Source organism: Eumetopias jubatus, unplaced genomic scaffold (assembly GCF_037043125.1).
Source record: "Eumetopias jubatus isolate StellerSeaLion01/CBP00866 unplaced genomic scaffold, mEumJub1_p1.0 scaffold_12, whole genome shotgun sequence".
NCBI lineage: Eukaryota > Metazoa > Chordata > Mammalia > Carnivora > Otariidae > Eumetopias > Eumetopias jubatus.
This window is the reverse complement of record NW_028274818.1, coordinates 92,358,589-92,477,295: the sequence shown is the minus strand read 5'-3', so window position 1 is coordinate 92,477,295 and position 118,707 is coordinate 92,358,589. Positions and strand designations below refer to the sequence as shown.

General features: G+C 48.4%; 2 protein-coding genes across 8 annotated transcripts; one reads left to right on the top strand and one right to left on the bottom strand.

Annotated features, from left to right (window-relative positions):
- The first annotated feature begins 29,262 nt into the window (after positions 1–29,262).
- NSMCE1 (NSE1 component of SMC5/6 complex) lies at positions 29,263–68,568 on the top strand. The gene is made up of 8 exons (XM_028110036.2): positions 29,263–29,404; positions 41,482–41,628; positions 61,850–61,971; positions 62,858–62,935; positions 64,019–64,165; positions 66,658–66,774; positions 67,788–67,908; positions 68,352–68,568. Exons 1-8 carry the CDS (start codon positions 29,365–29,367, stop codon positions 68,429–68,431), a joined length of 852 nt encoding a protein of 283 aa, XP_027965837.2. The 5' UTR covers positions 29,263–29,364; the 3' UTR covers positions 68,432–68,568.
- KDM8 (lysine demethylase 8 (putative)) lies at positions 56,570–100,636 on the bottom strand. 7 transcript variants are annotated; one of them, XR_015769544.1, is made up of 10 exons: positions 99,852–100,122; positions 84,635–85,147; positions 82,644–82,810; positions 81,419–81,551; positions 79,090–79,134; positions 73,916–74,065; positions 73,003–73,095; positions 58,760–58,919; positions 58,076–58,215; positions 56,576–56,830 (listed from the first exon to the last, which is right to left on the bottom strand). XR_015769544.1 is itself a non-coding variant. In XM_088029056.1 (8 exons), the coding sequence occupies exons 2-8, from the start codon at positions 85,124–85,126 to the stop codon at positions 58,902–58,904; spliced, it is 1,098 nt and encodes a 365-aa protein (XP_087885182.1). In that variant the 5' UTR covers positions 85,127–85,147; positions 99,852–100,122; the 3' UTR covers positions 56,570–58,901. The 7 variants fall into 7 exon arrangements, 3 of the variants coding, with proteins under 3 accessions (XP_087885182.1, XP_027966000.1, XP_027965999.1); XR_015769543.1 differs by having other exon boundaries at positions 58,076–58,203; XR_015769542.1 differs by having other exon boundaries at positions 56,575–56,830; positions 58,076–58,919.
- Positions 100,637–118,707: the final 18,071 nt, after the last annotated feature.

The following is a 118,707-nucleotide window of genomic DNA, read 5'->3' as shown; positions in this document are numbered from 1 at the left end:
AAGTTTTATCTTAATCTGTCTAGGAGCTGGGCTGTTTAATAATTTGCAGTAGCTGTAGATGCCAGAGGCTTTAGTTTTCTCTAGTTTACTTTTTTTTTTTAACCCTCTGCAGTCTTTGGGTTTTCCTAAGAGTTCCTTCTTAAATAAAATGTCTTTTATTTATTTATTGTCTTTTATTTATTTTATATATTTATTGTCCTTCAGTTCTCTCAGTTGTGTTCCACTGTTACTATATGGGAGCCCTGTTGATGTGGTGGGGAGGTGTTGGAGAGGGTTTCTAGTGGGCCTGAGTTCCTGGTCTGTGACCTTCAGAAGCATTTCCTAGACTTTTTTTTTTTTTTTGCCTTACCAGAGACAGGAAGGTTAGATGGAGCTGGAGTCCACCTAACTTTCCTTCCCTCAGCTCCCAAGTGGCTCTGGTGAAGTAGCCTCCCTTAGACGGCAGGCCTTTGTTATGGAGAATGGTCTCTGTGCCTGTCAGAAAGGTTACTTCCCTCCCGCTCCCTACCCCAAAACATGAGGGGATTTTTTTTTCCTCTGATATTAACTGGGAGAATGTGGTAGGCTCCCCGAGGTACAATCTATGAAAGTATGGGCCCCTAAGACTAGCCCCCCAGTTTTCATCTCCCACAATTTATCAAAAGTATCACTTAAGTGTTACTACCAATTATTAGCCATAGTGGTTTCTGCATCCAGTAAGCTGATCTTAGCTGTGAAATTCTGTGTTCAACTTGTCTCCCCAGATTTCAGGGTGGCAGCATGCCCTGTGACCTCTGTTCCCTGAAGGGTCTAGGAAAAGTCCTCGGATCTTCACTTTGTTCAGCTTTTCTCTTGTGATGATGGCACTGATGACTTCCAAGCTCTTTCCATGTTGGAGCTGAGACTCCAAGTCCTGTCTCTCAAGTTTTAAACCTAGTTGTCTTAGTTTGTTTTCCCCAGAAGCAGACTCTGAGATTAGGATTCTAACACAAGGAGCTTACCTGGTCAGTGGTCCCAGGAAAACCAAGAGAGGTATGGGAACTATGACTGGGAAGGGAAGGCATGAACACAGTTTGCATCACCAAGCAGGCAATCTCTGTGGTCAACTAAGGCTCAGCTCTGCTGCAGAACTCTGGGAGACAGTGCAGAACATGCACTGGAAAGTCATCTCACTAAGGGGGAGAGAGCTGGGGTATTTATACACCTACTCCTCTCAGCCAATGGCTCAGAGCTGCTGGGGTGGAAGTGGGACAGGGATTGGGAAGGGGAGCAGAGAAGGGTCCAGGAACCAGGAGACAAGCCCTCAGGCAAAGAGCTGCTTGTACTGGAGGTTGGGAGTCAGGAGATGGCAAAGCTGATGGGACACGGGAAGGAGGGAACTGCAACAGGGTTGTCTGCCTCTAAAATGAGGAATGCCTTCCTTTTCTGAGCAAAAGCCACCCTGATTCTTCCAGAAGCAGCATGATGTATAAGTTTTAGGATCTGAAGAGAAAAAAGCATTTCAAAGAATTTGTCAGCTGTCCTCTTAATTCTCCACCCAACACAATACTTTATGGTCTGTTTTATTTTTAGGTCTCTGTCATTGGTAGGCAGATGTGGCATTAGAACATGACCAATTATTTATCCTCCCACCAAAAGAAGGAGTCCTAAGTTCCTTTTCCTACACGATGACCAGGTCTCAGTGGGTCTCTTCTAATGAATAAGATCTGGTAGAAATGATGCAGTGAATACTAAGGTTAGGTTTAACAAGGACAAACAGCTTCAGTTGGTATTCTCTCTCTCTCTCTCCCCCCTCCCTCGTTCCCTCCTACCTCCCCTTCCTCCATCCCTTTTTCTCTCTCCCCCCAACTTTCTCTCAACTCACACCTTGGGATCCCTGAGCTGACATGTGGGAAAGTCCAGCTATGGTGGAGAGAGCACATGGAGAGTCCACACAGAGTTGTAGAGAGAAGCCCAAGGAGCCCCAGCTGTTTGGACCTTTCCAGCCCAGGTCCAGATGTGAGTGAGTGAGTCATTAGATGGTCAGCTCCAGAGTCATCCCAGCCTGCAGCTCCAGAGTCATCCCAGCTGACACCAAAGGGAACAGAGATGAGCTAAGCTTGCTTAACTCCAACAAAATTGCAAAATCATGTGCAAAATAAATGTTGCTGTTGTTTTAACCTGTCACCAAGTAGAGCAGAGACAAGCTGTCTCCACCGAGCCCTGCCAAATTACAGATTCATGGGCAAAATAAATACCACTAAGTTTGGGGATAGTTTGTTATGCAGCCATAGTAGCTTGAATTGCTGTATAACCATGATACTCACCCCCCACATTCTTCCTTGCCAACAGAACCCATACTTTATCTGGAGGCAGTGAGAAACCCTGCTTGAGGCAATGGATAATGATTTGTTTGGGCCAATCATGGCGATCCTATTCCAGCTTTCTCAACCTCCTTTGTCCTGGGTGAGTGACCCAGTTCTGCCAATGAAATGCAAATGGAAGTCTGTGGATGGGGGAGCCTCTGGAAAAGTGTTAGCATTCCTGATAGACGTGGTCTTCCAGCTGTGACCACAGAACATCTTGCCTCCATGAGAGAAGGCCGAGACAACTGCATTGTGGGAGCACTGACATCTATGAACAACTGGGCTCCAGCAACAGCCAGGATCTGGAATTCTTGTAAGGCAAGAGATATTTCCCTGACATCTTTGAGCAGCTGAATCACACCAGTTGTGGCCAGCCTCCAGATTCCATTTAATAGGAGAAACTTGAACCTCTGTTTATGCTTCTGTTGCTTGGTTTTGTGTGTGTGTGGAGGGGGTTGTTTTGTTTTGTAGCAGTTTAATAGAACAGACCCAGTGGGATTATCTTAGGAGTTAGAGCCATCTGAAACCTCCAAGCTGGTGTGGCTCCCTTGGTTTTGGCAGGTGAAGACAGAGGGATAGCCAACAACCCTGAGCCGAGCTCTGTGGACAAAGTCAGGAGACTGTGTCAGAGAGGCTAAGAGTAGATCCTTTCTGCTGCCACCCTTGGGGCAGAATGATATTCAATCATGCCCCAGGTAAGGCAGTCTCCATAAGCAGGAGACTGTTTAGAGAAAAAACAATGATGATGGTGATGGTGATGATGGTGATGATGGTGATGGTGGTGATGATGACGATGGTGATGGTGATGATGGTGATGATGATGGTGATGATGATGGTGATGATGGTGATGGTGATGATGGTGATGATGGTGATGATGATGGTGATGATGGTGATGATAATGGTGATGGTGATGATGGTGATGGTGATGCTGATGGGTGTGGGGAGGATGTCGATGATGATGGTGCTGGTGCTAATGACAAGATGGTGCTAAGAACTAACACTTATATAAGTAGTGTGGTACTGTGTGCCAGACCCTGTTGTAGGCTAATACGCTAATTACAAAAATTCTAGGAGTTAGGTGCTATTATTAGCTCCTCTTTACAGATCAGAAAATAGGCACAGCGAGGCTAAGTAACTTGCTCAGATCCTGTAAGTGGGTGGTGAGTGCTGAGCCAGCATGCACTTTCTCAGAAGAGAGAAACTTTTCCCAGGAACCTGATAGACATTACATACTCACTTTGCTTGTTGCAATGTTTTACAATGGTTTACCATCTGGAAGGAATGTACATGAGGCTTAGTGTTTCTGGCTGAAGAACAATAGACCCCTTCTTACTTACCTCACTGATTTCCTGGGGGAAAGGGAAAAAGTCCTGAATTACCCTGATCTCAGGCTGTCTTCCTCCGGACCTCCAGACCACCACTGACTCAGCTGTTGGAGTTCACAAAGTTGAATCTCTCTCTCTCTCTCTCTCTCTCTCTCTCTCTCGGTTAAGAATCCCTCTGTAGCTCCCCATTGCTTAAGGGTTAAACCGGACTTTCTCAATCTCGGCACTACTGACATTTTGAGCTGGATAATCCCTTGCCGTGGGAGGCTGCCTTGTGCATTGTAGGATGTTTAGCAGCATCCTTGGCCTCTACTCACTGGATTCCAGAAACATCTTCCCAGTCGTGACAATCATAATGTCCCCAAATGTTGCCAAATGCCCCCTTGTTGGGGGAGGGGGAGTAAAATGGCCCCCACTTTAGAACCAGCAGGTTAAAGGAAACAGGCTTCTGACCTAGAGAAAGTGATTTCACCACAGGTCTCAGAAGGTCCTCCTGCCAGATGGTGGGCTCCCCAAAGGGTGGGTTCCCAGCCTTATTCCCATTTCTCTTCCCCCGAGGTTGATTTGTAGCTCATAGCAATGATGACTCAAGAAATAGTGGTCAAATCAGACGTAACCAGACTGTGGTCAGGAAGAAAAGCACACAAACAGAAAGCATGGAATGTACCAAGGATGTGGCTGGGGGGGTGGTCTCTGAAAGAGTTCCTGAGGGCATCTCTGAAGAGGAGAGAGCTGCAGTTGAAGGCAGAGGAGCATTCTGATGGAGGTGGAAGGGAAGACTGGCTTCTGACTCACAAAGGGCAGTGTGAGCAAGGGTTGGAGGCCTATAGGTACACCCTGGGAGCCGGGGTGGGGTAAGCAATGCAGCTTGGGCCCTATTACTAAAGGTCTTCAACACCAGCCTCGGGTGATACGGAGCATCAGTGAGTTCCAAACCAAGGCATGAGAGGCCCAGATTTGACTTTTAGAATAACCTCTCTTGGGTGCCTGGGTGGCTTAAGCTTCTGCCTTCGGCTGAGATCATGATCCTAGGGTCCTGGGATCGAGTCCCGCATTGGGCTCCCTGCTCAGTGAGCCTGCTTCTCCCTCGGCCCCTCCCCCGGCTTGTGCTCTCTCTCTCCCTCTCTCTCACAAAATAAATAAACAAACAAACAAATAAATAATAAGTCTTTAGAATAACCTCTCTCTCTGGCAGCTGTGTGGATGGTGAACCTGAGGAAGATACAGCGGGCTGTCACAATAATCCAAGTGAGACCCAGGGCCCAGCAGAGGGGAGAGCGAGGGGCAGCATCCTCCTATTTCATTGTGGATAAATGCTAATCCTTTCCAAGAGTGTAAAGGTGAATATAAAATTTCCAGCCCCTAATAAGTGATATATAATATGACTTTCTTCCCCACCAGCTCTGCACCACTGTCTATGCAGTTCCTGGGCTAGCTATGCGCTTCCTTGTTTCCTCAAGCTGGGAAAGCATCCTCTTCCTTAAAGGCCTGATGCCTCCTCGGTGGAGAATTCTTGAGCCCCGGACAGAGGGCGTGTTATGATTTCATTTGTTTTCTCTATGAGACGGTGAGCATGTGGAGGCGATGACTTTGTCTTGTCCATTTATTCCTTGAACCAATATTGAATGAGCACCTACTATGTGGCAGGCACTGTGCTAGGTACTGGGATACAGCTATGTACAACTGTCTTATATCCCAGGCAGCCACAGAGGGCCCGGTGAGTGAATGAACGCATGAATGCATGAACCATGGGGTGGTTGAGGGGGGCTGAGACCAGAAGAGGCTCACTGAGTTAATCATGATGGCCTGGCAGGAAGTGGCCGGGGAGGGGCTGAAGCTCCAGACAGGGAAGGAACATGGAAATGGGTGTTTGGCGCAATGGGACTCTACATTGCGTGCTTTTCTGTGAGGTTTTCTGTGTTCCCAGACCTGTCAGTTGGCATGGCTCTGCTTCTTCAGCTAGTTGGCCAAAGATATAGGAACTATGGATATGTTTGTAGTGGACGTGAGTGGCTTGTATTCCATACACACTTGTCCCCTTGCTGTGAGGCAACAGCATGTTTTGCCTCTGGGGATCTACCCATCCTCAACTTTTCATCCATATACATGCACGGGGCTCCACACCCAGCCTAGGATGGGAGCATGTGGTCCAGACCTACATCATTCAGTGTACCTGAAGGCCACAAAGCTTGGTCAAGGGCAGACATGTGACCTGAGTGCCCTCAGCTAGTGTCCAATCAGGGTGAACTTCAAGGCTTTGGTGGGCTGCTGGGACAAGAGCACTAATACCCTTTTGCCCTGGATGTGAGTGTGGAAGGTGTGGATTTTAACTTCATTGCTGTTGGGTGCCATCTTATAACCACCAGGAGAGGTCCTTTCTATGCATGGAAACCCACAGCAGGGAGTCATGGGGTGGAGAAACAGAGAGTGAAATTAGGTCCCAGTGTCACTGTCTGAGCTCCTGGATCCAGCCAGGTCTGAAGCCAGCAAAATCTTACCTCACCTACATTTTGGTTATTTTCTCAAGCCAGTCTGTTGGATTTTCAATGTTAACTCTTACAGTGTTCTACTGGGTGCTCAACCTATGGCGAGGAAATCTTGGTACTGGCTAGACTCCAGTGGCAGGATGTGGGAATGCACCATGGCAAAGCTGTCAACAGTGTGGCACCCCGCTCCTGCCCTCTGGCTGTTTTGCAAGAAGAAGGCAGTGGAGCACCAGATCCTTTAAACAAGGGACAAGCCAATGTGTGCACTGCATTCCTAGAGTATATTTCCTAAAAGGAGTGGCCTCCTGGTTCCAGACTTTCTTCTTGGGTCTTCTCACAGACTCTGGCACAATCAATGCTTCTTGACCTTGGTGACATCCTCTGCTGGTCCTTTAGTGCCATCCATGTCTTTAACTCAGCTTACCTCTGGCTGGTTCTTGTACCTTCTCCTTGTCTCAGGACACTCAGAGATACTTCTGGAAATGTCATTCCTCCAGACTGGACTCAGCCTTGTAGAGCTCTCATTTCTTAGAAATTTACCATGTGCCCAGTGCCATGTAATCATTTGTCTCAATCTTCAAACAACCTTGTATATTACCATTTTATAGATGAGGAAATCGAGGCCCAGAGAGGTTAAGTAACTTGCCCAAGATCACACAGCTAGCAAGTGGGGAAAGTGGACCATACTCCACAGCCTATGCCTTTAACCACTCTGCCATATTTCCTCTCTGGCTTCCTTGCCTTGAGGGCAGGACCCAGACCAAAATGAGCCAATGTCCTAACCTGTGACCTGTCTTTCCCACCGTAGTAGATGCTGTCGATGCCCCACCTATACCCCCTAGCACTCACCAGTCCAACTTCTGGCTGCAAGCACCAGCAACTCTGCCCAAGGACATTCTCTGGCCTCAGGAGACAGCTTAGCCTGTGAAGAGGGCAAGCAGCAGTGTCAGAGAGTTAGCACTCACAGGGCAGGTCTCAGCCAACAGTGATTGGAATTGGCAGGTAAGTTGCTCAGTTTCCTTGCTTCTCAGAGCACGTGGCAAGGACAACTTAGAGGCATGCTCTGCAGTCTCTCAGAGGCTCCAGGGAGATGGAGCTCTGGTCTCCCGGCATTAACCTGCTCATCAGCAGTACTGCACTGGCTCCGTTCCCTCCCCGTTCACTGCCCCACTCCCTCCCAGTGCTTTCTGGGATCACTTCACATGTAAATTGTGCTCCAGTCCTCAACTGAGGGAATTCTGGGGCAACCTAACCTAAGTCAGACACCTCCTGTAGCATCCTCGATATTTCTCTGGTGAACCACCTTCCCTGGATCTCAGTCCATATAAATTAGGGAGAATTGACTCTACCCTGGCTCAGGAGTGAGCAGGTGACTCATGAGTGGCCAATCAGAACACTGTGGTCCCTTACTCTTAGTGATTTGGTAAGAGATGGGCATGTGACTCCCTGGAGCCAATAGACCCCGGGATTCTTCTGTCCTTTCTGTCCACAGGTGTCTCACCTGTTCCACTTGGAAGATGTGGGGATGGAGCTCTGGCAGCCATCTTGCTTGAAACCAGCTTTACTACTTCTGAATATAAAGACGGAACGTGTGTTGCAGGAGATGGCCTCTCTTTAACCCTCCCTGTATCCCCCTGCCGTGTAACTTATGGGTGCCTCTAACGTGGATTCTGAGTTCTTCCGCATGACTTGTTGTGGCCAATGGGATTTTAGCAGTTGTGATGGGAGGCAGAAGCTTGACATTCGCTTCCATGATTGGACTTATTTGCATTTCCACCACTGCCATAAGGATGCCTCACGGCGCCAACCCACAGGGTAAGAGATAATGTGGAGCAGAGTTGCCTCAACTGCCAAGCCGAGGTCAGTCTAGATCATCCAACAGCTAGCCTATGCCCAGACATGAAAGAGCCCAGCCAAGATCAGCAGAGCCGCCTGGCCAACCATTGCAACATGAGCAATAAATGCTTCTGTCGCAGGCCATGGAGGGCTTTTGGCAGCTTTCCTACAGCTGTAGGTAATTGATGCAATTCTCAATTAGAAAGTTGGAGCCATATAGAAAAGCTTAAAAAATTTAAGTGAAAATCACCTGAAATCTCAGAGATAGCCCATGGTGACATTTTGGTGAACATTTCTCCACGTGCACGGGTGCACACACCATACACACCTCCAGGCACATCCCCAGTCAAAGAATTGATATAATTTTGGCAAGATGCGGGAGGCTTCTGGGGCAAAGCCCACAAAGATAAGGATAGGACGTCATCCTCGGAAAGGGCATTGTTGTCTCAGCACATCTGGGAGGAAGTAACAATGATGAAAGGATTAGTGTTGGGTGTGTAGAGAGGAAGACAGAAAGGCTAAGGTCTCAGGGAAGTTGAAGGAGGTTATAAAAACATGATGGTTAAGAAATCAGAGATACACAGGACAATAAAATAAGCAGGAATGGGAAGATTCTTGGGAAAGAATCAGGCTGGTTTATTTAAAACTCTGTCACCCCGAACCCCGGGGTTTATTCATTCATTCATTCAGTGAACGTTTATTGATACCTGCTATGTATCATCACATCCTAGGAGCTAAGGACTGCAAAGGTGAATGAGATATGGTCCCTGAACCCCAGGGAGTTTGTGGTCAGCTGAAGGAAAGAGTCACCAGGTAATTAGGGTACAACATGCCAGTTCTAAGAGGAAGGCATGCAAACAGAGAAAATTTTCTAGAGAAGGGCCAACAAGGTGGGCATCTGCTGGATGAATAGGAGTTCTCCAGTTTGGGGTGAGTGGGATGAGGTGGGGAGAGTGACCCAAGGGAAGGAACAAAATTTGCAAAGGTATGAAGGTGAGATCAATTGCTGGGGTAATTGATATGAGATCAGGGAATGTGAGGGGGCAGGGAGAGTAACAAAGACAGGTAGAAAAGAAACAAGGTTCTGATCCAGGAGAACAGTAGCTTAAAGTTTTTTATTGTAAGCCACAGTAAGAACTGCATTTCCTATTTTGGCCCTGTGCAATCACATACACATACACATGCATGTGTGAGTGTGTGTGCGTGCGTGCATGTGCGCACACATGTATGTGTATGTTTGTGTGTTTAAAGCAAAAGTCAGCAAAACAATATTTCACTCTGCAACATGACATTATTTGTTTTAAAATGTTGGCCAGGGGGTGCCTGGGTGGCTCAGCTGATTAAGCGGCTGCCTTCGGCTCAGGTCATGATCCCGGGGTTCTGGGATGGAGCCCCACATTGGGTTCCCTGCTCAGTAGAGAGCCTGCTTCTCCCTTTCCCTCTGCCTGCCTCTCTGCCTACTTGTGTTCTCTCTCTCTATCTCTCTGTCAAATAAATAAATAAAATCTTAAAAAAATAAAATGTTGGTCAGGGGTGAAATAAGCCGATCACAAAATAGTTCACATCATAGATTTCATTCCTATAAAAGTCTATAATAGGCAAAACTAATTTATAGTGGTATAAATGACATCAGTGGCTGCCTGGGGTGTGGACTGGGTGGGGGCAAGATCAACTGCAAAGAAGTGAAAGAGAACTTTCTCAAGAGATGGAAATTTTTTATATCTTGATTGGGGTGGTGGTTACATGGGCACATGCATTTGTCAAAAACAAATACATAAAAATAAATGTATGTGAGGGAACTTTCTCAGGTGGTGTTGATGTTCTATATCTTGATAAAGGATTTGCATTGCACAAGTGAATGCATTTGTCAAAACTCATCAAACGGTACACTTATGATCTGTGTACTTCATTATATGCAAATTTTACATCAGAAAGAAAAAAAGACTGTGGACAAAAATGGAACTGTAGTTGATGAGATGCATGCTGAAGTGTTAGGAGAAAGTATTGTGGTGTCTGCAACTCACCACTTCGAAATGGTTAGAGCAATGGAAAGTTTGACAGACATATGATGAAGAAAATATAATACAAATGCTAATGCATGTCAAGATAACTCAATGAAGAAAGACTAGTCTTTTTAATACATGATGCTGGATATCCACCTACAAAAGAATGAAGCTGGGTCCCTACCTCACATCATATACAAAAAATAATTCAAACTGATCAAGGACCTAAATACAAGAGCTAAACTATAAAACTCTTAGGAGAAGGCATAGATATAAATCTTCCTGACCTTGGACTAGGCAATGGTTTCTTAGCTGTGACACAAAAAAGTACAATCAACAAAAGAAAAAAAAATAAGGAAACTTGACATCATCAAATAGAAAAGCTTTTGTGGTTTAGAGGATTCTATCAGGAAAGTGGAAAGATGATCCACAGAATCGAAGAATATTTTTGCCAATCATTTATCTGATAACAGACTTGTCCCTAGACTATGTAAACAACAATTACACTTCAGTAATAACAATACAGATGACCCAATTTTAAAATGATAAAGAATCTGAACAGATAGTTCTCCAAAAAAGATATACAAGTGGCCAACAAGCACATGAAAAAATAGTCAACAGCATCAGGGAGATGCAAATAAAAACCACCATGAGATACTGTTTTGTAGCCACCAGGACAGCAATTATCAAACAGACAATTGCAAGTGTTGGTGAAGAGGTAGAGAAATTGTAACCCTGTATGCAGCTGGTAGGGATGTAAAATGGTGCAGCCACTTTGGAAAACAGCCTGGCAGTTTTTGACCCAGCAATTTCACTCCTGGGCATATAACCCAAGAGAAATTAAAACATGTGTCCATATAAAAACGTGTACACAAATGTTCATAGCAGCATATGTGTAATAGCCAAAGGATGGAAATGACCCAGATGTTCATCAACTGACAGTGGATAAGTAAAATGTGGCATATCCATACAGGAGAGTATTATTTGGAAATAAAAAGGAATGTGTATTGGTACCTGCCACAACATGGATGAACCTGGAAAACATGATGCTAAGTGAAAGACGCCAGTTGCAAGGGCTTACATATTGTGTGTTCTATTTATATGAAATGTCCACAGTAGGCAAATCCATTGAGAAAGAAAGCAGACTAGTGTTGCCCAGGGCTGGAGGTGGGAAGGGCAGAGTAGGAGATTGATGGTTAAAGGGTGCAGGGTTTCTCTGGGAGGATGAAAATGTTCTAAAATTGATTGTGGTGAAATCTGTGAATACACTAAAGCAATTGAATTGTACATTTTTAATGAGTGAATTATATGATTTATTTTTATTTTTTAAAGATTTATTTATTTGAGAGAGAGAGAGCATGCATGCGTGTGAGAGCATGGTGGGAGAGGCAAAGGGAGAAGGAGAGAGAGAATCTCAAGCAGACTCCCCACTGAGTGCAGAGCCCCATGCAGGGCTCAATCTCATGGCCCCAAGATCATGACCTGAGCCAAAATCAAGAATTGGACACCTAACTGACTGAGACACCCAGGTGCCCTGAGTGCAGTATTATTTATGGATTGCATCTCAATAAGTCTGTTTAAAAATGTTTATGTAGATATAAATGAAAAATTTGATAAATTGCACTTCATCCAAATTAAACACTTGTTTTTTTAAAAGATTTTATTTATTTATTTATTTATTTGACAGAGAGAGAGAGACAGCGAGAGAGGGAACACAAGCAGGCAGAGGGAGAAGGAGAAGCAGGCTTCCCGCGGAGCAGGGAGCCCGAGGCAGGGCTCGATCCCAGGACCCTGGGATCATGACCTGAGCCAAAGGCAGACGCTTAACCGACTAAGCCACCCAGGCGCCCCCAAATTAAACACTTCTGCTCTTCAAAAGACTCTACCAAGGGAATAAAAAGATAAGCCACAGAATGTGAGAAAATATTTGCAAATTATATATCTAATAAAGGCCTTGTATCCATAATCTATAAAGAACTCTCAAAACTCAATAAGAAAATGACTCAACTTTTTTAAATGGGCAAAAGAATAGGCATTTCACCAATAAATATAGACATGTGGCAAATGAGCAGATGAAAAGATGCTCAACATCATTAGTCATCTGGGAATTACAAGTTAAAACCACAATGAGATACCTCATCACACATTAGAATGGCTCAAATTTTTTCAGTGTACCGATAATACCAAGTGATCATGAGAGTCAAAACGACTGGAACTCTCATACCTTGCAGGTGGGAATGCAAAATGACACAGTCATTTGGAAAACAGCTTGGTAGTTTCTTATAAAGTAAAACATATTTTACCATACAACCTACTGTCCTCCTTGTGGGTATTTACTCTAGAGAATGAAAACACATTTACAGAAAAACCTGTCCGCAAATGTTTCCATACTGTGACTCTATTTATAATTGCCAAGAAAATAGAAACAACCCAAATGTACCCCAGCTGGTGGTGAATGGATAACCAAACCTTGGTACATCCACACGATGGACTACTGCTCAGCAGTAAAAAGGAACAATCCTCTGATACGCACAACACTATGGAAAAATCTCCAATGCACTATGCGTTATGAAAGAAGCCAGACTCAAAATGGTACATATTGTATAACTCTCTTTCTATGACAAACTTCAGGGAGAGAAACAGTGGTTGCCGGGGCCAGGGGTGGGAAGAAGGGTTACTGGAAAGACAGGGGAGAATTTTTTGGATTAAAGGAACCATTCTGTATCATGATTGGGGTGGTGCCTATTCAACTGTATTTGTCAAAATTCATAGAAGTGTACTCTAAAATGCGTGAATCTCACGGTATGTAAATTATACCTTAATCTAAAAAAATTAAAAATATATATTAATGGTAGAATCTGGATGGTGGGAATATGGGTATTCATCATACATTTCTTACAACCCTTTGGTAGGTTTGAACGTGTCCCCAAACAGATGCTTGGCAAAAAACATCAAAAAGATGTTAGGTGGTTGATAAAAATAAATAAATGTGTGCATGACCAAAACAAACTAATACACAATTAACTAAATTTTTAAAAAGTGACTCATTTCACCCTTCAAGTCTTAAATAATAATAAATAATAAATATAGTAATTAAAGCATGGTCCACACTGCATTGATTTTGTAAGCCATTGATGGGCCAAGACCTTCAGTTAGGAGAACACTCCTTTAGACCTGGTTAAGGCCCTTGAACTTTAATCTGAGAGAGCCTGGGGAGATTGAGGTCCCCAGATGTGGACTGAGCTGGGCCGACTCCCCACTCTAGGACGAGGACTACTTGGAGGTTCCTAGGGAGTAGCTGGGGTTCGTGCCCAGCTGAGAGGGTAATGGCTGTCTGGTGTCCCCTGGGAAACTGGACCAGGGAAAGAATCCTGTGTCCTGCATCAGGGGGCCAGCATCGGGATGACAGCAGAGGGCAGTGGGCATTCTGAAAGTTGTCACCTGTGTGGATGAAAATCAAAGCCTTCCTCAACCATCTGGACTGGATCAGACCTTAAGTTTTCACATGACTCTGGACGGAAGAGGGCTCTCCCATTACGACAGAGAGTAGCTTTCTCACCAGCCTGTCACTGGGCACACAGGGTCAGGCTCAATTTATTAGTAAAATCATACTTCCTGCATTTAATAAGACAACTGCAGTCCGGGAAAAATTGATCCCTATTATATTTGACGTATATATTGGAGTTACATTTAATTTCAACTTTTGTAAAGGGGTTCACAAATAAGAAAATAGTCTGCTACTTGAAACTGCAAGTTCGGAAACCTCTCATTCAGACTAATTTTAAGAGTTTCACCTACCCATGGTCTTGAAGCTCAGATAATAACCCAGTGTCTTCTTTACCGGCCCCATTTCCTGACTTCTGTGCCATTACCCAATGTTCAGAATACTCAGTTTTGCGAGGGAACAAGTCTTTCATACTTCTTTGCCTTTGCATAGACCCTTTCCCTCTCTTGTCCCCCTGGTGAACTCCTATTCAGCCTTCAGGACCCCGCTTAAGCTGCCCCTTTTCTGTGGAGACTTACCTGGATTCTTTCTCCTTATGACAGTGTCAGTGATTCCTTTTTTCTGCATTTCTACCTATCTGTGCATGCAGCCGTAACATCAGGCTGGCTTTCTCTCTGGACGTACAAAATGCCATAGGAATTTGTTGTTCCAAATAAAACTAAGCCCGATGCCAATCCCTCATGCTCCAGTGTATAATAGATGACTCTCAGTGGTTGCTGGAGTCTCTCCCTGTTTCCAGGGTGACACGAGGGTAGAGGTGTCATACACAGGGCAAATGCTTATGGAGAGTCCTCTGGGCTCTGATCTGCAAAAGGCACAATTGAGTGGCTGTTGTCTGATTCTGCCTGCCCCCAGAAGGAGGGTAGTTGTCCTCAGTGCTCCTTCCCAGCTTGGGCACCCCCTCTTCTCACATCATGCAGTCCCACTGGGGTCCTGTCACCTCCCTGCACACTGCAAGGCAGCACGGCATTGTCACGCAACCCCCAAATGCCTCCACCCCCTCCCCCAGGTTTGGGGAACTCTCCCCCTCCTGAGACTCCCTGCTTCTTCCATCCAACCCCCCCCGCCCTCCCCCTTGTCCACACACATGCCAGCACTTCTGTTCCCTCCCTCCCTGGGAGATTTCATTAGGAACAAATTATGGTCTGGTTTGCCTAGGGAAGGGGGCGAGGGATGCTGATGCCAGACAGTATCTTGCCTACTCACACCCTGTTACACATGGATTAGCATTTACCTCACCACATTACAGTGATTTATTTCCCCCACCTGGACCTTCCTCTGAACTGTGAGTCTTTGGAAATCGAGTACTATCTCATTGAACTTGCTCTCCAAAAAGACAAGAGTGGGCTTTCCGATTGTGATGATGGCAATTTTTCTAACCTCTCTGAGCCTCAGTTTCCCTGCCTATAAAATGGGGGCAGCAATAATACAATCTCGTGGTCATGTGGTTGGGATGAACCAAAGTAATGCATGTTGATCCCTTTAAACAGTGCCTGACACGTACTAATGACTCAGTTGATATTAGCTGCTATGATTACTTTTTATTCTCATTGTTGTTACTTGCAGTGGTTGTTTGGTTGCCTACCTAACAGTCATTCCCAGCTCTTTTCTCCCACTACAGAAACTGAAAATGTAAAGTACTCATCTCCCAGCCTTGCGTACCAGCTGGCCATGAACATGTGACCCAATCTTGAGCAACAGGACTAGAACGGGAGTGTGCCAGAGGCTTCTGGGAAAGAGTTTCCCCTCTGATAAAGACAGGAAAATGGAAAGAGATGTTGGACATTTGACATGGAGAGAGGCAATGCTTGGAGCTGTGGCAGCCCATCTTGTGACATGAGGGCAGAGCTCACTAGAAAATTCAGCATGTGGAAGATGTCCTAGTGGAAAGATGGAAGAGTCAGGGTCCTTTATGACATTGTTGAGTTGCTGCCCCAACCCTGGGACCTCCTACCTTAGAACACTTTGGCAAATTAGATCTGAAATGTCCTTACTATGAAAGCCACTTTTAGTTGGTAGGAGCAGCTGAAACTATTCCATTGCATACATTATTACAGACATTTATGCTCCCTGACTATTGAAAGAAAGTAGCAACGCCAGGGTGGAAATCCTGGGCTTCTGGAGGCTCAGGTAAATGGGTTTTTGATAAGCACCTTCTACTCTCCAGCCCCCACTCCCACCCAGGTTCACATTAGCATGAGAGCTGGCTGCCAACTGAAGTTATAGATGGGTAATGCTTCTTGGCCCTGTAATATGTGTTGCCCTCATGGGTTGTTCTGCAGTGTGTTCATAGGAAAGCCAGTAAACACAAAGCAAATAAAAATACCAAAGAGAGGGGGAGAAGAATCACTCACAAGTGAATAATCCAAATTCCTCTGGCTTTGTTTTTGCTCAGTCTTATCACACAGTCTTGCTCATTTAATATGGGGTATCAAGTAATCTCAATTGGAACATCAGGTCCGTCGGCTTTCGACAAAGAAACACTTCCCTGCTAACCTTTTTCAGTGGTCTTTCTAACTTAGTTGTGGTACATTATTCATTCTGTTGTATCGAAGACTCTGTCTCTCTGTTGTTGAGAAAAGGAGGGGCAGAGGTTATGCTTCTCTTGTTTCTGGTTAATTCTGTGGCTAGAAAAAAAATCGTGGGAAAGACAAATGCACAACCTATTTTTACCACAACAACTACCGGTCCCATGGTGGTGCAGGATGTTGCAAGGATAACTGGTGTGCACCTTGTTCAAGCTCACGTGATACTTCTTGGTTTGGGTGGTCCTATGGTGGGTCAAAAACAATCTAAAAAGAGAGGGGTGGTGGATGAGACATTGGAAGCACCTGGCTAGTCTTTTAAGGATATGTAGCCAAGAAATATCGTTTCTCTGCTTTCTCAAGCTCCCGTGTTCTCACATGTGCTCACATTTCTGCACGTAGGGGAGGAAAATCTTTTCCCTTCTTTGTTTCTCGGTTCTTTGGCTGGGCCTAATAATTAAATTGACATAAGACAGATGAACAGGAGAAAGGCAACCTTAATTTCATATGCATAGGGGCTTATAAAAATCTAAGACTCCAAGAAGTGACCAAAGCAGGCAGATTTTTATACTATTTAGACAAAGACATGATACATTTGTGAAGAAATGATGACACAAAGCACTTTGGGCTTGGAGGTAAGTGAATTAATGAGGAAGTAACGAGGGTTGTTTCTATAGCTTTCTCCGCCCTGAGTTCCCCATCTCTGGCAATAAGGAAGCCTCTCCCTTCTAGGTGCAGGGAGGGAGCTCTCCCCATGGGGGGGACAGGGGAGGGACAGGGGGACAGAGGAGGGTCCGAGTGTCCTTCTGGCACTGGCTATTTCTTAAATAACTTGAATTCAAAATAATCAGTATGCCAAAGTGGCATATTTTGGGGCGGCCTGCCCTGAACCCCATCACAAGTATATGACTATATTTCCTCTGCACTCTACCGGAACTGTCTATGGTCAGTGATGAGGTTTCATGAAACACAAAGCCCGTCTTTTTCAGGCTCTCCTTCAGTCCTCCTCCACTTCTGCATCCACTCATTGCTCTCCCAGGGTTCAATCCCAATCCTCTAATTCTTTAAACACCTTCTACTCTTCCTTCTCATCCTCCTTTAGATGGAAGCATTCGCCACACCCTCGTCTTGTTCCTCTACCATTCTCTTCTTGTTTGGCTCATTTCTAACTGTGCTTTCCCTTCATCGGATATGTGCCCATTATCAAAGCTTCAGCAATGCAGAGGTATACAATGTCAATGAACATTTTCCCTGGACCTCCCCCCTCCCCTGTGCCCATCCCTCTTCCCAGAAGGAGCCTCTGTGAGTATATGGATGTATAATCTTTTGGACCTTGCAGAAGAAGAGACATAATTTCATAGCATGGTTTTGACTACAGTAGTCCTCCCCTTATCCAAGGCAGGGTCTATTCTAAGACACCCAGTGGACACCTGAAACTCCGGGTAGTATGGAACCTTATATATACCTTATATATACACCACGTTTTTTTCCAATACATACATACCTGTGATAAAGTTTAATTTAAACTTCAAATTAGGCACAGTAAAAGGTTAATAGCATAACTACTAATAAAATAGAACAATTGTAACAATGTACTGTAATAAAAGTTATGTGAATGTGGTCTCTCTCTCTCTCAAAATATCTCATTATCATATACTTATTTTCCTATCCTTCTTCTTGTGAGGATGTGAGATGATAAAATCTCTATGTGATGAGACCAAGTCAGGGGAATAACTAAGCACTGTGATGCAGCACGAGGTGACTATCGACCTTCTGATGATACCTGGAAGATTGTCTGCTTCTGGACTGAGTTTGACCGAGAGTAACCAAAACTGCAGATAAGGGGTCATCACTCTCCAGCTTCAGGCTGATAACCCCCAATCTCTCCATCTGACCTTGTCCATCCTCCCATGTCCTAGTGCTTCACGGCCCACACTTTGTGGGCATTTGCCCCAAGCTAACTCTCAGATCCCTCAAACTCCAAATGCCTAAGAACTAAGTCATCTTTCTCCAACCTCACTTCTCTGTGTTCTCAGCCTGGGTTCATGGCCTCACCATCGAATTAAGCAAGCTGGAAACCATGTCCTCATCATTGACTTCCCTCTTTCTGTCTCTGTCTCTGTCTCTCTCTTTCTCCTTCCCCTTCTCTCTCATGAAAGATATGCCTGAGCTGCCATAATCGGTCCACTCCACTTGTGTATCCATGCTCACATCCGGCCTGTTTTCCTCTTCCTGTTGCCTCCACCCTGGTCCAGGCCCTAACTCCCTCTTGCATGACCTAAAGTGACATCCTTCCCTGCTTTGTGTTGCTGCTGGCTACCTCTGTATATTGCTCCCCACCCCCCAGTACCATTGTTCCCCTTCTTTCCTCCCACTTCACTCAGCCTGCAATGGCCCACACCTAGAGAGTGTATCGTGAGCAATCCCATTTCCCCAGAACAGATTCTCACTTTCCCAGACTCGTTTGCAGCAAGGGGTAGCAATGTGATCCCATTCTGGCCAATAAGAAAAAAGGGGCAAATCTGGAAAGAGGTGCATGAAGAGAAAGACTTCTGTGCCCCTCCCCAGCTGCCATCATTTTCATTTAGGTTTTAGAAGTTCAAGCTCTCTGGGCTGGCATAAACTCTTTAGACTCCACGACCCAGCCCCCAACTTCTCTTTCCTCCAACACTACCCACTTCCCACTGCGTACCTCATGCTGGAGCTTGGGGGTGGGATGCCTAAGCACAGGGACATCCTCCTTGGCAGCTGGTCTCCAGAGATGGCCCCAAGGCCGCCCTGTCTCCCAGCAGTCACAATCTTGTGCGGCCCCCTCCCCTGAATCTACACTGGTCCCATTAAATAGCTTAACTCCTAGATCCTAGCAGAGGATCTGATGCTCTGCCAGCTTGCACCAAGACAAACCAGCAGATTCCACCTTTATGCCCTCAGTTGCCCTAAGAAGCACTCCACCTGTGTCGAGACCATCATGCTATGAGGCAGTGTCAGCTAACCACAGGGGAGGTCATGTGGGGGAGAGCTGAGAATCTCAACCAACACAGAAGACCACGGCCCCAAGTTCGTGATGGAGGTTGAACCATTCCAACCAGTCCCCACCCACTTGTGTCCAAGTGGAGCAAAGACAAGCCAGGTCAGTTGTGGTGAACCAGTAACTGAAAATCACTGTTTCTGATCACACTCAACTCCTTTTTTCTTTCTTGCAGATGACTGCCACTCTTCTGCATTCACACTTTGCTTATATTGCCCTCGGCCTGGGTTCTCGTTCCTCCTCATCAAACGTACCCCTTCCTTCAAGGCTCATCTTGAATGCCACCTTTCCTGTTAAACTGCTATTACATCAAGCCCGCATAGTTGGGTAAGTTGGCCTGCCTGCATTCACCTCACTTTCTGTCCTAACAGCTCACCAATTTTGTTTGGACGCATGATCCCCCCTTTTTGTTGGAACCGCCAATCAACTTGTCCATTTACCTCTGTCCTGGGTGGAACATAAAGCCCAACTGGACTAATCAGCTGCTTCCTTCCTCCAGGGCAAATCCTGAGTTGGGAGACAGAAAGATCTGCAAATGGGTGATGGCCCGATTGCATCTCCTGCTGGCCGGGCCTCCCAGGGTGCTCAGATCCCTGTTCAGTGCAAGAGGTGATGCTTCAGCTTTTCCTGGGAGTGTGAACCTCCCTGTACCAGAGAGAGTGAGCTCACCAGTCATTCCAAATGTCCCCTTAAGTTTCACAGCGCCCTGCAGTGAGGGCAGACCATGTGACTAGTTCTGACTGATGACAATAGATAGAAATGACACATGTCACTTTCAAGCTGAGGCAGTAAAAAGCCCCTGTGCCAAACTCCAGGCTCTAGAGACCCCTTCCTGGTCCCTGAAGCTTCATGTTTAAGTGATGTGGCTGCAAGGTTGGGGAGCCTCTGTTCGTCTGAGTCCCTGGATGAGTGCAAAGCAGAGCCTCTGCTGACCCGCACAGGATGTGTGGCGTGCCCTGGAAGTGACACGTGGGGGATGTTTGTTACAGCACCATGACCTTGACTACCCCGAATAATAAACATATGCCCAATATCCTTCCAATAAACCTTTTTTTTTTTTTTTTTTTTTTTTTTTGCTTAAGTTATCCAGAGTCAGTTTCTGGCACCTAAAATAGCTTAACTGGTAAATCAGAGACCACTTAGCAGTTTTTCATTGACTACACTTACTAACATGTTATCTATCTTATTTTTTTATCAGCTACTTTTTAAATCAACCTGACTGTAGGGCCTAAGACTCATCTTTGCATCTACTGCACTGCTGTATACCTTCTAAGTCTCTTGATCATTCATTAGTAGGAAGGCAAAAAATTAAATGAAAATGAAAAATTTGGTGAGTCAACTAGGTGCTTTCTTTTTAACCTTGGTTTCCAAAACCATTTACAGGTGAGGTTTTTTGGGGGTTTTGGTTGTTTCTTTTTTTTTCCATGCAAAAAAGGGTGTTTTTATTAAAGCCCGGGGACAGGACCCATGGGCAGAAAGAGCCACACTGGGATTGTGAGGAGTAAGTGATTATAGACTTTTTAGTTAGTGGGGATACAAATGAGTTTTAATTAAGAGATTTGAAAATATGATAACACTTCTATTTTATGATGATAGTGCTATATATATATCACGATATCCCTATATATCGTATGTAGCATACTATCATTATATCATATATGTCATATAAATCTCTATATATCATTTTTATATATCTCTATATATCAGAGTTCATATATATTTCTCATATTACCACTGGTCATAACATCAAGAAAACTTTATTAAATGCCAAAGAATAAAAATACTTTTGAAACATCACAACAACAATAATATTCACTTGGGCTCTTACTTCATGACAGACCCTTGATTGATGTAGGGCTGTTAGTTTTGTGTCCCTATTTCACCTACCCCCAATCCTGATGTGTAACATCATATTGTACACAAGGGGAGAAGCAGCGATCTGGAAATGTTTGTTGTTCCTAAAGGAATTCATAATTTTCAAATCAGAAAAAAAAAAAAAGCAGAGAGCTTGGGTGGCTCAGTGGGTTAAGTGTCTGACTCATGATCTCAGCTCATGTCTTGATCTCGGTGTGGTGGGTTTGAGCCCTGTGTTGAACTCCATGCTGAGCATGGGAGCCTACTTAAAAAATTTTAAAAAATTAAAAAATTAAAAATGTCCTGGGAAGCTGCTGAACCCATGGAGAACCACGGAGAAGAGGGTATTCTCTGCTTTTGTCCATATTAAAAGAAATGCATGTGCAGCAAAAACAATTTACAACCTGCTTCCAATGAGAGAATCAGAGAGAGAGAGAGAGAGAGAAAATGCTTTCGTTGGAGTAAGCTTTAAGAGCATGGGAAGTGGGAGAGGTGAATAAATAAGTGTGTTCGAAATCAGCATTTCTCAAGCTTTCACATGCATGTCATTCACCTGCGGATCTTGTTGAAATGCAGATTCTGCTCCAATAGCTCAGGGCGGCGCCTCAGACTCATCTTACTAGAGGTCTCTCAAACTCCTGGGGGATGCGATGCTTCTAGTTCACTGACCACACTTGGAGGAGCAAGTGTGGGATGCCCCTGTGTGATATGAACAGGTCACTGCAGTTTCTAGAGCTCTTAAAAGGTCTATGTGGGATGACACCAGATTTGGGGTTTTGATCAGCTTGCTGTGAATTCAACCTTTGATTCACTTTCTTTGTCAGTCCGTTAGGAGATCACTATGACCTTGCATCTTGTCTGGAAACCTCCCCTGGCAGCTTCTCTATCTCTTTAGAAAATTGCTGAGAACAAAACAGGTCCCAAAAAGGAAAAACAAATCCTACATACTAAAACTTGTGCACTTTACTGATATTTATCTTTATTTATTTATTTATGGCCACTTTTCTAACAACAGTGGGCATTTGTTTGCTTAGGCTAAGGGGCATTATAAGAAGAGAGTAGGGCTGTTGGTGGCTTGACAGAGGGAAGCAGGTGGAAAAGCATGAGTTTTTTTGTTTGTTTGTTTGTTTTGTTTAGATTTCATTTATTTATTTGAGAGAGAGAGAGAGCAGGGGGAGGAGCAGAGAGAAAAGGACAAGCAGATTCCCTGCTGAGCAGGGAGCCTGATGCGGGGCTCCATCCCAGGACCCTGAAATCATGACCTGAGCCAAAGGCAGACGCCTAACCGACTGAGCCACCCAGGTGCCCAAGCATGAGCTTTTCATTTTTACAACTAACAACCCTCATTAGTCGGGGTACTTTGTGTAAAGGCATAAAAGCGTAGTAATTGTCCTCAAAGATGTCCCTGTACTCATCACAAAAAGTCATTGTTTGCTCACGGTGGCAGATAAGTGTGTATTTTAGAACTATTGGTACAGAAAATAGAAAAAGTTTTTTAAATGCTCATGCTCAAAGGGATAATCTAGTTATACAGAACATTCACTCACATAAAACAATCTCAGACGCTGGATATATATGACTAACGATCTCCTAACTGTACATAGTATCAATATTATTATACCAAAAATCTTTATGATCACAGACTTCATTTAGGATTATGAAATAAAAAAATGCTTTTGGAGAAATTTGAAAAATATAAGAAAGCGACAAGAAAAAAATTTACCTATAATCCCCCCAATCAGGGATAGTCACTGATAATATTTTCGTACATGTATTCTTCTAGTTTTCTCTCTCTCTTAAAATACTCTGCATTACGGCTTTTTTTCCTGACCTCAACTATGTTTTGAAAACATGATTTTTAGGCTACATAACATTCTGTAGCATTTTTATTTATTCTGATCATTCCTTTCTTTAGCTCCTCTGAGACATTCAAGTTGTTGCCATTTTTCCCTGATAAAATTAAGGCTCTGACGCACTTTTTTTTTTTTGTCCATTAACCTTTGTGTGTGTTTCTCATTATTTCCTCAGATGGATTCCCAGAAGTGGAATTACAAGGCCAAAGAACATGATATGGGTTCACTCTGGATGAGCACAGCCAAATTGCCCTTTAGAAAGATTGAACAGTCTACACCGCCTCTGGCAGTGGGCATATTTCTCAGTCCCGTGTCTGGGTCTTCCTGGACTTTAAGCAGGAATCGTTTTTAAAATTGACCTTTGGGGCCTGTCACCAACCCTCCAAGATGAAGGATGAATGGAGGGGAATCACTTTCCCTTTCAGCCCCACTAGCTCATACTCATCACCTCCATGGGATCCATCCTAAAAGGTAATGAATCCAAAAGATATGTGAGTATATAGATGAGAAAAAGGACCATCGTGGAAAAGTGGAAAGGGTGTGACCTGGGCTCTGGTGAAACCCAATCTCGCCTCTCCCCCTTTCCATTGATGGCTGGGTACTTCTAGAAAAACCAAAAATATATTCTTCATTCCTTTTCATATGTTCACTCTTCCTATTAGAAATTGTTTTTAAATACAGAATAGTGAAAGTGAACAGTGACAGCCATCCATTTTCCCAGCGTTCAGCATTAGCCACTGTTAGCATTTAGGCATATTTGCCTGTATTGGAAAATTAGACAAACACTGTATTAATATATACTTTTGTTATTTTGTTTTAAAATTCACACATTGCAGATAAGCCTCAAGACTTCTTTTTTTTTTTTAAAGATTTTATTTATTTATTCATGAGAGACAGAGGGAGAGAGAGAGGGAGAGAGAGAGAGATCAAGACTTCTTTATGCCCATCCCACCCCCTTTTCCCTTTCCTAGAGGTCTCCTAGTGTCAGTTTTGTGATAGTGTTTCCAATCCTTAATAAGAAGATACTTTTATGTGCATAGATTCATCTACTGGAAATATACAATTTGCCGTTTTGCATTTCGCCAATTTTACACACAGAGTAACCGGAAGATGAATCATCTTTGCCTCTTGTTTTTTTTCCCCACTTCACTCTATGCTTTTAAGACTCATCCATATAGATACCTGTGAGTGAATTCATCCCTCTTAATGCTACATGATCATCCATCCCTCATGAACATTTTGCCTTTTCATTTCCTTGTTAATGGGTAGTTAGGATGTTCTCATTGTTTCCTCTGTTGGCAACCCTGTTGAGCAAACCTCTCAAGAGCACAAGGGAGATTTTCTCTAGTTAAAGTCCTAGAAGTGGAATTGCCAGATGAGCTTTTTCAATTGCCATGACACCAAATTGCTCTCCAGAGCAGCTGTAATATTTACAACTCCACCAGATATGCATAGGGGTGCATTATCTTTTTTATGGGGGAAAATTGGCATCTTTTTGTTGTTTGTATTTCCAACTAATAGTAAGGTTGGGCATCTTTCCACACTTTTTTTTAGTCGTTCGAATTTCCTCTTCTGGAAGAGACAGTCTATTTTTTTTAACTTTTTTTTTTTTAATTAGAGTATTGTTGACACACAATGTTACATTAGTTTCAGGTGTAGAACATTGTGATTTAACATCTCTGTATGTTACGTTGTGCTCACAAGTGTGGCTACCATTGGTCACTATGCAGCATTATTTATATTCCCTATGCTGTGCCTTTTCTTCCCGTGACTTATTCATTCCATTACTGGAAGCCTGTGTTTCCCACTTCCTTTCACATACTTTGCCCCTCCCCTTTCCCTCCGGCAACCATCAGTTTGTTCTCTATATTTATAGGTCTGATTCTGCTTTTCATTTTGTTCATTTATTCATTTGTTTATTTAGATTCCACATATGAGTGAGATCATATGGTATTTGTCTTCCTCAGTCAGACTTATTTCACTTAGAATAATAGCCTCTAGGTCTATCCATGTTGTTGCAAATGGCAAGAGCTCATCTTTTTTTATGGCTGCATAATATTCATATTCATATATACATATACATTATGGCTTCTTTATCCATTTGTCTATTGATAAATGTTTAGGTTGCTTCCATATCTTGGCTATTGCAAATAATATTGCAATAAACATAGGGATGCATATATCTTTTTGAATTAGTGCTTTTGTTTTCTTTGGGTAAATACCCAGTAATGGAATTATTGGATCATATGCTATTTCTATTTTTAATTTTTTTAGGAATCTCCACACTGTTTTCCATAGTGGCTGCACCAGTTTGCATTCCCACCAACAGTGCACAAGGGTTCCTTTTTCTCCACATCCTCGCCAACACTTGTTATTTCTTGTCTTTTTAATTTTAGCCATACTGACAGGTGTAAGGTGATACCTAGTGGTTTTTGATTTGCATTCTCCCTGATTAGTATCCAAAATATATGATGAACTTATACAATTCAACACCAAACAAGACAAATAATCCAAAATCCAATTAAAAATGGGCAGAGGACCTGAACAGACATTTTTCTAAAGAAGGCTTCCAGATGGCCAACAGATACATGAAAAGATGCTCAACATCACTCATCATAAAGAGATTGTCTTTTGAGATACTAAGAGACTCAATTTTTGCATACATTGTTATAATATACATGGACCTGACATTTTCTTTAATTCTGCTGTTCTTGTTTTGGTATCAAGATTAGACTAGCCTCACAGAATATTTGGATAGATTTCTCCATCTTGTCCATATTCTGGTGCAGTTTGCATAATATAGTTTGTTTTTTTGTTTTTTGTTTTTTTGCATTTGTGTGCATGTGTATCACTCTAGTAAAACTATCTTAGCCTGGGCATTTTATGAGTTGGAACAGATCCATTGCCTTTTCAAGTTCAATGATGATTATTGGTCTACTTCTCTTCTAGGGCAAAATTTTGTAATTTGTATTTTTGTCAAAAATTGCCCCTTTTATCTAGATTTTCAAATGTGTTGGCATAAAGTTGTTCATAGTATACCCATGCTTTCTAAATTTTTACACTCTCTTTAGCCATTTATAATATTGCTTCGATAACTCTTACAAGAAGCTTGTCTGTTGTATTAGTCTTTAATAGAACAGCAGTTTCTCGTTTCCACAATCAATTTAATTTTCTTTTTTGTTTTACTCACATCTGCCTCTTGCTTTATTATTTCCTTCTTTCTGTTTTCTCTGGGTTATTTAGTTATTTATCTAACTCTTACATTGAACACTTAAATTTTTTTCTTGTTTTGTATTAAGTACACTTAAGGCTATAAATCCTCCTCTAATTATTGTTTTAGTTGGATCCCACGTTTCATTATATTGGGGTTTTTTTGGTCATTCATTTCTAAATATTTTGTAATTTCCATATTAGTTTTCTTTTTAACATGTATGTATTTTTCAGTTTCCAAATATATGTTCTTTTTCTCTTAAAAATGTTATAAAATCTTTCAACATACACTCAGGTATAAAAACTAATATAAATGAATTCCCGGCTAAAGAAATAAAATTCAAATATGCTTATCATGTTTAATTTTATTTTTTCATAAGTAATAGTAGTACATGATAAAAAAAAGATCATCCTGTCTTCAGGACCCTCTCCTCAGAAGCATTTTCAGTTACTAGTTTAAGGTCTAGAAGTGGTTTGGGTTTCTTTCTGGTTGTGTTTTTGAGTCTTCATTTTACTTCACTGGTTCGTGAATGTGGTCTATAGATTCTTTGGAATTTATTGAGACTTCCTTTGTGGCCGGTACACAGTCAATTTCTGTAAATGTTCCAAAGTATGTTTTGAAAAGATCAGATGTGCTGATGTTCTTTTTCTAAAATACAAACCTGATCTCATCACTTCCTCCCCAATAGCTTCTATGGTCTTCAGGTAAAAAGACTGACCCCCTTAGCCTATGATTTGGCCCCCAAGCTTCCTCTCTAGCCAGAGTCTCAGCCACCTGCCTTATGGAAAGTGAATTTATGTCCACGGAGCTTCTGTACCTTTCACGGCCAACTTTCAGAATATTTGAACTGGCAGAGTTGTCCTGTAGCAAACCACTCAATGTCTGGCACACTGAAGGTCCTCATAAATACTCACTGAGCCAACTAGAGAATGGGCTGTCTTCTGAGGGTGGAGGCATGTTGAGGCAGGACTGTCACCTGGTAATCTACCTCACTGGGACCTCTGGTTGCTGTCCCCCTCCATGCTAACTTCTCAGCACTCTTCCTTCCTCCTGTGTCTACCTGCCCATACTGCAGTGGATGACTTCAAAGACCCTCCCACCAACACTCTCCAGTTGCTTTGACTTCTAGGGCCAGCTGCATTTGTTTAGCTAAGACCCACCCCAGTATGAGTCCACACAGAGCTTCTTCTCTGAGGCCCCTGGTATGGGGATGGGAGATTGCCCAGGGATCAGGAGTGACTATCCTCTCTGCACATTTATGGTTTCAACCTTAGCTGGAACCTCACTTTTGCATTCCCTTTGGCATCTGTTCCAAACCTTTGATTCTCCTCAAATCCCCAAGCATCTCCCAGCTCCTTTGCTTAGCAGAATCAGAGTTTGCTACTTTATGGAGAAAGCAGAAAACATCAGAGGTGAAATTTATCCATCCATTTTTACCTCTTTTCCTCCTGTTTCAGAAATGTCTTTCTTCCTTTCTAGGGTAAGAGTAATTCTGTCTCTGTGTGCCCTTGAACCCATTCTCTCCTGTCTTTATTCTATTGATTATTCCCTCTGCTCTTGTCTTCATGTCTCCCCTTCCCAAAACACCGTTCCTAGAAGTAGTCAGCATCCCCTCTCCATTCCTTCAGCTTCCATACATTCACTTCTCTTGGAGACAGATCTAGCTTCCTCCTGTTTCTATGGGCTCTTAATGGCCATCACATTCTAAATCAGCGCACGTTTTTCTTGACCTCTCCAGAGCACTGACAATTCAGACCACACCCTACCACCCAATAGTCTCTCCCTCCTCTTTGCCTCTGGTACCACTTGGTCTTGAATCTCTTTCTTTCTACCTCCTTTCTTGGCCATTTGATCATGAAATGTCAGTGTTCCCAGTATTTTCCATTCATGGGCCCCTGTTTTTATTTCTCTACACCCCCAGAAAGCACACATCATCACAAAGCGGCATAATCTCTATGAAGCTTTAAACAGGGGCTGCCATAGGGGAATGCTGGTCTATTGTGGCCAGACTGCCCCATATTTCAAGAGCTGCCAGATACCCTAGGGTTTTATGTGAAATGCCTCAGCTTTAAATATTGATAATAAATTCAAAATTTTACAAAACTATGCAGGACAAACAAAACATAGATGGTCTCCTTAGAGCTGTTCTTCTCTTTGACTGCCCCCAAGCCATTTTATAAAGTACTTTATTAGTAAAGATAACTCACACTTATTGAGACCTTACTATGTGCCAGATACTCTAAGAGCTTTGCATGTATTAACTCATTTGATCTCACAGCAATCCTATCAACAATGTGCTAGTATTATCCCTGCCTTATGGATGAGCAAACTGAGGTGGAGACCTTCAGGATTTTGTCCTGGGTCTCAGACATACTGAGTTTAAGAACCAGCATTCAAATCCAGAGGGTCCAGCTCCCAAGCTCAAGCTCTTAACTACCACATGCTACTGCTTTTTTCACTCAGCCCACCGGGAAACTGATATCCAGAGAGGTTGAGAAGTTGTCCAAGATCACAGGAGTGTAACCGGCCAAGTAGGGATTTGAAGCTATCATCACAGAGATATAGATACTTGCACTTTCTGCTGTACTAGAATTAGCTACCTGTTTCCCTGCTAGACTGCATCCCCAGCTCCCAGATCAGGCACTGGGATGCAAGCGTTTGTCAAAGGATGTCCTCCAACAGTCCATTCACTTCTATTAATAACTTCATTTGCTTCTCCTAGCAATCCCTAGGTAAGGCAGTAGCTGACATTTAATCAGCACTTCCAAGTGTGCGTTTTTTCTTTTAAACCTCATGACCACCCTATTCCACGAGGACTATTATCATTCCCATGTAAGAGATGAAGAAACTGAGGCTCAGCGCAGCTCAATGACTCACCCAAGATCTGGCAACTAGTAAGTCGCAGAGCCAAGATTCTCCGCAAGCTATATGACAACAAGAGCCCTCATCGCTGACCTCGAGGCCACAGTGTCTGTTGTACAGATGGGGAAACTGAGGCCCGGGATAGGGCACTGGCTTGTGTCCGCGGAGCCGCGGCTACTGGGGGGGTAGGGTCCCGCTGCATGCCTGCCCTTCCACCTCTTTGGTCGCGGGGCGCCACTGCGGTGGACGGCGACAAGCCGCAGATCCTCCCCGTAAGGTACGGAAAGCGGCGGGAGAAGCGCGTAACTCCCCACCTACCCCACGGGCTCCTTGGCACTACGGCAGCTGAAAGGGGGAACGGGAGGGCAGGAAGTGCGTTACCCTGTAGGAGGGACGAATGGGCGACATCCACCAATTGGAACGACGAGCCCGCGTTCGTCCCGCCCCGAAGGAGGAGCCGCGCTCGCCTTTCTGTCTTGGCCAGCCGCAGTGGGGGCTGCACCTGGGTACCGCGGTGGGAAATCCGGGCGCCGGGCCGCGAGGCTGCGGGGGATGGAAGAGGGCCGTGCAGAGAGGCGACGGAGGACGGAAGGTGGGGGTCAGGCCCCGGGGTCGGCCCGTGTCTGTGCCGGAGTGTGGCGCTGGGGGCCCGGGGGCTTGGGGCTCCTCATTTCCTGATGAGGAAACGGGCCCAGAGAGGGCCTGGAAGGCCAGTAGGCTGGAACCTAGTGCCCCCGACACACAGACGTTGTTAAATCGTAGTAATAGGTGCAAAAGTCGGTTTGATCCTAATATTAGGTGACAAAAGCAAAATACAGAATTCTGCCTGAACCGAATACGGAAAATAAGGCCTTCGCGGACCTCCTCTCGGTTACCCGCCGCGTTCTGTGCTTGTGCTGCCGTGTTACAGGAATCCTTACTTTATACAAGTCCACAGCCTCGTATTTTAAAGCCCCGAGGCGAGGCGTGCTCAGAATTCCCATTTTTTCGGATTTTCGAAAGGAATATGATGCATATATTCGATGTTATGTCATACCTTCATTGGGGTCTGGGGCAGCTTTTTGTAATCAAATACATGAGTATTTTCACAGCTAAATATGTGCATATTTACACCAAAAGAGCTAAAGAACGGCCAGAAATAGCCTCAGCTTAGGTCAGATCAGGTTTTCAAGCTTAAAAGATTGGGTTTTAAGACCTTTTTTAGATTTGAGAATTGTAGGTAAGGGATCCCTGCAGGCAAGGGATCGTGATTGAATTGTTGCCTCCTGTATCTCGCTTACCTGGACAGGGGGTGCTACAGTTCCTGAACTCTGCATTTGTTTTGCCACCTCCGTGTCCATCACTAATTCTGTACATCGCCTTGTGCCTTCGGTCTCTGTTTCCTCATCTGTAAAATGGGGTCAGTAATGCTTCCGTCCTCGGGTGAGGATGGATTGAGACCATAGGAAAGCACTCAACTTATGCCTCGCACATGGCTCAAATGGTGACGGTTGAGATCTGCTTATTGCACAGACATTTCCGTTTTTTAATTATTTGGGTAGGCAGTTAACCATGATTAACCTCTGCTACCCAGTCCCTCTTCAGACAACTGCCTTCTGTGTATAAACAGGCCTATCTGCATCTATTTTCTTCTCCTTTCCCCCAAATTGTATAGCCTTCTATGCTGTTATAGTTGGTCCTTCTTACTAACATTTATTTTGGCTGTTGTGTAACATATTTACATTATTTCCTCTTTTTAATCATGATAGGTAACATTTCTGTAAAAATGTTTGCAATGTAAGTTGGAAGGATAAAAATAAAACACCCATATACTCACCATCAAGTTAAGAAATAGAACATTATCATATCCTGAAAGCCCCTGCTAAATCCTTTCTTCCCCTCACCAAAGATGACCACTGCCCCGAGTATTGTGTTCCGTTCCCTATTTTTCTTTGTGGTTTACTGTGTATCTGTAACGACTGCCATGTATGGTTTCGCTAGGTTTTGAATTTTATATAGGATCCTCATATATATATTTATGTGCCTTTATTTTTGCATAACATTACATATATGATGTGAGTAGCTCTACATCACCTTCATTGCTTCCTTGCTATTTCAAATTCCACGGTTTGATTATAAATGCTTTATGCAGGCATTCCTCAACTGATTGTCATGGATACTTGCCAGATTTTTGCTACCACATGGTGCATTTATAAACATATTTCCTGGGGCAGATGTAGAAAAGTTTCTCTAAATTGTATACTGAAGAGTGGCTTTCTGGGGATACCCAAATTTGCCAGTAATATCGAACTGTCTGAGGTGGTTCATAAGAGTTTACACTCCACCAGCAGTGGATGAGTTTTAGCCTAGGCCATTATTCAGAACTTTTGCCTATCTGGTGATGAATAAGACATTGGTCACTGTGGTTTGAATACTCATTTGCCTGATGACATCAAGACTGAGCAGCTTTTAATATATTTATTAATCATTTGTGCATCCTCTTTGAAAATTTCTGTTGCTCATTTTTCTCACGCACTTGTCTTCCCCTTACTGATTTGTAGGACTTCATCACATATTCTGAGTATGAATCTTCCGTGGCTTCAGTGTGTTTCAGATGCTTTCCAGTTTGTAGCTTGTCTCCTCTCTCTCTCTCTCCCACTCTCAAGTATTTTGGGTGAACAGAGGTTCTTAATTTTAACAAAGTTGGATTTATTGGTGTATTCCTTTATGGTTTGTACTTTTTGTATCTATTATTATTATTGTTATTATCGTATCTTTTAAAGAAATCCTTCCCTGCCTTTGGCTCATAAAGAATGTTCTGTATTGTTGCCCAAAGTTTTATAGTGTTTTCTTTCTTATGACCTTACTCCTCAAAAAGATTTTCTGTGCATAGTGTGAGGTGAAGGTTGAGTTCTCTGTTTTTTTCACATAAGGGTAATCCATTGTTCTGGCACCTTTTATTGAAAAGCTTGCTTTGATCTGGTGTTCTGTTTCTCCAACATGTCATGTATCCATATCTGTGTGCGTTTCTGTGTCTGGGTTCTCTGTTCTGTACTGCTGGTCTTAATTGGTCCATGTTATAATATTTTCATACATTATTCATTACTGTAGCTTTAAAATAAGTCGCTACCTGGTAGGACGAGTCCTCCTGTCTTCATCTTTTCCCAGAATAGCTTTGCTGTTTTGCCTTTATGTGTTCCATGTAAATTTTTGAATCATGTCAAAACACATGCAGACACACACAGCCTGTTGGGATTTTGATCGGAATCACGTGGGTTCAGTTGCACTGGATCAATGTGGATTTGAAAGTGATTGCTTTCAGTATTCCTTCCTTAAGTATTATGTTTTTGTAGATAACATTAGTAGATAAAGGAAGTTTCTTTTAACTCCCAAGTATTTAGTATGAGTGACTGTTGAATTTAGATATTTTTTATTGTTATCTTAATCACCATACATTACATCATTAGTTTTTGGTGTAGTGTTCCATGATTCATTGTTTGTGCATAATACCCAGTGCTCCACACAGAACGTGCCCTCTTTATACCCATCACCAGGCTAACCCATCCTCCTACCCACCTCCCCTCTAGAACCCTCAGTTTGTTTTTCAGAGTCCATCGTCTCTCATGGTTCATCTCCCCCTCCGATTTACTCCCCTTCATTCTTCCCCTCCTGCTATCTTCTTCTTTTTTTTTTTACTTAACATATTGCATTATTTGTTTCAGAGGTACAGATCTGTGATTCAACAGTCTTGCACAATTCACAGCGCTCACCATAGCACATACCCTCCCCAATGTCTATCACCCAGCCACCCCATTCCTCCCACCCCCCACCACTCCAGCAACACTCAGTTTATTTCCTGAGATTAAGAATTCCTCATATCAGTGAGGTCATATGATACATGTCTTTCTCTGATTGACTTATTTCGCTCAGCGTAACACCCTCCAGTTCCATCCATGTCATTGCAAATGGCAAGATCTCATTCCTTTGGATGGCTGCATAATATTCCATTGTGTATATATACCACTTCTTCTTTATCCGTTCATCTGTAGATGGACATCTTGGCTCTTTTCAGAGGTTGGCTATTGTGGACATTGCTGCTATAAGCATTGGGGTGCACGTACCCCTTCGGGTCCCTACATTTGTGGTAAATACCCAGTAGTGCAATTGCTGGATCGTATGGTAGCTCTATTTTCAACTTTTTGAGGAACCTCCATACTGTTTTCCAGAGTGGCTGCACCAGCTTGCATTCCCACCAACAGTGTAAGAGGGTTCCCCTTTCTCCACATCCCCGCCAACATCTGTCGTTTCCTGACTTGTTAATTGTAGCCATTCTGACTGGTGTGAGATGGTATCTCATTGAGGTTTTGATTCGGATTTCCCTGATGCCAAGTGATGTCGAGCCCTTTGTCATGTGTCTGTTGGCCATTTGGATGTCTTCTTTGGAAAAATATCTGTTCATGTCTTCTGCCCATTTCTTGATTGGATCATTTGTTCTTTGGGTGTTGAGTTTGGTAAGTTCTTTATAGATTTTGGATACTAGGCCTTTCTCTGATATGTCATTTGCAAATATTTTCTCCCATTCTGTCGGTTGTCTTTTGGTTTTGTGGACTGTTTCTTTTGCTGTGTGAAAACTTTTTATCTTGATGAAATCCCAATAGTTCATTTTTGCCCTTGCTTCCCTTGCCTTTGGCGATGTTTCTGGGAAGAAGTTGCTGCGGCTGAGGAAGAGGTTGCTGCCTGTGTTCTCCTTTAGGATTGTGATGCACTCCTGTCTCACATTTAGGTCTTTCAACCATTTGGGAGTCTACTTTTGTGTGTGGTGTAAGGAAATGGTCCAGTTTCATTCTTCTGCATGTGGCTGTCCAATTTTCCCAACACCATTTGTTGAAGAGACTGTCTTTTTTCCATTGGACATTCTTTCCTGCTTTGTCAAAGAACAGTTGACCATAGAGTTGAGGGTCCATTTCTGGGCTCTCGATTCTGTTCCATTGATTGATGTGTCTGTTTTTATGCCAATACCATACTGTCTTGATGATGACAGCTTTGTAATAGAGCTGGAAGTCTGGAATTGTGATGCCGCCAGCTTTGCTTTTCCTTTTCAACATTCCTCTGGCTATTCGGGGTCTCTTCTGGTTCCATACGAATTTTAGGATTATTTGTTCCATTTCTTTGAAAAAAGTGGATGGTATTTTGATGGGGATTGCATTGAATGGTGTAGATCGCTCTAGGTAGCATTGACATCTTCACAATGTTTGTTCCAATCCATGAGCATGGAACGTTTTTCCATTTCTTTGTGTCTTCTTCAATTTCTTTCATGAGTATTTTATAGTTTTCTGAGTACAGATCCTTTGCCTCTGGATTTTATATCCTGCCACTTGACTGAATTCCTGTATGAGTTCTAGCAGTTTTGGGGTGGAGTCTTTTGGGTTTTCCACATAAAGTATCATATCATCTGCAAAGAGTGAGAATTTGACTTCCTCTTTGCCGATTTGGATGCCTTTGATTTCTTTTTGTTGTCTGATTGCTGTGGCAAGGACTTCTAATACTATGTTGAATAGCAGTGGTGATAGTGGACATCCCTGCCGCGTTCCTGACCTTAGGGGGAAAGCTCTCAGCTTTTCCCCATCAAGAATGATACTTGCTGTAGGTTTTTCATAGATGGCTTTTATGATATTGAGGTATGTACCCTCTATCCCTATACTCTGAAGAGTTTTGATTAAGAAAGGATGCTGTACTTTGTCAAATGCTTTTTCTGCATCTACTGAGAGGATCATATGATTCTGGTTCTTTCTTTTGTTTATATATTGTATCACGTTGATTGATTTGCAGATGTTGAACCAAACTTGCAGCCCAGGGATAAATCCCACTTGGTCATGGTGAATAATCCCTTTTAATGTACTGTTGGATCCTATTGGCTAGTATTTTGGTGAGAATTTTTGCATCCATGTTCATCAAGGATATTGGTCTGTAATTCTCCTTTTTGATGGGGTCCTTGTCTGGTTTTGGGATCAAGGTAATGGTGGCCTCATAAAATGAGTTTGGAAGTTTTCCTTCCATTTCTATTTTTTGGAACAGTTTCAGGAGAATAGGTATTAATTCTTCTTGAAATGTTTGGTACAATACCCCTGGGAAGCCATCTGGCCCTGGGCTTTTGTTTGTGGGGAGATTTTTGATGACTGCTTCCATTTCCTTAGTGGTTATAGGTCTGTTCAGGTTTCCTATTTCTTCCTGGTTCAATTTTGGTAGTTGATACAGCTCTAGAAATGTATCCATTTCTTCCAGGTTATCTACTTTGCTGGCATACAGTTCCTCATAATATGTTCTTATAATTGTTTGTATTTCTTTGGTGTTGGTTGTGATCTCTCCCCTTTCATTCATGATTATGTTGATTTGGGTCATTTTTCTTTTGGATAAGTCTGGCCAGGGGTTTATCAATCTTGTTAATTCTTTCAAAGAACCAGCTCCTAGTTTCGTTGATCTGTTCTACTGTTCTTTTGGTTTCTGCTCTGATCTTTATTATTTCTCTTCTCCTGCTGAGTTTAGGCTTTATTTGCTGTATTTTCTCTAGCTCCTTTAGGTGTAGAGTTAGGTTGTGTATTTGAGACCTTTCTTGTTTCTTGAGAAAGGCTTGTATTGCTATATACTTTCCTCTCAGGACTGCCTTTGCTGTATCCCAAAGATTTTGAACAGTTGTGTTTTCATTTTCATTGGTTTCCATGAATTTTTTTTAATTCTTCTTTAATTTCCTGGTTGACGCATTCATTCTTTAGTAGGATGCTCTTTAGCCTCCATGTATTTGAGTTCTTTCTGACTTTCCTCTTGTGATTGAGTCTTAGTTTCAAAGCACTGTGGTCTGAAATATGCAGGGAATAATCCCAGTCTTTTGGTACTGGTTGAGGCCTGTTTTGTGACCTAGCATGTGATCAATTCTGGAGAATGTTCCATGGGCACTAGAGAAGAATGTGTATTCTGTTGCTTTGGGATGGAATGTTCTGAATATGTCTGTGAAGTCCATTTGGTCCAGTGTGTCATTGAAAGTCTTTATTTCCTTGTTGACCTTTTGCTTAGATGATCTGTGCATTTCAGTCAGGGGGGTGTTAAAGTCCCCCACTCTTACTGTATTGTCAATGTGTTTCTTTGCTTTTGTTATTAATTGCCTTATATAATTGGCTGCTCCCAAGTTCGGGGCATAGATATTTACAATTGTTAGATCTTCTTGTTGGATAGACCCTTTAAGTAGGATATAGTGTCCTTCCTCATCTCTTATTACAGGCTTTGTTTTAAAATCTAATCTGTTTGATATAAGGATTGCCACCCCAGCTTTCTTTTGGTGTCCATGAGCATGGTAAATGGTTCTCCACCCCCTCACTTTCAATCTGGGGGTGTCTTTGGGTCTAAAATGAGTCTCTTGCAGACAGCCTATGGATGGGTCTTGTTTTTTAATCCAATCTGATAGCCTGTGTCTTTTTATTGGGGCATTTAGCCCATTTACATTCAGGGTAACTATTGAAAGATACGAATTTTGTGCCATTGTATTGCCTGTAAGGTGACTGTTACTGTATATTGTCTGTGTTCCTTTCTGGTCTATGCTGCTTTTAGGCTCTCTCTTTGCTTAGAGGACCCCTTTCAATATTTCTTGGAGGGCTGGTTTCGTGTTTGCAAATTCCTTTAGTTTTTGTTTGTCCTGGAAGCTTTTTATCTCTCCATTTTCAATGACAGCCTAGCTGGATATAGTATTCTTGGCTGCATATTTTTCTCGTTTAGTGCTCTGAAGATATCTTGCCAGTCCTTTCTGGCCTGCCAGGTCTCTGTGGATAGGTCTGTTGCCAGTCTAATGTTTCTACCATTATAGGTTACATATCTCTTCTCCCGAGCTGCTTTCAAGATTTTCTCTTTGTCTCTGAGACTCGTGAGTTTTACTATTAGATGTCGGGGTGTTGACGTATTTTTACTGATTTTGAGAGGGGTTCTCTGTGCCTCCTGGATTTTGATGCCTGTTTCCTTCCCCACATTAGGGAAGTTCTCTGCTATAATTTGCTCCAATATACCTTCTGCCCCTCTCTCTCTTTCTTCTTCTTCTGGGCTCCCAATTATTCTAATGTTGTTTCGTCTTACTGTATCGCTTATCTCTCGAATTCTGCCCTCGTGATCCAGTAGTTGTTTATCTCTCTTTTTCTCAGCTTCTTTATTTTCCATCATTTGGTCTTCTATATTGCTGATTCTCTCTTCTGTCTCATTTATCCTAGCAGTTAGTGTCCCCAGTTTTGATTGCACCTCATTAATAGCCTTTTTGATTTCGATTTGGTTAGATTTTAGTTTTTATTTCTCCAGGAACGGTTTCTCTAATAACTTCCATGCTTTTTTCAAGCCCAGCTAGTATCTTTAAAGTCATGATTCTGAACTCTAGGTCCGACATCGCACTCATGTCTGTATTGAGTAGGTCCCTGGCAGACGGTACTATTTCTTGTTCTTTTTGTTGAGGTGATTTTTTTCGTCTTGTCACTTTGTCCAGAGGAGAATAGATGAATGAGAGAACAAAATGCTAACAGGTTAGCAACGTCCCCAGCAAATATACTCTAAACCAATCAGAAAAGACCAGAAACCAGGGGAAAAGAAAGGGAATGAAAGAAAAAAGAAAGAGGAAAAAAAAAGAAAAAGAAAAAGATCAATGCAAACAAAAACAGAACAAAAGAAAAGAAAACAGAATATGATCAAATATGATCAGGCTGGTGCATGGATCAGTGCCACACACTAGATTTTGGGTGTATTTTGGCCAGTTAGAAGAAAGTGCCTCCTAAAATTTAAGAAAGAAAGACATATATGTACAAAATAAGGGTTGATACATTGAAGGGATGGAAGATGACTGTAAAGATGAAAATTATAAAAGATTTTTAAAAGGAATTGATAAGTTGTTTGAAAAAAGAAGATTTAAAAAAAAAGGGAGAGAATGTGATCAGGCAGGAGACTAGAACAAAGCCATACACTAGTGATTTAGGGTATATTTTGATCTGTTAGAAAAAATTGTCAAAATTTTAAAGCGAGAACAACATATACATATGCCAAAAATAAGGGTAACTACTATGAAGGGATAGAATATGACTCTAAAAATGAAAAATAAATTTTTTTTATAAAAGGGATTGATAAGATCTTATTTGTAAAAGGGCAAAAGAAAAATTAAAGAAAAACAGTTAAAATAATTAACTTTGAAAAACTAATGAATCATGGTAAAAAAGCCATGAATTCTCTGTGCAGTATTCCCCTAGCGCTGGAGTTCTCCCATTCTCCTTGATCAGTAAACTTGGTCTTGGCTTGCTGGCTGTTCGTGCTGATCTTCTGGGGGAGGGGCTTGTTGCCGTGGTTCCCAAATGTCTTTGCCGGAGGCGGAATTGCCCCGCCCTTGCCAGTCTGGACTAAGCAATCTGCTCGGGTTTGCTCAGGTTTGCCCTCAGCAGCTTTTGTTCCCTGCAAGCTGTCGGTACAGCTTTGGAGGATGAGAGTGAAAATGGTGGCCTCCCAATCTCTGTCCGGAGGAGCCGAGAACTCGGGGCCCCATTCCTCAGCGCGCCCCCAGAGAAAAGCAGTCAATCACTCCCGTGTGCCCGGTGTCTGGCCGCACTCCGTGCTCACCCGGCCTGTGACCGAGCGTTGCTATCTCTGGCACCCGACCCCGTGTGGAGTCTCCAAACCCAGCAGATCCCTGTGGTGCGTTCTTGCGCCGCTCCTCCCAGGGGAGGAAGGGGAGTCTCCCCGGCTCTGCTGCTTGTTGGGTCCCTGCTGGAGGAATATTGGCCCGACTGGGCCGCGGATCACAGTTTATGGCAACCCCGAGCTGAGAGCCCGCGCCTCTGCTCCGTCTCTGCAGCCAGCTTTCCCGCTCCGATACCTGGGAGCTTGCCGCACTCAGGCACCCCCGGTCTTTCTGTGACCCCGAGGGTCCTGAGACCACACTGTCCCGTGAGGGTTCCACCCCCAGCTCTGCCACTGGAGCGACGTCCCTCAGCGGAGCCGACTTCTAAAATTCTGATTTTGTGCTCCGGGGCTCTAGGCACTTGCCAGAAGCGGCCGGCGGAGGCCCCCTCCCCCGCCGTCTATCCTCCCGAATATCGCCTCGGATTCACTTCTCCGCACGTCCTACCTTCCAGTAAGTGGTCGCTTTTCTGTTCAGAGAGTTGTTGCTATTCTTTTGTTCGATCTCCTGTTGAGTTTGTAGGTGTTCAGAATGGTTTGATCCCTATCCAGCTGGATTCCTGAGACGAGACATAATCCAGGTCTCCTACTCCTCCGCCATCTTGCTCCGCCTCCCTCGTGACTATTTAATCAGTCATAGTTTCTGAATCTATTAAGATGATTATAGGCTTTTTCTTCTGTATTCTGTTGATGTGGTGACTCCCACTGACTTTATTGAGATATTATTGAGCTATGACATTCAATTGATTATCACATCTTATACCGTTGAGGGGATAAACCCAATTGGTCACCATGTAGAATCCTTTCTATGTGCTAAGTTTCAATTAATGTTTTGCTCCAGACCATTGCAGCTGTGTTTCTGAAAGATACTGACCTTTTTATTTCCTTTGTTTTGAAGCCTCGGTTAGGTTTTAATGCCCAACTTATGTCAGCCTTATCAGATGATTTGGGGAGGGTTTGCTCTTTTGCAGGCCCTGGGGTAGTTTTGTGACATTTGAAATCACTTGCTTCCAGAATGTTTGGTAGGGCTTCTTGATAAATCCATCCAGATCTGAAGTTTTCTTTGTGGGGAGATGGACTTCCCACAGAATGTCTTCAATGGTTATAAAACTTGTTGGTTTTCAGATAATTCTTTAGTTGGTTTTGAATGGATTTCCTATAACTTTGCATATATTTACAACTTCAGATTATTGTTAGGTTGTTTATGTCCTTTTTTTTAAAATATGTTTGTATCCTCAGTTCCCGTTTTTCATTCCACACTTGATCTTAGCCAAAAGGCTGAGAAGCGATCCCCTTTTTCATTCCAAATAGTGTTTATTTGTCAGTCTTCTCTCTCTTGGAAAATCTTGTCAGAGGTTGGTTGCTTTTAGTATGTTTTTTTCAAGGAATAATTTTGGTTTTGTGGATCTCAAATGTATATTAATTTCATTGTTTTCTGCTCTTTATTATTCACTTTCTTTAACTTTTTTTGGATTTAATTTGCCGTTGGATTTAATGTTGCTGATCCTAGTGATAGGAAATAAACTTTGGCAGGACATAGTGACTGGCTGGATCTGCGGGCGAAGGGGAGGAGAATCAGAGTTGGATGCTCGGGCCTGTGGTTTGTATGACTGCGTGGACCGCCCCCCTACCGCCCCCCCCAAACCGGAAGATTCGTGAAGAGGACTCAGGCAAAGAAAAAGGTTGAGGATGGGGGAAGGAGGAGATGAGCCCAACTTAGGACCTGTTGAGGTTGAGTTATCGCTGAGGTGTTCTCAAGGATACCTAGCAGGCAGTCTGAGAAACTGGTCCTGAGCTCCTGCATCTTCCCACCCCTGAGGTCCAGTTGATGTGCTGTTTAAAAAAAAAAACAACTGAGCAGCAACTAACCTTTTTGTGTCTCTCCTACGTGCCAGCTCCTTGGCAAACCTCTGGTAGTCATATCTCATTTAAATGGCATCTTCTGTCTTAAAGATAGTTTTTTGTTATCCCCATTTTATAGCTGAAAAGACTGAGGCCGAGGAAAATGAAGCTCATTAGCTGAAATATTTTTGTGCTGTATTTGCCTAAGGGAACAGCGAATTTCTTGTCAGATCATGGCATTGCCTGAAGTGAATGTTAAACCCTCAGAATTCCAGGCCCCTTGGTGGTCCGAACCTCCAGGAACGGGGCCCAGGAATCTGTATTTTTTGTGTGCAGGTTCGATGACTCTCAAGCTCAGGTGGGTCTGGCAAACACTTGTCTCAACACCACCTGCCGATTTCTAAAGCCACGCTCTTTGCCTCCGCACCGTGCCACCTCTCCGTGGCGAGAGCAGGCTGTTTGATCGGGACTTGTGTAATGCTTTTATCAGCTGTGATCTCTGCGGTTTGTGGAAAGATAACGTTTTAGTAGAGAGCAAGAGATTGAAAAAGCACCCCACAGTGACAGTTGTTTCATTAGTGGTTTGGGAGATGAGAAGGAAACTAGTACTGGGTAAGTGCTTACTAGCAGTTCTTTAGGCGGTGAATGCCGTTCTAAGTAGAGTGTGAGAAAATGGGGCCACAGCTGACTTTATCCAAGGCCATAGATCCAATAAGTGGCTGAACCAAGTTTCAGACCCAGAATTGTCTAGGAGTAAATAGAGCTAACGCTTATGCAGTGTTTATCCTGTTACCCGGCTTTTATTGTGTATTAACTCACTGAATGGAGTAATTCCATGGAGGCCGTTGCTATCGTTCGTCTCATAGATCAGAGACTGAAGCACACGGAGGTTAGGTTGCCCAATTTCACTCACTTAGGTGGTAGAGCAGGCCGGGTCCAGGCACTCTGGCTGGCTCCAGAACCCACGCTTCTCCCCACCTGCTGGTACTCGTCGGCTTGCCCCAGACCCGTGTCCTTTTCATTTAGGGACATTTGGCAGGATGCACTTGAGTTTGAGAACTACAACAAATGTCTACTTGTGAATGTCAGTTAGTATACAACACAGAACTTGGCTTTCCGAGAGCCCAGAGGTGACTGGGTTTCATTTCCTTCTTTTCTTAGCTCCTTCACACCCGCAGGGTGGTACTAGAAGGGCAGGTGTCATGACTGACGTCCACCGGCGATTCCTCCAGTTGTTGATGACTCACGGAGTGCTGGAGGAGTGGGACGTTCGGCGCCTGCAGAAGCACTGCTATCGGGTCCATGACCGTGAGTATTGTCTCCCGGGTCCCAGGATGCCCCGGAACCATGTGATTGGGGACTAGAGACACGGGTATAAAACCATAGAGCCGGCCAAGCAGTACACCTCACCGGGGCCTTCAGGTCTCTCACACAGTCTCACACTAGCCCGTTTCACATCTTATCTTTGACTTTTATTTATACTTTTTATTTTTTTACGTAAATCTGACACTTAGCCCAGGGGATAGGAATTTGGACTTTGAAGCCATCTAGTTGGGGCTCACACCAAGGCTCCAGCATCTTCTCCAGCCTGAGTTTCTTTATCTCTCTAATGAGGACAATTCATCGTCCTTGACACCACAGGGGGGTTCAGAGGATTAAGAGACAAGATGCATACAAAGTGCCTGGCCCCTTGGAAGGTGCTCATTTGGCAGTCAATGGTAAGAGGGTGGCTGAGCACAGTGGGTCAGAGCGTAGCCTGGGACTCAGGCAGACCCGGAGTTAGTGCCGCCCTGGGCCGGCCGTGTGCGTTTGGAGCATCTTCTCAGTGGTTGCTGAGACAGGAGGTAAGATAAGACACACGAAGCATTCAGAGACTGGGCCCGGCTAAGTTGGCAGTGCAGTACAAGCAACAGGATCAATGCTGGCAGGTCAGTAAAATTGGTATTGGTAGCTCGGGTTGAGTTGAGTGTCAGTATGGGTAGAGCCTGTTGAGTGACAAAGAAAGTGGATAAATTATACTTACTGTATGATGTCACTGTGTTAAGCTTTTTGTAAAACTTAATGTTTTTTAAAGAATTTATTTGAGAGAGAGTGAGCGAGCGAGCACGTGATGGGGAGGGGCAGAGGGAGAGGGAGAAGCAGACTCCCTGCGAAGCAGGGAGCCTGACACGGGGCTCGATCCCAGGACCCTGGGATCGTGACCGGGGCTGAAGGCAGACGCTTAACCGACTGAGCCACCCAGGCGCCCCAACCTAACGATTTTTGCTGTTCATGAATACAAACATCTGCATGTAAAAAAAAATAAGAGTGGACCAGAAGGATATGTAAGACACTTGTGAGGTGCTTGCGAGAAATCAGAGGATACTGTCATCTTTATCATATTTTGTTCTTTTATTAAAGAAAAGATCTGAAGCGAATAAGGCATTCGTGGTGTAGTCTGATGATCGTCACTTCCGATGAATGGGAATATGGGTGTTTGTTTATATTCTGTGCTTTTGTCTTTCTGTGTTTTCAGTTTTCAAAAGAAGAGGGGAAAGCACATAGGGGTGAGCCAGCCAGGAGGAGTGAGGACAGGTGTGTGTGGGGCGCCAGGTTTACAGGTGAAGGCCCATGAGAAGAGGGGCCGCGTGTGGGGGAGTGCTGTCTGCCGCGTGGCGGAGGCGGAAGCCGCATCGGAGAGAGGTGAAGGGTGGGTGGGAGCAGCACGGGTGAGGCGGCAGGTGCAGAGACATGTGCAGAAGGGAGACGAGAGGGTGTGTGCTAGGGCAGAGGCAGGTTGGGAGGGACTGGCCCCTTGAGGTATCCCACGTAAAATGCCGGGAGCTTGCTGGGGGATGCTAAATGAAATGCTTGCGGGAATCCTACAGTAAGGAAACCTCTTGAACCTTGTTTCATCCCGTGTATCCAAACTTCGTTGACCTACACCTGACATACTTTGGGAAACCCCAGATAGGAACATATGATATGTGGGAACAGATGTGTCCTTATGGTGTGTGGGCTTACAGATCAGGAAGAACCCACCGTATGTACACCAGAGTAATGGGGTTTCTTTTGTGCTTAATTCTGGGGACAGTGAAGACATCTGGAAGGGCTTGAAACAGAAAAGGGACATAATTAGTGCTATGCTAGAAAACCGTCCTTCTGGTGAAAACATAACTGCTCTACTTGCATGCACTGGGGTGGATAGAGGTCTTTGGTAAGGGCCTCCTTTATGGGAAAGGCGTATTACACCTGCCAAGCTAGCTGCCCTTGTTCCTTAAAAAGCACAACAGGGTTTTCAGCCTCCCCCTCGGAATGCTCCAGTGAAGGGCCTAAGAATGTTTTTCTTAGTCTTTTATCTTCATGACAGTTCATTCCTCCCCCCTTCAGTTTCTCATGTAAGTCCTAAATGTGGGCTTTAATGCTAATGGGGAAGTTTCCGTAGCTCACTGCAGGGAGCCACATGGTGCCTTAGTACTAAGAATGAAAGTGTTTTTGCCTTTGTTTGACCTTTAAAGTTGTTATGACCTAATTTAGGAAAGTCCTGTAGAAATATATCTAGGAATTAATTTATTCTTCCCACTTTATGTGCCGTATCTATGCATTAAGATATCAAGATACAGTTATGGTTAGGGTAATGAGGATAGAGATGGAGTTTGTTTTCCCCTGCCCTTCATTAAAAAAAAGGCTTTTCTTAAGCATTATTGTTATTTTAGAGACTTTAAAACGAGAAGTGATGGAAAGAAATGATCTCAAATTAAGTAAATACTTACAAGACCCAACATTATTAATCTGTCTTTGGAAGAGATGCCCAGGAAAGTCCCCTTTTACCAACTGGAAACGTATTCAGCTTCTAAGATAATTATGAAACAGAGGAGTAATTGAATCTGTGGGTTATTCTGATTGCAGTTTCCCATGGTTTTTTGTCCGGCTTGCCAAACACACTTCCTATTCTGGGCTCTGGTTCCAACTCTTCTTACTATCATGAAACTGGAAGCAAATTCCCCAGTTCTCTGGGCTAGTGAGAGTTGAGGTTTTGTTGTGATGCGCTGGCATAAAGCCGTGGGCCTGGGCTTTCTGCGTGGCACTGAGGGCCTGTGGGCTCTCGGAGGGCACCTGAGGTTGTGAGCTGGAGTGTGTGAACGTGTGTGCGGTCATCCGGCACCTCTTGGGGGCGTCTTGGGGGCCAGGCCCCTGTGCTGGGGACTGGTGACTGGTGACACTGAGCCAAAACTTTTGCTTCGCCTTGGGTTTCATGAATCATGCAGACACAGAATCCTATGATTCTAGTATAAGCCTCCCTTGATGGAAGTAGGTACAGGAAGCCAGGGGAGTGATGATTAAGGAGACTTGCATTTGAGGATTTCCACTTTTGACCAAGACAGAGTAACAGGGACCAATCTACCTTCCTTTCTGAAACAAAAAGAGATGAAACAGTGGACATCAGTCAGTGAAGGATAGTGACTCCTTGAGGGACATGCAGTGAAGGTTTTTCCCCCCACTGTTGTCTTTTCTAGTACTTCCTCTCCAGTTCCCTGGACACTGAGTGGATGTCCAGTAATTCAGCTCAGTTCTGACACTGTTTACCTGGAGTTAGCTTCAGATCCCACAGTTAAAGGGGTTCGGCTCCACCAGGCTGCCCCCACTTCAGATGCCAGTCTCAAGTCTGGGCCTCTAGTACTTCCGATCGACCAGCTATACATCACGTTTTCTGGCCTACCCCTCAGGTTCAGTAATTTGCTAGAATGGCTCACAGAACTCAGGAAAACCCTTGACTTACATTGCTAGTCTATTATGAAGGATAGAGCTCAGGAACAGCCAAAGGGGAGAGATGCATAGGCAGGGGTGGCACACTTTCTGGGTGCTCCATCCTCCCAGTACCTTGATGTGTTCATCATCCTAGTGGATCTCCAAATGCCATCATTTGGGGTTTTTTTGGAGCTTTCATTACACATGCGTGATTGATTAAATCATTGTCCACGGGTGATTAACTCCGTATGTAGTCCCCCTGTCCTTCCCAGAGTTGGGGATGGGGCTGAAAGTTCCAAGCTTCTAATCAAGGCTTGGTCTTTCTGGCAACCAACCCCCAATCCTGAAGTTCTTTAGGGACCTACCAAGAGTTGCCTCATGAGAACGAAACACTTCTGTCACCCTTGTCACTCAGGAAATTCCAAGGGTTTTAGGAGTTCTGTGCCAGGAACCAGGGATGACAACCAAGTATCTTTTTTTTTTTTCCAAATATGTTTTTTATACTGCAGGCAAAAACAGAATCAGCACTATAATTGCCTCAGCTCACTGTCCTAAGCGTTTTCAGGCCATGGTGCAGGGGAAACCCAGGCAGAGCTAAATAGACTGTCTGAGCTGAGGGGATGGCGGATGAGAGCTCAAGGAGACAGAAGCATTTGCAGGTCAGAGCAGAAGAGGTGCTCGGAGAGGTGGAGTCGGCCGCCTCCCCCTACTCCCTGGCAGGGATCCAGCGAAGAGCAGATACACAGGGAGCTGCCCGAGGCCAGGCAAAGATGCAGTTGAAAGGATTAAGAGAGAATCAGTGCCTCTGATATGAAGAATTCTTAATCTCAGGAAACAAACTGAGTGTTACTGGAGTGGTTGGGGGTGGGAGGGATGGGGTGGCTGGGTGATAGACAGTGGGGAGGGTATGTGCTACGGTGAGCGCTGTGAAGTGTGCAAGACTGTTGGATCACAGATCTGTACCTCTGAAACAAATAATGCAACATATGTTAAGGAAAAAAAAAGATAGCAGGAGGGGAAGAATGAAGGGGGTAAATCGGAGGGGGAGACGAACCATGAGAGATGATGGACTCTGAAAAACAAACTGAGGGTTCTAGAGCGGAGGGGGGTGGGGGGATGGGTTAGCCTGGTGATGGGTATTAAAGAGGGCACGTTCTGCGTGGAGCACTGGGTGTTATGCACAAACAATGAATCATGGAACACTGCATCAAAAACGAATGATGTAATGTATGGTGATTAACATAACAATAAAAAATTTAAAGAAAAAAAAAAAGAGAATCAGTGCCTGATGTTCACAGGGTGGAGGATAGTACCCACTGCAGGTACACAGTGGCTTTGCTGGGGAGTTCTACCAAGAGTTGGAGGAAGAAGTGCTAATGGTTCTACCCACTCCTCCAGAAAATTGAGAAGAGGGGACACTTCCCAACTCATTCTTTGAGGCCTGCATTATCCCGATATCAAAACCAGGCAAGGACATTGCAAGGAGAGAAATCTAAAGACTAACATCCTTCGTGAATATAGATGCTAAAATTCTAAACACTATTTTAGCAAATGAAATCCAGCAATATATGGAAAGGATGATATAATATGACCAAAGTGGTGTTTAGACCAAGAATGCAGGGTTGGTTTAATATTTGAAAATCAATCCATGTAGTTTACCATATTAACTAAAAAAGAAAAACCCATATGGTCATCTTAGTAGTGCAGAAAAAGCATTTGACAAAATCTGATCTCTATCCTGGCATGATGCAACAGAAATTCATACAGGGAAGTAGAGATGCTAAGGATCAAGGGGAGAAGCAGATTTACAGGGCCTTGGGGCTTAGAGCAGGAGAGAGGACTCAACAACTACATCTATTCTCAATAAAATCCCTCAGCAAAGTAACAAAAGAAGGGAGATTCTTTAACCCAATAGAGAGGGTCTGTGTAAAGCCTACAGCTAACATACTTCACTGTGAAGACTGAATACTTTACCCTAATATCAGGAGCAAGACAGGAATGTCCATTCTAATCATTTCTGTTCTAGCCAGTGCACTTAGGCAAGAAAAAAAGTAAAAGCCATTCAGGTTGGAAAGGAAAAAGTAGAACTGTCTATTGAAAGACATGATCATCTATGTAGAAAATCTGATGGATCTTCAAAAATCTACTAGAACTAGTAAGTGGGTTTAGTAAAGTGGCAGGATACAAGATCAATTTCCAGAAATCCATTGTATTTCTGTATGCTCAGAGTGAATCATCAGAAATTGAAATTTTAAAAAGCACTGTTCATAATAGCATCAAAAATATGAAATACTTAGAAATAAATGTGATAAAACTTTGTAAGCCCTATCCACTGAAATATACAAAATATTGCTGAGAGAGGTCAAAGAAGATCTAAATAAATGGAGAGACATACCATGCTCATGGGCTGGAAAACTCAATATGGTTAAGATATCTGTTCTCAAATTGATCCAAAGATTCAACTGAATCCCAATCAAATCCCAGCAGGGCTTTTTGTAGAAACTGACAGACTGACTCTGAAATTCACATGGAAGGGTAAAGGACCTAGAAAAACTAAACATATTTTGAAAAAGACAATCAGACTTGGAGGATTAACACTGAGTTATTAAAGTTAATTAAGAGTAACCTGATCTTAAGACGTATGATATAGTTACCCTATCAAGACAGTGTGGTATTGGCATAAAGATAAACTCATAGATCAGTGGAATAGAGCAGAGAGTCTAGAAATAAGCCACACACAGAGGGACAGCTAAGTTTTGACAGAAATGTAAAGGCAATTCAATGGAGATAATCTTTTCAAAATAGGATGCTGGAATAATTGGATACCCCTTATTTAATTTAATTATGATTTTAAAAAGATTTTATTTATTTATTTGTCAGAAATAGAGCATGAACGAGCACAAGCAGGGGGAGTGGCAGGCAGAAGGAGAAGCAGGCTCCTCACTGAACAAGGAGCCCGATGTGGGACTCAATCCCAGGACCCTGAGATCATGACCTGAGCTGAAGGCAGACGCTTAGCAACTGAGCCACCCAGGCATCCCTATTTTTTAAAAAATTTTTTATTGTTATGTTAATCACCCTACATTACATCATTAGTTTTTGATGTAGTGTTCCATGATTCATTGTTTGTGCATAACACCCAGTGCTCCACGCAGAACGTCCCCTCTTTAATACCCATCACGAGGCTAACCCATCCCCCCACCCCCCTCCCCTCTAGAACCCTCAGTTTGTTTTTCAGAGTCCATTGTCTCTCATGGTTCGTCTCCCCCTCCGACTTACTCCCCTTCATTCTTCCCCTCCTGCTATCTTCTTCTTTTTCTTTTTTCTTAACATATGTGGCATTATTTGTTTCAGAAGTACAGACCTGTGATTCAACAGTCTTGCACACTTCACAGCGCTCACCATAGCACATACCCTCCCCAATGTCTATCACCCAGCCACCCCATCCCTCCCACCCCCACCACTCCAGTAACCTTCAGTTTATTTCCTGAGATTAAGAATTCCTCATATCAGTGAGGTCATATGATACATGTCTTTCTCTGATTGACTTATTTCACTCAGCCTAACACCCTCCAGTTCCATCCATGTCGTTGCAAATGGCAAGATCTCATTCCTTTGGATGCCTGCATAATATTCCATTGTGTATACATACCACATCTTCTTTATCCATTCATCTGTCGATGGACATCTTGGCTCTTTCCACAGTTTGGCTATTGTGGACATTGCTGCTCTAAACATTGGGGTGCACGTACCCCTTCGGATCCCTACATTTGTATCTTTGGGGTAAATACCCAGTAGTGCAATTGCTGGATCGTAGGGTAGCTCTATTTTCAACTTTTTGAGGAACCTCCATACTGTTTTCCAGAGTGGTTGCACCAGCTTGCATTCCCACCAACAGTGTAGGAGGGTTCCCCTTTCTCCGCATCCCCGCCAACATCTGTCGTTTCCTGACTTGTTAATTTTTGCCATTCTGACTGGTGTGAGGTGGTATCTCATTGAGGTTTTGATTTGGATTTCCCTGACAGGCATCCCTATTTTTTAAAAGATTTTATTTTTAAGCAATCCCTACACCCGAGGGGCTTGAACTCACAACCCTGAGATCAAGAGTCACATGCTCCACTGATCAGAAGTGCCCCAGATACCCCATCTTTTAAAAAATGAACCTCAAGCCATGCTTTTTGCACCATACACAAAAATTAACTCGAAATCAGTCAGAGACCTCAGTGTAAAACCTGAAACTATAACACTTCTAGAAGAAAATGTAGGAGAAAACCTTTGTGAACTTAGGTTAGACAAAGATTTCTTTGATACAATACAAAGATGTGACCCATAAGAGTATAAGTTGATAAATTGTAGACTTCAGAATGAAAAACTTCTCTTTAAAATACACTGGTTAGGGGGTAAAAAGACAAGCAAAATACAGGGAGAAAAGATTGCAAATCATATATCCAATAAAGTGCTTGTATCCAAAATATGTAGAGAACTCCCTGATCATACAGCTGAAAAAAAATGGGCAGAAGACTTGGACACTTCACCAAAGAAGATATATAGATGGCAAATAAGTAGACGAAAAGTACTCCACTTCATTAGGGAAATGCAAACTAAAACCACAGTGAGGTACACTACATGCCCATGCTAATACTGAAAAGATCGCATACCGAGTGTTGATGAGAAAATAGAGGAACTGGCACTCCATCTGTCAGAATCTAAAGTGGTATAGTCATTTTGAAAAAACATGGGCACTTTCATGACACAGCCATTTCTGTTTCAAGTAGTTGTTTTTAGACTCAAGGAAAATGAAGATACATGTCTGCACAAAGGCTTGTACCTAAATGTTCAGAGTAGGTTTGCTTGTAATGGCCGAAAATGGGAAACACCTGGCTGCCCATCAACAGGCGAACCGATAAAGAGGCTGTGGGATGATCAGTCTGATGGAATACTACTCAGCAGTAAAAAGGAATGAGCTGGTGCTACACACTCCTGTATGAATGAATCTCAAAGTGATTATATGCTGAGTGGAGGAAGCGAGGCAAAGGAGATTATGTGCTGTAGGAATCTGTTAACATACACTCCTAGACAATGTGTACTGGGCTGGAGTGACAGAAAGGTCTGTGGTCGCCTGGGGATGGCGTAGGGGAGGCTTGTGGGGGTGAGAGAGATTACAGAGAGGCATGAGGGAACTTTTGGGGGGTGATGGGTATGTTGTCTTGATTGTGGTGACGGTTTCAGGGGTGTATACATATGTCAAGACCTATTAAATTGTGCTCTTTAAATAGATACAGTTCATTGTATGTCAATTATACCCCACCAAAGCTGTTTTTAAAAATCTGAATATAAGGCCACTTTGCTATTATATGGTAGCTGTATAACCTTGGTCAGGTTGCTAAAACTCAGAGCTTCCATTTTCCTAGCTGTGAAGCGGGGCTGGAGATACCTGGCACCCGGAGTTATTTGTGGAGAATACAAATGTATTGTGTGGCATGTGCTTAAAGCCTGTACATCCCCAGGATGGCTAAATGTAGGGGATAATCAGGTTCACGCGATAGAGCTCATTCTCTTGGTCTGGTGAGGCCCTGCCTCATCTGTGTGGGCCTCTAAGAAAATAGATGTAGCATTCAGGAAATAGATCCCTTCTGTCCTGTATCCAGGGTTTACCCGGAGGGGCACCTTTCTTGAAGTCTGACTCACAAGAGAGTTGGGAAGTAGTTATGTGGTAGTCAGGTAGCCATGGAAAGTTTCTTTGGTTCAGTTTCCCGGAAAACAGAACAAACATGGAAGCCTGAATTCTGAAACCTTCACAAGTGGCCCAAGGCCCTTTCGTCATGGAGTGGTGTTGCCCAGCACAGGGTTTAAGGGTGCCCCAAACCAGAGCCTGACTCTTGGTATTTCATTTCTCCTGTGGCGTTACTGAACAGAAGCAAAAGTTTGCCATAGCCCACAAGTTGCATGGCAATAATTCTGGTTTCCAGCCCTCGTTAAAATGTTTTTGGGTCTGGTCTTTTGTTTTTCGGTTGAACAGGTTGGGTTTTTAGGGAATCACCAGGTCCAGCCTTCCAGCACCCAGCTGCTTCTCGCATCAGCTCCGGCCCTACCACTGCCAAATGCGGCCTTCCGAATCAGTGGCACATTTGCTGAGGGCCTTCTTTGCCTGTAGCTCTTCGGGGAGCCTTTTAAACTTATTTTTTATTTTGAAATAATTCCAAATTCACAGGATAGCTGTAAGGATAGTACAAGGAAGTATTAATTCCCTGGATCATTTGAGAGTTTCCAATTTGAAGTGCCATCACTGCTAAATTCTCTAGGGAATGTGTCCTTCTCGCAAAGACATCCTCCTAAATCCTCTTGGGATAACCATTCACATCAGGACCGATTAACACTGATGTATCACTGCCCTCTCATCCGCAGACCCCACTGGAGTTTTCCAGTTCTCTCAATACTGTCTCGTTTAGACAAGGGATCTGCCGCAGGGGTACGTGTCTCATTTAGTTATGTACGTTTCTTTAGGTGCCTTCAATTGGGAATCATTCCTCAGCCTTTTCCTTGATTTGTATGACTTTGACATTTTTGAAGATTACAGGTTAATTATTGCGTAAAACAGAGCTGCTAGAAATTTGACGCGAGCCACAGAGGTAATTAAAGTTTTCTGGGGGCCACGTTAAAAGAGGTAGAAGGAAACAGGTGTAATTAATATCCCAAATACCGTCATTTTCAACCTGTAACGAATGTAAAAAATGATTCATGAGATCTTTTCCATTTTCTAATATCACGTCTTCAAAATCCAGAATGTATTTTGCACTTGGGACATACCTGAATTGGATGAGCCACATTGTGAGCGCCAAGCCACCCCATGCCCGGTGGCCACTGCTGTTGGCAGGCTGCCCCTCAGTTCGGGCTGGTCTGTGCCTCCTCCCCATTCGGCTCTGGTTATGCTTTCTACCTTTGCAGACGTGTTGCAGAAGCAGTGCTCCCTCTGCCTCCTGTCTGGTGGTATAACGATGTCGGTGAAGACGATGTCTGCACTGTAAGGTTACTCCTTCCTGTGTGAGTAAGAAGCATTTTACAGGGCGGTTCTTTGAGACAAAGTAAATATCCCACTTGTACCTGCTGGATTTAGCATCCAGTGGGGTTTCTTCCCTGACTTCATTTATTTTGTAGTGGTTTCCAGCTTGCCGTGAGGTACTGTTCTAGATGCCCCACACTCGCATTTTGTAATTCGTGATGCTTCTTACATGTTCATTTTAGTGGGTTTTTCAATTATCTGCGGTCCTAAGGACAAACTGGGTAAACGATCTCAAATTTTAGTTTAAAACAAATGAAGAGGGGCGCCTGAGTGGCTCAGTCGGTTGAGCGTCTGCCTTCGGCCCAGGTCATGATCTCAGGGTCCTGGGATCGAGCCCTGCGTTGGGCTCCCTGCTCCTCGGGAAGCCTGCTTCTCCCTCTGCCTGCCGCTCTGCCTACTTGTGCTCTCTATCTCTGTGTCAAATAAATAAATAAAATCTTTTAAAAATAAAAATAAACAAAACAAATGAAGATCTGACATGATTTCAGGGAGCAGAATAAATAGGACGGTGTTCAAGCCAAAAAACCAGTTAACCGAAATGCACGTACCAAAAATAGACTGCTGAGCACAGTAGGAGAGGAACACTGGGGTTAGACAGGTATTTTCCGTGTTTGTCAGACCTTCTACCTGCCTTCCCCGTGGCTCTGTTTTTGTCCTGTTTTGTCCTCCGTCTGCCCCGCTGTGTTAGTGCCCTGTCAGGACCCCTGCATATCATTAGGCGGTGCGCGCTACCGGTGAGTCACCACGATATGGTTGACACTTTGGCATAGTGTTCCATCCTGTGTGTGGTCGTGTTGGTAAGCATCTTCTCTTTCCAGGGAGGACTCTGTGATCACTTGAAGCTGGCTCCCAAGCAGTTTTCCCCCTGTTTTTAATGATTTCATTGCACATTTGTCCCCTTTGGCTGTGAGGAACAGTTAATGAGCTTGCCACTGTCCAAGCCTGCCCGCCTTCCCAGTTAATCAAGGGGGATTAGGGATGTGATCGTAACTGAAAAGTGGCAGAAAACTAACATGAAGTCACCTCTGCAATGTAACTGGGTGGATTTCTGAACATACAGAATTTCACAACAGGTGGCTGTTTGTGCTTCCACAGGACTCTCTGGGCTCAGTAAGCTCCGTAACCACGAGGAAGTGAATGTTGCTTTCACGCCCCTGGCTCCTGAAGGACTCAAGGGGTCCAGATCCCAGCCCACTCTCGGCTGTGTGTGGTGAAGCCCCCAGGGTGGGACAGACCCCGGTGGCCAGCACAGATTTCCTGAGCCAGGACCTCTGGGTGCTCCACACTCTTCTAAGCATGGATATCATTGGTTTTGGATTGCATTTTGTACCGGTTTTCAAACACGAGGGAGGTTCTGTGTGGCTAGTGGAGGGCCAGGGAGGACAGAGGTCCCAGTCAGAGACTTGGAGAAGTTCTCAGCTTTCTGTTTTCGAAAGGAAATCTTACCTACCTCATGGAAAAGTCATGAGGGTTAAACAGGGAAACTTCTGTTATGTGCCTGGTACAGAGTGCTTCCTAGGGCATGTTCAGTACGTGCTACTTGCTGCCGCTTCCTTCTTGTGTGACCCTTCCCATGTCATCTGACCCCACATCCTGGGGATGGGGTGTGGGGGTAGTGACTATCCGAAGATTCATAGTGCTGATACATAGGGTGATTTAGACCGTAGGGCTGAATTTCTGATGCTGGCATTTTCTCCCCAAATCCAGAAAGTGTGGTCCCTATGTCCTAATGGAAGGAAGTCACAAGTGTGGATGTTGAGCTGGGGAGGGGCCTTGTGGGCAGGCAGGAGGCCCACGTGATGGGAGTGTGGAGCAAGGGGGCTCACGCTGGGATCACAAAGGAGTGTGGCTAAGGGTGATGGAGCCCCCAGTGGCTGTGCGGAGAGGGGGGTGCCGGGACCTGGCCCTGTTCTGGCTGTGTATGGTGGACAGGGGTAGAGGGCTACGAACGGTCTCCCAGGAGACTGTGGGAAGCTGGTCCACACTCCAGGGATGAGGAGAATTGGAGAAAGTGGCCGGAGTCCCCGCTCGCAGCACCCTGGGCCTGCACACACCATTCTGCCACCTCGTTCATGCCTCCCGGGAGCAGGGCACTGAGCTGAGTCTTGCATGTGGACCTAAACAAAGACCACCCAAATGGGGATAGGCAGACGCTGCTTGTTCAGAGCTTGCTGTGGCAAGGGAGGCAGGCCCCTCACTGGTGTTTTGGCAGAGACCCACTGGCAGGTGTTGGGTGTGCCCTGACTGGAGGCTGGGGGCTGGTTACCTCGAAGCAGGACAGCTTTCTGTGGTTGGTCCTAAGTTGGAAGCAGGAACCAAAAACTAGGGAAGCCGTCAGTTACAAAGCAGGTCCTGGTCATCATGCACCAGTTACCACGCGGGTTATCATCGGGCTTCCGGGACTCGTTGCTAGAGGTAGTGGTCTGACTTTCTAGAAGGCTGGCTTCTAGGTGGTGGGCTGGCTTCCAGGGCTGGTTACTGTAGATGAGGGGTTGCTTCTCTGGGCTGGTGGCTGCAGATGGTGGGTCAGAGTCCTGTTCTTATTTGTGGTCTGTTCCTCGTCTGTATACTTCTTTTTCTTGCACTTTGCTTAATGCGCTTTCTACATGTTGCTTTTTTTTTTTTTTTTTTTACAAATCAAAGGTTTGTGGCAACCCCACAGCAAGCAAGTCTGTTGGTGCTTTTTTCCCAGCAGCATACTTCTGTCTCTGTGTCACATTGTGGTCATTCTTGGCACTATTTCAAATGTTTTCATTATATTTGTTACAGTGATCTGGGATCCTGTTGATTACAACTTGCTGACAACTCAGATGATGCTCAGCATTTTTAGCAATCATGTATTTTTAAATGAAGGTATGTGCATTGTTTTTTTAGACATAGTGCCATTGCATATTTAGTAGATGACAGCGTAGCGTAAGTGTAACTTTTATATGCACTGGGAAGCCAAAAAATTCACTTGACTAGCTTTACTGTGATGCTGCTTGATTGTGGCGGTTTGGGATGAAGCCCGTGTTACCTCTGAGGTATGTCTGTACTCAGAAGAATGAGTGTGACACAGTCTGTTCCTTTGAGTTATTCACAGCTCAGCCCACAGCCTCTTATCTGGTGGGTCAGGGAACAGAGTGGCCCCATTAGTCATCATGTCTCTTTATGGCAGGGTCCCAGCCCACATCAGAATTTGAAAACCGGGGACAGTCAGTGGTATCTAGCTGACGGGCACAGTTTGTTTGCCCTATAGTGTTTTAAAAACTCATGACCACGTTAAAAAACCAACCAACCGGGAGATTTCTCATAAAAATCAGAAGATTGGGCATGTGGCTGAAGCAGAGTAGTCCCGCTGCTCTTGGTGGGACATGTGTCCTCCACATCACCCACTGCATCTGCTCTTGTCCCCATCTGGGCTTCTGCCTGGCCTCTGTGGGCATCCGATTCTGTCAGGACCAACAAGCTGGGCTCAGCTGAAACCCGGAGAGGAGGAAGCTTACGCACCAGGGATAGAGCCAAGCCAGTTTGCTTTTAGCAGGTGGGCAGTCAGTCCCCACAGAGCCCCTTCATCTGCCCCAGAGGTTCCTGGGGTGGTGGGAATGGAGGCCGCCTCTGGTCTCAACGGTGGGTGGCCCACCTGTGTTCAAAGGCTGAGATGCAGTGAAATGCAATTAATAGCATCAACAGTCAAGTTCTGCTGAAAGTGGCTCAAGTTTCTGATGACTTACGTTGTAATTCAGGGTGCCGCCTGCCCTAGCACCTTAGTGACAAAGAGGCAGCACCGTTCAGTTGCTGACTGGAGCACTGACCCACAGAGCTCTGGTGAGGGGCCTGGCCGATGGGTCAAAGAGCAGACTTTCTAACTAAAGTTAGATTAAAAAAAAAAAAAAAGATCTCTGTGTACTTGGAAACAGCTCTCTAAGCAGATTTAAGAACAGTCCATCACTGGGCGCCTAGGCGGCTCAGTCGGTTAAGCGGCTGCCTTTGGCTCGGGTCGTGACCCCAGCGTCCTGGGGTTGAGTCTCATGTCGGGCTCCCTGCTCAGCAGGGAGTCTGCTTCTCTCTCTCTCTCCCTCTGCCTCCTCCTCCCTGCTCTGTCTCTCACTCTTTGTGTAAGATAAATAAATAAAATCTTCAAAAAAAAAAGAACAGCCCGTTATTCAAAGACCGTCCATGCCCCCAGCCCCCTCTGTACCATCAGAGGCCTGAGCTCATCTATCTTGTCATGGGGCACTGCCATTTTTCTCTTTTTGGATTCAGAAACTTGAGGGTGAAGGCATCAGGTCACATTGTTGGTGAGGATTGAGATACCTTTTTTTTACCCTTAAATGGGAAAAGTCAAACAAAAAAAGTAGACCAATACAATGAAGCCCATCGCCCAGCTAAAATGGCAACTCATAACTAATCTTGTTTTATCTACACATCTGCTACGTACTTAACCCTTATTATTTTGAAGTAATTCTCATGACATTGTTAAGTATCTAAGCAAAACTTTATTTGAATGAATGCTCAAGTCCTTTTGTCACTGTACCAAAAACTAAAGGCCAGCCCTTGGATTGCCAATCTGTAGTCCGTCCCTCACTGGCCCTGGTTTCTTGGGTAAGCCCTTAAGCTCCGTGACCCTTGGTGTTCTCTGTGGAAGCGCCCAGACCCTGCTGTATCCGGCTTGCCTCCGTGGTTGTTCACGAGGCTCTGATGAGATCACGAGGGGGTGGAAGCGGGGTACACGGTGCACTGCTACACAGATAAAAGAATTACTTATTGAACGTACTGGCCACGTGAAAGACCGCCCCCTCCCTCCCTGCTCTTCCAGCGCCCTCGACTGGCCAGACTTTGGAAGTGGCATCATTGTCCATTCCTGTCTTTCTTACACGCCCCGGAGTGTCCAGAGTCCTTTTCCCAGGCAGTTGATGGGAAGGTCACAGGCTGAGATGTGACCCCTTATACAGCCTGTCTGGCCCTGTGTCCCTGCCCACCAGCCTTTCCCAGCCCCCGGTGTGCCCCAGCGCCCATGCCCGACCTGGGGCCTGGCCTGCCCCCTCCCCAGCGCCACATTCAGGGGGACCACCCCCAGCCGGCCCATCAGGTGAGGGGCCTGTCACAGGGCGAGTTGGCCCACAAGTGGTTTGGTCCCTTGGGGTCTTATTTTTTGCTGTTATTTCCTCTGCCTAAAAATAGCATTTTCTATCTATAGTTGCCTAGTTTGGAACAAAACTATTTGTTGCTCAGAAGTTAGGGCAGCAGACTTCCTGACCGCCTGCCGCCCAAGTGTGCGGTGAACCCCCGGTTCCACTAGCCTCCTGAAAAGCAGGGACCCTGATTAGCAAGAAGAGATTTAATTGAATTTTAAGAGAAAAGGAGAGAATAGATACAAAAGTAGCCAGAAAAAGCAGTCTCTCAAAATGAAGCAGCCCGGCTTGTCAGAGGAACGGTGGCCCCTTTTGTGTGGTGCCGCCCCGGCCTGGGGACTACCCGGAGTTCCCTTTCTTGAACTGTCCCATTGGAAGGGCATTTCCTACTAAAGAAAGAGCTCTTTTGTCCTCTCCTGGGCCTTGGCCTTTCGGCCCCTCACATGGCAGGGTGTGTGTTCCCAGAGAAGGCTTGCTCTGCTCTGCTGAGGCCCTGTGGCTTCGTGCTCGGGATGTGGGGTCAGGCCGGCCTGGGAGCCCTTGCTGAGTGATGGGGACTCTCTCCAAGCCTCTTGCATATCAAGATGTTATTCGTGACTCGAATTCTGGAGCCCTTCTGGTAGTGATGACGTGAAGCAAGCGAGTGAGCAGTGCCCAGCACACACTCCGGTGAATTACAGCCACATGTTTGTAGGCTTCCTGTTTGTAGCTCATCTAGAGCAACTTTGCCCCAGCCCACAAGGAAGGCCCAGGGACACCCTGTTCCCATGGAGAGAGGACCCAGGGGCCTCGTAAGATCCATAGACCTCTGCTTGGTTCGGACGTGGTGCCACGTGCCGGTTTCGGGAGTTACCTGCTCTCTGAGAAGAGACGGTGGTGGGGGGTCTGGGGCCTTGCTCGTCACTTCTTGGAGCTGGTCCTCCCATGATGCTGATTGCAGGTCCGTGGTGTTGAGGGACCCAGCCTCTGATCCAGCTCAACCTGCAAAAAAATCTGGTAACTTTGATACTTAGCTGAAGCCTGTCTTTTTTCTCAATGGGTTTGCAATTCTGAAGGGAGGAGTGATGTTATTAATTAATTCTCTTAAGTCGTCAACATGGCAGGACTAAGGCTGGAAATAATTGCTTCAGAAGTGCGTGGTTCAGCCTTTTATCTTAGGCACTTTATCATGACCATGGCCTTATAGGATATTGGGGCCCAAGGGATCCTCTAACTGTCCTTTGGCCCAGGGTGTTTATACAGATCTGCAGACTGGAGCTTCTAGGCTTCAGGAGCAGGGCAGGGCGTGGGGGCATGGCCGTGCAAATAGCTCCTTAGAGGACTGGAAGTCGGGAAACACCAGTCCCGTGTACCCGTGACACTTGACGGGCCCGTCGGGGAGCTTGGTAGCAAGCAAGCGACCCAGTTCTGGCCGAGCTTAAAAGAACCATGTTGGAAGGGCGCTGGGGACAGGGACCAGGGGCCAGACTGGTGAATGGGCAGGACCCAGAGGGCACCAGGACACAGGACGACCTTCCGGCCAAAGCCATCTTCCCACCTTTCCACCTCCTGGTGGCCGAGCTGGAACCACCTCGAGCTCTCCTTTTTGTCCCTTCCTAGATTGAGAGTGTCCATCTGATAGGCTGAGCACGGGGTCTGGGGCCACTCCTCCTGATCTCAGTTCTGGTCCCGTCAGCTTACTACTGCCTTCCGATTCTCTGGAAAAGGGTACCTGGAATTATTCTTCTCCCCAGATCACACTTTTCGGGGAAAGACAATTAAAAAAAAAAAAAAAGAAAAAGCTAAGGTCTGGTTAGAGATGGAAATGGCTATTGGCAGTCAAATGTTACCAGATGACCCCAGGAGTGGGGCGGCCAGATGTAGTAACTGGGGCAGCCGGGTGATCGGGGAAGGCAGTGCTTGGGAGCTGCAGGAGGCCAGCACGGGCACCTCCCCTCAGCTGGTCTGGTCGGAGAGGCGTGCCCAGGACGTCGGGGGAGTGGGAGGCTGGGGGGTTGGAGTGAGGGGTGGCCCTAGAAAGAGTCAGAGGGATGTGTTCTAGACTCGTGAAGTTGGAGTGAGGCAGTGGGCGGCCTTCAGGGATGAGAGAAAGGGCGAGACCCACCTGAGGACCCCCAGAGAGGCGGGGTGGCCCCACGGCACCATGCTGTTGCCCCCAAAACTCAGGTCGGGTGGGGGGTGTTCCTGAACACCAGAGAAGTGTATTCTCCCCATTGAGAAGGAGATAGTATGGCACAGGGAGTGAGAAACACAGACAGTGTCAGCAGCGGGCGGCGATGCGGACATGCCCTTGACATAGGAAGCCGTGTGGTCAGAGACCGAGGAGGCAAGGGAACGTGAGCACTTGAGCAGGTGGCAGGTTCCTGCAGCAATGGTGATAGGAAGTGCGTTTTTTCATTTTTGTTTTGGTCTTTTGGGGTTTTTTGCTGTTGTTCAGTGAAAACATGCATGTTTCTGAAAAATGAGAGTGGACAGCACGCCGGAGGGGTGGGAGAGGGGAAAGCGCAGAGTGGCTATTAGCTCATCTCCATGCAGACGAGGTATCTGGAAAGTCCACCCTATTGCAGTGTTTGTGATCAGCCCACAGGGTACATTTTTCTGAACCATACCGAAGAGTGGCCTTTTCGGTGGAAAATGTGCATTATCACTTTCGGAGGGAGGTGGGACTTGCCATTGTGTCATATTGGGTGGACGGAGAAGCTCCTGCCCACGAAGGGCCCTGTCACACCCCCCCCCCCCGCCCCAGGTAGTGAGAGGCGGCCCTGAAGGCCCGACTGCCATGCAGCCAGCTTCCCAGGGTCGGGTGCGCTGCGGCAGAAAGGGCTGCCCGCCCGCCGAGAAGCTTCCTGGCCACACTGCCTAAGCCCAGGCCCCCACGCAGTGCACACCGTCCATGTGGAAGAGGAAGGAGGGCAGAGGCCGCAGAGAACATTTCGTGGAAAAAAGTGCTATTTGAGTTGCCTTCTGTAGGCAGAAGTGGGGGTGAAGAGGAGGGAGGCGTTTCGGAAAGGGACAGGAAGTACCACTTGGGTCCGCCTCTGCTCGTGCAGCTGGGGCCGAATTCCATCATCCTACTGTCCTCGTGGTTTGTCCCACGTCCATGCACCACCTATTTATTACTACTGACTGCTTATTTAAAGGGCTTTTTTTTTTTTTTTTTTACTTAAATAAGTTTACTTAAAGAGGAAGATTTGATCCCTGCTGTGATTTGCATGTTAGTATGATTGTCCTGGTCTTTGTCATTAGCTTTTCTGGGGCCCCCTCTGCCCGGGTCAGAACTGTCCCTTGCATGGCCCACATGGCTGGGACCTTCACTGCCACCAGCGTGACCGGTCATTTTTTATAACCTTCAACAATCCTTAGGTACACAAGGAGCTTAGAAATCTCTCTCTCTGTAGGAAGTCAAACACAGATAAGTGCCCTGGGCTTGACCCCCTCATCTGCGTCTCCCTCCTAGCAGTGGCCTTGGCCATCAGCTTCATGGGTATCCTTCCAGGCCTTTTTCCTGTGGTATTTCATTAGTTTTATCGTTGTTTTAACATAAGTGGTATCACATTGCTTGTATGCTGGCTTTTTCTCCTCATAAATCTGTTGAAATTATTTTAATAAGTTAAAACAGTAATAAATACTTTTTCTTTAAAAAAGTATCACAGTACACAAAAGGGTAATTCCAAGACACAGAGCTGACCATGTCCTTTCTCTGCTTCCGAGTCTGAAAGGCTCCCCGTTGCCACCCTCTGCTGGGCGGTAGGGCCCTGCACATGGGACTCCTGCCTCCCGCTGCAGCCTCCCTGGCCCCTGGACCTCTTCTGTCCCCAGTTTCCCTGCTCCCGGTTTCTGTACATACCCCTCATCTATGGACTGGCGGCCTGAGGACAGTGGAGGGGGCTTTCTTGTGCAGCCCCGGGCAGCGTGGAGGCGGGACAGCATACGGGTCAGAGCCCGGGCCGTGGCTGTGCTGCTGGGCTCCCGCTGCTGAGCCCGGGGGTGCAGTGCGGGCACGTCAGCCCCCGTGCACCTGGGCCTGGCCGCCGAGCTGGAGGAGGACACCGGTGCCTGCCTCGGAAGGCTGCTGGAACGATGGCCTAATGACTGGAAAGTGCTTGGTGCAGGGCCTCTCCCGGAGCGCGGGGGCGGGCGGGTGGCAGCGTTGCGCTGTGAGTTGGTACTCTTACCCTGGGCTGGTCATTGTTAGTCTTCACCGCTGCCACCCCGCCCCTGGGGCCCAGCACATGGGCTGGCACGGGAGTATTCAGTATGTGTCTGGATGCGGATAAAGGGAAGAGGGTATAGAGACAGACCCGGCACAGGTGAGGCTGCACAGGGACAGGCTCCTTGTGGGGAAGTGTGCGGAGAGGGGCATAGTGGGCGGTGGGGGGCGGCCAGCAGGTGGGGGCTTCCAGCAAGGACGGGAAGAGCTGGGCAGGCTCAGACACGATTTCGCCCGCCTTCCTGCTCACAGCACCTCCCCTGTCTGCATACTCGAGGAAGGAAGAAGCCACACGATTGGCATTGACCCAAGAGGGCTGGGCCTTCACCTACTCCTGGCCTTGCTGTCACAGGCTCAGGTGGATGTAATGACTTCTTGATGCCTCCCCCGCTCCCGCCCCGGCCCGTTTCTCTCCAGGCACTGCCACCGTGGAGGAGCTGGAGGACTTTATCAACAACATTAACAGTGTCTTGGAGTCCTTGTATATTGAGATAAAGAAAGGAGCCACCGAAGACGACGGGAGACCCGTTTACGCGCTGGTGAGTGCACGCCGGCGCCCTCTCGCGGCGTCTATGCGGAACTGCGGTGGGTGGAGGCACCCCCGCCCCAGCAGCCCTGCAGTGGAGACACAGACCCAGCCCAGCGTGGTCGCCCTGCCCGCCCGGGGCCACCGGCGCCACTGTCAGTGTCCTGTGCCATGATCAGGGCCGGGGCTGTCAGCCCGATGCTCACTTCACTGCCCCAACCGAGCCCCTGCCTGAGACAGGTTGTGTTGACAGTTCAACGCAAGAAGTCCCCTCAAATGTGTGCGGTACTAGGATTAAAGGGAGGAAAGTGGTTTTTCATTTAGAATAAGGCATGGACGCTGAGAGAAGAATGTGTGGCGCGCTGGGACTGAGAGCCATCTGGGCCTCCTGTTGGGCTCCGGTGTCCCTCCTGGCCAGCAAGCGAGGGGAGAAACAGGCGGGCAGAGCAGACAAAGCCCCCGCCTGGGCCAGGGCACTGCCGCAGGCCCATCCAAGGAGGCCGGGCTCCCACCAGCCAGGCCCACCCAGCGAGGGGCGCTGGCCAGGGACTCCCACACTCTTCCAGGGCCAAAGGGCTGTGGCATCAAATAACTGTGGAAATGCTGGGTTAAATCGGTAAATCGGGTTTGTTTACTGCTGGACTTCTCAGTGCCTTTTGCTTGTGAAGCTCCATTAGGCATGCAGACAAGTTCCCCAAATGTATCTGGGTTTGGAAGATACTCCACCACCTTTGGAGTTCTAAGAATCTCTGAGAATCAGACATGCTGACTGAGCTAGAGATTGAAGTTTAACGTAGGACTGGTCACAGATCCAGCCCTGTGGCCGGCAGCGCCTGGACACCGGCGCTCAGTGACCAGGGAGGGGCCCAGCCTGACTGCCACGCTGACCTCTTTTGTAGGTGAATCTGGCGACCACTTCTGTTTCCAAAATGGCCTCAGATTTTGCAGAGAATGAGCTGGATCTGTTCAGAAAGGCTGTAAGTACAGTAGCTCCTGTTTATCGGCCGGGCTTCTTATGGGAAACCTGCTGTCTTCCATCATTAGAAATGGAAACTGTGATCTTGGAGGGTCACCACTGCTGCCCCAGGTGGCCACGTGCAGGGGGGGCCACTGGGCAGCTCACCACCACCAGGTGATGACGGGAGGGCACCATGGCTGCTCAGGAAGGAAGAGCTTCTTTAGGTTTGCACCAGGCCTCTGGGTGTGCGATGCAGGTGAACAGGTGTTATTGCCTGGTGCTCACAGCACGATCCACACCCGCAGCAGCAGCACCAGGGAGCTTGCTAGAAAGGCCGAATCCCAGTCCCCAGTCCACCACCCCCACCCCCCCCGCCCAGACCGTTGAATCCAGGTCTGCGTTTTAACGAGGTGTCCCGACGGCACATTTCACGTTTGAGAGGCACTGCTCTGCCTCCCCGGCATCAGAGCTGTTGGCTCAGCCCTCCTGTCACTCACCTGGCTGAGCACCTGGTCCCGACAGTGGTTCTCAGCCCGGGGTGCACCTTTTAATAACCGGGAGGTAAAAACAGTAGGAGGATAGTCTGTCCTCACCCAGATCTGGTGAATCCAAGTCTCTGGTGACTAGTCCTAGAATCATTCCTTTCTGAGCCTCCTCTGGTAACAGTTGGCCCCCGAGCGTGCTGCTTCCTGGCCCACCCTGGCTTTGCTGTCCTGTCCTTCCTGCTTCCAGCTTGCCCCTCACCCCCGATGTCCTGCCCACATGTGAGTAGGAGGGTGCTACCTCTGTTCATTCATTCCTCAGCTTCTCTACCTTCAGGGAGGTGGGGGGCGAGAGAGAGGATTCTTGATTTGGGGGCATTAAGGTTATTCATTTGGCAGGTCACAGGGTGAGCGCTGAGTCAGAAGGGCTGGCCGTGGTTATGGCTTTTGGTGCTGGTTATGAACCGGCTTCCCGAAGGAGCGTCCCCAGGCCCAGTTCTGCCTGCGGTTGGGAGTGGTTTTGCTGCCCCTCCCCCGCCCCCCGCCAGGATCGGTGTTCTTGCTCAAATGTTGTTTTTGCTGATTTGATAGATGAACGTGGTACCTGCTGTTTCTTCCAGTTGGAACTGATTATTGACTCAGAAACTGGCTTTGCGTCTTCCACAAATATTTTGAACCTGGTTGATCAACTTAAAGGCAAGAAGATGAGGAAGAAGGAAGCAGAGCAGGTGTTGCAGAAGTTTGTACAGAACAAATGGCTGATCGAGGTAGCGTGTCCAGTGCTTTCCCTGGCTCGGCTCACTGTTTAGAACAGATAACAAATTTTCCTCCAGAACCATATCGTATCCAGTTGTTGTCCATTGAGCTGGGGTCGGGCCCCTTGTCTGCTTTAACGCGCACCGTGTCCCTGAGGAAGGCCTTGCAGCCTCATGCTCGCTCCCGTGGGGTGCCCCGGGAGCAGGGACTGCACCCAGGTTTGGGGCCCTGGTCCACAGACGCAGGGCGGTGGGCGCGGCTCTGGCGTCGGACCTGGGCCTGGTTCCTGGGCAGGAGGGCTGGAGCCCCTCTTCTGTGAGTGGGGAGGAGCCGTGTCCCCTCCCAGGCGGGAGAAGGCTGGGAATGGGATGGCTGATGCCCAGTGCCCAGTGCTGGGCTCCCAGAGGAATTGCCGTCCTTGTGGTTGCTATCGTCAGTGTCATGTTATTCAGGGCCTTTCGCTTAGATGCAGGCCCTGGGGAGCCAAGAGGACGTGCGGGCAGGTGCTGGAGAGGAGCTGGGAGCATCCGGGAAGGGACCAGATGGAGCTGAGTTCCCGTTTCTAGACCCCGTGGCTGCTTCTGCTGACTGGAGCGGAGCAGATGTGTCTGGGCTTTTCCCACAAAGGGCAGCACTGCTACTAGGAACCCCGAGGCACACCGGCCCCACGCTGGCCCCTGACCTCAGCTGTGTCCCTGAGCGCCTGTGTCTGCGCCCACGTACTTGGGGCAGCCCTCCACCTCCTCCCCCGCTGGTTGGAGCCGCGGCTGCAGGCCGTGCGGCCACTGCTCATGGGGAGGCGCTGATCCACCTCCCTTCCAGGGAGAGCCGTCTCAGGTCACCAGAGCTGTGGCGCTGAGTCCTCGCTCCCGCAGTGCCTGAGGCGCTTTCCTGCCTGGATGGGCCACAGGGCTGAGGGCAGGGGTGCCGGGACCCCCCCCCCCGGGCACAGTTGTGCCCACCGTGGCCTCGGGTCCTCCTGTGGCCCCGTAACTATGGAGGGCCCCTCGGCTCTGGCGTTGAGCTGATCGCGCCACGGCCCCGTGGCGTGGGTGACGTCTCCCCTGTCCGGCCCGGGCTCGGGAGACTGCAGCTCCCAACAATTGCTGTGTCTGGGCTCTCTTCCTCTCCCGGGCGGGCTCGGCAGGAGGGAACATTCTTGGGCAGCTTGGGTTATAACTGGCTGAGCTCTGCAAGCCTTTGTAAGGGCAGGGCCACGACACCTCCTTGCGCCTTACGGCCCTGTACATGCTCCGTCAGTGCTGCTGGGGGCATGGTGGGCTGGGAGGGGACGTTCCAGAAACTTCCCTCCAAATATACAAGAAGTACTTGCTTCTCATGGGGAGGTGAGAAAATAACCGATCTTCATGAAGAAACACACTACGGTCACCTGCTGGTCTGCCCCGCAGAGCCACCCATTCCGGGAGCCCCAAGCACCCTGCTGTGGCCCCACGAGTTACCATGTACGTCCAGGGCACAGACGCAATTGTGTCCCAGTGGCAGGGGCCGGAGGGTACGTGGCTGGGGTCTGGGGGAGGCCCCCACGTGGGCACGGGTCCTCAGAGCGTGGGCCTCTGCTGACGGCCGCACCTCCACACCTGAGGGGCCACTGTGCTGCGGGGCCTGAGCTCTAAGGATAGTTGTGAGGCCTGGGAGATTGTGGGAGGTTGGGTCTTCTTTGGGGGTTAGGGCACCTCGCCTGCCCTCCCTGTGATGGGGCCCCCAAAGGACCGAGTGGGGTCGTGAACGATAAGCACCAGGCACGGTTCCAGGCACGCAGTAGATGTTTAGTAAATGTGGCTCGGGCCCAACCGTGAACTTGAACTTGTTCACTGGGGCCTCGGGCATTCCTCAGTGGTCTCAAGGCAGGGTCGACTTCACCTTCCCTGGGAGGTTTACCACAGGACTGCCAAGCACTGAGCCCCACACTAGGCCTAGGGACTCAAGGGCAGACCTGGGCCCACGGTGTGGGTCAGAGCCAGAGATTGAGCAGGCAGCCGCGGAAGTTGAGTACAGATCGAGGGAAACACGTCCCAGGACAGCTCTTCCCCAACCGAGGCAATGACCCTGGAGCTGAAGGCAGCGCGGGGGCCGGCTAGAGTGCTGGCTGGGGGAGGAGAGGAAGGGGTGAGTGCTGGGGCAGGGGCTGTGTCCAGTTCGCCCCACAGGGAGACTGCCTCCCTCTTCTGGCTCCGCATGCTCCCTGTAGGAGGGCTGTTGGCACCCCCATTCACGCTTGTGCGGCACAAGCGAGGTGCCGAGGCAGGGGCACAGGGAGTCGCACGTCAGCTCCCTTTTCCGTCTCAGCCGAGGTTTTCCTGGCTTGTGGCTCTGCCAAGGGGCCGGCATGGCCACCTATCGGCTGGGGCTGGTGGAAATGGGCCACGTGAGGGGCGCCCAGCCCTGCGCAGCTTCCTGGGCTGGGGGCCGTGGGCCTGCTGGGTGGGGAAGGGGCTGGCGTGAGGGGAGCTGAGACCTTGCCACGTCCCGTCCTGTCCTGCAGAAGGAAGGGGAGTTCACCCTGCACAGCCGGGCCATCCTGGAGATGGAGCAGTACATCCGGGAGACATACCCTGACGCCGTGAAGATCTGCAACATCTGCCACAGCCTCCTCATCCAGGTACTGCGCCAGCAGCGGGATGAGCCGGGGCCCCCGGGGCCCCGCGGGCTCTGAGCCCCTGCCTTGGGCACTGGCGGATGGAGGCCATCCCCTGGGAAGTGTCTGAGGACGGCCATGCGCATGCCCGCCTTTTCTCCTCCCTGGTCCCTCGGCTCTAGGCCAGGGACTCTCAGAGGCCTGTGTGCAGCCCGTGTCATCCTGGTGCTGGCGGTGGCGGCCGCGGCTGTTCTGTCCCGCGTGGCCTGCTTGCCGGGGCTTCCCTGCGGGTGGGCCAGCGCTGGGCGCTTGGGGGGTTCCTCCTCTGACGCTTACCTTCCCACCATCGTCAGCTGCGCCCTGACCAGTCGCTTTGCACAGGTACCTTGGGCACCTGGGGTGGTTTCCTTGGGCCGGCTTCCCGGAAGTGCAGTTTCTGGCACAGTGTTCACGTTTTCTTAAAGCCTTTGATTCACGTTGCCAAATAGCCTTCCGAAAGGCTGTAGTCGTGCGCACGGGCCCTGCACACTCAGAGCGCCCGCGTGCACCGGGAGCCCGGGTTTCCGAGGCCACCTGGCTGTGCTGCGGGGCCTGGCCCGTCACCACCACACTCTGGCCGGTAGAGTTTTGGTATAAGATTTTTATTTGAGAGAGGAAGAGTGTGGGGAGGGGGAGTGGGGAGGGGCAGAGGGAGAGGGAGAAGCAGGCTTCCCACTGAGCAGGGACCCGACCTGGGACTCGATCCCAGGACCCCGAGATCATGATCTGAGCTGAAGGCGGCCGCTTAACCGATGGAGCCACCCCAGCGTCCCACTGTTAGAGTTTTGAGTGTCCTCCACCCACGTTCATTTCTCAGAATTTTTTAATAACAGTTCCTACAAGCCCTTGTGCTGAGGGCTTTGGGATTATCCTTATTCATCTGGGGCCTGGAAGACAAGACCATGGAGCCTGTTGGACGTTTTCCTGGCCATTTACGGAAGGTTTGTGAACATGGAGGTGTGTGCGAGGCTCCACGGCTATTGCCTTTCTGGTTTCAGGGTCAAAGCTGCGAGACGTGTGGCATCAGGATGCACTTACCTTGCACGGCAAAGTATTTTCAGTCCAGCCCCGAGCCTCGCTGTCCCCATTGTAATGACTACTGGCCCCACGAGATACCAGGTTCGCGTCACCGTGGGGCTCGGGGGTTGTGCCCCAGCCTCTGGGAGGGGCTGGGTGGCAGGACTGAGGGGACACCTGGGGGCGGGGAGCACTCAGGCGAGGGCTCCACGTGTGCAGGTCTGTGTGAGCAGGACCTGAACCCACGCGCTGAAGCAGCTCCTGCAGTACGTGGAGGCCTTACTGCTCGCACACTGCCAAGGGCTCTTAGAACCCAGGAGAACCTTTAGGTCACGTGTCTAGACCAGACAGGTCTAGACAAGGCCACACCCGCCTCCTGGCAGCTGTCTGGGGACGGGAGGTGACCCCCCTCTTCCTGGCTACGGTGGGGGGTGGGGCGAGGACAGAGCCCTCGGCAGGCGACCCGTAGCCGCGGTCTTGAGCTGCTGTCATGTGCGTGCCTGGCGCTGCCGCTCACGGTACCTTCTGGCCTTTTCCATGTGCAGAGGTCTTCGATCCCGAGAAGGAGCGGGAGGCTGGTACCTCCAGGGCCAACAAGAGATCCCTGCGGTCCAGGCAGCACTAGCTGGTGCGCTGGTATGGGGCTCGCTGCCTTCGGGGACAGCCAGCGGGCCCTGTTTGGGAGGCAGTGCTTCACGTTGCACCTGAACCCCCGTCTGCTTTGTGGTCGCTCGTGAGGTTTGGAATAAACATTACTAAGGAGTCCTTGCTGCAGCCTCGGTCTGTGGTTGTGCGCCCCCTAGGAGGCTTCCTGGGGTGGCTCCCAGATAACGGAGAACCCCTTGGCTTGGGTCCCCGCTGGGGAAGCTGCCAGAGCTCCTCCTGCATGACACCCCCCCCAGTGGCTCAGCCTCAGCCCCCGGCTTGGGTCACTTGTGCCATCAACACTGGCCGGCCCAGCCCTCCCCAGCCCCCTCACAGCCCGGACCCCTCTCTGGCCCAAGGTGCAGTTTGCCTGACGGGCTGGAGGCTGCTCTCCTCACTGGGTACCTCCGCCCCTGCCTGGTGAAGAGCAGCGCCACCAGCAGCCGTCCTGTCGGCCTAGATGTCCCCTCCTCCCTGGCTCACCGGCCACCGAACCCTGTCCAGGCCCCCTGCCCCCTCTGCCAGCTCAGCTCCTGGCCACAGCCAGCCCGCCTGCTCCAGGCTCTTCCACCGCGGCCATCCGTGCGGCACGCCCACCTGAGACCTGATGGCCCCGCTGGCCCGGGGCCCGGGTGCAGACTGAGGATTCATGGGCCGGCGCTGAGGCCCATCTCACCACCTCTCTGGGCCCGCTTTGCCCCACATGGCCTTTCTTTCCCTCCTGAAAGCGCCCTCTGTTCCTGGCCCCTGAGCCCCTGCATGCATTGTGCCCTGGGCCTGCGCAATTTCCCTCGTTTCCCGCCACTGGCCTGCTCCCCAGCCGCTCTTCGGATTTTGTCACGGTTTCCAGCCCTCGGTCCAGCCCTGTTTTCCCCCACATCCCTGCTTATCACACCTGCCACACTTCTGACTCCCGTCTCCTTGTCTCTTCCACCCCGGTATCAGTCAGCCCAGCCCAATGTGGCTAAACAAGGAAGGACTTGGCCAGACGGGGTCCTTCAGGAGAGGCTTGACCTGGTGGGTCCTGTGATGTCACCAAGAATCTACATCGCTGCCTCTGCTAACTTTCATCGAGCTGGCCTTGTGCTTACAGTCTCCCAGAAAATCTAGCCACTTTCTTCCTGCTAGCCATCCTTCCAGGCCTCACACGCCACTGCGCCCGTGTTGGGAGGAAGAGGGCGTGTCCCATTAACTGGCTTGCCTGCCCCAGCAAACACCCTCGTGGTCCCAGCTCCACTCTGGATACTTACAGAGGTGGGGACGGGATAGGGCAGTCCAGTTGGGACTGGCAAATCGGGGCTTGCCTCTGAGCCACAGAGTTCTCTCCCAAAGATAATGGGATGTTCTTATCAGGCAAACGGGGAATAAACTTGGCACCAAATGGGCAGGTGGCCTCCACCCGTCATCTGTTCCACAAGCCCGGTGCACAGGGGACATCTAGCATCTATGACGTGGTAGACAAATGGCGCCGGCTGGTGAGAGGCTCACCCTCCCAGCCTCAGGTGGGTCTCCTCATCGCCCAGCTCCCAGGCAGTAAGGATGCTTCCAACGGAGCCTCTGGGAGCCAGGCTGGGATCCCGGCACAGCCCTCTGGAGGCAAACAGCAGCCCCCCAGTAGAGCCCCATGGGTACCCCCCGACCGTGTAGGGAGGTCTGGTGTCAAGCAGGCAACGGAAAGCATCCTCACTAGCTTAAGCAGAGAAGGGCTTTCTTGGAAGGGTACAAGGAAATCTGCAGAGATGACAGGAAGGCAGGAAAAACAGTGGAGAAAGGATGGACCCTGGGGCTTGGGGGGGCCCGGGGGCTTCCCACAGCCCGAGGAGGGGCAGTGTCATACCACGCAGGTCCAGGCGAGTCCTAGCTGTGACTCCAGATGCTCTGAGCCCCTGGCCCCGGGGGACACAGGTCCCCCCGCTCTCAGTCTCCCGGTGCTGATCCCAATGTGAACTTCCCAAGGACTCCTTGACAGCACCCGACAAAACCTCATACACAATTCTGAAGACCATGTCTGGCGCTCGAGGCTTTGGGGATCAGGCCGTTGCCCGCCTCTCTGCCCAGCCCGTCTTCCCCCTCTCTGCTCCCTGTCGACACTCCTGACTTGGTCACTCCGGGAGCTACCAATGGGACAGGTGACAGCTGTTCCGCTTTCCGGGCTTGCCCTGCCAGCCCGCCGGCCCTTCTCACAGCAGCTCGCAGACCTGGCTCCCCCTGCAGATGCAGTACCCGCCCCCCCCCCCCCGTGCTCCGGCTGCACGGGCTCCCTCCCTCTCCCCTAGCACCTGAGCCTTCCTGCCCCAGGGCTGTTGTACCTGCTGCTGGGAGCGCCTCCTCAAACCTCGTGGCCAGTTGCGGCCTCCTGGTCATTCTGGCTACTCAGATGTCGTCTGTGCTAAGTCCCATCCCCAGCACCCCCGTCGCAGTCCCTTCACAGGCCTCGCCACGATCCACACCTTACTGCACTGTCCCTCCGTCTGGACGCCGGGACAGGGCCGCATCTGGCTCGAGGCCTTGCGTCCCTGCGTCGGACCAGCCCCGGGCTGGCCTCTGCAGCTCGGGCGGGTGGGGGACGGCAGCCCTGAGCTCACCCCTCATCGGCTCGGCGGGCAGCCGGTGGGCGCTCGTCTTCCATGAGGACCCGAGTCCGCGCTGCTCAGAGCCGAGGCCAGCCCTCCGGCCCTGCTGTTGCCGGTGGCCTTGGAGCCCCACCCAGAGGACACATAAAGATTTCGGCTTCTGCCCCGTCTTGCCACCTGACAAGGGACAGTTGCTGCAGGCAGCCAGGCCCCCGCATCCCGCTTTAACGCCCGTGTCCTCTCAGCCGCTCGGAGCAGGAGCGGGGCCGCCAGCCGGGAGAGACGGATCGTAGAGGCTACAGCCGCCCTCGGGTGGGGGGCCTGTGGGTGATGCAGGCGGGCCCCCGAGTTATGGCCCACTCATCCCTGATGGCCAGCGTGCCAGACGCAGTGGCCTTCCTACTGCCCTGCTACCTTCAGCGGCGCCGATATTTGGGTAAGTTCTTCATCTGACGGATTAGGCAAAGAACTATTAATAGCGCCAGATGGGGGACAAGCAGTCTCCGCAGAGAGCCCTCGTTTCACTCCCAAGTAGCTGGCCTTTGCCTCTGCCCTGCGTGCTCCCGCCACGCCCCCACCTCACTCCACCTCAGCCCCGCTGCCTCCCTGCCCCACCCCTCCAACAGCCCGCTGGCTCCACGCATATACTGATGGTCTCCCTGCCCCCAACTTGGGGGCCCAAGCCCTGCGTGATCAAGCTCAAAGGCCCTGGCCCGCTTGCAGAGGATGCGAGCGGCTACGGTTCCAGCCACCCACCGACGCTTCCCCACCCCTGCTCTCGCTTACCCAAGGGTCTGCGTGTTAGCCAGGCCCCGGCTGCTGGAGCTGCACCTGTTGGCTCCCGGCCCGCCAGAGTCTTCCCTGGGGCCTTGGAGCCTGTGGGCCCTGGTGCTGCGGGGACATGGAGCTGACCTGCAGGGCCACCTGCTCCCCTGGGCGGAAGGCTCTCTCTGCAAGTGGGGAATGAATGAGACCGGGGCAGGAGGGGGCTTCTGGGCACCGCTGAGGGTGGTTTCATGGTGTGGGGACTGGCTGCTGGGAGGGGGCACGGTTGAATATGCAGGCTAGGAGATGGCCCTGGCTGCGCTGTGTGTGCATAATGACAACAGAAACCTCCCCAGACTTCCCGCTGCCGGCAGGGCTGGGCTGAGCAAGCCGAGAGGGACTGTCGCCCGTGGCCAGCGCCACCTCCAGAGTCTGCGGGTTGGGGCTGTCCTGTCAGGCCAGTCATGACAAACAAGTCGGTGGCAATCACAGTAATTATTAAGATCAGATGGTAGCTAACGCCCGTGGATTTGCCGGGGCGCTGTCCGCGTGCTGCCTCTCGAACTCTCATTGTGGGTGCTCGAGCTGCCCTGTTTTCCCCATGGAGGCACACACACAGTGAGGTATCCGTCCCACCTCTGCCACAGCAAGTAAGCCAAGGGGCCAGGTCTGAATCCGGGCAGCCGACCTCAGAGCCCACCCCCTACCGCCGTGCACACTGCCAGCCCCTGTCCCCAGCACCTCAGGCCTCACGATGCCCAGGGTCTCCAGGCAGGTGTTGGCCTGGGGCGTCCTCCTGGGGTCCGGCCCACCTGCCTCTGCTGCACGCACCTGGCCTGGAGCGTGCGCCTTGCCGTGCCCTCGTCCTGTGTCCGCCAGCACCCAGCCCGGTCTCCAGCAAAGGCTCCGGCACAGGCCGGGTGTGGAGCCGGGGAGGCGTCTCGGACCCTCGCACCCTGGCTATGACCACCAGAAGCTGACGGAGAAGCTCAAGTCCAGAGCCCGCACGTAGTGCCAGTACCGGGCCGGAATAAAGAGGACCTCCCCGGGAGACAGGACGCAGGACAGGAACGGGGCCTCAGCAAACCTGGGGAACTTCTCCCGCTCGGGGTTCTCCACGTCAACCTGAAGAAGACCCGAGCCATCACCTGCCTGCTCTCCAGGGTCCAGGTGGGAGAATCTGCAGCGCCACGCAGGGTCCCCGAGCACCCACCTGGCTCGTGTTATGAAGAAGGTGCGTCTCGTGCGGATATAAAGCCTCTGACTCCTGCGGGGAATACAGCCGGATGTACTTCCTGCCGATCACCTGGGAAGACAGTGCCTCATCACTCAGCTGCTGCCCCCAGCGCCACGGCTGCCCCCCGCGGACTGCAGGTCCCTGAACCCACCAGCGTCCCACACCTCTGCACGCCTTTCCACGTGCTGTTCCCTGCGCCCAGACTGCCCCATCCCCGCCACGTGCATTCCAGGCCATGCATGGGTTTAGCCTCCAGATATATTACGGATCGGTAACTAGAGAGGCTAGCCAAGTGGCCCAACGTCACCAGGCTGGATGGTGACAGGGCTGGCGTTCACGCCAAGCAGTGGCTCCGGGCCCCAGCCCTCAGCCCCTCTAGTGCCTCTGCTGGAAGAACGTTCTCATCTGTTAAACCTCTCTGCCTGCAAAAAATAAGGTGGTTTCACAACAGGTGCCCCTCTCCTTGCAATAAGCACACCCGCTCCCCGTCTGGGTCAGGGTCTCAGGACACACCATCCAGTGGCCGGGAAGCCACGCCTCGTCTGGGGAGAGGTGCTGGCAGGGGGAACCTGGCCTGGTTCTGATGGAAGGGGGGTGGCAGGGGAAGGCAGAGGACACGCAGCGTGAGGGCACTTGCTCCGTCCCGAGACGGCACCCCGGCCCTGCTCTGCCCGAGTGACGTGGCCACCATCCCGGGGGCTGCTGGTCCCGGGCCCACACCTGGAACCAGCCTCTGCCAGAGGGAGGGCCCCATAGGGGCCTGGTACCATCTTTCTGATTTCATTTTTGTCCACACCCCTCTCTCTGGTGTTTAAACCTGGGTAACGTGGCCAGCTGCGCGGGGCCAGGCTGGGGAGGCACAAGGCCAATGCTCTGGACCAACTCCCACCTGGACCAGAAAGTTCTGCTGAGGGTCCTGATGAAGGGGGGACACGGTTCCTTGGGGACCAAACCAGGCATTAATGGTGATCTCTTCCTCCTCCCCGTCGCCCAGGCAGCAGTAGTCCGGGATGCTGATGTCCCGCTTCAGCTCCGGGATCTGTGGGGGCAGAGCACAGGTGGGGGGTCGAGCCTCTGGCCAGGGACGCACCACCCCTGAAGTCAACGGACCATCTCACAGGATGGCCAAACACACACTGCCTTTTTACCTAACAACGCGACTGTGTCTGTGTTTTACTGTGGGGGAACTGAAAAACCAACTGAAGAAATTAATATATAGGGACACTTGGGTGGCTCAGTCAGTTGAGTGTCCAACTCCTGATTTCGCCTCAGGCTGTGATCTCATGAGATCGGGCCCCATGTTGGCCTCTGTGCTCAGCATGGAGTCTGCTTGTCCCTCTCCCTCTGCCCCTCCCACTATGCAAGCTCTCTCTCTCTCAAGTAAATACATAAATTTTTTAAAAAAAGAAAGAAAAAATAAATATATAATCATTACAAAAGAGTTACATATAATTTTATTTCCAGATTTGTTTCCCTGTCATGTGCATTTTATCTTCGTTTCCTTTTTGAAAACCTGATAGCACTGCTTTGCACTTAAAAATACACCAGCTCGCAATGTTTGTACTACAGAGTGCTACGTTTTTGAAAATCAAATTAAAGAAAAAAACAGAAAGAAAATGGGGTTGGGTATTTATCAAATCTCTGGAAAGGGAGACTCCCCAAAATGAACTAAGGAGAAAGCGGTGACCGTGCATGCATTTTAAATATGTTCACGAATCCAAAGGCCAATAAAGGGAGAAACTTTTGCACTGTGGTACCCGAGGGTTAGTGTGGAGAGCTCGTACCAAATAACAAGGAAACATAGTAAGGATCCCGGTACATAAGCTACATGAATAATCAAAGGGCAAAAACCAGACACTATGTAGAAATGAGTTAGATACAAGGGAGGCGCTGTTGGCTCCCCGCCCCAGCCGCCGTCCCTGACCCGCCGACAAGAGGTGCTTTCAGACAGCAAGCATGGTGTCCCCTCTGGAGTTTGCTTCTAGCCCTGCGTCCTCCCCGCTCCCTGGCCGGGCCTTCAGAGGGTCCGCCGGGGCTGCACCCAGCAGAGGGGCCCCAGCACCCCCACTCAGGGCTGGTGAGGGGTCTGGACACCCCGGGGAGGGGGCCGCGGGCCGGCTCCCCTGGGTGCAGCCCCGGCTGGGCCTTCTGAAGGCCTGTCAGACGCCGGTTCTTTCCTGCAGAGGCCAGGTCCCCATGGCCCCACGCAGCCCCGAGCCTCGAAGACTGCCTGCTGCTGGGGTAGGTGGCTCGGCGGCTCAGGGAAATTCCACAGAAACCGACGTCTGGTCCCTAATGGGTGGCGGTGGGGGGCACCCCTCGGCTACTTTCCACAGGTATTTGAGAGGGACGTCTCCCTGCTCTGAAGGGGCAGCTGCAGGCAGGCTTTCGCCATCTTTCAGTCATAGCTGCTCCAAGTTCAGGGTGCTGGCCAAGAAGCCACTGATGGATCCTTGGGAATGGCTGGAATGTTCTCCCTGCAGAGACCTCAGGCTGTTCTGTCTCAAACAGCCTGTGCAGAAGTAGAGAAATGCGGCTGTGTCCACCGCTCTGGACTAACGTACAAGTTCCCAGTCTGGGGTCCCCTGTCCTGTCGGCCCGTGGGGTGGCCAGTGGGGTGGGGGGTGGCAGGAGATGCCAAAGGCCTCTGGGAACCTCCTGCTTCTCCATCACCACCAGGCTCCGGCACACACAGCTGCTTCCCGCTGGGACGCTCGGAAGCGGACTGGTCCCTGATGATATCATCAGGGTTTCTGGACTGTGACTGGTTGGTCAAATGGTGTAATGAGAGCCACTGGCCACGGATTCAGAGACCACCCCCCCCCAGAGAAGGAATGCTCCCACCATGTGACCAATAATTAAAGGGAGGCCTAGCGTGGTGGCCACAATCTCCCACAACCTGGGGCCCCTGGGAGAAAAGTCAGTAAGACGTTTTTGGGCAAGAGGTTTCAGGTGGGAGCCACTGAGCTTCGTGGAGACAGAGAAGGCCCCACAAAGCAGTGCGGGGGCCTGCCAGGTGGCACTCTGGGCAGCAGAGGTGAAAACACACCTCTGGGGACCCGAGAGAAAGATCCAGGTGGCCTTCCAAAAGGCAAAATGTCTTCAAGGTCTTGGTTCGTCTTAAAAACAATTGGGCACTTTGCCTTCTGCTTCTAAAACTGCTTCTTGTTCTAGTAAAATCGAAAATGGCTGCCCTAGGACAGGGAGGCGAGTTTACCTGTGGCTTCACAGGGCCCCCGGGAGGTGTGAACAAGGTCAGGGGACAGGCTGGTCACTTGGGATGGCACGGTAGGGGCCTGCTCGCTAGACTCCCCCTTTCCTTCGGAGAGGGCAGGAGCCCAACTGAGATGGGCTAAGGATGGTGCCGGGAACCCCCCGGAAAACCCACGGTCAAGGACAGCAGTGACCTGCTCTTTCTGGGTCGGGTCCTAATTCGGGAGGCCTGGGAAAGAGAGCGCAGCCCACCCAGCCCCCACCTGCTCCGACCCCTTTAATTTTGGGTGCGTAGGCTCCTGGGGGCTGGGACAGCCCCAACTGGACCTGGGTCCCGTGTCAGGACAGGCACTGAGAGTAGCCCCAGCCCAGGGACAGACCCGGCAGACCTTGGCTGTGGTTCGAGCCCTGACTGACTCAGTCAGATCCAACCCCTTCGGGGCATAACCCCCCATCCCCACCCAGGCCAGGTGCTGCCCTGCCCGGGCATTCCTGCTGGGCCCCACCACAGTGTCTGTAGCCTGGCCGAGACACCAGCGAAGTCCCTCCTGGATCCCTTGGCTCCACTGACTGGGCACTCGGGTCTCAAGTCTGGAGTTTTCCTTGACTGCTCCCTTTCCCTCGGCCTCACCCAGCCACCTGTGTGCAGGTGCCGGCAGCTGGCACCAATCTGGAACCCGTCCGCTTCCCCGGGCATCAGCTCCCCCTGGACTACGGCAGCAGCTTCCTGGGGGTCTCCCCGCTGCCCCACCCACCCACCTTCCATTCCCCTCTAGGACGGGGCCTCGGCCATCTGAGAAGGCCCCCAACCCTCCCACGCGGCCCCAGGCATGGAAAAGACCATCCTTCCTCTTCCAGCCCCACCTGCTGCTTCCCCCCCCGCCCCAGGCACTTGGCTCCAGCCCCGCTCAAGGGGCAAGTCCGCTCCTGCTGCCCCCTTAGCTGGCATGTCCCCCTCGTCTCCTTTTAGACAAAAGAAGAAAGTTAAGGATTGGCATCAAATACAGCACTTACACTAGACAACTAGCTTAAACCCAGAACGTATACATAAGACTCCTAACACTCAAAAGACAAACGACCCAATAAAAAACATGGGCAAAACATCCGCCCGTGGCTGGAGGCTGCTCGTCTTTGAGGTTGCCACTGAAGTCTCACCTCCTGGAGACGCCTTCCCTGCCCCTTGGCTCCCTGGAGCCACCGCCACAAGGCTGCCTGTTCTTCTCCTGGGGGCGCTCATCACCAGCTGATGTACTTGGATTTCAGGTCCACTGGGGTGGGAGGGGCAGCTCTTCCTTACCCTGTCCCCCCAGGGCCGGGCCCAGAGCAGGGTGCAGAGGGGCTCACAGGAAGCCCAGGCCCAGGGCAGCATTCCGGCCCCCTGCTCCCAGGACAGAGTGAAGTGAGTGGGGGGGCAGGGCAGGGGGGTGGACAGAAGGAAACTGTTCAATGACCTCCCCAGGATAAGCTGTCAGGTTGTTTCAGCCTAACCAGATGGCTCTGAAAACTCGGAAGGCCATCAGGTTCCACTTCACTTTGTTCCCTCGTTGTGTCTACATTTAAAAATAAAGTCTATTTTTTCTCATGATGATGAGCATACGGGCTCGTTCTAGATGCTTTGCAAACTGCAGAGAATAGGAAAAACCGCACACTGTGTGACCACGCACAAGCGCTGTTCATCTTCTGGGGCATCTCCTGTCCTCACCAGAGCAGATCTCCCTCTGTCCGCTGCGCATCCTCGCTTTCTCACTTCCCCGCAGCCAGGCAGCTCCCCGGGTCCCACGAGCGCGTCTTGAGTGAGCTCCCCTGCTCACCGTGTGCTCGGGGCCCCGGGTGACAGGTGCACGGGACACGCGCTGCCGGGGTTGGGGGCTGGGAGCCATCCTGCATTTCTGTCAGCTCTGGGAGCACTGGTGGGGCCACCCTGTCATGCTCCCTTCTTAGGGCTGACTGGTGACGGTGATGGAGAAAGCCAGAGCAGGACTTCTGCCCCGCCCCCACCCTGGGCTCTCCTGATGGATCTCCCTGGAATACCTCCTCTTACTGGGACCCTACTGCTCAGAAACCTCCCAGGGCTCCCCGCTGCCTTGCAGATAAATCCAAGTTCTTGGTCTGACCTTCAAGGCTTGCTCAGCTGGGGCCCAGCCTCCCTCTTTGCCTTCTCGCTCTGCTCTTCTGGATGCACCCTCTCAGGCAGGTGGACGCACCCAGCACAGGGAGCCTGCTCCAGAGTGCGCCCCTAAGCCTTGGTGCATGAGGCGCCTCTCCCTGCAATGTCCTCCTGCCTCCGGCCTGGCTGGGCACCGCTCCTCCTCTCAGCCCCAGCCCGAGACCCCCTCAGCCTTCAGCCTTCAAGCAGTCTGTCCTGAGGGTCTTCAGTCTGGCCAACCAGGGCTGGGGACCCAGAGGAACTGAACCCGACCCTTGCCAGGAGTGAGCTGACAACTGAGATGGACTAAGGACGGTGCCGGGAACACCCCCGGAAAACCCACAGTCAAGGACAGCAGTGACCTGCTCTTTCCGGGTCGGGTCAGAGCCTGCTGCCCTCACTCGGCTCCCCAGGACCCATTCCTCCATGTCCGACCACACCTGCTCCCACTTCGCTGGGGCCACCTCCCTCCGATGCCGTGGGCTCCTCACCACCCCCATCCCAGGCTTGGGGCCCTGGGGTCGGTACGCCCAGTCTCCCGCTCGCCAGCTGCTGCCCTCTGGTGAGGGGGACATGGGCGCCACCCCCGTGGGTGGCCCAAGAGGCTGCTAGAGCCTTTCCGGCCCTCTGGGGCTCAGAGCCCATGAGGGGAGGTGGGAGAAGGTGGCAGGATCAAGGACAGAGGAGCGTGGTCTCAGACTTACCTGGTCAAAGAGCTGGTGCTGCGCAAGGTACCCGACGTCCTTTGACTAATCCGTGGAAGGAAAACCGGAAGCGACACAGAAAAAGCCTGGTTAGCCGTAAGGAGCACCTTCCGGGTGCTGTTCCGCTCACTCTCAGCACTGGGTGTGCCCCAGCCACTGCGTCCCGTCCCCCTTGGGCCCCTCTGTGCCCCAGGGGCAAACATCAGCGATGCTCTCCCTCTTGCGGGCAGCGCTGGGCCGCCTCTGTAGGGATGCCCCAGGCTCAGTTTCCCCCCATGAAAATGAAGAGGCTGTACACCCATGAGGATTTCTTTTATAAATAAAAATAGAATCATATCATATGTATTACTTGGAAATCCATTTCATTTAATGACAACCTCACGAGTATCTCCTCAGGTGAGTACGTACAGATCTGCCTCATTTTTTTTTTTTTTGACGGATACATGTTTTATAGGCAGGGTACCCCATGAATTCAATCACCCCCTGCTGGTGGACAGTCAGGTTATTTAGCCAGTGTTTCCATAAACAGCCTAATATTCTGGTCCTTATATTTATGTCCTCCCAAAAATAGAACAACTGAGTCAAGGAGTGTCTGCATTTTAAATTGTAGTAGCTTCTGCCAGCTTATTTTCCCAAAATTAACCACGTACTGACTTTCCAGCACAACTGTGAGCACCCATTTCCTACATCCCAGCTGCATTCCCCAGAGATGATCATTTTGTGAACATCTCTGCCATCAGACAGATGGAAAGATCGGTGCCTTACAAACTGCGCTCCACAAGGTTCCAGGCCTTCTTAGGAGGTAGCGCAGGCTCTGGAAGGGCCACTGGGGGTGGAGCATGCGGGAGGCTGGCTGCCAGTCCCCCCAACCATAGCCACAGCCCAGCCGGCCTGGGTCTCCTGGGCTCTGCTGATGAACTCATTGACCGTCATGAGCGTCTGCGACCAGTCCTCGTCCGTGTACCTGGAACCAACTTCTGCCGGGACAGTTCGGCAGCCGGCAATGTCTTGGATATACTCCAAACTAGTATGTTGAAGGAGATGGAGGCTTCTCTCTAGAATCCCTCAAGACTTTCTCTGCTTCCAGCCCTCTCCCTCACTCCCTTCTCTTCTTGATGACTTGAAAAGTTACAACAAGCCAGACCTGGGGTTCTGTGGCGGGCAGGGCCGGATCTGTGTGATCTCTGCTGTCACGGGGATTCTGGCCCAAAGACGCTAACTCAGGTTAGCCAGGTGCTGACCATGCTGCGCTCAGAGCTTTCTGTGGTTTACTCTTCCGTGTTTCAAACTATCAGCCAGCATGGTCACCCCCCGGGGCCCTTGGACTACAGCAGACCCAGATGAAACGATCAGAACTTTCCAAGGGCTGGGCCTGGGGCTGCTTTGGGTGTGAGTTGCTAGAAAGTGTGTGGAACAATCGCAGACCATGGATTTGAAATTCCCCGACCCCCCTCGGGAAGGGCTCTGCTCTCCGGGCCAGGAAGACGGCTGGGACGGACTGCAGAGGCTGGGTGGACGTCCCCTCCCCGTAAGGGTCCATGCGCCGCGTGCAGGCTTCCCTTCTGAGCCCAGAGGAACGGTTTGGGCCTCAGGAAGGGGAAGCCACCCCCGGCCTTTACTGTGAATAATCTGACATGAGAACACAGTGCAGCTGCTTTTGGAAACCATCTGGCAGTTCCTCAAAATGGTCAAACATTTTGTGACCCAGCGATTCTGCATCTAGTATATACCCGAGAGGAACGAAAACAGACATCCACACGGAGAAACTTGGATGGGAACGTTCCCAGTGGCGCTTTTCACACCAGCCAGTGTAGACCACCTGACCAGCCATCAGCTGACAATAAACAAAATGCGGAGTGTCTACACCCCAGGATATTACCCAGCCACAGCAGGGAACCCCGAGAGCATAGTGCCGACAGCAGCCGGACACAGACCACAGACTGTCCAATTCCGTTTCTATACCAAGTCCAGTATTGGGAAATCCATGGAAACATAAAGCAGATTAGGGGTTGTCTGTAGCAGAAGAGGAAGTGACTGCTCATGGCTATGGCATTTCTTGGGGAGTGATGAGAATGTTCTGGAATTAGATAGTGGGGATGGGTGCAAAATCTTAAAAAGACACTAAAAAACCAACCAACCAACCACTGAATTGTACCAAAAAAAAAAAAAAAAAAAAGACCTGAAATGAGTCAGCGTTCCGCGTGCCTTGCAGCTGGCCTTCCTCACTCTGGCCCCCCTACCAGCCCCTCCAGACCCTCGTCCTACAGCGCCCAGATGTCCTGCAAGCTCCCACCGTAAACACTGCAGGGGAGGAGGCACAAGGACATACCTCACTCCTGACGTATCTGCTGATGAACTCATTGACCGTCATGAGCGTCTGCGACCAGTCCTCGTCCGTGTACCTGGAACCGACTTCCACCGGGACAGTTCGGCAGCCGGCAATGTCTTGGATATACTCCAAACTAGGAGACAGATGCGTACAGTCACCACTGTCGCTTTGGCTAAGACCTGCCGGGCACTCGGCCACGCTGGTCTCCTCTGGTCTCCACACAGCCCCAAGGGGAGAGACTACTGTTACCCCCTCTTCACCGGCGGGGGGCACTCGGGCACCGACATGTGGGGTGACATGCCCACCGGCGCCACATGGCTTTGCAGAGAGATCCAGTGAGGCTGGTTTGCCAAGCTTCTCGCTGGGCGGTTCTATCGCCGGGCTGGCCGAAAGCGTCCCAGTTCTCTCTCTGCTCACCTTGTCTCTGAGCTCAGAGACGTCTGAGCAAACAGCAGACAGCACAGCAGGGCCGCTGGCTTCTGAGCTCGGGCAGCCTGGCCCTGCCCGTGGCCGGCCGGGGACTTCTGCCCACTGGTAAGCTAGGGTGATGATGGTACCTGTCCCATGGGATGGGAACTGGGAGGACAGAGAAAGAAAACACGGCACGAGCCGATCATGGCGGCTGGCCCGTAGTAAGACCCGTAATGAACATTTGCGGGACGGTGGCCCCTGCGGCCGGTACTCTTCACACGGCCTTGGCAGGAACTACTCCGTCCACGAACCACAGGAGACAGGGGAGCCAATCTGTCGTCCTCAGAGACCCCTGCTCCTTTCCGCAGCTTCGGCATGCCAGCCACCGCTCAGCAGCCCGACCTGCTGTCACCACCATGAATCTGAGCAGATGGGAGGAGGAAGCAAGCCCAGGAGACCTGCCTGCAGGGGAGGGGCCGTGTCTCGGGTTCTTACTTCTGCTCTTAGGCCTCAGGGCCCTGGGAAGGTCCAGGGAACACCTCAGATCAAGCAAAATGGCTTTAACAGACTTCACGCCGCACAAGGCGAGCACTCACTAGAACCTGCTTAGAGCAGTAAGCTGTGGAAGTATGGACCTTTCCATCTCTGCCACGAACTTGGAGCACTGCACCTGTAATCCCCGGTTAACCCCTAGTGATCTATGCAGGCACGGTCGGGACACGCATGCAAGGCTGCATTTCCTTGGGACGAAGGGAGATGGAATCGGGGAGTCCCCGGGTGGGGGTGGGGGGCTGGATCGGGCAGAGCCACCCACCTCCACTTCGTCATGCACGGCCACTGGTCTGCCACGCCTTCCAGGATCACAGGCCTCCCGGGAACCAGAAACTGCTTCCTGAAATGCTGGAGGGACGGACAGCGAAGCCGGGGGACCAGTCTCTCCGATGCCACATCCGGAACCGAAACACAGTCGTCCCTCGCTTTCTGTTTAAAATCAAAGCGCCGAGAAGTTACCATCTGAGGCACTGGGCTGGGCGTCTGCGTCCCCGCAGGCTAGCTGACTCCGTTACTGATGACAGTGCCGTACGCGTTGGCACTGTCCCTGCGTCCCCCTCCTCCTTTTCATGCTGGAGACACCCAGACTTTTTTCTTTACCAGTTCAAGGGTCTGTTCGCTTTTAAAAAGAACATACAGAAACTCCACAAGAGAGGAAAAGTCACCACCCCAAACGCCATCTGGTGTCAAAGGACCCTGTCCCGTGATGTGTTCCTGGCCCAGCTTCTGGCGCCCGGCAGGGATGTGCGGGACGGGCAGCCCAGCTAAAGCAGGTCATAGCCCCGGCAAGGTCATGGGAGCCCCTGCGCCAGAACTTCCTCAACCACCTGTCAGCCAAGTGACCTGAGCCAGTCACTCCCTCGGGCCTCAGTTTCCTCACCTGTCACGTTATTGGGAGAGGAGACCTCCCACGTAGAGTGCCCAGGATCACCGGTGGGTGGGGGGGTCCGCTCCCTCTGTCCCTGCAAGCCGGGCGCGAGGCCTCCCACGTGCCTGTTCTCGGCCTATATACCCTCTGCTTTGGTTGTCACACCTGCCCTCATCAAAGATGCCTCCCTGACCACCCTATGTGAGCGAAGCTGCCTCCCCACCTTTCTCACCGTGCGAGAGAAGACGTACTTCTACAGCCTCCTAGAACCCAGGCTCCAGGAGAACGGGCCCTTCCGTATCGTACCCTCAGCGCCTGGCACATCTGGACCACCACCTGGGCTCCAGAGAGCCGCCGAGCAAACCCCCCCTTTATAGGCCCGGGAATGGGGACACTGAGGGGCCCAGACCCTTGGCCGACTCCAGCAGGCCGACTCCAGAGCATGAGCTCTCCCCCTTCAGCTACACACACTGCCCAACGCTGCCCACGCCGGAAGCACCACCTTGGGTGCAGGGCCACCTCCATGTTCCCTTGGGACAGACTTGGCGTGGGAAAGAGAAGTGCAACCCCTGGGTCCAAGGGCACAGGCATGTCTGCCCTGCCCCCTGAAAGGTCAACCAACACGCCATGCCTGTGGCCCCCTGGCGTCCTCGGCAGCACCGGCTATCACAGGAAACCTCCTTTGAGGATTTCACAGCCAACAATGCCTGCCTCCCCGTTCTTGCCTTTTTTTTTTTTTTTTTAAACCACAGGTGAGATGGAACATTTTCCCACATGCCTGTGTCACAGACCTATTTCCTCCTGGCAACCAGACATGCTCAGAGGTATCGCGGCTGAGGGCTGCACACCAGCGCTGGGGCCTGACACCCTGTCTGCCGCCGCCCTCAGCTCTGCGCGGTGTGCTTCGCACCCCCAAGTACCAAGAACCCCCCCATGCCAGGACCTCAAGGGCGGGACCAACCAGCCATGGGACCAGGAGGCTGCTGGAGGTAGCAGCTCACCCCAACTCTGCAGCACCAAGAGCGAGGCAGCCGGGAAAGTGGGTGACACTTCAGCAAGCTGACCAAGAACAGGCCGGAAGGCGCAGGCTACAGCTGCCCACAGCTCTGGCCCACACGAGCCCTTTGAGCTGCCGCTCTCGGCGGCCACAGAGCCTCCACCCTCCCTCTCTCCTGAAAGGGCACTGCTTTTGCAGAAAGTGGAGGGGAAAACTGAGAAAACAGACCAGGCTGTTCCATTTCTAAATCCACCAAGATTCTATTTTCTGCCAGAGGTCAGCACGCTGTGAGGTCTCAACCCTGGGGACAGCTGACTCCTCCCTTCTAGAAAAAACAGGGCTGTGGGGGGCATGTAAGGTGTGGCAGGCAACAATCCCACCTAGATACCTTCATGCTGGGCTGCTCCTCGGCCAGGCCTGGGCCGGGCCTCTTTGCTGAGGGGAGGTGAGCCTGGAGGACAGCGGCGACTTTAATGAGGATGTCCCCATGGATGGCCGCCCCCATCAGCAGGCCCATGTCACAGGCCTTCAGGGCCGCGGCCACTGCGGCGGAATCCCCAGGCTCCTCGAACAGACACACTGCCTTCAGGAGGCAGCCGAAGGCGTAGACGCGGCGCCAGTCCTTGTGGACGTCCTGCCACGGGCCCGTGTTGAGTTTCTCCCAGGAGTAGTCCAGGATGGCCTCACTGGCCTGCAGACACTCGCTCCGGCGGCCCCCGCAGAACAGCTCAGCGGCCTCACACAGGAGCTGCACCACGCTGCGCTCTACCTTCTCCCCGAGCTCTGGCACCAGCTCCTCCTTCCTGTGGGGCAGGAGCGCCCGGAGGGCCTCTCGGAGGGTGCCGGCTCCTGCCGGGGGCTCTCGGTTGTCTTCGGCCATCGGGCCCTCTGCCAGCCTAGCCTGATAAAGGTGGTGGGGAAAGAAAGAACAGTTAGAGCAAAACACCGTGCTGCACACCTAAATATGCACATTTGTAGATTTTCATAAAATCAAACTGGGACCGGTGGGGAGCTAGATCTGTGATGACATCCAGTGGCCAAAATGTCAACCACTGAGAGTTTAAAAGATATATATTAAAACGCAATCTATGGAACGGGAGCAGATATTTACAAATGACATATCCAAAAAGGGTTAGGATCCAAAATCCATAAAGAACCGACACAACTCAACACTCAAAAAACAAATAACCCAATTCAAAATTGGGCAGAAGACATGAACAGTCATTTCTCCAAAAGAAGACATCCAGACGGCCAGCAGACACATGAAAAGATGCTCAATATCCCTCATCATCAGGGAAATGCAAATCGAAACTACAATGAGATTTCACCTCAACCTGTCAGAATGGCTAAGATCAACAACACAAGAAACAACAAGTGTGGGTGAGGATGTGGAGAAAGGGGAACCCTCGTCCATTTCCATGTTGGTGGGAATGCAAACTGGTACAGCCACCCTGGAAAAGAGTATGGAGCTTCCTCAAAAAATTAAAAATAGAACTACCCTACAACCTAGTAATCATACTCCTGGGTATCTACCCCCAAAATACAAAAACACTAAAGGAATACATGCATCCCTGTTTATTGCAGCATTATTTACAACAGGGGACCTATGGAAGCAGCTCACGTGTCCATCGATTGATGAATGGATAAAGATGTGATATGATGTAGTGTGTGTGTGTGTGTGTGTGTGTGTGTGTGTGTGTGTGTGTGTGTGTGTGTGTGTGAGAGAGAGAGAGAGAGAGAGAGACAGAATATTACTCAACCATAAAAAATGAAATCTTGCCATTTGCAATGATGTGGATGGAGCTAGAGAGTATAATGCTAAGTGAAATAAGTCAGAGAAAGACAATTATCATATGATCTCACTCATGTGATATTTAAGAAACAAAGCAAATGAGCAAAGGAAGAGAGAGAAGAGAGAGAGAGAAACCAAGGAGCAGACTCTTAACTAAAAAGAACAAACTGATAGTTACCAGAGGGGAGTGGAGGGAGGGATGGGTGAAATAGGTGATGGGGATTAAGGAGTGCACTTATCATGATGAAAAAAATAAAATAATTAAAAAATTAAAAAGCGATAAAATATACAAGTAAAAACTATATAAAGTTATTTTCCAGACAGAGAGACCACACAGACTTCCTCCCTTCCAGGTTCCCACAGTTTCTCACATGTGTCCTTTCTGACAGCATCCCATGGGTCATGATTCTACAGTGGCCTTCTTCGGCTGGACATAAACTCTGCGTGCAGGGCCCTCGTCTGTCTGGGGTCACTGCTACATTGGGGGCCTGGCACAAGACCAGGCTCGCCGTGGGCACCGGATAAATGTTTGCTCAGAGAGGAACAGGTACTGCCCTTGTCTGGAATGCCTCTGACACCCCGCCTCTCTGGCAAACTCCTATCCAACATTTAAGGCCGACCCTCAATGATCCCCTATGGGAAACCTGCCAAGACCCTCTGACAGCATTTTGTGTTGGAATAGCTCTTGACTTTCTTTAACTGCTCTTGTCCCAAATGTACTCTGAGTACCGGCCTACATGTCTGTCTCTCTGATGCTAGCTAGGGAGCTTCTCCAGGGCAAGAACAGGTCTCATTTCTCTACGTTTCCCTGGAGTCTGGCTCACAGTAGGCACTCAGTGAAGGCTCCTGAAGGATGAGATCTTAACTTTGCAGGAAGAAACCTGGAAATACATAAAACCTACAGAGAAAGGACAAACATCATAGTTGGTGCTTTTGGTGGCATTCTATATGGATGGCAGGCCGGTCCTAATGCAGAAGTACTAATATGTGAGTAGGTTCTAGCGGGTTCATAATTGCCCGCAATCGATTACTCACCCGTGCCGCTATGCGCTAGGTGTACTAACAGCTGTTAATATCCCCTATCTAATTGGATGCCAAGAAATAGCAACCTTCGTGCAAATGCGGGATCATATGGTAGCTCTATTTTCAACTGAGGAACCTCCATACTGTTTTCCAGAGTAGTTGCACCAGCTTGCATTCCCACCAACAGTGTAAGAGGGTTCCCCTTTCTCCACATCCCCGCCAACATCTGTCATTTCCTGACTTGTTAATTTTTGCCATTCTGACTGGTGTGAGGTGGTATCTCATTGAGGTTTTGATTTGGATTTCCCTGATGCCGAGTGATGTGGAGCACTTTTTCATGTCTGTTGGCCATTTGGATGTCTTCTTTGGAAAAATGTCTGTTCATGTCTTCTGCCCATTTCTTGATTGGATCATTTGTTCTTTGGGTGTTGAGTTTAAGAAGTTCTTTATAGATTTTGGATACTAGCCCTTTATCTGATATGTCATTTGCAAATATTTTCTCCCATTCTGTCGCTTGTCTTTTGGTTTTGTAGACTGTTTCTTTTGCTGTGCAAAAGCTTTTTATCCTGATGAGGTCTCAATAGTTCACTTTTGCCCTTGCTTCCCTTGCCTTTGGCGATGTTTCTAGGAAGAAGTTGCTGTGGCTGAGGTCAAAGAGGTTGCTGCCGCACAGGACCCATCTAAGCCACACCCAGACTCTTGACCCAAAGAAACTAATATGTGTTGTTTTAAGCAACTAAGTTTATGGTGATCTGTTGTACAGCAGTAGATAACTAATAAACACCCCTATCCAGATTTCCCTGACCCTCTGGGACTCAACTGTAACTCACCCAATAGAACAGGAAGAAAAAGCATGGCTTCCTTTAGTACCAATGTGTATGAAGAAGTCAGCAGTAGACAGGGAAGTGAAGACATATGAATGCTAGAGGTATGGTCCCTAAAGGTAGGCTGGACAGCCCCATCCCTACCTCTGGGCTCCATGTTTGCTCATTTCTCCCCAACTCATGAGTAACAGCAAGTAGAATACTGACAGTATTGCATGATTACCTCACCAACTCTCATAATGACCTTGTGACACCAAGAACATACTGGGGTATTTACTGTAAGCCAGGTATGCTCCAGGGGCTTTTTAATTCTTACAGAAACTCTAACAAAGTATCATCATCCCCATTTCACAGGTAAGGAAGCTAAAGCAGAGAAGTTAAATGACTTGTCCAAAGCACTCGGCTGGGAAGAGGTGATCCAGAGATTTAAAACTCAGGCCGTCTGGCCCCCACTTCCATGATCTTACAGGTGAAGGAACGGAGCCATGCCATCTCCAGCCAGCCCATGATGAAGCTGGGAGTCCGGGTTGCTTAACTCAAGAAAAATCTGTAAAGGAGGAGTTATTATTCCCACTTAACAGATGAGAAAATCCCATCACTTCACAGAAGGACCCATCTTTCTTGTGTGTCATTATGTTTGAAGTACCTCTTCCTGGGTGTGTCCTCAAGCTACAGCAATACCATAGAGTTGTTCTCAGTCCTGCCGTCTTTCCACAGTTCCCCCACCTTTCCTCTCCCTCTCCTTTGATTTGTACCTCTTGGGGCCGTTAAGTGGATAGGGAAGTATGTGATCATTCTCCCCACAAACCCATCCTCTTCTGCTGATGAAGGAACTAAAGTCCAGGGAAAAATGAAGTGACTTTCCTATGTGCCGTGTCAATGTTCCATGTTTTATGTAGATTACCTAATATATTCCTCCTAATTTCATGATGTGTGGTCTTACAGATATGAACAAAGATTTGGGAGATTAAGCAACTTGTCCAAAACTACACAGTACGTGGTAGTGTTATGCAGAACACTCTTTGGCTTCGGGGGTGAGGACTGAATCCGTTTTTGGACCTTTGTCTCCTAGCTTGGTCCTTGGTGCACAAGGGGTATCCCTCCCAGCGGGCCCTCCAATGAATGATGGGACTGAGAGCCTCGAGTGGCCTGGCCCTCGCCTGCCAGGATGATTTCTAGCTCTGGCCTCCTAGAAGATTTGTAAATCTCTTGTGTTGGCCTAATGAACAGCCTTCTTGGGAGGGCTTCACAGTCCAACCTTCCAGCGTGGCCATATCTACTACCCACCCACAAAAATGCATGTGAGCCCATCAACTGGTCTCCCTCGGTGGCTTCGTGGCTCATCCCCCTCAGAGTGACACATGTGTCTTATGAAGCAACCTCGAGAAGTCTCAGGTATCCAAAAGACCTCAGAGGCTTCATACCCTGGCTTCTCACAAAGGTCTATAAAAAAGGCTCCCTGTGCCCAACCGGAGCAAGGTGGCGGAGGTGTAGGAGACCTGGATTTCATCTGGTCTCAGGAATTCAGCTGGATAGGGATCAAACCATTCTGAACACCTATGAACTCAACAGGAGATCAAGGAAAAGAATAGCAACAACTCTCTGAACAGAAAAGCGACCACTTACTAGAAAGTAGGATGTGTGGAGAAGTGAATCTGAGGCAATATTCGAGAGGATAGATGGCGGGGGGGTGGAGCCCGCCGGCTGCTTCTGGCAAGTGATAGAGCCACGGAGCACAAAATCGGAAATTTTAGAAGTCGGCTCCGCTGAGGGATATCGCTCCAGTGGCTAAGCGGGGTGGGGAACCCTCGCGGGACAGTGTGGTCTCAGGACCCTCGGGGTCACAGAAAGACCGGGGGTGCCTGAGTGCGGCAGAGCTCCTGGGTATCAGAGCAGGGAAGCCGGCTGCAGAGACGGAGCTGAGGCGCGGGCTCTCAGCTCGGGGATGCCATAAACTGTGATCGGTGACAGTCGGGCCACTGCTCCTCCAGCAGGGACCCAACAAGCGGCAGATCCGGGGAGACTCCCCTTCCTCCCCTGGGAGGAGCGGTGCGGGAGCACACAGCAGGGATCTGCTGGGTTTGGAGACTCCACACAGGGTCGGGTGCCAGAGATAGAAACGCTCAGTCACAGGCCGGGTGAGCACGGAATGCGGCCGGAGACCTGGGAGATGGGAGTATTTGCTTTTCTCTGGGGACGCACTGAGGAGCGGGGCCCCGAGTTCTCGGCTCCTCCAGGCAGAGATTGGGAGGCCACCATTTTCACTCTCATCCTCCAAAGCTGTACCGAGAGCTTGCAGGGAACAAAAGCTCCCAGAGCAAACCCGAGCAGATTGCTTAGCCCGACCGACAAGGGCGGGGCAATTCCGCCTCTGGCAAAGACATTTGGGAACCACGGCAACAGGCCCTTCCCCCAGAAGATCAGCACGAACAGCCAGCCAAGACCAAGTTTACCGATCAAGGAGAACGGGAGAACTCCAGCGCTAGGGGAATACTGCACAGAGAATTCATGGCTTTTTTACCATGATTCATTAGTCTTTCAAAGTTAATTTTTTTTAATGTTTTTTTTTTTAATTTTTCTTCGTCCCTTTTTCAACCAACATCTTATCAATCCCTTTAAAAAATGTTTTTATTTTTCATTTTTAGAGTCATATTCTATCCCTTCATAGTAGTTACCCTTATTTTTGGCATATATATATAAGTTGTTCTCTCTTTAAAATTTTGAGATAGTTTCTTCTAACAGATCAAAATATACCCTAAATCACTAGGGTATGGCTTTGTTCTAGTCTCCTGCCTGATCACATTCTCTCCCCCCTTTTTTTTTTTTTTAAATCTTTCTTTTTTCAAACAACTTATCAATTCCTTTTATAAAATCTTTTATAATTTTCATCTTTACAGTCATACTCCATCCCTTCATTGTATCAACCCTTATTTTGTACATATATAAGTCTTTCTTTCTTTAAAACTTTAGGAGGCACTTTCTTCTAATAGACCAAAATACACCCAAAATCTAGTGTGTGGCACTGATCTATGCACCAGCCTGATCATATTTAATCATATTCTGTTTTTTTTTGTTTTGTTCTGTTTTGTTTGTTTTTATCTTTTCCTTTTTTTTTTCTCTTTCTTTCCCTTTCTTTTCCCCTGGTTTCAGGTCTTTTCTGATTTGTTCAGAGTATATTTTCTGAGGACGTTGTTAACCTGTTAGCATTTTGTCCTCTCATTCATCTATTCTCCTCTGGACAAAATGACAAGACGAAAAAAATCACCTCAACAAAATGAAAAAGAGGTAGTACCATCTGCCAGGGACCTACTAAATACAGACATTAGTACGATGTCGGACCTAGAGTTCAGAATCATGATTTTAAAGATACTAGCTGGGCTTGAAAAAAGCATGGAGGTTATTAGAGAAACCCTTCCTGGAGAAATAAAAGAACTAAACTCTAACCAAATCGAAATCAAAAAGGCTATTAATGAGGTGCAATCAAAAATGGGGACACTAACTGCTAGGATAAATGAGACAGAAGAGAGAATTAGCGATATAGAAGACCAAATGATGGAAAATAAAGAAGCTGAGAAAAAGAGAGATAAACAACTACTGGATCAAAAGGGCAGATTCGAGAGATAAGCGATACAGTAAGACGAAACATTAGAATAATTGGGATCCCAGAAGAAGAAAGAGAGAGAGGGGCAGAAGGTATATTGGAGCAAATTATAGCAGAGAACTTCCCTAATGTGGGGAAGGAAACAGGCATCAAAATCCAGGAGGCACAGAGAACCCCTCTCAAAATCAATAAAAATAGGTTAACACCCCGACATCTAATAGTAAAACTCATGAGTCTCAGAGACAAAGAGAAAATCTTGAAAGCAGCTCGGGAGAAGAGATATGTAACCTATAATAGTAGAAACGTTAGATTGGCAACAGACCTATCCACAGAGACCTGGCAGGCCAGAAAGGACTGGCATCATATCTTCAGGGCAATAAACAAGAAAAATATGCAGCCAAGAACACTATATCCAGCTCGGCTGTCATTGAAAATAGAAGGAGAGATAAAAAGCTTCCAGGACAAACAAAAACTAAAGGAATTTGCAAACACGAAACCAGCCCTCCAAGAAATATTGAAAGGGGTACTCTAAGCAAAGAGAGAGCCTAAAAGCAGCATAGACCAGAAAGGAACACAGACAATATACAGTAACAGTCACCTTACAGGCAGTAAATGGCACAAAATTCATATCTTTCAATAGTTACCCTGAATGTAAATGGGCTAAATGCCCCAATCAAAAGACACAGGCTATCAGATTGGATTAAAAAACAAGACCCATCCATAGGCTGTCTGCAAGAGACTCATTTTAGACCCAAAGACACCCCCAGATTGAAAGTGAGGGGGTGGAAAACCATTTACCATGCTAATGGACACCAAAAGAAAGCTGGGGTGGCAATCCTTATATGAGACAGATTAGATTTTAAAACAAAGACTGTAATAAGAGATGAGGAAGGACACTATATCCTACTTAAAGGGTCTATCCAATAAGAAGATCTGACAAATGTAAATATCTATGCCCCTAACACGGGAGTAGCCAATTATATAAGGCAATTAATAAGAAAAGCAAAGAAACATATTGACAACAATACAGTAATAGTGGGGGACTTTAACACCCCCCTCACTGAAATGGACAGATCATCTAAGCAAAAGATCAACAAGGAAATAAAGACTTTCAATGACACACTGGACCAAATGGACTTCACAGACATATTCAGAATATTCCATCCCAAAGCAACAGAATACACATTCTTCTCTAGTGGCCATGGAACATTCTCCAGAATAGATCACATCCTAGGCCACAAATCAGGTCTCAACTGGTACCAAAAGATTGGGATTATTCCCACATATTTTCATTCCACAATGCTTTGAAACTAGAACTCAATCACAAGAGGAAAGTCGGAAAGAACTCAAATACATGGAGGCTAAAGAGCATCCTACTAAAGAATGAATGGGTCAACCAGGAAATTAAAGAAGAATTAAAAAAATTCATGGAAACCAATGAAAATGAAAACACAACTGTTCAAAATCTTTGGGATACAGCAAAGGCAGTCCTGAGAGGAAAGTATATAGCAATACAAGCCTTTCTCAAGAAACAAGAAAGGTCTCAAATACACAACCTAACTCTACACCTAAAAGAGCTAGAGAAAAACCAGCAAATAAAGCTTAAACCCAGCAGGAGTAGAAAAATAATAAATATCAGAGCAGAAATCAATGAACTAGAAACCAAAAGAACAGTAGAACAGATCAACGAAACTAGGAGCCTGTTCTTTGAAAGAATTAACAAGATTGTTAAACCCCTGGCCAGACTTATCCAAAAGAAAAGAGAAATGACCCAAATCAACAAAATCATGAATGAAAGAGGAGAGATCACAACCAACACCAAAGAAATACAAACAATTATAAGAACATATTATGAGCAACTCTATGCCAGCAAATTAGATAACCTGGAGGAAATGGATGCATTCCTAGAGAGGTATCAACTACCAAAATTGAACCAGGAAGAAATAGAAAACCTAAAGAGACTCATAACCACTAAGGAAATGGAAGCAGTCATCAAAAATCTCCCAAGAAACAAAAGTCCAGGGCCAGATGGCTCTCCAGGGGAATTCTATCAGACATTTAAAGAAGAATTAATACCTATTTTCCTGAAACTGTTCCAAAAAATAGAAATGGAAGGGAAACTTCCAAACTCATTTTATGAGGCTACCATTACCTTGATCCCAAAACCAGACAAAGATCCCATCAAAAAGGAGAATTACAGACCAATATCCTTGATGAACATGGATGCAAAAATTCTCACCAAAATACTAGCCAATAGGATCCAAAAGTACATTAAAACGATTATTCACCATGACCAAGTGGGATTTATCCCTGGGCTGCAAGGTTGGTTCAACATCCGCAAATCAATCAACGCGATACAGTATATTAACAAAAGAAAGAACAAAAATCATATGATCCTCTCAAATAGATGCAGAAAAAGCATTTGACAAAGTACAGCATCCTTTCTTAATCAAAACTCTTCAGAGTATAGGGATAGAGGGTACATACCTCAATATCATAAAAGCCATCTATGAAAAACCTATAGCCAATATCATTCTCAATGGGGAAAAGCTGAGAGCTTTCCCCCTAAGGTCAGGAACGCGGCAGGGATGTCCACTATCACCACTGCTATTCAACGTAGTATTAGAAGTCCTTGCCACAGCAATCAGACAACAAAAAGAAATCAAAGGCATCCAAATCGGCAAAGAGGAAGTCAAACTCTCACTCTTTGCAGATGATATGATACTTTATGTGGAAAACCCAAAAGACTCCACCCCAAAACTGCTAGAACTCATACAGGAATTCAGTCAAGTGGCAGGATTTAAAATCAGTGCACAGAAATCAGTGGCATTCCTATACACCAACAACAAGACAGAAGAGAGACAAATCAAGGAGTCGGTCCCATTTACAACTGCACCCAAAACCATAAGATACCTAGGAATAAATCTAACCAAAGAGGCAAAAGATCCATACTCAGAAAACTATAAAATACTGATGAAAGAAATTGAGGAAGACACAAAGAAATGGAAAAACATTCCATGCTCATGGACTGGAAGAACAAACATTGTGAAGATGTCAATGCTACCTAGAGCAATCTACACATTCAATGCAATCCCCATCAAAATACCATCCAGTTTTTTCAAAGAAATGAAACAAATAATCCTAAAATTTGTATGAAACCAGTAGAGATCCGAATAGCCAGAGGAATGTTGAAGAAGAAAAGCAAAGCTGGCAGCATCACAATTCCGGACTTCCAGCTCTATTACAAAGCTGTCATCATCAAGACAGTATGGTATTGGCACAAAAACAGACACATAGATCAATGGAACAGAATAGAGAGCCCAGAGATGGACCCTCAACTCTATGGTCAACTCATCTTTGACAAAGCAGGAAAGAATGTCCAATGGAAAAAAGACAGTCTCTTCAACAAATGGTGTTGGGAAAATTGGACAGCCACATGCAGAAGAATGAAACTGGACTATTTCTTTACACCACACACAAAAATAGACTCCAAATGGTTGAAAGACCTAAACGTGAGGCAGGAGTCCATCAAAATCCTAAAGGAGAACACAGGCAGCAACCTCTTCGACCTCAGCCACAGAAACTTCTTCCTACAAACATTGCCAAAGGCAAGGGAAGCAAGGGCAAAAATGAAGTACTGGGATTGCATCAAGATAAAAAGCTTTTGTACAGCAAAAGAAACAGTCCACAAAACCAAAAGACAACCGACAGAATGGGAGATAATTTTTGCAAATGACATATCAGATAAAGGGCTAGTATCCAAAATCTATAAAGAACTTATCAAACTCAACACCAAAGAACAAATAATCGAACCAAGAAATGGGCAGAAGACACGAACAGACATTTTCCCAAAGAAGACATCCAAATGGCCAACAGACACATGATAAAGTGCTGAACATTGCTCGGCATCAGGGAAATCCAAATCAAAACCTCAATGAGATCCACCTCACACCAGTCAGAATGGCTAAAATTAACAAGTCAGGGAACGACAGATGTTGGCGGGGATCTGGAGAAAGGAGAACCCTCCTACACTGTTCGTGGGAATGCAAGCTGGAGCAACCCCTCTGCAAAACAGTATGGAGGTTCCTCAAACAGTTGAAAATAGAGCTACCATACGATTCCGCAATTGCACTACTGGGTATTTACCCCAAAGATACAAATGTAGGGATCCGAAGGGGTACGTGCACCCCAATGTTTATAGCAGCAATGTCCACAAAGTCAAACTGTGGAAAGAGCCAAGATGTCCATCGACAAATGAATAGATAAAGAAGATGTGGTGTATATATACTCAATGGAATATTATGCAGCCATCAAAAGGAATGAGATTTTGCCATTTGCAACGACGTGGATGGAACTGGAGGGTGTTATGCTGAGCGAAATAAGTCAATCAGAGAAAGACATGTATCATATGACCTCACTGATATGAGGAATTCTTAATCTCAGGAAACAAACAGAGGGTTGCTGGAGTGGTGGCGGGGTGGGAGGGATGAGGTGGCTGGGTCATAGACATTGGGGAGGGTATTTGCTATGGTGAGTGCTGTAAATTGTGCAAGACCTTTGAATCAGATCTGTACCTCTGAAACAATGATGCAATATATGTTAAGAAAAAAAAAAGAAGAAGATAGCAGGAGGGGATGAATGAAGGGGAGTAAATTGGAGGGGGGAGACGAACCATGAGAGACGATGGATCCTGAAAAACAAACTGAGGGTTCTAGAGGGGAGAGGGCTGGGGGATGGGTTAGCCTGGTGATGGGTACTAAAGAGGGCACCTTCTGCATGGACCACTGGGTGTTATGCACAAACAATGAATCATGGAACACTACATCAAACTAATTATGTAATGTATGGTGATTAACATAACAATAAAAAAACAAAACTATCAGTTTCTCACACTGTACATGGAAAAATGCAAAATAAAGTAGACTAATTCATCAATAAAAAACTAATGATGTAATGTATGGTGATTAACATAACAATAAAAGAAATAAAAAAAAAGCGCCTTCCCGTAGACCACCTATTTATTTGCTTTACTATAAAAATGGCTTCCACTGGAACCTTATGTACCAGCTTTGTAAACTGGTCTCTTAGTGCCCTTAAAAAATGGCGTACCAGACAATTTTAAAGGGGCCATCAACTGGTTCCCTGGGATGCAGATTACGGACTTTGCAAACTGACCTCACCAAACAGCCCTTCATAGAGCTCACAAAAGGCCTTACAAAGCAAATGTCTACAGGTGGCCTCGTGGGCTACTTCACAAGCTGGCTTCCCAAGGCGGCCTTGTGTTTGGTCTCCATAAACCAGCCTCCTCAGGCAGCCTATGGGTGGCTTTGCAAACTGGCTTCGGACAGGGCCTGCTATAGATGGCCATGTGAAATAGCCTTCTGGGAGAGGGCCTGCACAAAACAGTCTCCTCTTAGCCACCTAAAGTAGCTTTAGTAATTAATTTCTTGTCTAGAGTTCCTCGATGAATGGCCTTAGAAAAAGGTCTCCAGAGATACTTAATGGTAACACTATATGACAAAGTCTTCCAGAGGAGGGCGTTTCAGGATAGCTCTGAGTTTGTTTTCAAAATGATTTTTCAGATTGACTCCGTATTAGCCTCTTGAACGGCCTCCCAAAGGGCTTCACGATTTATCTTAAAACACTAGCCTCCCTGGCACCTGACTGGCTCAGTCAGTGGAGTATGGGACTCTTGATCTCGGGGTTGTGAGTCTGAGCCCCACGTTGGATGTACAGATTACTTAAAAATCTTAAAAAAACAAAAACAAACCCAAAACCACTAGCCTCCCAGAAGACCTTATGTTGGCAGCATGAAGCAACTATGCATGGGGAGGTGACAGCCTGGTCATTATCTGAGTAATCTTAATCTTACGGCTTCTCAGAACGTTTGCCTTTTAAATGGTTGCCATATCAGACAGCCTTTGGGGGAGGAGCCACATCCTACTACGTGAAACAGTCTTCCAAAGGACTAATGAACGGTTTCAAAAACGGGCTTGCCTACACATTGGGCCCTTGTCTGGGGGCCAGATGAAACCCAGGCTTTGTCTTATTTTACAAAGCACTCTATCTCCCATGGTGTCTTCAGAACAGGAACCAGGATATGTTCTACCAAAAAACCCTTCCATTAGCTCCTGTTACCGTGGAACGTGGCCTCAAGGGAGAAATGGCCTTCACTGGCTGGGTCAGACACCTTCTTGCTGACTGTATGAAACTATCTTCCAGAGCAGGTGGCCTCATGTGGGCTGTAAGCAGTGGCCTGCACACCCAGCCATTCGATCTGCCCCTCCACTGAAGGTGGGGTATAGGCAACATGAAACCCCTCTCTAAATGGCCTCAAGTCCTGGCTTTACAAATCAGCCTTCTAGCATCCCCCATGTACTGGTCTGATGAAAAAGGCTTCTTGATAATTATATTAAACAGTTTTCCAGAGGAAGGCATCAGCCAGAGTAGCCTTGTGGCCTGGCTTTATTGACTGGCTTCCCAGAGCTGCTCACTGAATTGCCTTTTATAACAGGTTATGCTCAACAGCTTTCCAGAGAAGGGAGTCAAAAATAAACTGTGTGAAAGTCTTTCAGAGTGGTGCTGTAGACTGGTCTTCAAATTGGCCTCCCAGAGTTCCACATACAAGGAAAGGGAATAAGCAGAGGTGGTATAAACAGGCTTCTGGTGGTCAGGTATAGGAAAGTTAACTACAGAGTATCTCTGACAAACCAGGATGCTATATATAGGACCCACTCCCCCTTTTTTTTGGCTTGGTATAAAATTTTTCTCTTATAAAATTTTTTATTCTCATCATTTTCTCCAATGTTGTTTTTCATTGCTTGGAACTCTCATTTCTGTAAGTAGGAATTTCATTTTACACAAGCTGAGTACTGGGAGTGCTCTTAGTAACTTTCTTTTGTATATACGCAAATTTCAGTTTCCAGTATTTAATATACCTAAATATTTAATATTTAGGACTGGACAAGTCAGAAATTAGGGTTATTCCAAGCCAACTGAGACCTATGGTCACCCTAATTATGAAAAAGCCTGAGGGGCCCTATATCATCACATTAAAGTCAGTCTCCTAGAACTCCACAGCTATCAGCCTAGAGACTTGTTGGTCATAGAAGGCTTTTTTTTTGAAGGAAGTGAGGGTGCAGGTGTCAGGTACAGAAAGAGCGGAGTGCTCTTGTTTCCTGACTTTGTAAACTGACCTTTCAGAGCGCCACATGTACTGGTTTCATGACATGAGACAGCTTTCAGGGGAAGGTAAGGAACAGATTGCATAAAATAGCTTCTCAGTGGACTGTGTCTTAGCTTCTCTTATAAAAGGCCTTTTTGTTGATGCACGAAAGGATATTCTTGGCATGGGGGTCACATAAAGGTTCTAGGAACTAACCTCTCCGAGTGGCTTTTGTTTGGGCTTTGTAAATCAACCTAATGCGAACTTCATGAAAGGCTTCTTGTTGGTTGTATTAAACACAGAGGAGCCCAGTATAGGCTATATAAGACAGTCGGCATGGACTCTGGGCCCGACTTCCTAAATTCACCATTCAGATAGAGCACATTATTTAAGTAAGCTGGTCTTTCGTTAGTGAACAGCCCAAGTGGCTTCTGTTGGTTACAAAAGAAAGCCTCCTAAGGAAGCCACCATTGTCATCCCAGAATTCTCTTTAATTATCTTTAAAAACCTAAAGCAGCTCCCAGAGTAGTCTTTAAACTGGTTGGGAGAAATGGCTTCTTGGACAATCTCACCGGGATTCACAGAGAGTATCAGGTGGGCCTTATGAAAGCGGCCCCCCGCCAAGAGCCCCACAAAGGTCTCAGGCTGACCCGAGACAGCCCCGAAAGCGGCATGCTGGTCATAAGCCTCCCACCGGTGCCTTCCGGAATAGAAGCCTCTATCCGGCTTTCTGGAAACAGGCTACCCAGTTAGTTTTGAAACCTCTCCAATTTTTTAAAGATTTCATTTATTTATTTGACACAAACACAGCGAGAGAGGGAACACAAGCAGGGGGAGTGGGAGAGGGAGAAGCAGGCTTCCCACGGAGCAGGGAGCCTGATGGGGGCTCCATCCCAGGACCCCGGGATCATGACCTGAGCCGAAGGCAGACGCTTAACGACTGAGCCACCCAGGCGCCCCGAAATCTCTCCAATTTTATCGTGGCACTATTCCACGAAAGTTGTGCAAAAAACAAGAGCTTTCTAGGGAGCTTCGTACAACTTTCCAGAGAGGTTTGAAAATATTTGGAAAGCTTTATTCACGGGCGCAAAAGTGAAGTCTGGCATTCCAAGGGCCACGCTGTCTCGGGTTCGGGCCGTCGGCGTGGCCCCAACACCTGCCGACCCCCTGACCTTGGGGCTGCTGAGCACGGTAACTTACCTCTGCTGGATTCTAACGCGAGGTGCAGAGCGCGACACCGATGCTCAGCGTTAACTCCTGTCAAACTAGAAATCCCTCTCCTTCAGGTCCCCCACACCAACACTCCACGCGAGGCCTCACACCCCTTCCCTTCCTGGGACTTCACTGCTCGCGGCCTACATTCGGTTTGTAGCCGGCCCCCCTCCAGGCCGGTGACAAAGAGGTTCGGTCCGAGAGCCACAGCATGAAGACACCTGCCGGTACCGTCACGAAGGAAATAAAAATTCGCGCAGGCGCACTACGGTTGCACCGACGGGGACACCCCCCCCCCGCCAAGGACTGCGCAGGCCCACACCAGCTGAGCTGGCTTTACGCATGCGCAAAACGAAATTACAGGCGTAGAGCGAACATCACTCACGCGCGGGGGTCTACCCTCCCCCTCCCCCCCCCGCCAGCGCAGAAAGCTGGAGCCGCTAAACGGCCTTCTCAGCGCGCATGCGCTGGCTTTGTTTTCCCTCCCCGTTCACACCCCACTTTCGCTACTTTGGAGCGCTGCCCCGGGGCTTTCCAAGGCGCACGCGCGAGGCCGTCTTTTTTTCCCCCCCCCGCTTCGTCTTTAAACACAGCGCCTGCGCAGTCCTACCCTCCGCTTCAACAGAGCCAGAGCCGCCCGCCCTCTGGAGTTGCTCAAGCTCACCTGTCTCGAGTTTGGGCTGTGTCGAGTCGCCCGGAGGCTGGCGACAACCTGTTTCGTTTGGTCGGAACACTCCGGCCCTCGCCTTCTCCGAGTAGTCAGGCTTTGCCGAGGTATCGATCGCTCAGTGCTCGTCTGATCAGCACGGAGTGCTTAGCCGAGCGCCGAGTGATCGATGCCGCGGCCTCTCCCAGTCCTGTTTCCGAAAGCCTGTGGGTGGTGGCGGCAAGCCAGGTGGGGGCCTTTTCCTCGGTTTCTCGTCCCAAGTCGGGCACACCTGCGAGTTCCTCAGCTCTGATAACTTCGTGGGCTAGTCAGCTTCGCATCCGCCATTTCATCTGAACCGTACAGTTAACATGATTCGTTTTCCTGGTTTACGGAGAGGTCAGCTAACGCCCAGCGAAATAAAGTGGCCAAATCCTTGTGCTTCAGGAAAGTCACAGATCCTAAATTTGAACCCCCAAGCGCTGCATCCACGGCTCGTGGGTGTGAGAAGGTCCTGGGTTTCAGTGGGGAGGCCGGAATCATTCCTGCCGGTGCTGCCCTGACCCTGAGTGGTGTGGGCATCCCTGAGGGTTTTGGTTTTGAGCACACTACCTGTGGCCGCCAGGGACTCAGGCCTTTTGAAGGCTTGAACAGACTCAGGAGAAAGTTCTGCTCATACTGGGTCAGGAGTCCAAGGAGGAAAGGGAAGGGAATTCATTTGCTGGTTATAAAAAAAAAAAAAAAAATCATGACTCCCGTCAAAGGTGCTAAGGCAGACTGACTACATACTGCTGCAACGGGGGCTCATGATAGGGAGACGTGGGGCACAACTAGAAATATAACAGACAAGTGCAGATTTATAGCCAAGGAGCAGGGTCTAGGTCAGTGGATGGGAAATTACTAAGAGGACACATGAGGGGTAAGGGGAATTCTACTAAACCAACTACACAGGCCAGAGTGATAAGATATCAAGGGTAGAGAATAAGGAATTTGATCAGATATCAGAGATGGGGGATTTTTGCTGAAGTGACCCAAAGGATTCTTACTGAAACTGGACTCAACAAGCCAAGGACAGCGCCCAAGGTCAAGGCCTAGTTAGAGAAAAGGGATTCAGAAGAGCCTGCTAAAGTTAGTTCAAGGAGAGGGTCTTTGTCACTGCTCACCAGGGACGTGTCAGGCATTTTCTGGGGCCCTGAAACTCCTTGGTACTATGTAATTATCTTAAGAACCCTATTAGGTGGAGATTACTATGTCTTATAGATGAGACTGGGGCTTGCTCAAGGCCCATTCAGCAGATCAGTGGGTTCTAGGTAGTGTGCTAGCATCAAAGAAAACGGCAAGTGAGCTCAGCCCCTGCCCTGGAGGATCTCACAGGTAAGGGAGATTGACAAATACTTATTGAGCATTTACTACAAACCTTGTACTTTCAAAGCACTTTAAAATATTAAACTCATGGGGCGCCTGGGTAGCTCAGTCAGTTGAGCGTCTGACTCTTCCGACTCTTGATTTCGGCTCAGGTCATGATCTCAGGGTGGTGAGATCAAGCCCCGCATCAGACTCTGCGGTCAGTGCAGAGTCCGCTTGAGATTCTTTCTCTCCCTCTGCCTCTGTCCCTCCTCCTGCTCTCATGCTCTCTCTCTCTCAAATAAATTAATTACAAAAACTCTTTAAAAAAATACTAAATTCATAGATTAACTATTATCACCAGTTGAGTGGTGACATTGAATTTTGCCTGAGCCCTGTGTTCCTAGAAAACAGTGAAGCTTGAAGGAATTCCCTTCACCCTTTTGTGTTCCAGAAAACAGCTTGCTGCAAAGAACTCCCTTTTCCATGGGACTAAGGGAAGACGCATGGACGCCCCGCCCTGTTTACCTATGGCAAGGCCAGACACAGACCCTCCAAATTCCCATTCTTTGCCTTATAAGTGATTAGTTGAACTGCTTGTCCCCAGTAACCAATCCGAGCAAAATGCTTCTTAACCAAATTTGGTTAAATTCTCTCCTGCCTCCACCCCCTGAATTTTGGCCCACCCTAGGCCTAAGGGAGCAGACAGCCCCTCCTAAAAACAGGGCAGAATATTCTCTGACCTACTGTTCCATTATGCCACCATGTCATCCCACTTCCTAGTTCTTTTCTGCAACCTAAAGAAGAAAAAAAAAATCTTTTTGCCTAACCCTGAAAATGCTTGCAGACCTTATGGTTATAGCTCTCTCTCCAGGACAGTAGACCCCTCCCGCCTTGCAATCATGCTCGCAAGTAAGTCTGCCTTTACTACTTCCAGTTTTATTTTTTGTTACATAGTGGGTGGGCAGAGACTACAGGAGGGTGAACACTGGACCCCTAGGAGCCCAAACATGCCCCACAGCAAAGGGTCAAAAGAGATGTGAACACAAGACCCCCTGATTCTCTTCCACAGTGATCAAGAATGGGGTTCTGGCCCATCCCAGTGAGTAGGGATCGCTGCCAGCCAGGCGGAGACAAACATCCCTTTTGCCAGCTTATGTTTTCAAAACTGGCTTGTTGAGATGAATTATAGGCACCAATGAAATATTTTCGTAAAAAAAAAAAGAACCACAGTCTTTCACGGTGGGACTTCACTTCCTGTGTGTCATTGCCAATTCCCACCCCGCCCCCCACCTCCCCTTGTCCCTGGCAGCCTTGGAATTGGCCATCAAGCTGACAGAACCCTTTGAGTGCTGAGAGAATGCAGGGAACCAACAAAAGGCACCGTTTATGTCCATGTTTGTGAATTTTCACCGTTTGATGAGCAGCCTGTAATTTAAATATATCCAAGTGTGCTGGGAACATTTGTGGCTTAATTACCAAATTTATATAAAACACACACATACAAACAAAACTCTAAGCTGGAAAACAACATTCAGTTTGGCCACAGAAGAGACATTTAATTGACTCCAGTTGCTTAAAGACCATGTGAAAACCTCCCCGCCATACTGAATCTTCTGTTCACTTATCCAGCCTTCACTGGGTGCCTTCCTTCTCCTTAAGCATTACCACCTCAGCAAGGAGCTAGTAGCCTGAAATGACCTTGAAAGAGTAGGAAGACAAAAGCCAAAGTGTTTTGTTGAGTGGATGCCGCTGGGATGGAAATGAAAAGTCTGATAGGAAGTCAGGCAGCCTGGAACACTTACTACCTCTCTGAGCCTCAGTGTTCTCCTCCATGAAATGGGTATGAGAAACTATATCCCCTGTGGTGGTGAGGATTGATAAGAGAGCTATACATCTCCACCCTCTATTTCCTAGTCTGTTCCAGAATCCCTATGTTCCAACCTGCATCCACAGGCCCCATAGGGCAGTGTGGAACTTCTTGAAATCCAGGCTCTTGGCCACAACTGCCCCTGGAGTTTTCGGTATAGCAGTTCTGGAGTTAGGCTCAGGGTTCTGCATTTTCATTAGCTGTCTGGACAACTTAGAGGCAGATGGTAACTGCATTTTGAGAGAGGTAGCTCTGGGGCTCACAGATGTCCGGATCGGTGGGTGGAGCAGGTGGTAGAGGGTTCTGGAAGCTGCGTCAAGCCGACCTGAGGGAGAGGCCCAGAGCCTCACGGCCAGGCTGTGTCCTCTCTCCTGCTGTTGCACAGACCCTTCTCCACCGATATTTCTTTGGATTCTCGTACAGACCACTGCCTAGGCCACAGCCAGCCCAAAGATCCTGGTCAGGACAGACTCAAGCATTGCTCCCTTAGAGACTAAAGACTACTACTTTCCCTTCTTCCATGTGTCCCAGGAGATTTTTTTCTCCTAAGCCCTTGAAAGCCAGAGGGTTTTTTGTTTGTTTGCTTTGGCTGGATAATAGGACCAGTCACCCTCTCCTCATCCATCCCACAATACATGCCAAGCACTGTGCTCAGTGTTGGAGTGATCATGACCAACAGGACACACATTTTCCTCTTTTTCATTCATTGATTCATTTGTGTTGCAAATATTTATTAAGCACATATTCCATGTAGGCACTGGGCTAAGTGCGTGTATCAGTTACCCATCACTACAAATAATGCTGCATAACAAACCGTCCCCAAACCGGATAACTTAAAACATTAAGACTACAGAGATCTGGGTGGTTTGGTCACCTGCGTCTGACTCAGTTGTTCTTGACGTGGCTTGCTCGTGTGAAGATGGCCTTACTCAAGTGTCTGGTGGTCAGCTGGGGGTTGGCCAGAGCAAGGGGGATAACTGGACTAGGGGTCACTCATTATGCACCAGACAAGCCTGGGCTCAGTCCCACAATGGTGGTGGGGTCCATGAGAGGGGATGGGAACTGCGAGGCCCTTGAGGCTGAGACGCCTCAGTGGCACAAAGCACTTCTGTTGGCTAAACCAAGTCAGGTGCTATTGGCCAAAGTAAGTCATATGGCGAGTCAGATTCAAGGTGGGTAAGGAAAGATAATCCACCACTTGGATTGCAAGAGGCATGCGTGCTCAGGTGTCTAACTTATAAATGAAGCAGAGGAAGGAGAACCAGGTGATGCCAGGTGTGCATAGGAGGGGGGGCTGCTATTTTACACAGCAGAGACTTCTCTGACAAGGTGACCTCTGAGCAGACACCTGAAGGAAGTGAGAGACAGGAAGAGAGTTTCAAGGCAGAAGGAAGCGTGCAGAGGCTGGGGTGTCTGAGTCCTGGGAGTCAGTGGGGGCATGGGAAACCCACGCGGTCAGAGAGATAAGCGGGGGCCAAATTGTATGGGACTGCTCTGGCTGTCATCAGGGTTTAGGCTTTTACTGTGAATCAAGAGGGAGCTTGTGGAGAATTCAGGGCCCAGGAGTGACAGGGTCTGAGTGAGGTTTTCGCTGCCCACAGGCTGCAGGAGACGCCAGGCAGAGGTGTGAGAAATAACCGTTAACTGTGAGGAGTGTCCTGGCGGGTGAGGCATAGGCAGCCACAAACTCATGTCACAGGTTCAGATCGAGGATAGGGAGGAGAGTGGCAGTTTTAAAGAATGTCCACAGGCCCTTGGCACTCCTCCCATTGAGAGGTACAGTGTGTGCCTCTCCTTAGAGTCTGTGGGCTTGGGATCACTTTGGCTGATAGAGTAGGGCAGGGGGGATGCTATGGAACTTTGGGACTGGGTCACAGGAAGCGAGGCGGCTTCTGCTTTGTTCACTGGAGCTCTCAGGAGCCTGGGGCTATTGTATGAGAGGCCTGACCACCCCGAGGCCGAGTGTTTGAATCGTCCAACCCAGGCACGAGGTGCGGAGGGATCAAGCCACCGGGAGAGTCTAGCCCCAGCCTTAGGAGTCTTCCCAGCTGAACCCTGGACATTGCGGAGCAGAGACAAGCTGTCTCCACCAAGCCATTTCCCACCCCACTAAATAATGGGAAGACAAGTAATTCAGATGCCTTGCCACGGGGAGAGGGTGTTCCAGACAAAGAAAACAGCCCATCTGCAGGAGGGGTGAGTTTCTTCCTGCAGAAATTTTGGTCCAGAATGAAAGCAGGGGCGGGGGGATGGGGGGAACTTGACACTCTGGGCTGTCTTGAGGGGGAACAGCCTGGGCTCTGCTCCTTACAGATCATTCCAGTCCTGGCCATACTGGACCCTGCTGAAAGGGCATCCCAGCCTCGCCAGGAGCAGCCTAGCCTCGGCCCTGCTGACCCCCAGCTGCAGGAGCTTTCTGGGAGCTGCTCCTAGCCTGGTGCGTTAATGCTTCTAAGGATGAAGCAGACGGAAGAGGAACGGCAGTGTGGTCCTGTCCTCACGCTTAGCTGATTTTCCATGGGGCCTGTGGGGGTGGGAGGACCAACACCATCATCGTCGTTGGGATTAGGAGTAGGATTGTTCTTGATAATCGAAGTACTTGCCATTTCTTGAGGGTTTACCTTGAGCTGGGTGATTTATGTATACATTGTCTCATCTTATCTTCACCTGTGGTCCTGAAGACATTGATACTAAAACTCCATTAGAGTTTTAGAGGAGACTAAGGAAGCTTGTGCAGTAACCCGCCCAAGATCACATAGCCTGTAACATGTAGGGAAAGATATGGTCCCAGATAAGTCTGATTTCAAAGCCCACGCTCTTTAACTATTGTGTTGACTTGCTGTCCTGCCCATGTTCCAATCCTCTAGTCCTGTCTCTTTGAAGAAACTGCAGGAAGCTCAGATCAAAGCTCGGGTACCTCAGACCTCCACGGGGCTTACCTCTAGCGGAAGAGCCAGAGGAGCTTTGGATCAAAGTGGCCAGTGATGCCCATCCGTGCAACTCCACAAATACTTTCCTGAGCCCTCCTACATTCCAGGCACTCTTAGACACTGGTGGGGCTGGGGGTAAAGCTGCAAAGATGAAAAAGGCACATTTTATGAATTTAACACCAATAAGGGGAATAAAAATAAGGACACAAACCCTAGCACAAATCATTGTACTGAATTGCATTTGACATCTTTCCATTATAAATTGCAGAAATCCAACTTAAACGATCACATTTATTGACTCATAGGACAGAAAATTCCAAGGATTGGAATTTTTTCCTTCTCTCTTCTGGCATCCCCGGGATCCCTTAGGGTCCTTCATTCCCTTCTCTGTGTCTCAGAAATACTGCATTCACCCCTTTGCTTGGATCCAGCATTTGTTTTCCCTCTTGTGGGGCTCAGTTTCTGACACTCACAGGAGAGTTCTTCAAGAGCAGGGTCCAGTTCTTGTGAATCAGGCAGGGCTGAACCTAGGTGCTCAGATGATGTTGCCTCATTGCTTGGCCTCTCTTTTCCTTTGAACTGGTTTTATTTCCAGGCCAACTTTCTTCTTATGATAGCCCCTGACAGCTCCAAGTGTACATCCTAGGTTTGGCAACTCTGGAGGACGTACAGTGCCTCTTTCCTAGAATTCTGGCAAAAGACCCCAAGAAGACTCTCATCGGCCTGGTTTGAGTCTCTCTGCTTTTGCCTGAGCCAGTCTCTGTGTAAAGGTGGATGTGATTCTGCCACTGGCTGAGACTGGGTGTGTTTCCCCTCTTGACTGAGAGTGGAGGTTGGACAGTTCTGCTTATAGAAGTTGGGGTGCTGTTACTGGAAGAAAAGGAACAGATGCTGGGCAGGCAAATAACCACACATAACTGAAGCCTCAGAGGCAGAACGATCCTTGGCGGGCATCTTATGCAATACCTTCATTTTATAGGTCAGAAAACCGAGAACCTTCACATCTATCTCTGCCACTTGGCAGGCCCTGAGCAATCCCTTCGTGTCTCTGTCACTCAGTTTCCCTAACTCTCAGGTGGTTATAATGACATCATAGTGTGAATTGGAAGGATTACTTCATATAAATGTTGTAACCCGTTTAGAACAGTGAAACCTATCCGGTGCTCAATAAATGTTTTTTCCTCCTCTCTTCTGGCATCCCCGGGATCCTTTAGGGTCCTTCATTCCCTTCTCTGTGTCTCAGAAATATTGCATTCACCCCTTTGTTTGGATCCAGTGTTTGTTTTTCCTCTCATGGGGCTCAGTTTCTGACACTCATGGGAGAGTTCTTCAAGAGCAGGGCCCAGTTCTTTTGAATCTGTTTCCACTGCCCGGCCCCTAGCAGAAGTAAAGACAGATGTGTAGAGGAAAGCCATCAATGCCCAGAGTCGGGTTTGTAGACCGGTTGTCCCATTTAACTAATGCTGCATGACCAAATGGCACAGCATTTAGTGATTTCATAAAACATTTATTTTCTGCATGAATCTACAATTTGAGCAGAGCGTGGTGGGGACAGCTTGTCTATGTTCCAGTTGGGTGTCAGCTGGAGCAGCTAGAAGGCCAGGAGCTGGGGACATCTGAAAGGCCCATTGCGCGCATCTGGCCCCCGGGCCAGGGAGGCTGGGAAGACTCTGGGGGCTAGGACCACTGGGGCTTTCTGGGCATCTCTAGCTGCATGGTCTCCTCAAAAGGATGGTGCCTGGGAGGGGGGCTTGCACGTGTCAGTACAGGGCCCCTCAGGTCTGTGCCCTAAGAGAGAGAGAACCAGGAGGAAGCTGTATTACTTAAAACAACAACAACAACAAAAAAATGATTTTAGAATAGCTTTAGATTTACAGAAAGATTTCTGAGATAATCCAGTTCCCAGGTACCCCACCCCCACTTCTCCTATTAACTTAGGTTAGTGTGGTACGTTTGTCACGATTAATGAACCAATATGGATACATTCTTATAACTTTATAACTAAAGCCCATCCTTTATTCAGATTTTCTTAGTTTTTACCTAAGGTCCTTTTTCTGTCCTAGGATAGATCTCAGTATCCAGGATACAACACTAGATGGAATTGTCGAGTGTCCCTCATGTCCCTGGGCTATGACAGCTTCTGATACTTTCCTGGCTATTGATGACTTTGACAATTTCCAGGAGTGCCAGTGAGGCATTTTGTAGACTGTCCCTCAGTTGGGATCTTTCTGATGTTTTTCTCGTGATTGCGCTGGGGGATGGGTATTGGGGACAAAGACTACAGAGGCGAAGGGCCCTTCTGAACACATCGTGTCTGGGGTACATACCATCAGCATGACCGATCACTGTTGATGTTGATACTTTTTTTTTTTTAAAGATTTTATTTATTTATTTGACAGAGAGAGACACAGCGAGAGCAGGAACACAAGCAGGGGGACTGGGAGAGGGAGAAGCAGGCTTCCCGCGGAGCAAGGAGCCCGATGTGGGACTCAATCCCAGGACTCCGGGATCATGACCTGAGCCGAAGGCAGACGCTTAACGACTGAGCCACCCAGGTGCCCTGTTGATGTTGATCTTGATCACTTGGCTGCAGAATGTTTGTTAGGTGTCCCCACCATAAAATTACTCTTTCCTCCCCCTTTCCCACACAATTAGTTTTTGGAGGGAAGTCACTAGCTCTCTGCAGCCTGCACTTAGGGCGTGGGGAGGGACGCTCCACCTCCTTGAGGCTAGAGCATCTACAGAAATTACTTGGAATTCTTCTCCATGAGAGGTTTGTCTGTTCTTCCCAATTTATTTATTTATGCAGTCATTGATTTATATCCATGTTGACTCGTGGTTATTTATTTTCTACTTTGGGTTATCATCCAATAGTATTTATTCTGTTGCTTGAATTTTTCCAGCATTGGCCATTGGTGAGCTCTTCAGGGTGGCTCCATGACCTTTTCATTCCTCCGTCATTCAGTGTGTGTGTGTGTGTGTGTGTGTGTGTGTGTGTGTGTGTGTGTGTGTGTGTGAGAGAGAGAGAGAGAGAGAGAGAGAGAGAGAGAACGAGAGCACACTTCCTTACCTTTTGGCACTCTAAGTTGCTCCATGCTTGTCACATGTATTTCTGCAAGGAGCCCTGGTTCCTATTTTTGGAGAATGGTATTAGAACCCAAGATCTGGATGCCAAGTGCACTCATCGCTGCTGGGTGTAACACCCTTTTTAGCAAAGCCTCCAAAGTCATGGAGTTTAATTCTGTCATAATCACAGGCCCACTCAGAATCATGGGGAGAGAATGTAGACTCTTCCCCCTCTTGGTAGAGGTCTGTCCTTGTCACATTGTCAGAGCTTATGAGATGCGATCCACTGGTGTCATCGTTTTTGGAAAGTACCATCCGCCACATCAGTGATGCTGTTGCACGCCCAGGGATTCCTATCTTACTTAAAACATCCTTCATCCCCGTCCGGTTTCTATTTTGCTTCAAAGAAACTCTTTCCATGGTTTGGTTTTGCCTGAAGATGGTTTCAGCTGATACAGGGACACACCCTACATAACACTGGGTTCCCCCTGTGAGATAGCCATTGCCTTCCCAGGTCTCTCCTAGTCCTTTTGTTGGGGTCAAGGAGAAAGTCTCAGCTTCATGCTGTAAACATCTTTGGCGCATTTATAATGCTTGCGAATTTCTTTTCTTTCGTAATGTTCTGGCTCAGAGCATTGTCATAGCACAGCCTTCTAGGTAGAACTTAATCATATTGTTTTATTTTTATTTTACTTACTTGGGAACTATTCTTTGCAGCAGGACATTTACCACTTACCAGTACGCATGTGCACCCCCTATTTCCCAGTGCCCTTGCAGGTAGGGAGAACCACGTGATTATTTGTGGCCAATGGGCTATGCATGGAAGATTTGAAAGCCCATGAGCAATGCTCCAGCTCTGTCATTTCCTGTCGTAGGATGGCATGACTCCGTCTGCTGAGGCTTTGTCATCCCACATCAGTTATGCTGTGTTAAACCTTTGTACTCTTGGGAGCAACCATTATTGCTGCAGTGCTTAATCTTTCTTGACTAATACAACTTTTAAATAGGGTGAGTGATACTGGATTTTTCATTTACGTAATGATGCAAGATCTACCCAAAAAAAAAAAAAATGAGTGCTTCAAAGAAAAATAGTGAATAATTTTCTAGGGGATAGTCAGACATGGTGAAAATTCTCAGTGGAAAGATGCAAATGAGTAGCATTTGGGCATATATTACCACTGCGTTTTTGTCTTGCTATCGGCACGGGAACTCTGGTTTTTATTGGAATTGGCCAGAAAGTAAATTTCTGTTAATTCCCATTTGTTCCCTGTGTGTCCTGTGGCTTAAACAACAACCATCAAAACCTCTTCATTAAAGCTTATTAGTCAGAGATTATATAAAAAGATCTGAATTTTCTATTGGATTTTAGAGCCAAATAGTTTGCCTTTGCCTATAGTGTTCTCCAGACATCAATGATGGGCATAAACTTGGTGAGAGGGGGCTCTTCAAGGCTTTCTGCTCCTGGGGTCCTATTTAAAGGCACAAGCAAATGATAACTGACTCGCAATGAGAGAACACCCAAACACTGCAGCCAAGAGTGAAAGAAAAGACAGAGTGTCATTCCAACCCCATGCACCAAAAGCTGGGCATGTGTGTGCTGATTAGTGGGTTATTGGGCCTTGGCACAGTGATTTGCATGTTGGAAACTGCTAAAATATTCACGTACTTGACTGTGTCTCTTCCAGTTAGATGTAATAAATGCAGATTTGGGTGACCATATGTTTTATTTTGATGTAATCATTTTCACCTTTAAGGTGTGTGTGTGTGTGTGAGGGGCGCCTGGGTGGCTCAGTTGGTTAAGCCACTGCCTTCCGCTCAGGTCATGATCCCGGAGTCCCGGGATCGAGTCCCGCATTAGGCTCCCCGCTCAGTGGGGAGCCTGCTTCTCTCTCTGACCCTCCCCCCTTTCATGCTCTCTCTCTCTATCTCATTCTCTCTCTCAAATAAATAAATAAAATCTTAAAAAAAAGGTGTGTGCGTGTGTGTGTGCGCGCGCGCGTGCATGCACGCACGCAAGGGTAGCTCTCCAGTTCTCTAGGGCTGGCCTGATTAGAGGTAAGCTGGTATTTTAAGTTGCAGTGTGATTAGCTTATTATTAGAAACTCCTTCTTGTGAATCGTACTTTCTTCCTCCCTCCTTCCTTCCTTCCCCCCTCCTTCCTCCTTCCTCTCTGCCTTCCTTCCCTCTCTCCTTCCTTCCCTCTTTTCTCCCTCCCTCTCTTGAGCAAGTTGACTCATATCTCTAAGACTTACTTCCCGCCTCTGTAAAATAGGACTGATAACAACATCTATGAGAATTTTTGAGGAATACAGAAGATACTACATATGAGGCATGTAGCGCAGTGTTTGGTACATAGTGAGTGTTCAATAAATGATAACTGTTCCTCTCATTATCGGCTGTTTGTCTTTCAGCGGGTTCCTTAGCCTTCTGAACCTCAGTTTCTCCATCCAAAAAATGGGCTCATGCCATCCCTTACATGAGATTATTGTGATGTGCAATGGAGATAATTAGGTATTATTTTTATTAGATGCTCAGTGAATGAATGAATGAATGAATGGATGGATGGATGGATTTGGGGACGCATCGTGTATTAGCCAGGGTAGGATTTTTACAGTAAAAACTTCCCCCAAATTTTGGCCTGAGACAGTAAATTTATTTCTCTGCCTCGTCTCACCTCAATGCAAATGGACAGGATGCCCTGCTCCTCATACTCATTCAGGGACCCACACTCCTTCCAGCCAAGGCTCCGCCCTCTGCAGGAGCCTCCAAGTCCTCTTCCTTCAGTCCATGGGTGGGAAAGAAGGTGGCAGATCTCACGCAGGAGATTTTTATGGGCCAGGCCTGACAGTGGCCACTTTGGTTCTGGTTCCAGTGGCCTCTTAGTGCAAACCTGGCCACGGGGAAAGCTAGAGGATGTCCTAACTCTGCACCCAGGATAGCAAAGAGGATGGCATCTCAGTCTGGATCGAGGTTCCCAGAAGCCACGACATGAGGGTTGCCGACTGCTTCTGAGACTCGCAAAATTATACTGAATGAGCCCAACTTGATGTCATACAGAGTTGGAAGAAGGACAAAGGAGAGACGCATATGTGGAACAGCTGTGGAGCCCCGTGTCTGTTTTCTGGCTCTGGGTTCTGGACGTTGGAGCCACAAAGTCCCTCCCTCCGTCCTTGGCCTTTCGCTCCTTTGGAATCCATTAGCGAGCTTCACCATTGTTTTTCTGATTTCATTAAAACATGCCACCAAGACACATGCTCTGCAGTATGCCACTTCAGTCCTAAGTGGGGCATTTTTGCTAGATGGATCGATTTTTTAAATGACAGCATCTGTCTGCTTGTACACATTTATTTATAATTCTTCCCTTGGCGATTAGAGCCGGGGAATTGGTGAGCGGTAACCAGCTGTTTGAATTAGCCAGGAAGGGAGGAAGGGATGTGATCTGTGAAGGAGTACCAGAGCCCTGGCCGGAAGCAACAAAAATGGAACAGATGCCACCAAATACACCATCTTGGGGAGGGACTTATAAATCACATACACTGCCGGCCCAGCAAGACAGCAGCCGAGCTGGGTGAGCCAGAGGAGCCCGTGACTGTGGGTGGCTGGGTCTGGCCCCCTCAAGGACTCAAGGGATGTGTGTGGGAGGATGGCAGAGTAGCTGAGGGGGTGGTCCCTGGTGAGCTGGACCCTCTGATGAGTCCCCTTTGCACTCAGGGTGAAACCCAAAGTCTTCCCCCTCGTCTACAAGGCCCTACAGAGTGGGGTCCTATTACCCCTTGCCCTCCCTCCCTCCTGTTCTTCTGCCTCCAGCCACCCCAGCTCCCTGGGGCTCCTTGCTGCTCCTAGGATGTGCTGAGTGCGCCCCTCCTCAGGGCCTCTGGGGCACCAGCTTCCCCTGCCTGGAGCTCTCCTCCTCAGGACTTCTCTCCACCTGTGATCCCGATGTTCCATGGCCCAACTCAGGATTTTTCAACTGTCCCAAGGCGTGAAAGCAATACATATTTAGTAGAAACCATACTAGGAGTTTTCATTGTGGATCTTTCCCCTGGGCTGGTGACAGGGGGTGCACATCCTCGTGTGATGCGGGGCAGGGGCAGCGGGCCAGGCGATCGCCAGGGTCAACCCCTGACACTCACAGTTGTCTTGTACCCATATAAGCCTTCTGTTTGCCGCTTTCAGGACAGTATTCAATTACTGGAGCTAGTCAACACTTATTTACAAAATAGGCTCTGGGCTGGGTGCTTTTGCCCAACTGCAGGCTAAAGTAAGTGTTCTGCGTACATTTACGGTAGGCGAGGCTAAGCTGTGATGTTTAGTAGGTTAGGTTAGGTTAGGCGCTCATGATAGCAAGGACCGTGTCCATCTTGTTCACTGCTGAACTGTGCCCGGCACACAGTAGGTGCTCAGTAGAGATCTGCTGACCCCATGAAGGGATATTTCATTTTGGGGGAGGAGGGGACACGCTGCCCCCTCTTACCCTCCCTCTCTGCAGTTTGGGGGGATCACAGAAAGCCCAGGTCACTTAGGGTGGCTCCTTGGGGACATCCAGTCCTGTATTCTTGATCTCCGCAGCTCCCCAGGGTCTAGCCAGAGCCTGGCGCACAGCAGGTGTTCAGTGAATCATTGTTGAATAAAGAGATGCCTCAATGACCCAACTTGACAGTCAACAACGCTCCAGGCAAAAAAGAAAGCATCATCCAGACGCCTTCTTCTCTTTCCTTGCCCAACAGCAGCGAGTCTGACCAGCAGCACCTCTAAAATCCGCCTCGCATGCAAGCTCCAGTCTCCAGTTCCTCCTCTAGTCCGCATCCCTCACCCAGACAACCCCAACTCCTCTCCGGTCCTGGCTGCTACTCTTGCGCCCCCTACAGTTTAGCCAGAGGCGATCTGAATCTGTCAATCGTCTTGTTCTCTGGCTCGCCACCCTTCAGGAAGTACAGGTGTCATCTCAACTGTCACCTCCTCCCCTGACCACCCCATCTCATCCGGTAACCCAGTCGGTGCCCCAGCCCCACAGAGATGAATGGCTCCAGGAGGAGGGGCTGAATTCCAGGTGGGGCTGCCCGGTCCCCTCCCCCACCTCTCCCCACCTGCTTTTGTGCACGAAGCAGCATCACATTTTGATACATGACTTGATATTTTCTGTTGTTCCTCTTTCCTCCAGTTCCCCCTTTTCCTTCTCATCAAAGCAGGCAGCTGTGGTCTCAGGGGAGAAATATAGAAGAAGGGGAGGAAGAAATAGCTCATAAGTCTTTTTTGGCTTTTCTTCCCTTTTAGGAGAAGTTAGAAGCTGCAGGGGATTTGAGGCACCAAGAAACATCTTGGAGCAAGAGTGGGGGGAGAAGGGGACCCCCTCCACAGACTGCAGAGAGACTGCACTTGGCTGGGGCAGGGGAGGGGCGTGGGGGAGAGGGCTGCCAGGCCCGAGCATTAAGTCCTGGACTCTGCTGCCCTGTGTCTCCCTGGGGAGGCAGTGAGGCCCTGGGGAAGAGGCTGCCTCTAAGACCAGAGACCCCAACCCGGGCCCCCTTGGGCTGCATCTTGCCCACAGCTATGCCTGTTTTGGCTCATGCCTTTTTTTAGTTGCCAACATCTAAGAGGTTGTATATTTCAAATTTCTCTTGAAAATTCATTTCCAGATTTGTAGTTGGTCTTGAAAGAGGAGACAGGGCCAGCACTGGGCCTGTGCTTGCATGAGGCTGCCCCCGGTGGGCCTGGCATGAACTTGCTACTTCCCCCACAGCACCCCCTCCTTGCTGCTGAGTCACAGCCCGTCCCCTTGGTTCCTTTTCCTGACCAGCCTAGCCCCTGTGGGCCTCTGCATTCTCCAGCTCTGGATTATGGTGACAGAGGCAGCCTCAGTGAAGTTTCTAGGGTCTCGAGCATGTTCTGAGGCCACCAAGAGCTTCTGCTTCTGAAGGGGTCACGTGGACAGGAAGAACGGGCATCTCGGGGGTAACCCATGGAGACAGATTCCCATGCACCCCACCCAAACTGACTGGCATCTCGGCCTGACACTCAGGCCCGACCCCAGAAAGAAGCAGGCCAAGAAGGTCTGAATTTGCTTTGGTGCTGGCTTGCAAGGGTCAGAGATTTTCAGGGGGTTAAGAAAAAATTTTAAAAACTGATATATTTCCTGAGCCACCCAATTTGTAGATGAGAGAAAAGGCTGATGCCACACATTACTCATTCTTCGGGGTCTAGTGTGTCCCCCCAGAAACAAAAATACCATTCTTAGGGGGGCTTTCTCACAGGACCAGCACAGTAGGGGGCCCTTTATTTCTCAAACTCCTGCAGGCATCAGAATCATCTGGTGCTCAAGGCCGTTAAAACACAGATTGCCTGGCCCAGCCTCACTGTTTCGGATTCAGCGGGTCTCCATTGGGGCCCTAGAATTTGTCTTTCTAGTAAGCTCCCAGGTAATGCTTATGCTGCTGGTCTGGGGAGCACTCCCTGAGAAGCACCCATTTAGAGAATCGTATTAATTATCTTTCACAATCTTATTAGGGAGGGGGAGGAGGAGAAGGAGAAGATGGAGGAGAAGAAGAAGGAGAAGGAGGAGAAAAGTTCATTTGCTCTCTTATGAAGCCAAGCCCAGCCACGAGGACATTCATCTCTGACCTTGCAGAGGTGATGTGTCTGAGTGGGAAAGGATGGGTGGGGTGGGGGGGTGCCTAAGCCTGGCTCCTCTCTTAGGCGGTGAGCAGAATAGTAGAGCAGTCCTCCCCCTTATCTGTGGTTTTGCTTTCCGCGGGTTTCAGTTACCTGCAGTCAAACCAGGGTCTTGAAGCAGATGATCTGCCTCCTGCCATATGATCATCACCAACAGCCTAACAGTACGTCAAAATGCCTATGTCACTTCATCTCATCACATGGACATTTTAGCATCTCACATCATCACAAGAAGACAAAGGGTGAGTACAGGACACTAAGAGAGAGACCACATTCATGTGACTTATATTGCAGTGTATTGTTCTAATTGCTCTATTTTATTATTATTGTCTATAATCTTTCTGTGTCTAATATATAAATTAAACTTTATCACAGGTGTATGTGTATAGGAAAAAACATAGTATATACAGGGTCGGGTAATACCTGGGGTTTCCAGCATCCACAGGGGTCTGGAACATATCCCCGTGGATAATAGGGGGACTGTTGTAATACATCACAACTTTACAACGATCACCATGCATTATCTGAAGCCCGTGGGACCTGTCAACTCCTCCAGCCCTCACAGTAGCTCACTGGAGCCTCCTTGTCACCCTCACTTTATAGATGACGAATCGGATCCACTCCGTCCAGTCAGTAGGCTAGGGAAGAGGGTGCGCTCACCTGCGAGGCTTTCCTGGGTGGGGTCACTTCTGCTCACTTCACTGGCCGGAACCCAGTCACATGATCACAACTCACTGCAAGGGAAGCTGGGAGATGTAGTCTCCCCATGCGCTCACGGGAAAACACCAGAGATGAGATTTGCTGATTGGGTGGCAAGCTCCGCCCAGCCTCTTTCCCGCATTAAGGCCACTGAAGCCCCAGAAGGAGATGTTACGAACAAAGTCACACAGCTGGGGGACTGGAGTTCAATGCCAGGCTTCCTGGCTCCTCGGCACAATGGTACCTGGCTCTCCATGGAAGGGGACGGGGAGGGCAAGGAAGCCGAAGAACAGTGAGGTGAATATTGTCAACCAGGAATAGGAATTCAAGGAACGTGGAGCCTGAGGACAGGGTTTTAAGGCCTTTGAGGCCATTTTGCACTGTGTGGCATTGTGCAACTCAGTTTTTCTCTGAGCCTCAGTTTATTGTAATAGGATGATACCTATCTTTTTTTTCTTTTAAGATATTATTTATTTTATTTTAGAGAGAGTGCGCACAAGCAGGGGGAGGATCAGAGAGGGAGGGAGAGGGGGAAAGGATCCCAAGCAGGCTCCACGCTGAGAGTGGAGCCCAACGTAGGGCTTGATCCCACAACCCCAAGACCATGACCTAAGCCAAAACCAAGAATTGGATGCTTAATGGACTGAACCACCCAGGCACCCCAGGATGATGCCTATCTTGCTAGGGTATTTGTGAGAGTAAAATGGGATAACACAGCCAGCCTGGGCAGCCCTTTACGTGCTCATTTAATCGGAATCAGAATCTGTGTTGGGGGTTATCACCCAGGACTGCACATCTGAATCACCTGGGGAGCTTTTCAAAAGGCCCACTGCCGGGTCCCTACCCTAGGATGTTCTGACTCATGTGTATGGGGAGGAGGTCAGAGCGTAGGTACTTTCTAAAAATCCCTCAGGTCGTTTTCATTGCAGCCAGGCTTGAGAACTACCTTTTATGGTTATTGACTATCAATCAAAATGGACCAATTGAAAGGACACCTGGGTGGCTCAGTTGTTAAGCGTCTGCCTTCGGCTCAGGTCATGATCCCAGGGTCCTGGGATCGAGTCCCACATCCAGCTCTCTGCTCCGTGGGAAGCCTGCTTCTCCCCCTCCCCCTGCTCGTGTTCCCTGTCTCGCTGTCTCTCTCTCTGTGAAATAAATAAATAAATAAATAAATAAATAAATAAATAAATAAATAAATCTTAAAAAAAAAAAAAGAATGGACCAACTGAGATCTCCTCCTTCCTTAAGGAGTGAAGGGATCCAGGGTCTCCCTGGGAGAAGGCCTTTAGAGTTGGGCTGGGGTTGACCTCAACACCCTTTTGGGGGACACCCCCCCACAAGCCGCACGGGTGGGTGGGCCTGGAACAGGAGAGGTCTGCTGTATTTGGCTCGTATCTTGGCTGAAAAGCAGTGCAGAAAATTGCCTGTGCAAGGAAGCGGAATGGAGGCCTGGTCCCGTCCTGGCTTTTTCTCTCCATCATCTGCTCCGCTGAGACTGGCAGGTGCCAAAACTTACAAATGGCCCTGGCCTGATGTTCCACATACAACAGTAAAGTGTCATAATTTCTGGGCGATGACCAGGTGGGACAACTTTCTGTCGACTCAGGTGACATGTGGTAG

Excerpts from the sequence above, each read along its gene's own strand:
- NSMCE1 (XM_028110036.2), top strand. The coding sequence starts at position 29,365 with ATGGAAGAGGGCCGTGCAGAGAGGCGACGGAGGACGGAAG. Across the intron at positions 29,405-41,481 it reads GAGGCGACGGAGGACGGAAG|CTCCTTCACACCCGCAGGGT; the intron begins GTGGGGGTCAGG and ends TTCTTTTCTTAG. Across the intron at positions 41,629-61,849 it reads CTGCTATCGGGTCCATGACC|GCACTGCCACCGTGGAGGAG; the intron begins GTGAGTATTGTC and ends GTTTCTCTCCAG.
- KDM8 (XM_028110199.1), bottom strand. The coding sequence starts at position 85,126 with ATGGCCGAAGACAACCGAGAGCCCCCGGCAGGAGCCGGCACCCTCCGA. Across the intron at positions 82,811-84,634 it reads AGGAGCAGCCCAGCATGAAG|AAAGCGAGGGACGACTGTGT; the intron begins GTATCTAGGTGG and ends GATTTTAAACAG. Across the intron at positions 74,066-79,089 it reads AGCACCAGCTCTTTGACCAG|ATCCCGGAGCTGAAGCGGGA; the intron begins GTAAGTCTGAGA and ends CTGCCCCCACAG.